The 144,179-nt window shown below is 37.8% G+C and overlaps 1 protein-coding gene across 3 annotated transcripts; it reads left to right on the top strand.

Annotated features, from left to right (window-relative positions):
• Nucleotides 1-28,057: 28,057 nt before the first annotated feature.
• Nucleotides 28,058-122,475, top strand: Nectin3 (nectin cell adhesion molecule 3). Of its 3 annotated transcripts, XM_051191563.1 has the most exons (9): nt 28,058-28,368; nt 54,912-55,253; nt 59,562-59,858; nt 61,365-61,482; nt 63,411-63,562; nt 79,765-79,903; nt 82,190-82,274; nt 120,130-120,192; nt 120,978-122,475. In XM_051191563.1, the coding sequence occupies exons 1-9, from the start codon at nt 28,203-28,205 to the stop codon at nt 121,152-121,154; spliced, it is 1,539 nt and encodes a 512-aa protein (XP_051047520.1). In that variant the 5' UTR covers nt 28,058-28,202; the 3' UTR covers nt 121,155-122,475. The 3 variants fall into 3 exon arrangements, with proteins under 3 accessions (XP_051047520.1, XP_051047521.1, XP_051047519.1); XM_051191564.1 differs by lacking the exons at nt 120,130-120,192; nt 120,978-122,475 and adding an exon at nt 92,911-93,067; XM_051191562.1 differs by lacking the exons at nt 79,765-79,903; nt 82,190-82,274; nt 120,130-120,192; nt 120,978-122,475 and adding an exon at nt 68,934-69,842 and having other exon boundaries at nt 28,059-28,368.
• Nucleotides 122,476-144,179: the final 21,704 nt, after the last annotated feature.

Raw genomic sequence — 144,179 nt, 5'->3', positions numbered from 1 at the left:
GCACAGGAGGAATTTCCATGTATTTGTTACTGTAGTAAAGTTCCAAGTATTGTGGGTGACACTACCAACACTATGTGGTTTTCTCTATCCCTCATTCATTCATGAAGACTATTTTTTTAAGGATTACAAATAGAATAAGACATTTTATTTGATTAGAGTTCTTTCTCTTCAATATGTATTCTTAGCTTTAATTTTGTACGGATAATATATGAATTATTTTGAGAAAAATCTTAGGTGCTGTTAAATTAAACCTAATAGACTTTCCCCTATATGAGTTATATTATTAATACAATTTAAATCTTGTCTTTCTTAAGATATACAGTTGACCAAGATATTTTCTTAGGATTAAATATAGATGTCTCTAAATTGGGGTATTACTATTGAACATCAGCCTGCAGAAATGGTAGGACATGAGGCTGTCACAATGTTTTTGGAAAGGATCCAGAAATAAGATATTTTTATACTACTAGCCCATCCATCATTTTCTCAGAAATGGCATAAATCCATATGTTTAGACCACATTTATAGTGAGGTCACTTATTGTGACCCCTTAGTATTGGCCATATTCTAAGGATATAAAATATGAACAAATCATGGTGGTTGTTTTCATGGAATTGATGTCCTACTTAGTGTAAAAACCATACATAAATGTACCAAATATGTATTTAGTATAACAGAGGGAAAGGTGTGCTGAAATGAAAAGTAATGGTATTGAAGAGGCTAGAAAGGTCTGATAGAGCAGGGAGGTAAAGGCATGTGTCTACATAAAGAGGTTAGGTTAAGGGGGGTTACAAAATAAAATGAGGGAAGCAGCTTTATGAACATAGGGTTGTTTGTAGGGGGTGCGTGAATGATGGGGAGTTAAAGAATACAAAGTTCCAGAGAGCTGGGACTAGAAGAGATGGGCCCAGTAATGTAGGTGGTACCTTTGAACTTGATTCTGGGAGACACAGAGAACATGGAAGTGTTCAGCATACAACCGTAAGAATGGCTTCTAAATAACCATCCTGGATGCTGTATTAACATCACGTACATCAACCAGGAAATTGGAATAGCAGCCAGGCAAAAGGTGAATAAGGTCACACAGTTAGAAGAGGCAGAAATTAGTCACATTTGGGATTTATTTAATGGTTAATTCAAGTGGACTTCTGAATTATGAATTAGATGACAAGTGTGAAAGAAATGGGAGGACTCACAAATGTCTCAGGGTGTAAGAGTTGAGCACTGGAAGGATAAAGTTGAGCAAAGACCATACTTCCTAAGGCAGAAGCAAGAGAAAGTAATCTAATATTTCAACTAGAGGACTTTGTTGGGTCGGTTTCCTGAGATATTAGTAGAGGAAAACAGTTGACCAAAGAGTAATGAAGTAGTGAGCGCCATTGTTGTTATAGCCGCTTGCCAGAGCGATGTGTGAAAGGACATCTGAGGGAGGCAGGCAGCTATGGGGGCACCTACACATGTCTAGTGAACAATAGACCTCACTGTTCTACAACTCCAGATGCAAATAAGACTGAGGTAAAAAATAAATGGAGACAAAGAAAGCACCATATAACAACAGCTGTTAACATTTGAAAGAGAGGAAGAAAAGGAATGTGGGCAAAGCTGGACAAGATGTTGAATATTTGCTCTCATAACACACAAATATATGTCACACGAAAGCAGAAAGCAAGGGAATGAAGGGAACAATCTAAAGGTGTGAAGAAGGGACATAGTTGGGGACAGAATATGAGTAAAGTAGTGTGTGTGTGTGTGTGTGTGTGTGATAATAAAACCAGTTAAGTGGCACATTAACTTAAAAATTAATTTAACAGGGGATGAGTGGGGCATGGCTCCATAGTTAAAAGCACTTTCTCTGCAAGCATGGGGACCTGCCTTTGAATCTGTAGCACCCACATAAAAAGTTGGTCATAGTGTACCTGTAGATACCAGTAGTGGGAAGGGTGGCAGGTGCAGAAAAACAGACTCTCTGAGCTCACTAGCCAGCAAACAAGAAGCATCTGGTTCAATGAGAGTCCTTGTCTTAAGGAAGAATGCACAGAATAGAAGAAGACACCCAAAGTCCATTTCTGGCCTATACATGAACTTGCATAGGTACATACCCTCTCACACATGTGCATCACAACACACAAATCCCTACAGGAATTCTTTAGAAATAACTATAGGAAAGTTGGCAGCAGCCCATGGATTTCTGTGGTAGAGAACCATTAAGACAAACGTTAGAATTAATTTAATGTTTATCTCATTTAAATGAAGTATAGCTTACAGAGGACTGAGCATCTATCTCATGGGTTCAGGGATTTTATAAGTGTAGAGAATTGCTTCTGCTATTGTCATTTTCATTAGGGGATTTTTTTCTAAGATGGCATAAAATAACATTTAAAATGTCTAAAACTTTCCACATATGATTCTATCAAGAAATTATACAGACACCATCAATATATATTTCAGTACTACTAGGTAACATTGATCTCTGCTTGATTTTAATGTTTTATCTATTTCTTATGTGAGCCTTTTGTTATTTTCTAGAATTGGATTATGGCCTCCTAACAGCTTCGTTTGATGCATGTATGGCCCAATATATGTTCCATCTATGTACAGGCAGTACACATAGTGCCTTCTGCAAATGGCATTTTAAAGCACTGCAAATAAGGTAAAGAGGAGATAAAAGGTTTTTCACATCATATCTCAGAATATAAACAACTCTTCTCTGAATATGTAGCCTCAACTGATAGTAAGAACTGATCTTTATTTACATAAGAGAAAAGACACATTTCAGTGTCTGTGATGCAAATAGCTATCTTTCTCAATTGCTCATGCCATTTTCACCTACAGCACCAACAGCTACCTCAGAGATGAGAAACAAAGACCATTTTCTTCCAGGAACAAAGTGAGACTTATTTTGTTTCAGGGTGTGATTTTTTTCCCTTTCATAATTCTGAAAGCATTGTTGGTGTGTAACAGTTATTTCCAAAAGCCTATACACTAAAGACACAGAGAGAGAGAGAGAGAGAGAGAGAGAGAGAGAGAGAGAGAGAGAGAGAGAGAGAGAGAGAGAAGAGAGAGAGATGCAGGGAGGAGAGAGGGAAAGGCAGATACACAGAGAGACAGAGAGAGACAGACACACAGAAAGAGTCAGAGAAACAGAAAGAATTGAACTGTACTTTCAATACAGTAAAACAGCACTGAAGATAATTCTAACTGAATGTTCAGGAACAGTTCTAAGATTGTAACTGGGAGAACCACAGAGAGAAGACTGAGCCTCATGTCAGTTCCCTTTGTTGAGAAGATGTGAACTGTGTGTGATAGGTAAGGGTGTGAATGACTTACTGCAATGCCTTCCCCTGTAGAAGAACCGTAGAAAATTAGGAATCACAGTGCATTGCAAAAAACTGCTTACATGTTCATTTTGAATATGAGGGTAAGTTTGTTGTTATGAGAAGGAATAGAAAGAACTGTTTTCACAAAACCTATAATTAACCCAAGAAACTTTCCACGGAATGCATAGCTTAGTAAGGATTTGAGATGGATTTTAAGAGAAGATGAAAGTAGCTATTGCATTTTCATGAAGAACTCTCAAGGGCTGCAACTGACATGCAATAAGGATATATCACTTTCCTCCTTTCTAAGCGCCAGTAGCACTTCCAAGATGCGTGAGAATGTCAGTGCTGTCTATGTAGCAAATTCCTGCAGTGAAACTTGGAATGTAATCTGCATTATGGTAGATCACTTGTTAGGCTCATGTGCTGGTGTATTCCTGGCTTCCAAAATCCATAACAGAAGCATGATGGATGTACCCCAATATAAGATTAAGTCTATTTGGGGGAATCATATGTGTGGCCACAGCTGGTAAGATATATGGTAATCTGAGTCCCTGTGCAGGGAAGTGAGCAAAAAGGAAAAACTCCCTGGAAGTGTTTAAAGAACTCTCTCCACGATAAGAGATCAGCTTCCTATGTTTCTGTTGGAAATGCATAATTACTACTACTACTACTAGGAGTGGGTGCAAAGAATTTACATCTCTAAACCTGCTACAGGTACCACCCATACTCCCTGAATTTTTTCATTGTAGTCATCCACTCCAGTCATTAGCTACCAGCATCTTCTTTGCTAAAAGGCTTATTTGGTTGGTAAAACCAGGGCTGGCTTTGGTGTAGGACACTGTTACCAGAATGAGATATCCCCTACTTGGGGTTTAATTGCCTGCTGTTGCTGTGTTGAAATCCTTTGTGTCTTTTAATTTCAATTATGTAGGTTCTAATGGTGCAAATAACATGCCAGAGAAATGATGCCCCCAGTTAACAATATTCCCCCTTTAGGATATTTGCTTGCATGCCTCTTCCCTACCCTAGATTCAATGACTTTCTAGTCACTTTAGCTCTCTATCACTAGAGGAGAGCTGAGCACAAGCTGGGGAAAGTATGGGTGTCTAGCACATATGACCAGCTGTGGGATGGGATAAAATAGGATCAACCAACCACAAACTGTATGTAGGACCAATTATGCTTGCCTATGAGTTAACGCTGTGCCACAGGGAAGTAACAAATAACACAAACCATAACTTGGAGGGAGGAAAAGGAAAATGTATAAGCTGTTTTCCATGGATAATTTCACATTCACATTGACTCTGCTCTGGACCTCCTAAACTTGATGTGGATAGCACTCTGTCTGTCCATAGACATAACAGACCAACAGGACCAAAGAAATGATCCTGGCCACCTTGCTGAACAGTGAATTGATGGCTTGTTGTTGGAAACAGTGAGAATTCTAAGTTCTCCAGAATTCTGTGGCACAATTAAGTTCCTGTTATGTTTTGATCCTCAGTAGTAGGCTGTTTGGTAATAGCCTCCAATCAATCTTTCTTTCCTTTGTTCATTGTTTTCTGACTGATATTCTCTGAGCTAGCCAACAAGCATGCTCCCTGGGTTTGAACCCTTACCATTTCTGAAGAAGTAGATTCATCAACCAACATTCAAAGGCATCTTCTATGTCTTTGACTGAATAGATAAATGAACACTTAGAGTCTTCTTCTATAAGTTCTTATGTAATTTAAAGGCTAAGAGTTTGTATTCCTATTTATACTTTAATGGCTAAGATGTATAACCATCCTATTTTTGCTTGAAGTTTCTTTTCTCCTTTAATCTGATGAAGAAGATTTGAAAGTCTAAGTGGTTCTTTTCCTACACCATAGTTCTCATACTTTTATGTCCTATTTCTGAAAGAATGAGAACAGTTGAACTGTGACCTATTAACACAAAATTAATGCTGTGAACACTGCTACAATACAGAACCTTCTATGTGTTTCTGAATTCTGGCATGGAATTTTTAAATGTGATCCTCACATACAAAAATCATATGCATTATGCATTTTTATCCTTGGTTCAAATATGTTCAAATAAATCCAAGGTATGACAACATGTTTTCTAGATTTAAACAAGCAACAGGAAATTCTAGAAAGGTAATGAAAATTACAGTTGAGTAGGAGAATTTAAGTCCAAAATATCTTTTATGGGTAAAATTTTCCATTTAAATATGGATGAAAGGGAAAACTAAGAGGGTCCCATCCTCACTGGGACATGGATCAGTCCTTCCACTTTCTTTAGAGGAAACAAAAATACCAGCTCAAAATAAATTAATTGTACTCACTGTTCCCTCTCTCCTTTAAAAAATTCATAGCCGTTGGACACTATTATTCTCAATCCTTATATTAAAGGCCCTTTCCTTGAAATTGTCTTATACCTTGTCAATGCAGGATAAATAAAGCCAAGCTGGGCTGCTAAGGAGAATCTAGACAATGTTCTAACACATCACATGACATTACCCCTCTAGTGATAATATCGACTACTGGCACTTAAGCGCTGATTTATTTGCTCCAACTCTCTCCTTGTCTCACTGACCTCAGTTCTAATAACCCTCTCTACTTATCCCACTGTCCTACCTCAATTACTTGTCTTCATGAAAAGTTCACCTCTTTGCTTACTCTTTGAACAAAAATGAATTGCTAACCTACATGCTCAACAAAATTCAAGTTCAGACATGCTTTGTGGTACAGCAGCATCAGAAAAGCAGGAGTTGTTAGAAATACAAATCTCTGGTCCTTCCACACAGTAGCTGACTCAGAGTCCACGAGGGAAGCCACAGCCATTCTGGGCTAGCTTGCTGTGCATGTGGATTCACCTAGAGCTTGGGGAATGTACATCTGTGTCTAGGTCTGGGATGAAACCCAGGAATTGGCATGTCTATCAAGTTTCCAGGTCGTGATGCTCCAACCAGTCCAGAGAGCACTGAGAACCAGCTGTTCAGACAATGAAGCCACTATTGCTGTTACTCAACAAAAGCCCAAATATAACTCTACCTAATTGCTTTTCAGCTTTAACTTTTGCTTGTCTGTTTTCACTAGGCAAGTGTTCCTTACTCAAATTTAGTAGCCCTTTGAAAGAGCTGCCACTGTACTGTCGATATTAATCCTTCATTGTTTTCATCTGTGCTTTGCATGCTTTTTCTGAAAACCACATAGAATGCTGAACTAGGAACTCACTTAAAATTAGATTCCATAAAACTACCAAATTACCTGTGTAATTCTGAACAAGTTACTTAACATTTTTGAAACTCGTTGTCTTATATGCACAATGAGTTTGAAAGGTGCTGGCAAAAATTCCTGGCATATAGTAGGTGCTCAAATAACAGTCATATGACAGTATTCTCTTTCTTCTGTGCCATCTAATATATGGAAATGACATGGAATATGATCAAATCAATTAACATATTTTTTATCATGTGTATATCTTTCCTACGTTCATTTTTGTTACATTTAAATTTTCACTTTATTATCTACAGTTTTCTCACTCATTTTGATGACCTCTAGAAAATGAAAAACACTAATTTCCCTTTGACATTAAAAAGAAAGTTTTAAATGGCAGATTACAAAGAATCTCATAGTAGCAGTGTTAAAATATAGTTCTCTGTGTTTCTTGCCATTTGATGTCAAACAAAAATGTTCATTAAATTTTCTTATTAGGAAAAAATAGCTACATGGGTTAAATGTTTTTACAGTTATCTGAAATGCCTTCATAGGTACTGCCTAATAACATTTAAAATGTGTCCATCAGGAAGGTAGAAATCAACGTACACGAACTAAAACTGCATAGGCTAGTTTAAGAAGTAAGGGATCACGCTATATGCAAGTAAGCCAGGCAGGTGTCAGCATAGCCAGCCTGCTCATTTACACCATCCTAAGTGATGTGCAAATCCAACATAGAAAAGAGGTTTTTGAAAAAAAAATAGTTATCATTATAAGAAAGAAATGCATTTATATTCCTATTGAAGCCAAATAGTACTAAAGTGCATATGAATATTAACATGTTTTTGCTCCATACTCCTCAACCTTAGATTCAGTTATAAATTAGAAGACATTTTTAATGTATAATGTCTTAGTTATGGCTTCTATTGCTACAACGAAACAACCAAGATCAAAAGGCAAGTTGGGGAGGAAAGGGTTTATTTGGCTTACACTTCATCACTGAAGGAAGTCAGGACAGGAACTCAAACAGGGCCAGATCCAGGAGGCAGGGCCTGATGCAAAGACCATAGAGGGAAGCTGATTACTGGCTTGCTTCCAATGGTTTGCTCATCCCACCTTCTTATAGCACCCTGGGCCAGCAGCCCAAGGATGGCACTTAGGCATAAAGGACCTGATGCCATTGCTCACTAAATGAGAAAATGCCTTACAGCTATCATGGAGGCATTTCCTCAGCTGAGGCTCTTCCTCTGATAACTGACTTTGTGTCAAGTTGACACACAAAACCAGCCAATACATATAGGTAATATAATTTAAAGTAGTAGTATTAATTTTCTAGTGTTATTTTGTCCTAATTTACAAAACAACCATTCTCTCATTCCTGGAAATGTATTAAAAATAATGTTTAGTTAAATAACCTACAGTGATTAAAGTATCTTGAGTCAATATACTCATTAAAGAATGACGTGGTTTGGACAGTCAATCAGTTTGCTCTAGTTATGGGTCCCCTCTTGTACATATAATATTGTTCTTAGAATTCCTAATTACTTTGTTTTTACAGTTCCTGTGTTTTAAATCAGTGTTACTTATTGTCTTAGGGTTTCTATTGCTGTAATGAAACACCATGACCAAAAAGCCAGTTGGGGAGGAAAGAGTTTATTGGGCTTACACTTCCAGATCATAATCCATCACTGGAGGAAGTCAAAACAGGAACTCAAGCAGGGTTGTTACCTGAAGGCAGGACCTGATACAGACTGGGTCATGACAGGAGCTACTACTTACTGGCTTGCTTACCATAGCTTGATCAGGCAGCTTTTATAGAACCCGGGACCACCAGGCCAGGGATGGCCCCACCTACCATGGGCTGGGCCCACTGATCACTAATTGAAAATGCCTTACAGTAGGATCTCATGGAAGCCATTTTCCCAATGGGCTCCTTCCTCTAGCTTGTCTCAAGTTGAAACACAAAACCAGCCAGTACACTTATTTGGCTGGTCACTCATATCAGACATTTATGAAATGAGTATCTCATCTCTCTCCTCCACACAAGAATAGCAGCTGTTGTTCTGCATGGCTGTCCTGGGTCACTCTTGTCTACTCTGATCATAACCATTGCCTCTCTGGTCACTGACTTTACCCCTCAGTGTGTTTTGACTTTTCAGTAACAGAAAAGTTTCTCTTCTCTTTTTTTATTATTTTTTAAATTTTAAAACAATCTTTTCTCATTTAACATACCATTCCCAATTCCCACTGCCTGCCCTCTCCCTGTTCTCTGTACCCCGCCCCCATCCACTCCTCAGAGTAAGGCTTCCCATAGGAAGTCAATGAAGTCTGGCACATCACTTTGAGGCAGGACCAAGTCCCTCCTTCCTGTATCTAGGTTGAGCAAAGTATCCTGCACAGAGAATGGGCTCCAAAAACCTATTTCAAGCACTAGGAATAAATCCTGGTCCCACTGCCAGGGGCCCCACAGAGTGCCAAGCTACACAACTGTCACCCATATTCCGAGGACCTAGTTTGGTAGTTTTTCTTCTCTTTGCACTCACATTTGATTCTTTGTATAGGTTTAGAATTCATTGTTAAGTAATTTCCCACCAGAATTTTGAAGGAATGTATTTAGTTTTCTTCCAAAAGCAATCAATAGCAGTGAATAAACTTGAAATAATGGGTTAGATATCTCATTTTTGTTTGTTTGTTTTTCAGTATCCCTATATAAAACGTAAAGAACTGGAAAATCACATGGAAACAAAGCTAGTTTTAGATTAAGTTAGATCTGTAATGGGCAGAGTCCTTCTAAAGTATAAATGAGTTCTTTGTTCATAAGTTACAAAGAATTTCAACATGCTAACAGTAGAGTAGTGAGCAAAGCTAAAGAGCCTTCCAGGGGTAAAGCCACTTACACCAGTCATGTCATCACCAACCCAGAAATTCCAGTCTCTTGAGAAATAAATACTGATATCTGACGCTATACTGATTATGTGGTGGTCACTTGGGTTGTTAGAGCCAGAGTAATTCAATCAGCATGGGCAGAATGACCTTTCCAGCTAATGTAATTGCATTTTCACACACTAAACAAGATGTACTCCTCGATGGTCTTTGCTCTTTCCCGACACTCTAAGAATTAGTCTCCTCACTTGCTCTCATTCCTTAGTCTTCTCTATTTGTTTGAAAAAAAAGGGGGGGGTTGCTGCATAACAAGGACATGGCTGAGGCCAATTCAGACATAAACTTGTTACCCTACACATTTGGATATTGGAGAGGTAAAAACTTCAAGAAGCAGACTCAGCATCATTCTGAAGGTCTCAACTGGGAAGCTTTTACCCTCTCAATCCACCTTGGAGAGCCACTGCTGCAACTCAAACTCTTCATTTTAAGATGAAGAAATTAAAGCCCAAAAGAGACTAGTTGATTTGCTTAAAGTCTTTTATGTTTAGTCCTAGACTTAAATCCTCTCCTGTTATTCTGTGTAACCTCCCTGCCACATCTTGTTTTCTTTGGTCAGCTATTTTAGTTCTATATACCTTTGTTTAAAAAAAAAAAACACTCAGTGTGTGTGTGTGTGTGTGTGTGTGTGTGTGTGTGTGTGTGTGTGTATGTGTGTGTGTGTGTTTGTGTGTGTTGTTCAGAATCCCCTTAAGATTCTCAAATTCTATTGCCATGAAATCTGTGTGTGCATGTGGGAGTGGATGTGAAGAGAAGTAAGCAGTGGTAATATTTGTCTTTAGCTATTCTTCCTTCCCTATAACTATAAAGCAAACAAGGAAACAGAATTTGTCTGATCTCAGTTGCTCATTGAAATTAATTTTTAGCTGGCCTGAAAACTTTCACAATCAGCCTGAATGTCACTGGGTCTTATGACTTGCAGGTAGACCTGCCTCAAACCTTCATTTTCCACCCACTACTCTCTACGCATCCAACTTACAAAAAAACACATGATCATGAATATTCAGTCATTAAGTTCTGCTTGTTTGTGGCATACTGAAGTTTTACGTGGTTCACACTGATATTCACTTGACTGTAGCTTTTAGGCAATTTGAGTAATTTTCTTTGTACAGTTGAAATCACTTCTTTGTAGTTGTCTTATCTAGTTCAGTTGGAATAATAGAACCTCATCTTCCCTTTGGCCTTGATAGGTCTGAAAGAACTTTTAGAAGTCTGCTAAACTATTTCTTTTGTACCTGCCCCAACTTCTGCAACTTATATTCCTTATCATCTAAGAGAAACTCATTTTCACTATATTTCCAATCTGGACAAAGACAAACTGCCAGTAGCAAAATTGCCACCCTGTGGCCCATAGACAATTTCTGGAATCTGGTTCTAACTTCTCTGTGTACTTCTAAAACAAGAGGAAAGGTGGAATAGTATGTTACTGTGGGTTGTCTGGCCCTGTGAAAATGTCTCTGCATGCATGTATTACCTTGTTATTCTTTGAGTGAAAAAATCTATAGAAGGGATTGTTATTAACGAGATATTCCTCAAATGCCACAGTAATACGTGAACTGTAGAGTATAATAGGAAATCCAATGTCTATAGAAGAGTAAAAGTGGAGGTACAATCTCTGACTACTTAAAAAACAATTATTTTTTAAATAGTACTCTACCAGTGACAAGCATGTTTGAAATTGTTTATGTCACAAACATAGAAGAGTGACTCCAAGTTATGGTTTATGTCAATAAATATCCAACTTTTGACAAATATGAATTCCTTTTCTTAATTCACCATGGTCAATAAACAAGCAAAAGTGCAGGAGCAGGGAAGATAGACAGACAGACAGTCAGACGAATAGACAGGGAGGGAGAGAAAGAAGAAAATACTTCAAATACACACATATTTCAAGATAATAGCCCTGGCTATAGGGCTAGGCAGTAGAAAGCTACAAAAGTATCAGTCATTTTCCACTTACTAGCATCTGTGTTCTTCGGAGAGCACTTTGTGTGAGGTAGAATGTGCCCTTGTCCTCACCAAGGCACACAGAGGAAGCTGAGCAGGAGATAGCCTGGCCTGATCCGTGGGGGAGGAGAACGGAGAGCAGACTCGGCCTGGCTGGCTGCACCAGCCCTCCTGATTTGCCTTCTTTCCCTTTTTCCCTCTGGGGACTGTGCATAGATCTGCCTAAAGTTACCTCCAATCTTCCCACAAACACTAGACAGGTAAACTGGATTTTCATGAACAGTATTACACCACTTCCTCTAGACTGGATTTTCAAGTTTGGGTTCTATAACTTGAAAAATAAAAGGAACCCTTATGGCAGTAATTCTTCAAAGTTAATCTTTATCTCCTCTGTTTTGTCCTTTGTGGAAGAGGAAAATATGTGAGTAAATGGAGAATATATTCACTGACAAAATGTCTCTGTTCTTACTGTTTATTCATCTAACAAATATTCACTATATGCAACTACATACTATGTACATGTAATGTGTTAGAATAAATTAGGTTTCATAATGAAACCAATGCTCTTGTGAGTTAGACAGTAAGTCAAATATATTTTGCTATGGTAAGAAATAATCAGGACTGCATAAGTTAGAAACCAGGGTCAGGAAGGTCTTTTCTGAGGCAATCATATGTGTAAGTATCTGAAAAATAATTGAATATTAGTTAAGATATTTTGGTTCCACCAAGTTTTATGATCTAAATATAGCTCTGCGTAAGTTTAGGGATGAAAAATAAATGTAGTAGGTAAGTGAACATTTGACAATAGAGATTTTAATTTTTCTAGGATTAAAACCAATGTCATCCAGCAAACTGGTATCCTCTAAGATTGTGAGAGAATTCTCCAAAGGGCTTACTTATTAGAGAGGACATCAGTGGGAAGATATACTTTCTCTTAGATGTGGGAAAGACATTGAAGATTACAATATGATTGGGGGGGGTGGCTATTCTGATAAACACTTTCAAAATTTCTTCTGATCATACCATTGTTATTTATAAGCAATGCTTGGGAGACACAAAACACAGTATATGATTTGTAGACATTGTCTTTCTTAGATTTTAGAACGCTGTTGGAAATCCATGAAATAGGCACAGATTCTCACCTTCAGAGTCAGAAGAAAAAGGTTAATGTTTAACTAGGTTTCCTTGTACTTTGTAACTAACTCCTGTTTGAGTAAACTTGACTGAGGTGAGCCCTGTCCTGGAGATATGTCCACCATGAGTATGATTCATGAAGAAGAATGCAAAGGAAAACAGGGGAGGCCTGTGAAGGTAATGACTTGCAAGTGACAGGGTTTGAGGTACAGTACCCCGAATTATGACGGCTTGGCATTTAAGAAAAGAACAGTAGCAAGAAGATCCCTCTTTCCCTTGCCCTTTTCCTCAAAGGAGGCCATAAAAAAAATCACCTGGTCTTTCTTCTTCTAGGGTAGGTCATGAGTTATTATGCAGGGAGGGGTAAAGAGCAGGGGCTACCTACCTAGACAAATGAGAACATTCTTAGCTGGGAGCTCTCGGGGACAGGGAAGGATGTGATCTGAACAATCTCTCCATGCTCCTCTGTTAGCTACTATTTCATCATACCTCTCTGTCCCAGTTCTTCCATTGACTCTCCACATTCGATGAAGCTGAGTGTCAACTTATTTCTCTAGGTCTTTATTTCCCATGAAGGCCCCTGTGGCATAAAATTCATATAAATATGTTTATGTGATTTTCCTCTTAAACTGTCTTTTGTTGTAGTAGCCTCAACCATGAACATAGCAATGAGTGGGGAAAAGCTAGAATTTCTTTGTGTGTACAGTAGGAAAATACTAAATCCTTCTAGATGTAAAAATTCTCTGATGTTACTGAATTCAGAAATAAAGAAAGCTACTTTCATGTTTTGAGTTTGTGTTTTAAGTTGTACAGTGTCCATGTGGACATAAAACAACACACACTGTATACATGTTTACTATTATTTATTTCTTAAATAGTTATATACTTTAAATACAGAATACTTGTGTTTCATGATTCTTTGTTGTGAGCCCTTATTAACGCAATGAGGACTTTTCCATTGTTACCAGTGTAGAAAGCCAAGTAATTTTTCATGCTATAGGAGTATGCAACTTAAATTCCCCCATTCAAATGCATATAAAACTATTGTCCCATCACTATTTGAAGAGAACTAAAACTTAGTTACAAAAGGCCTGTCAATCATATCTTTAGTCTCAGCCCAGCACAAGGAAAATACCTTTCCAATGATAACTCTTAAGACAAAGCTCTTTAATGTCACTATTTAAAGATCTCTATGGGGAGCAATTCTTGGGTCCTGACAATGAACTACTTCCAAAGTCATAAGCATGAACCAGGGCCTTTTGAAAGTACTTCTTAAGTAGATTTGCAACAGACTTTCAGGAAATGAATATAACTTTCATTTTCAATAGAGGTCTATGCTACCATCATAAAAATAAGCTGCCGTGTCTCCTCACATACAATTTCCCGAGTTCCAAGGACTAGAAGGGCTACAGCTACCACAGGAATATTAAATGACATAGAAATCACACTTATTTTCAATTCTAAAAATTAGGATTTTTATGAAGTACTTCAGGTGAGCAGAGTGTAAGTGCTATCCTTGAGGTCAAAAGCTTAAAAATAATAGTGCATTAATATATATATATATATATATGTATATATATATATATAAAGTTTTTTAACAATTAATATATCATGAATAGCCGATACACATCACCTTTCCATTGTTAACATTTTAATAATTGCAAATAGCATGATTAAGGGTCATTATCTATTTTTATATTTGACTTAAAATATAGAATTCTGAATAAAAATGTTTAGTATGCTATATTTTTCAAAGTTCCTTCAGAGATCTTTTAAAACATATATATGTGTCAAATTTAACATGAGTTACTCTTTAAAAAGTTTTAGTGGGTGACAAACCTGACCATTTGTTTGTGGTTTTAGAGATCGAAGTTGAGCTTTCTATATGTATATAACCCAACTTAAGAGTAGCCAAAATTTGTCTTTCCTATGTGGAAACAAATTCTAATTGGTTTGTTCTTTCCTCACTGGCAATGATGACCAACAGGGAAATGTCACTTTCCCTTGCCACAATGCTATTTCCGGCTAGATGAATTGCCCTTTCTTTGGTATCTTCTTTGGTAACTCAAAGTGTTCATTTTGTCCTCAGTTTTCCTCATAGCAATAAAAATACATGGTTAAACAGGCGACTTTTATTGTCATTGATCATTTTTTTTCATCCCAACCAGCTGAGTAGACAGTGAAACAGGACTGAGCAGCTAGGGCTACTTAGTATCTACATACCTTCTAAAGTCAATCAAGTCTTCCTTATCCACAGTTTCTGCAACCTTCTTCTCAGATTTCATCTTTTGTCTATTTACAATCCCTTGACAAGGCATCCCCCCTTAAGACAAAGAAAAACAGAACAAAGGGAACTCTCACCCCCCCCAAAAAAAAACCTTTTCATGGAAAATTGTCTTTAACCTGAACTCAGGCAATTAATGCCCCCCCTCCCCTGTATGGTCTATAAAAACCGAGGAAAGTTTCTCTTGTTTAAAACCTACATGCCTGCTTATTCTATGCATTCTGCTTCTGTATATTTCTTAAAACCCATGCTTCTTTTGTCTCAAGTGTTAACTATTTTAAATAGTGATATATTTAAATGATTCAAAGCCCAAAAATGATGGAAGATGATATGATGAAAAGTCTGTCTCTGTCAAGGCCCAGTCACCAAGGCTCTCCCGGGACCAAGTTCTGCCAATGACATTTTAGACACATTACATAAACAAGTGCAATCATTCTTTCTAGAGTCTGCAAAAAATAGCAAACTTTACAAGTGGCAACATAGCTGCTTTTCTCATTTAAAAAATTTATCTTAGGCATAATACCAACAAATAAGGTAATATTTTATCTTTTTTCAAATGCATGGCACAAATTATGACTTTCTCATAACTTTATGAACTTACTGGTAGACATGTAGCTTGTCTCTAAACTTACTATTGTAAACTGCAATTGCTGTCTTTACGCATTAGTTCACATATGTAAATGCTCACTCTACAGGTTAAATAGGTTCCTATTAGAGGGTTTTAAGCATAAAGGATTTATTTGAAGCTGTAATCTTAATAGATGGTTTCAAATCATCCTCTCACCAAAATATGGGAGCTTGACAAGATACATCCAAAAGAAATCTCTGGCTAAATTGCTCAGAACTTTGTCATTCCAGTTACAAGACTGAGTATTTTCAAGTATTTATGAGGTATTTGGGATAGTTTTTCTGTGATCTCTTGTTCTTATGCCTTTCCTATTTTCTTACATTCTCCTTTTCTTTCTATATATGGCTCACCTATACCCAAGTCCTACCAGTGTGCTTTCTAAAGATTAATTTTTGAAACTATTCATATGTAAGGATAGCTTCTGTACTATGCATTGCAACTTGTGGGCTATGCAGAAAATTCCTTGGCATAGGATTTATTAAGTGTCATGTTTTGTGGCTTCCGATTTTTGTAATGCATTTAGAAAGTCCTCACTCCCCCACTCTGCTGTGTGCCACATTAAGATGATAAAAGAAAATTATGTTTTCTTGTATTTCTTTTATAACTTGTTTTAAAGTTTGCTTAGAAAGAATGTTTATATTTATACATATAGAATATACATATATCATTTCTATATATTTCATCATTTTGATTACTATTGCTAGGGGAATCTTTTTTTTATTAGATCACTTAACTTACTGTTTTAATTTGTGGAATCTACTAATTTGTGTATATTAGTCTTGCAGCCAGTCACTGAATTCTCTGATGGGTTCTTAATTCATTGTCCTGGAATTTTCCCATGTACAATTGTATTATCTCCATGTCCTAACAACTTAACCTCTCCTAAGCTTGTGTTTAACACTGAAAATTCTTTATTGCCTTTACACCTTTTGTATTTTACTTTCTCAGGGGGGAAATAAATTAGACAATCATTCGTGCCTCTTACTTAGGTAGTCTTACATTCTAGATTGTCTTTTAATTTCTACTGCCATCTTTTTCTTCCTATTTTCTAGTACATTGTAACTTCAAAAACCCTTTGAGACAGCACACATCCTCCATTTACTGCTCTGAAATAGCACACAGCCTCCATCTAGTTGTTTCTCAAAGCTATCACCTTATCTTCTTCCTCTATTCTTCTTTTCTGTTTTGGCTCACTATTACTTTTCTATTAGCCCGTAGCCCCACCACTGGCCCATGAACTGCACTGGAAAAAAGATTGAGTTCCAGAGGACATAGTGGCAACAATGCAAGGGGTGATGTATTCCGCAAGCTTTGTTCTTAGTGCCAGATGTGGCAGCTCATGTTCAGTGTCTGCATGAACAATGTTCTCTTGATTCCCTTCACTGCTTATCTGGGCTTAAGTTTGATTTGTCACTCCTCCCAGAGGTGACTCTTTCCATTTGAGATCTGTTTTTATTAGCCATTCTTGGTATTGGTCTTTAGATTACCAATGTTCTCAAGTCATTCTAATTGGTCATTCTTTCTAAAAACATTCATGTCTTTAAATTTTATAAAACTACATTTAAATTTTGGCAGAACATGGTCTCTTTTACTACTACAGCTTTCCTTCCATACATAATTCAAATATTTCCAGTTGTGACGGTAAAACTTTATCTTTCTGGGTCATGTTCAAAAGTAATCTCAAATACTTACATGGTAGAAACTTTGTGGCTACCTTGGACTTCTTGCTTTCCACCATCTAAATTCAACCTATCCTTTTCAGATTTGTTTTGATAACTTTGGATCTAATATCGTAGTGATCACATGATCTACCATCGCCTCTTCAGTTCTTGTACTTAGCTGATTGTACTTCAGTTCACTACTTAGCTGATTGAATTCAGGTGATTCAATTCACTTAACTGATCCCTGAATCTAGTTAATTCAATTCTCAGAGGGAACACCTACCCTCTGTGCTCATGCTCTCTCTGGTAATCAGGTATAAAAGGTTATAAATGGAAAACTGATGATGTTATTTCTCAAGTGAGAATTCTTTAAAGGGTTGTTTCCCATTACTGATGACTGAAACCCAAAATGCTAAGCATGCCCTTTAAAATTTTCTTTTACCTGGATCCTTTCTACCTTGCTAGGCTTTCAGGATGCTATTTTAAAGATTGTTTTGATTATTTTCATCTCTGCAGTATCATTCTTGTGTATAAAATACTGTGGTTAAATCACACCCCCCATACGCACAGCCCCTTTCATCTCCCTGAGCAAATGGAAGTGGAAGGCTGCTGTAGGAGAGGAAGACATCCTCTTCATTGATGTTGTCACTGGCCAGTTACTCATACTCTGGTGAACAGCCTGTTACAGTCATGCTTCGAGAGAGGCCCTAGTTAAAACCAGTGAGTCACAAAGCAAAAGTGAATATGTCAAATAACACTAAAATGGATAGGATGGAGACTTTGAAAATGGAAGATTGCTAAGGGAGCAGGAAATGTGACCAAAGCATACATGTGTATGCAGTTGTATACTTGTATACATGAATACAATCACCAAAGGAAAAATAGTAAAAATAATAAATTGTGTCATTATTTTATGCTGTATAGTCATTGTAGAACAAGATAAAAAATATCCAATGACTATTTGGCCAAGTAAGATACCATCTGGACCAGGAAGCTGCTTTTCTCCCTGAACTGGTGCTCATAGCTTTCTTGTACTTTTCCCAGAGATGCTATCTGCTCCACCTCTGCTGGAAATATTCACATGCCTTTCTAGAGAGGCTGCTAAAAATCTCTGTTGACCAAACTACTTCTTATGTGGCTCCAAAGGCTCCCTAAGAATCATGAAGGATAACTTTTTACTTTCTAATTCCTCTGCCAGTGATGTCCAGTGTCAGACTTTAACAGAAAATGTGTTGACAGAAGAATCTGTGAATTTCAGTCTACAGATGTCCAACTCCTATGACTGAGATGAGAGCACAGTCAAGAATAGAGATGACAGGCATATGTTCCTGCTTTTAACTTTCCAAGCTAATCAAACTTCTGTATGTACATCAACCATTTCATGACATGAACATATACACCAAGTTGTTGTTGTTGAAGAGTTAATACTAACATATTGTAAGCATCCTAATGTAAATAATAGTTCATCAGTAAAGCCATTTTAGGCCCATATTAATCTGGACCCCTCAGTATATACCCTCTGCCATCCTGTCTTTCTTTATAACATTGATAAAACTGGGACTAAGTAATGAATTACATATTATTCATTTAGTATCCTTCCATGCTAACATGAAAAGTTATTGAAGGGAAGGGTCTATATGTCTTATTCATGACTGCTAAATGAAGCATGGGCATTCTACATTAAATATTGTTGAATACATGAAATGTCTCTTTTATCATAGAATTTGAAAGAGTAGTTCTCACATTCATTGTCAGTGGTCCTTCTACTAGTTCAGGACAGTTACTTATTAGGCAAAAGGGTCAGTTCCTCAAGGATTTCTCTCATATTATAAATTCAGCAATAGAAAGGACCTATTAGCTTTTCTGAATCAGGTTTTCTGAATGTTGAAGGTAAAGTAAAATATCTATATATTTTTTAGGAACCTAATATGTTTTACAGTAATTTAAGTCAATGTGATGGAAAAAAAAAATGTGGAGGAAAATTCAAGGAGTTAGACCACATTTCTGTGAAGGAATCACAGTAATAAGAAACAAAATTCAAGAATACAAACAAATGCTGAGATTTCCACACATTTATTTATTGATCATAGCAATGACAAAAGCTACTTGTCATTTACATATATTTACATATACGGGCAATATTTACATATGCTTAATGTTCATGTACCAAAATGATGTTTTTCCCACACCAAATGGTAGAAGTTAACTTAAAGTTACTAGTTCACAAAACAAACAGAACTGAGGCCTTGAGGAATTGTCTGGTAGCTCTCAAATTTGTCCTAATCATGAGGCCAGCTGCTTTGGTTTGCCATTCAGATAAGAGAAAGACCCCAGGGCAGCTGAACTACCAGCAATCTGTTACCTTTGAGTCTGGGTTCCAGGTTGTGACATATTGTGAAAATTCTAGTATTCATCTGATCTATTTTTAAGAGATGAATTTGCAGCAATGCTTTTCATTTCTGCTCAGTTGCAGAGACAATAATTATTGTGTGTGACGGATGAGGATGTGAGAACCGATGTTCTCAACAAGGAAGGTTTCAGTTCCTTCAGAGAAGAAAGGGTTGCAAGTTAAATAGAAGGCCATAGCTAGATCATCCAAAAGTATCTCAATATTTTTTTCTAAAGAATTTGAGAAAAAACATGAACCAGGGAGAGAACATGCAGGATTGAGGAAACGGAAAAAAAAAAAAAATCGGGTTGATCTGGAAAGGTCTCAGTTATACTCACAAGAGATTGCATAGCTTTGAGAAATGGAAGCAGAAGTTGGTGAACACAAATTTCAGGAATTAAACCTGGCATACCGTTGAGATTTTTATCAAACAACTTGACCTAGGGCAGGAATGTTGACTGCCATTAGTAAGGGGCAGCAAAATACATAAGTGTTGCTGAGTGCATTTTTTGAAAGTTTGCCATGATGTCAGTTCTGGACGGGAAGGCAGACAAGCAAGAATAGGGTTAAGAACATGGAGATGCATCAGAAGTCAAAGCCCAGGTGATCAGGAGCAATTCAACACTGATACTTGATAGGAAAGGGGAAACTAAGCTGGGATAAGATCTTAAACCAGAATTTTTCACTAAACCCAAAGGTTCACACAGTGAAAAGGTATTGAAGCACTAAAGTTAAGTAGTGTGAGAAAAAAGCAGAATAGCAAGAGTGTACACAGCTTTCTAATAGCAGTGTGGTTGTTGAGCGCCGGCTACAGAAGAGTGCTGTAGAAACAGACTCAGCCCTGTTCTAGGAGGCATGAGTTAAAGCACGTGGAATATAAACCAGAGCTCTCTTTGAGGATAAGAAGCATAAGATCTTAAATTTCTGAGACACTAATTCATGCTTCATTTCATTTTGAAGGGAAGGAATAGCAAAGGCAAAGGCATGAGGATGCTTGTTCCCAGCGGCATGATGACCCTAAAGGGGTCAAAGACAAAAATGGCACAGAGTAGGCTGATAGATAGTTGTGGTTAGAAATAAGCTGAGGTCCCTGCATCTTTGAACACTGTTCAAAAGAATAGAAAGAGGTGGAAGGTGTGGTAACATTAGTACTGATACAATGACATACAGCATTGAATTATACTTTTGCAGGTTAGATCAACAGGGGCCATACAGGGCTAAAATCAAGATGGGTGGGGCTATATTTCTCTTGGGTAATCCTAGGAATAATGCCTGTTTAACATTTTTGGTGCATCTTAGTGCATAGTCTCTTTCCTCCATCTTCAAAGTCTGGACACAGCCTCTCTCTGATCATTCTGAGGCATCATCTTTTGTCTCTTCTGACTTCCTTGACTTTTAAGGGCCCTTGTGATTATCCAGTACCCACCTGGATAATGCAGGGGGACCTCACCATTTATAAAGACAGCCAACAGTTGCCTGAATTCCAAACACAGACCTTTCACCTTTGCCATTTAACCTCATATGTTTCTAGAATTCAAGTATTGTTACTTGAACATCTCCAATTACCTGAACTAAACAGGTGAGGTTTGCAAATCATAAAGATGCACATGATTATTACCAGTAATAGGTAAAGTTTATCAAAAGTTTGTAAGATTTGAATGACACTGCTGGGAACAGACCTGATCATAAATGCTCCTATCTTGTGATCAACAAGAAATTCTCAAGTTTTTGTTTAAAATACCTCTCTGGCTAATAGTAACTCATCATCAATCAGAACTAATGTCTCTGGGTTTTGTTTTAGACCAGTTCTTAAGTTGTTTCTTAAACTGAACAGGCTTAATACTTCGAGGAATGAATAACCATTTTCCTTGCTTTCACATGAGGAAACTGAAGAGAATTAGTAACTTACCAAAGACCACAAAGTGTGAGGTTGTGAACTAAATCCCTTGTAGTTACATGCTTTTAACATCAACTACAATTATGTACCCTTATGTGCATCTTTTTTGGGTTGGTGTACATGGAGTCACTGATGAATATCATTATGAATTAGATATCAAAGGGCAATTTAGAAACCATGCTTTTGCTTGTACAGAAACTAGTGAAACCCCAAGGGAGAGCAAAGTGGATTTTCATTATTACATAGCCAGTATGGATGGATGATATGACAATGGGTTTGTTAGTTCAGTCTGATTGAAACACAATAGCAAAAGCACCTGCAGGTCAACTTTCTCTTTTTCCTTTGAGAAAACACCTATTGATCATTGGCAGTTGGAAAGAAATTGAACAATATGTGAGGTAGCTAATTAAGACTTAACTGACAAATAATGCATGAAACCATCCAACCATCCATTGTGTGGCTACAGATTTTCTGATACCATTGATTCAGTGATCTTTAGCCATCCTCCACCTTTACACTGACTTGCTTTCAGTGCATCCCCTTTTATTCTCACCCTCCATCATTTCTTTCTTTGTTTTGAGACAGGGTCTCCTCTCTGTCTCAGTCAGTCTCTCTCTCCCCACCCCCTCAGTAAACAATGCTGACCTCAAATTCACAGAGATTCACCTGCCTCCCAAGTGTTGGGATTAAAGGCCTGTGCTTCCACACCTGTCTTAAACTACTCTTTGTTTCATGAGTGAAGTTCATTCACTTGCTGCTTCTCAAAATTCTCTTGCTAAATTCCCTCTTGCAATTTCTCCGAGATGTCCTTATACTCCATTCATCTTTGCATTTTTCTGTCACTTCCTTAGCAAAGATAATCTTGTCATTCTCTTAGTCAAAGTTCTTAAATTATTCCCATTATCTCAGATAAAATTATTATTTTTTTTTCAAAATTTTGAAAATCTTAGCTCTTGCCATCACTCTTTGTCAGGATGCCAAGACTATGAGTCAAGCCTGGGCTACAGGGTAAGACTCAGTTTCAAAATATCCCAACCCTACCCAACCCAACCACCCAAAACCAACAGAAATCTCTGCCAACCTCAGTTCATTTTAATCTGTGGTCTTATATCCCTTTTATGCTACCCTCTAGTAGCACAGTAATGCTTGTGCTTTCCAGAACATATAATGACAATGCCACGTGTCGGTAACTTCCCACTGTCACTCCATTTTTTTGCTACTTTTATCTTTGTGGCAAACTCCCAAGCACACTTTAAGACTGTCCAAACATTCTTTTTACTGTGAAGCTTTCCCAGTCTTTTTAAGGTAAGATTTTTGCCTTCCTTGTCTGTTCCCTTTATAGTAAACATCTTTAAGTGAAAACTATAGTATTGGGGTAAGTTCAATTAAGCCTGTTAATTATATTTTTATTATTTAACACATCAATCTTGGGGCATAGTTCTCCTTTCTGCTTGAAGATACCTCCTTTCAAGCTATATTCTTTGGAATGCTAACTTTACTAAGAAGAGTAGCAAAGCATAACTATGGTCTACCAATAGGCAAATATATGAAATGAATGTTTGCGCTTATTGTTGGTTGGAGAAGTCCAACTGTTTTCCACATAATCTATTATTTACATAATGAGTCATAAATGCAGTCAAGATGTATAAATGAAAGAAATCGCTGAACCACATAAAATGAGAAGTATGTATTTGTTTTTTGCCATATCTGGATAAAAAACAAAAGAATTAGCCTATGTGTACATCATAGTATCAACATAATTCCACTATTCTCAAGATCACCTCTGATAAATGTAGGGTACAGCCATAGAAATGGAAACAGATTTGCTCTTCTGACTTGTGGCTTTTGTTTACCTCCATTAGCTTATTGATGGATTAATGTTGGCTCTGCCATGTTCAAACAGTTTTATGTAGAGCAAAACAACTGTTATAAGTTGAGACCTGAAGAAATCAAATAGAAAAACTGAGTGCCACTTGAGGTCTAACAGGGGAGGCAGAAACTATTTAACTGAAAGAAATTAATAGAGGAAAATGTTGCATGGGGGTTTAAAGGAGTCTCTATGTTAAAAAAAAAAAAAAAAAAAAAAAAAAAAAAAGGAAGTGAGATCTCCTCAAGTCGGGGATTTATCTGCTAGGAAGTTGTTATCACCTTTGGAAGCTTAGGAACAAAGATGGAAGTTTGTTCCCAGAACTCAGAAGAGTCCAGAGAAGAAATGCTGAGCTCAGGACTGGTCCTTCGAGGAACGGGAACAACTTGGCTGGGGCTGCTATCTTTGGAAGTTTGTGAGGAGTCTGATATTGTAGTGTAAAAAATAAAGTCTGGAAGCAAGTTTTAAAGACAAGAATGATTCTATATAACTACCAAGGTGATGCTGTTACGGGCCAGAAACGAATGCAAAGAACAAGCCCTGGAATCCAGTGACTTAGTGGTAGAGCCTCTAAGAAAGCCCACTGGGAAATGAGACATGTAGACTGCAGAATCCCAGCCTTAGCATTATAGCCCTAGAGTACAGAATTTTGTGAATATACAGTGGAGAAACATTGGTTGAAAATACAGCACCAGAGCTGAATAAATAAAGTGCTTGCTGAGTTTACAAGCTTACAAGAGGACTTGAGTCTAGATCTCCACCACTTACAACAAAAAGCCGAGAACCAAACCTTTCTCTCAGTGCTAGAGGAGCAGACACAGAAGATCGCTAGAGCTCCCTAGTTAAGCTACTTAGATTTTAAATGAGTTCTAGTTTAGTGAGAGGTCCTGTCTCAATAAAAAATAAGTATTAAAGAAGACATCCAGTATTGACCCCTGCATCCACATGCATGTACACACATGTATATACTCACCGCCAATACAATACACACACACACACACACACACACAGACACACACACACACACACACACACACAAGTAAAAGCATCATTAATGGCAATTAAATTAAGTCTTAAGCAATGGTCAGAACAATCATTTTCTAGCTTAAATATGCAACATGATCAATACATGATAAAGTCTTGAAAAAAATTAATGTACTTCTATTGACTTTTTAACTATTATACAGGAACTTGAGTATGTTATGCCTTGTTGGTATAGTGATCATTGAACCCTCCAATGTGGGATCTGTATGGTACCCTTTTAACTGCTTCTGTATTAGTAGTGGAAAAAATAGAAAGGAACCTGTGTGTCCTTAAAGAACTTTCATTTTTAAGTGAAAAGATAATAAACATGTCTGGAGAAAATAAACTGAATTAAGTAGAAAGAATGATGTGAAGGTAGTCCTCGAACAGGTGGTCCTCGAAGAGCACAAAGGTAAAGTGAAACACCCAAGGGAAATAAGAGGGGGAAAACAAAATAATGATCTATTTAGTTAGAACTGCATTTGACAAAACATGAGATTGAAACTTCTCAGAGTGGTAGACTCTTTTGTGGGTAAGTTGCTTGTTTGTAAGCACTTGCATAAATCCTTTTCAGAAGGCTAACATCACCTATAGTGTCATAGATGGTACCAACGTTTAAATATTCTATAAAACATTGTTCATTTCCTCCACTAAGGAAAGGTTAGGATTCTTTATGGAGGTTAAACTTGCTGATGGTAGGGACATTTACTTAATGCATACACTGTCCAACCTGTTCTACAAAGGACTTACTTTGTCATGGAATTTTACTAGTCTCAAACTTTTGAGCCAATTTAAAATCCCAGCACTTTACATAATTACTTCATTGTTAACACAACAATCTTTGTTTTTTAGTTAAGAGTTAATGAACTCTGATTATTGGCAAACAGTCTTTAAAACTAAAAGTGGGATGAACCCCACTAATACTTAATGTCAAACAGTGAAACTATTGTTGGCATTAGAATTATGTTACCTTTATGTCAGATGTTTTCCCTAACATGTAAATACACATTTCAATATGCAATGGTGTCAAAAAACTTAGTTATAATTATTTTTCAACCATATCCTTAATGTGAGTTTATCTGTTAAAAAAAAAACTAAACTAAAATTTTTATAAAGCCAGTAATGATCTCATGTTAAATATTTTAAACAACTCAGTCATTCTAGTCTTGTTGGGGGTGGGAGTTTTTACAATGAAATGTAAAATCTTTTTACATTTAGGAAAACTAAAGCTTGTTACGACTGGAAATTTAGAAAGCACAAAGTCATATTGCCTAAGTATAGTTTTTAATGAAAAGGGTATCTGAGAACTCAGTTGTGCCCACTGGAAGACAAGAAGGCAGTCTGGTAAGAAAAAAAACAAAACAAAAAACTCTTACGTCTGGCAGGGTTTGCTGAGCACTTAACCTCTGTGCCTGGGTTCCTCCAGCTGTCAAGTCAGGATAATAGTAATTGCCACTTTCTGTGTGATAGGAACATGAGCTTTGACATCTCCAGCTGAAGATGACACAGTGACACAAATTATTATTAGAACATAATGCATGTATTCACATAAAACACCAGCACAATCCTCTTTTACTCATTATATCATGTCTATAAGTACTGTTGTTCTATGTTCCTGTTTCATTTTAGCTGAGAGATATGATCACAGCAAGCCACCATTCAATGTCTAAATATATGAAGAAAATAGTTTAGAAGTTTCATATCACCCTTTTGAGATATCCCCAACCTGTTAATTTCTTATGGTCTTTGCAGCAAATCTCACAATAGCCCCTGAATTAAGCCTCTGGCACCTTTTACAGTGTTAGCGAAATTACTTTTCCTGGAATCTGGAACCATCAGGGAAAGACTGGGGGAATGAAATTGGCTAACGATATTAAAATTTTGGTTGTTTAACATTTATCTGAATCGCAACAACCTGTTAAAGTGCTATCTAAACAGATAATTAGCTAGTAGTTGCAGCAGTGGGCTCTGTCTAAATTTAGCAGTGAATTTAGATTTAGGGAATGTGAAAATAGGGAAAGAAATGTTCTCAAGGGAAACCGTGGTGTCAGCACAGCCGAGGAATGTCACAATAGCTACATTTTGTCAATTATGAGCATCATCAGGGGATCTCCCTAGCAATGCAGGGCAAGGTTTATTCATAAGTGAACCCTGAGGATAAGTGATAGGGGCAGGCAGATGAAGGAGAAAGAAGGGGAAGGGGTGGTGGTAATGAATAGAAGTTGTCCTAGTGCTAGGAGACAGGTGAGGAGGAAGAGAGAAATAGAGACTGAGAGGCTGACTGGGTAGAGGCTGAGAGAACTTGCAGGTGAGTAAAACATCGTAAATCAGTGTGTTAAGATCCCGTGATTCAAAATCTGAGCACAGCATGCTTTTGTTTAGCTGCCACAGGCTCATTTCTGGGTGGCTTATCTTATTCTTATTAGAGAGACCCTGTAGCTCTCTGGTGGAGACTGCAGGGCCTAGGTAAAATTAATGGTGTCAGGTCTTAGGACGGTGTCCTCCGCTTTCACTGCCCCCGCAGACAGCCCAAACCATCCATCCATCCCCTTCCGCCTACAGAGAGCTACAGTGGCTGGGGCTTCAAGGTCAAGTCACTCTGGCTCTGTGTGGTGAATAGATGAGGAGGGCAGGGAGACAAACACTGGGTGTTGAGGGAGGGTTATGGTGAATCACAGACGTTCCTCTTAAGGACAAATGTTTAATACTTCCTGAGATCACTTTTCTGCAAATAGCTCAAAGAGAAACAAACAACAAAATAAAATTACACGTGCGAGCATGCAAACAATCAACGAAAAAACACGACCACACTCGAAGCCTTCGGATGGGAGACATCCAAGGCCTCCTGTTGCCGGTCGCTTAGCGCAGAAAGTGGCCAACCCGGCGACCCGAGAGAAGCAAGAACTAGAGAGCAAACCTTCCGGGGCCCCTTAGTGTCCTCCGCCAGCTCCGCTGACCCTTCCACCAAACCGCCCTCCCAGAGAAGGAACAGGCTAAATGCCTGGGCTAACGCAGGCCCGGGACGGGGAAGCCGGGATGCCCCGGGGAGGAGGAGGAGTGGAGAGTGTCTCCTTTCAGTCACCGTGTCGGGGTGAAGAGGGAGAGGGCTGGTCCAGCGGGAGGCATCCAGCTTCCCAAACAGGCATCTCCCGCTCAGCCCCTGGAGAGCGGGCATCCGAAACCTGCCTTCCCCGCACCACCCCCTGCCGTCCCTGGTCCCGCTGGGGGAACCGAACCACTCGGGAGGAAAGAGAGCCAGGACTGGGAGTCCCCCAGCCCTGCGCCTGAGTGAGCCACGGTGTGCCCCGGCGGCCCCGGCCCCCGCGAGGGGCGGAGTGGGCGAGACCATCTTAAGCTCTGCGAAGGGGGGAGACGAGGCGGGGCCGAGGGGCGGGGCCGCCTTCCCTAGTCCTGGTAGCTCTGCCTCGGGAGAAGCCTGGTTTTCCAAGTGGATGAAGTTTTTTTTTTTTTTTTTTTTCCTGTAAGGGGAGGGGCGTGTGGGGAGGGTGGGCGGCAGGGCACTCGGCGGGCGGCTGGGCGTCCCGGCTGCCGGGCGGTGGGGAGGGCGGGCTGGTCCCGGCGGTGAGGGTCGGCGTCTCCCCCTCCCGCAGGGCGGGGTGGTGCGTTCCGAGTTCCCAGGAGTTCGCGGCGGGCGGGGACCGCGGGGAGGGGAGTGGCGGCGGCGGCGGGCGGCGGGCGGCTCCCGCTTCAGCCTCGGCAGTGGCGTCGGCGACGGCGACGGAGTCGAGGCAGCCGCGAGCGCTCGGCCGAGTGGCGGCGGGCGGCGACGGCGCAGGAGCCGGGGGTTGAAGACACGCGCGCTGGCCCTTCCGCGCCGCGGCCGCCGCCGCCGCCGCCACCCAAAGCCAGAGGCGCCGGGGCGCGGGCGAGCGGGTGGGCCGGGGCAGGGCGGGCATGGCGCGGACCCCGGGCCCGGCCCCGTTGTGTCCCGGAGGCGGCAAAGCACAACTTTCCACGGCTTCTCCTCCCGCGGCCGGGCTGCTGCTGCTGCTGCCGGCCCCGACGCCGCCGCCGCTGCTGCTCCTGCTCATTCCCCTGCTGCTCTTCTCCCGGCTCTGTGGTAGGTGAAGCGGGTGGGCGCGGGGCAGAGGGAGACGCGGCGGGGCCGGCGCGGGCCCCTCGTCCGGGAGGCGAGGCGAGGCGGTTGTGCCGGGCGGTTGGCTGCGCGAGCGGCCGCCGCGGACTTTGCCTGGAAACTTTTCGCCGCGCCCCGGGCGAGGCCGGGGAAGGGCAGGGAGAGCGAACAAGCGCCGGCCGCTGGCTTCCCGCCCCCGAGGCCGCGCGGGTCGTCGCGCTTGGACCCCCGGGGCCGGCGGCGGAGCTAGATGCGCAGAGCCTCGCGCGCCCCGGGAACCGTTACTTCCGAGCTGGTGCGCCGAGGAAGCAGAGAGCGCGGACTTGTGGGCTGAGGTTAGGATGCCGGGATGCACGTTGCCGCCGCCTCCTTTCTCCCCGATGAAACTTGAGCCGCGAGTCCGGAAACCCTTCGGACACTAGCTCTGAGCATTGAAACCTTCGGGTCCATGCCTCCTGGCGTCCGGGAGAAGGCACCATCTTAAAACCCACCCTGCGGCAGCATTCCCCCCACCCCCCAGCCACATTTGTTCCCTGGCAACCTTTGGATCTTTGGGTTGAGCCCAGATGCTGTCCACTCGCTGCCTTCCAGTTGTTGGACGTCCTTCACCCTGCCCCTGCTTAGTTTAGAAAACCTTGTTCTCCGGGACCCAAGGTTTACCTTTTAAATACACATTGCATCTGCTGTCCTCTGGCTATTGAAACAGAGGTTTCTCCCGTGTGTCATTTTTTCACTCCATGTTTAGGAGCTAATCCCTTTGTAAGTTCTGTTCCTCTGATCTGAGACTAGTTTAGAGACCTGCTTTTTAAGGTTGATGAAAAAAATGATAAATTCACTTTTCATGCAAGAGAAGCAGACGTGATAATCAGTGAATGGCACTGATTTGGTAAAATAAAGCTACCAGTCTTAGGAGATTAAATGTCTGGATGATACCAGAGTGCTGCAAGATGTTCACTTGAGGATTGCTGATGGGAAAGGTGGAGGAATAAAACTTAGGTTGCTCAGACACTGGAGAGACACGTACACATTTCTTTAGATACGTACAAGCATGTCTGTATTGTAATGCAGAAGAAAGAAAATCGTGTTATTGGTAGGTGAGTCAGGGTAGTTGGTTCTTAGGGAGACGAAATTATGTTGAGATTGAGTGCCACTTACAGACTGAGAAAGATTTCAGTACATTTCCAGTGCTGTAAGGCAAGTCTCTTGATCTCCATGGAGTGCAGTGTGATAGCTAGTATGCTGTCCTAATCCACAGTGTGTATGCCCCTACTCTCCAGATGTTTGGTTCTAAGACACAATTCTTAGCCCTTTTAAGTTAATATGAGATTCTAGAGTGATGTGTATGTTCTTGTGAGCCGTTAAGGAGGATTATAGACTGTGTTTATGATTTCGGGTTCAAGATACTGCAAGTGGGGGGATGATAGTACTGAAGAAGTATTTGTAGGGCTAGAGGGCTTTTTGTCTAGACAAAACCCAATGGGAGACTGAAGCTATGTAAAAGATGATACCGAAAATAGTTTACATTGGGGATTTCATAGTGGCAGTGAGTTGATTGGTTTTGGGAAGAAACAGTTTTTACATAGGAGAAGGAAGTAAGTTTTAAGGAAAACTTGAATAGTGTTCTAGGGGAGAAGGGTGATCAGTTATTTTAGAGCCCCATAAACTAAGAAGTGTGCTGTGATTTAGAGGAGGTGTAAATTGGAGTTTTTAGAGTCAGTTCTGCTTGTTGTTGTAGACATAAAACAATGTTAGTATGTGGTGCTCATTTAAAGGGCTGCCTTTTGGGGTTTGTGTTAAAATACCCTAATCTCTGAGTCCTTATAACACTTTAAAAAGTCTTTGAATAGAGCACAGTTGTCTTGACTTAGGGATGTTAATGAATATAGAAACAGAACTTTCTTCATATAAGTGCCCCCCCAACCTGTTGATCTATGAATGACAGTAATATTAACATTGCAGTACTAACATACTTAACTGTTGATTGAGTTGCAAGATTTTTAGTCTGTAAAAAGATGACCGATGACCCTACCTGATTGTTAATCAGGGTGCTGTGCTTGTCTTATCATCTGCAGTTTTGTTTTTCTTTTTCTGAATTTGTTTTAATAAATTGTTTACATTTAGCATTGGTTAATTAGTCTGGTTAACATCATCATGTTAATTTGACTGTTAAAAATATCCCTTTGGTAGACCTTATTTTAAAATATACACACACACACACACACACACACACACACACACACTCACACTCAGAGTTGCTGTGTGTTTAGGGGACTGTTTACTATCTTATTTTAATTTGAAGAATTAAACTTTTCTCCTGCAGTGGGGAGCCAGGGTCTCACTTTGTAGTTGAGATTGGACTCAAATTCCTAATAACCTTTTTTACCTTCCTAAATTCTGGAATTATAAGTACGCAAACCCATTTCTGATTTGAAAGCTAAATATTTTACGTGAGAGCTTCAGAGGTGGAGAAATTGCCAGTTTTTTAAAGTTCAAGATATTTCTAGTTAAAAGGTCCAAGGGACCAAGTTTCATGTGACATATGACTCAACAAACCTAATGTTTTTAATTCTGAAATTCCATGCATCTTTGTGATGATAATTACCAATGATCACTTTTTCTTCCTACATTTTTGCTTCAATGTTGAGAATGTTGTGTAAGCAGGAATGTGGCATTGAAGAATCAGAAGATGGAAATTTTGACCCATCTAGGGCCCCATTTGTCTTTAGGATTCGGCCACAAGGCCTCTGCTTTTTTATCAAGACTTTATCTTATGATAAATGTTAGAAGATAGTAAAAAATAAGCTATCATATAGCACAGATCTTTAAACACTCTTTGAATATTTTAGGTACTTTATAAACACTTGGGAACACATGCTTGGCAATGTCTTACCCTCAACATGCTTGCAGTGTTCTCATAGACAGAAAGAAAGGAGATGGTAACAGGACAATTTGGTGTTACTATAGAAATGTGTATGGTATCCTGAGAGTTTCTTGAGACAAGAGAACATAACTCCTTAGGTAAACAGACATAAATGAAGAAAGAATTCACTTTGTTATTTTGTGTATGTGTGAATGGGTATGATTTATGGTGTACGTATATTTTCTAGGGATGGAATGCAGAGAATTGCATCTTCTAAGCAAGTACATTTACCACTGAACTTTAAAAATCCTTTAAAAATAACTTAAAATCAATTGAGTCAGAACTTCTTGAGATTAGACAGTTTAAGGATAGAAGATGTCTGTTTCTCCTTTTTTTCCCCTCACTCTCCCACTGCAATTTATGGTTTCATCACTAAAAAGTCAGTCTGATTCTGAATGAAGACTGCCACTTTACTAAAAGTGAATCACTGGCAGAGTACTTATGCCATCTTACTAGTAGGGTTCTTAGGATAGTAAATGAAAGAATAAGCTAAAACACTCAGAGTACATGGGTGTGGTAGCTCCTGCATGCTAACTTTTATTACATTTTACATCCTAGCATAGGTGACTCTTAATCCTAAATAGTTGAGTTTTCTAATTGACACTTTGCGTTTTCATGACTGTATAACATAATCAGTAGTCTGGAAATATTATTAGATATACTTTCTGTAAAGAGGTAGCTATTTCATATTAAAATATAGCCAAATTAAGTGTATATTAGTGTGGAAACTAGCTGAATCTTACTTCAGCAATGTTAAATATATTTTAAAATTTGGGAGTTTTCCATAGGTCACTTAGAAAAATTAGTGATTATATTGAACAGGTGGGACTGGAGAACAGAAGGGAGACACAAGGTAGGGTCTGTATGAGTCTATATTTTAAACATAAATTATTGGAATGTCGACCAAATTTAGAAGCAAATAAAATAAAAGCTTGCCTCTATAGCATCCGAAAGAGGCATAGCTATAGAGCTGTATGCATGGACTTGTATAATGTATATTTATTGGCATGCCTTATTTATATTGACCTTGTTTGTTAGGAGAATCTGTTATTTGAAATGCTTGGGATCAGGTATATTTCAGATATAAGATAAGAAAATTGGGGTTTATTTTATGTATATGATTTGCCTGCTTGTCTTTATGAATACCATGTGTGTCTGGTGCTCATGGAGACCAGAAGAGGTGGTCAGACCCCCTGGTACTGGAGATAAAGATTGTTGTGAACTTTTCTGTAGGTGCTAGGGACTGACTGATCTTGCATTCCCTGGCCTCTGAGAGTTGAGTATTGGGTTATGCATACAGGTGATGTGGCTGGTTGCCATCTGATAGCACTGAGATTCTACACTTAGTGTAAGGTAATATTATATAATGTGTTCAGTAATTTTGTGCTTAGTATTTTATACTTGAAGCATCATGTCCAAAGAACCTTTTTTTTTTTTTTTTTTTTTTTTGAGCTTTGAATTGTAGCTTTTAGGTTAAATGGATAGGGTCAACCTATTCACATTACACATTTGTAGCTTACAAATTCTGGTATTCACCTTGCATCTGAATTGTTTGAGAAGTACAACTTTTCAGCTATTACTGGTCATTAAAAACTAATTGAAGACAAGCTAGCTGTTATAGTCTTATTTTAAAAAAAACAGTATTTGACATGCTGTAATTTATCTATTAAAAGTAGTAAGTGTATTTCTATAGATTGTTGGGTTAACTGTTAATGTCTTTCATAAAAATTGATAATAAGGGCTATATAATTTTCAAAAAAAGACATTTAATTAATAATTGTTGTTAACATTTATATTGGGATAAAATCAAATACCATTATTAAGACAATACTGTAATTTAAAACCTTTATACTAAGCATTCCGAAAACACCTAACTATCCAAACTCTTAATTTGTCATACTTTTGGTTTTTTAAAATACATTTTTGCTTAAAATCTCCTTTTTGATTCTTAAACACATAAACTTTCTTGAAATTTATTAAATTTGAGATTTTAATTTTTTAAAAAATTTACTTCATTTCTTTGTTTTTGGTTACAGTCTCACAGTGTAGCTGTGGCTAGCTTGGAACTCACTGTGTAAACCAGGTTGGCCTCAAACTCAAGAGAGCTCCAATGTACCTCTGCCTCACAGGTGCTGGGATTAAAGGCATGTGTCACCACACCCATTTATGTATTTTTTTCATGTGTATGTATGTGTATTATGTATGTGAATGCATGAGTATATACAGATGAGTGTGTATGTGGAGACCAGAGGTAGAGATTGGCATTCTTCATCTGTTCTCTGCGTTACTCATTGAGGAAGTTGGAAGATAGGGCTGGTCTGGCTAGCCTCAGATGCCCTTGCCTTTTCCTCTCATGGTGGAATTACAGCCTCCCTTCATTTCTGTGGGTGCTGGGGATCTGAACTCAAATGTAAGCACTTTAACAACTGAGCCTTGTCACAGGCCTCATACAGTTTTTCGTTTTTAGTAGATTCTGACAGTCATTGATTTAGGTTTGTTGGGAACTATTAAGGATGGACTTGATGTTTTTTTTTTTTTTTTTCTAAATGGCTTTCTTATAGGCCATCAACTTAAAGTTTTAGTGAGCTGTGCCTCATATTGGTCTTGATTCATCTATATTGTACTTTATGTGGTTACCTTAGAAAGGATAATAACTTATGCTTATATTGGCAATCTTATGTGTTTAACATGGTGGCAAGGAGGGTTTTTTTTTTCTTGTAGTGTATTGATGGATTACCGTCATTCTACTAACTAGGTAAGTGTATTGTAAATCCTAAAATAGAGTAACATAAAAAAGAAAGAAAGATACCATCTTGTAATTGGATTGAATAGCTAAGAAATGGAAATATAGGTTTCAGTACTTTGTGATTCTTTAGGCTAAAAATAATTTATGCACGTGATTCTATAGATGTTATTTGGTTTCCTTTAATAATGCTTAAAGTGTTTTAAACACGTTGGCTATTTGGGTTCTTCCCAGAAGAAATAAAATAGCTAAATTAAGGAGAGAAGATTAGTCTGAGTAACTGCTCAGATGGTCAGGCTCAGCGAGAGTGGAGTGCAGAGAGTAGAGGGTGGGAAGCTTTATAAATCCCACTGCACTAGGTTCCACTGTGGACATGAGGTCATCAGTTTTCAGGAGGGTTGGAGAGCTGGGGGGGGGGGTCTGAGGTATTTTGAGAGACATCTTCAGATTCTTCTCCCACATGATTTCTACTTGTTACAGTCCCTTTATTTACAACTTATCAGATGTGAACACTTTCTGGAAGAAATACACTGTACCTTGTTTACTATTTTGTACTCTTGTGCGCTTGTCAGGGACACTCAAGTTACTTAAACGTTAACAAAATCAAGTTTAGTCTTAAGTGAGCATGTGTACAGTAGAGTACACTAGGATCCATGTAGTATTGTTTTCCTAATATTACATTAAAAGGTTTAAAAAATAAACATGACATGAGATAACCAAATACCATTTCAGCATATAATTGATAGCAAAATTATAGATGTTTTGTTACAGTTTTTGAAGTCTTGTTGTCATTTTACACTTACAGATCATTTCAATTTGGGTAAGCCATACTTAATGCACTTAGTAGTTCCATGTATTGTGACTGGCCACTGCTTTGAAGTACTAAACTATAAATTGTCTCTGAGGTAGGTTATGCACTTTGGGTTTAGAATCACATTGTTCTACCAACTTAGAGCTTACAGTGCTTGCTGTAAGAATGGCTTTCCTCATTAAGGCATCCCTCACCACTGTTTACATACAGTAAGAATATAAATCCAGTTTCCAATTGTTTTATGTTTAGACTAGTGTTGAGTTTTCTATGGAACATTCATCTTTGGAAGAAAATACCATGATTGATGTATTTTGGAATGGGAAAAGATATGTACTATATAATTAATACCCCTCACAAAAAGTCAGTGTATATTAGATTATTAGTGGTCTAAGAAATTATTTTCAAAGTATTTTTTGTATTTTAATTCTTTTTTGTGTAATGCTATTCTTATGTTGTAGAAACTATGCTATATATAACATATAGGCGATAAGAAATGGTTGGGAACTGTTGATAGGCCTAGCTTTGTTAACTTAGATACTTTCCCATTGTGGTTTGTTTTGTTTTGTGTGTTGATCTCTCATTAGTATTTCCATTTTGAATTTGAAGAGGCTCAAAATTTACCTTTTGGAGAAGTGTAAATTTTCATTAGTGGTATTATTGTAAAACCAGCTGTGTATTATTTAGCTACAGTTATGAGTTTTTACAGCGTCTAGTGGGGGCATATCTCTCTGATGTGACATGAACTAGGTAAACTTATGATTGATGGCATAGTATCTTATAATTGAAATATGTGAGAGCTACTGTTGAGAAGGTAATGATTATACCAAGTGAAGAATATAAATAGGTTCATAGAGCTACCCTTCAACTCAGTAAATGAGGAAATTACAATAGAGTAAGCTGTATTCTTCAGAGAAAAAGTATTAATGCGGTATTGGTAAACTGACAAGATCAACTTTATACATAAATTGTTTCTGTGATTTGGGCATGATAGAAAGGATTGTCTTTGAAAAACTGTTTGGGCCTTTGCTTTTGAAGACAGAATAAAATTCTCAGGTATAGTTACACTGAGTTAGGTTAAAATTCATTTCATAATGGTCTTGTCATTGTGGATCCAGTTTGATTTAAATTGGATATAATTGTATGTAGCTCTAAATTCAGCTCATTTAGAAATCTGTTAGATCCTATATTTTAAAAAAAAGTTTTTTAAAACTACCTTTTACTTAATGTTTTTGAAGATATTATGGCACAGGGGTTAGGGCATAATATACACAGAACATTTGAACCTTGGTTTAAGTACACTACATCAGCAGCATTTTTCACTAACTTGTAAGTCTGCTTACGTTAATAGCTGGCATAGATACTCTGAATCTTTGCAATTCTTGTACATCTTGAAAGAGATGAACAAATAAAGAGCACAAGATTCTAGAAACATGGGAATTATGCATGTGTATTTGATAACAATTTTCATATAAGCTTCCTCATTCTCATCAGCAATACTCAAAGGGGATGAAATTTGATACAGAAGTAGCAGTAGAGTTGCAGTTCATTTACAAGTTTTCTTCTGTTTGTTATATAGTATTATAATGTCAAAGGTTTCCCTTTTTGTTTAAGTTTAAGCTGCTACAAACCCTACAGTTGACTGTTTTTGAAATTTAAAAGGTATATCAAGTCTAGGATCGACAATAGTAATGAATCCATATTCCTCAGAAAAATAAGGCTGTATGGTTAAAATGTATTTTCTTTTTTTCTGCATTTAAGAAGATAATTCGGAAGTAAAAATGTTATTTTTATAATTTTAGTGAGAAAACTGGAAGTAATTAGTGTTGTGGTACCTATTTTGAGACCATGCATTGTTTGTCAAATTTGTGTGTGTATACACACATACATGGATCTGGATGTATATGAAAGTGTTTGAACATATAAATAACCTGCTAATTTTTAAATAACATTCCAAAAATCTCTGTCCTCCGAAGCTTTGATCTTGATGATGTATTTTAAGGTGCAGTTTTCTTGGAGGACACTTCTGTTGCTCTGCTGCCCTCTACAGTCTTCTGCAGCACTGGCTCTGTTTGCATTCATAGCTGTCTTGCTGGGACATGGTTAGAAAGTGTCCCCTCATTGATTTGTGAGCTTTAAGTTTCAAGAGTGGATTGAGTAACATTTATTGTTTAAATATGATAAAGCTTAGGTAATTTTAACATTTGATATCATTATGCAGGCATTACAGGGCTTACAAAAGAGTGGAAAGTAGATGCTGGTCACTGATTAACTTAACCACTATACCATAGAAATCATGTATGTGCTGTGATTGATTCATGATAGCGACTCTTAGTCTTATAAACGCAGTAGTTAGACTAACAAAAAATCCATACACATATATGCATAAATATGTGACATTTGTAAAAAAAAAAAAAAAAACCTATCAGGTAGAGCTTAAAATATGATCAGTTAGGCCTAAAAGAGACATAGAGTTCAGGTGGGTAAAACTGTGATTTCAGATAGGGAAAAGACTTTTCCTCCCATTTGTTGAACATAGAGCATCCTTTTGTGATACTGCCCTTAAGACATGAACAGTTTCTTTACTTTTTACAGTACCAGGGGTCAAACATGAAGCCTTGAACATGCTAGGCAAACACACTCCCACTGAGCTGTATACCTTTCATCTAAGAAGGGAGGGAGGGAGGAAGGGTAGGGGAGAGTTAGTTATTTTACACTTGTTACAAAATCTGTAAAATTGACTATATTTCATTCACAAATTTCTGTGAAAATCAAGTTGCACTGTAGATCTATACAAAACCAGTGTCAAGTACTTTGGAGTAGGACCTGGTGGTGCAGGTCTGCTGTCTTAGCTACCCAGGAGACTGAGGCAGGAGGGTTTCATTCACAAGTTCAAGACAACCCACCCAACAGCACAGTCTTTAGGGAAAAAGCAAAAAGAGATTTGAGCTCCTTGAAAACCATTGCACACAGAAATTTCTGTTCATCGTACAGAAACTGCTGTAAATGTGATTCATACGGGGCACAGTCCATCCCAAGCTAACAGCAGGACTTGGCAGTGTCACCCATATCCTGCTGTTTTTAGAAACAAGACAGATGAAAGACAGAGAGAGAGAGAGAGAGAGAGAGAGAGAGAGAGAGAGAGAGAGAGAGAGAGAGAGAGAGGAGAGAGAGTAGGGGATCCGTGTGCAGCTAGAAAACCATTGAGTCCAAGTAATGTATGACAGGGTTGATTTTTCTCAAGTGAAGACCCAGTAAAGCTGTGAAGCCTGGGTTGTGGTGGAAACCACATCTCCCCAAGATGTTGGAACTGCCAGAGAAGTGAGACACCTGGCAAGGAGAGCTTCATACAGGGAGTAAAACTGTCCCAAGAGAAAGGAGCTTGTTGTAGACAGCAAGCTGGAGGTGGAACCATCTAGGCTCTTTGATACTGAAGCCCCAAATGCTGGACATGGAGTCAGGGATTTGGTGTTTGCCCTGTTAGGTCTTCAGTCTTGTTTTGGTTCAGTTTTTCCTTACTGTGCTTCTATCCCTCCTCTTTGGAACAATAATGTGTATCCTGTGCCATTGTGTGTTGAAAGTATGTAATTTATTTTTAATTTAAGGGAGTCACGGGTAAGAGATTGCCTTAAGGCTCAAGAGACGTTGGACATTGGAGTTTTGAGCAGTATTTACACTTAAAGATTATGGGAACCTTTGAAGTTGGACTAAATGTATTTGGCATTCTGATATGGCCATGGGCCTATGGGGGCAGGAGCTGAATGTGGTGGTTTTGATGAAAAGCGCACCCACCCCAACTCAAGTATTTGAACAATTGGTCCCAAGTTATTGGTGCTGTTTGGGGAGGCTATGGAACCTTTAGGAGATGGATCCTTAAGGAAGTAAGACACTGGGGTGGCCTTGGAGGATTCTTTGACTTCCTGTTTCTTTACTCTGCTTCCTGTGTATGGTGGAAATGTCATTAGCTAGTTTCCTGCTTCTGCTGGTATGTCATGCCTCCCTGGCACTGTGTACTCTGGAACTGTAAGCCTGTTCGTCCTTAAGTAGTTTTGGTTATACAGCAATGGAAAAATAAGGCTTTGTAGGAAGGTAGCTTTACAACTCTGAGTGTGCATTAGTAGGCTGTCTTAGTGCTACATCAGTGCTGTACAAGGCAGACATGGTCCTTGGGAAGACAGGACTCCAAGATAAATGACAATGTGTTAGGACTTGAATGAATCTGAGAAGCAGTGCTTTGATATCATTATGACTCAGGAAGGAGATAAGAACTTGAATTTCCCCTCTAAATGACTAGGAAGAAGGGGTAGTGATAACATTGATTAATCAATTCATTAATTATGGTGTCTGTGGAGTACTGTCTTGGAAATCACATGTAGGAGGTAGGATGTGACACTGGGAATGTTAAGATTAAGATACATTTGGTGATTTATCCGAGAGATAATAGGGTACAGTGGAAGAAGCAAGGGATTGAGAAGAAAAGCAGAAAGGAAACTTAGAAAAGGAAAAACTTTGAAGCATCAGAGATTGTTTTATTTGGTGATTTGTGTGTGCATGTGTATGGCCACAGAGTGCAGAAAAGTACACCAGATCCCTGCATATCCCAGAGCAGGAGTTAGGTGGTTGCAGGCTGCTCAGTATGAGTGCTAGCAACCAAACTCAGAGCCCTTCTAAGAGCAGTGAGAGCTCCTAACCTCGGAGGAGCCTTCTCTCTTAAGCCCCAGGACAAGCGGTTGGGGGGAAATGCCAAATCCCGTTTGGGAAGATATAGGCTAAGACCCATTCTTGAGAAAGATAAAATTGAAAGAAAAGAATGAATCACTTCGTTAGAAACTGAAATATATGTGTTTTTCATTTATATGTTGACCTCTAATCCCCATTGTGATAGTGTTAGATGGTGATTTCCTCAGACGATGATTGAGTTTGTATTAGTTGGAAGGGTAGAACAGCAGAAACATATTGACAAGACAGGAAGATCTGTTAGCAGGACTGGACTAGGCTGTCACACTTCCCTCAGACTTTTACTACCCCACCACCACCAGTATTTAATGTAGTAAGTGTTTAAGGTTCAAGTCACCCAGCCTAGTATTGTCATAGCAGCCTAAGATAAGACGTTAAGGTTCAGAGTTCTCAGTTAACAAGTACCAGGAAACTTACTCTGGCTAAAGTAAATGATTGGAGGATATTGAGTGGTGCAGATAACGGAAATGAACGTAAGGAGGCTCCTTGGGCATCTAGATGGATAGGCCAGATACCATCATGGTATCTGCCCACGACCTTGCTTGTTGCCTCTTAAAAACACTGAATATTTTATCTTTGTCTCTGACACTGACTTTGGTGATTAGTTTGGATATTAGTTAGATTTGGTGGAACAGGCCTGTAAAACCACTGGGGTCATACATTTCAAGGCCTTCTAGGGCAACTTAGACTGGAAAGGTTCAAAAAAAAAATCTAGAGTTAGGGCTTAATAATAGAATACTTGGGTTGTAGGATCAGTTGCTAGGGTCATTAAACCCATCCCCACACCTTAATGGTTTTGCTAAGGAAAGTACATTGCCTACAGCTGTCCATGTGTAGACAATGATAGACCTTTTCTTGTCTACTCAGTTGTTATGACTTCTACAGTTGGGAGGAAGATAAGGGAGGTGCACATTGCATATAGCAAAATTCTGGAAAAGAAAAACAGGAGAGTCTAGTCTTTAAGAAGCCTTAATAAAAGCATCTTCTAAGTTGAGAAAAATAAATCACAGGGAAACAGGAAAGTTAAAGGGAGGATTTGACCTTTAATGCTTTTAGTGATTTATTTTGAGGATAAATCAGTGTGAGTGATAGCTGGAGGAAAGTAGAGTAAAACAATGAAGATTAAATTATGAATCAGCTTTGAAGCTACAAGTTGACAGAAGCGGAACTTGTACAAAGGAAATGACGGTGTGATAGTAGTAGTTTTATATTGGTGGGTACAAATATTTAATTGAGCACTGAGTCTCCCCAAGTTTATTTTAGATACCGTGAAAACCTAAAACATTAGCTCTCCAATAAAGATTAAAATAGGCTCATTGGAACTTACTGTATTTTTGAAGGAAGTAGGGTATAGTGTCCAAATACTGCACAATTCTTGATTATCATGTAATGGAATGTCTGACAGTTTAGGACAAAAGGAATAATATAACAATATTGTGACAGGAAGAGAGAAATTATATAAGGAAAGTAGTATGATGATTTATCATAAACAGTATTTCTAGGTTAGAATTAGAATGGGAAAGGTTTAAAATAAGAGATTATTAGAAGAAAAATAGTTTTTATGAAAGATGCAGAGAAATGAGTGGATTTGGGTTTTTGTATTGGATAAATAAAGGAGTAGTGTATTTGCTGAATGGGAGGTAGAAGTGAGAATCAGAAATGATGTGGAAGGAAGCATTAGCTTCCTATGGTTGCCAGAGTGATCACTGAAAACTAAGTTACTTACACCACAGATATGCTTTCTCTTAGGTTCTAGAATCTACAAGTCAGAAGCCATGCTCTAAGATGAAATAGGATCCTTCCTTGCAAACTAGTTCCTTTGTCCCTTGTTAGTATTCTTCTTTGCAGCTGTGTCACTGGAGTAACTGCCTCTGCCATCATAAAACTCTCTGAACACATGTTAGAGGGTTTTTGAACAACAGTCTATTGCACCAAAGGCTACTTACATGTGTAGATAATTCTGTTTCCAAATAAAGTCACATTTACATGTACTTGGGCTTAGGTCTTCAGTATATCATTTTCTATGGCATGATTGAACCCATAACAAAAGTGTGATGGTTTTTGTTTTTACAGTATGGACTGAGATTTGGTGTTGAACCAAGTCAAAGTGCCAGATACAGTATTTTCAAGTCACTAAGTGTGAGCAGGTGTGAACAGAATTTCAGGTAGATGAATGAGGTGTTGAAACTTACATGTAAGTATGCCATTGGATGAACTGTAATAGAGTCAGTATGTCCATGAAACCATAATTCTGGCCAAGAAATGAAGCATTGGCAGTATTCCAAAGGTTCCTCTAACTCTTTTTTAATTGTAAATCTCCAGGGAATAACCACAGTTCTGTTAACACTAAATTTCATCTAAACTTGCATAATACTTTTTACTGATACTAGTGGCTTGAACTACATTATTATATATAGAACAGTTTTTTTTTAAACCATTGTATATTGTTCTTTGTTTGGAAAATTTATTAGGGTTCTGATGTTCCTTTGAATTGTTTTCACTTTTAAGGCTTTTATGAATAGTACTGCTCTGAGCAGCATTCACAATCTCTTGTCTTTGCAGTAAAATTTCTGGGCACACTTAGCATCTTTTGCTCTGAACAGGCTTATCACAGTTTATACTCTTACCAGTAGAATGTAAGAATTTCCTTTATAATAGCAGATTTTTCTTTTAGCTATCCTAATTGTTGAGTAATATTAAGACACTAGTTTAATTTGCTAAGGTCTCAGGATTATGGAACATGTGAATACTTACTTTGTAAGGTGTGTTCATTTCTTCTTGTTTTACTAAGTTGGGTTGTTTTTAGATTTGTAGGAGTCTTGTGTGTGCTAGATTTGAACTCTGTTTGAAAATACGTTCTGTGCTTTTCACTTACTAATGACATCTTCATAAATGGAAGTTTAATGTTTGTTCAGGTCACCAAAACCAGTGTTTTTCTCTGATACAGTATCATAAAAGATTTGCTTTTAGTGAAGTGGAATTTACTTCTGTGATTATATGTACTAGGTTCCATATTTTATTTTCTGTTGGCTATCTGTTGCCTTGGTATGTGTATGATCAGTCAAGCCTCTCTAAGTTTTTCACTTTAATTAGACAAATATTTTATTATCAATATACATGCATACATAATATATTTATGGACTTCAACTTAATAGACTTTTACATTTATGAGTATTTTACCTATAAGCATACTTAAAACACACTTGTGAATTTATGAAAAGCAAGGTGAACATATTTAAAGTTTCACTACTATCTCTTTCCATTGTATCACTTTGTTACTTTTTGTCTGTATACACTATATGTTTTTATCTCAGTGCTCTAAAAAGTTCCTTGATGCTGCCTTATTTTTTTAAAAAAATTTAATTTTTGATATTATAACATAATGAAATCATTTCCTTATCCCCATTTCTCTCTCCCAGACCCCCATGTACCTTTTTTTGCTGTCTTTCAAATTTATTGTTTCCTTTTAACTTTTTTGCTGTGTGTGTGTGTGTTCCTAAATACATCATAAATAAATATCCTAAGTAAATACAGCCTGTGTATAAGTTTTATAAGTGCTCTATCTGCATGTACACCTTTGTGCTTGAAGAGGGCATCAGATCCCACTATAGATGATTGTGAGCCACAGTGTGCATGCTGGGAATTGAACTCAGGTCCTCTAGAGAATAACTAGTGCTCTTAACTGCTGAGCCATCTCTCCAGCCTGATGCTTCTTTTCTTAAAAGGTATGTTACAAAGTTTCTCAGGAATTTGGGACTCAACCTGCTTTCATACTAAAGGCTGTGATTTGTTACAGCAAAACAATACAAGCATTATTAGCAATGGGTCATAAGGCAGTCCGGGGAAAACCAGGCACAAACTTCCAGAGTACTTTCCCATATTCCCACAGGGGTACTTAATTCTTCCAGGAAAGCTGTGATGGTAACTATGAAATGTCACTAACCGCTGTAACTTGTTTGTACTGGAGTGGATTCCTTCCTTAATAGATGTCCAAATTCTGATGTGCTTCCTTGCTTAATAGATGCCCAAATTCTAGGTTCAGTAGGAAGGTGGGTTGGTGCACTGTAGAATCCAGCTATGTTAACCTCAAATAAATTTACAAATTCTTCTTGGTGATTCGATAATACTTGCTCTTGTTTTTTTGTTTTTGTTTTTTGTTTGTTTGTTTTGTTTTGTTTTTGCTGAAGCATTGCTAGTTAGGTGAGTGGTGACATAAACTTATGTATTCAGAGTGTCCCTAGTGATAATTTAAAGACTCCAAGTGTCTAGATCATCACTGGTGATAATTTACAGAATTTGTGTTTTTGAAAACAGTTTAGTTGGGCTCAAAGTTATATTCTCGTATTTCCACCCTCTTATACAAATTTTTACTATGTTTATTTATATAGTTTGTGTGTGTGTGTGTGTGTGTGTGTCACGTGTGAGGGTCAGAAGACAACTTTATGGAGTTGGTTCTCTACTATGTGGCCTCTGGAAGTTCACTCAGGCCATTAGACTTGGTGGCAAGTGCTGGTAGCCACCCAGGCTCGCCTTGCTGATCTGTACCAGTAGTTTTATATCTGAAAAGTATACCACTGAGCTGGGGGCTCTGAGTACTTCTTTGGAGTTTCTGCCCTAAACACTGAATGAGGTTTTAAAGATTATTCATTTATATTACCTTGTTTACAAAACTTTGCATTTAATCATTATAGAAGGCTAATATTTATAAAACTTGAGAGCAAATTAGTGTTCTGGAAGCAATAATTCTATATAGTGTTTGGTGCTTCTGAGATGAAAATTGCCTCATGTACTACTGTTTTCCTTTTACCTTCCTTATATTTAAGATCATAAATACAGAACCAAAAGTAGGGGGTCAGCAGTGAATTATAAAATGTGGTTGAAAAATTATTTGGTTGAAAATTACATACTGTTTATAATTATGATCACTAAAATATTGTGGGTTATACATTTCATTATGAGAAGAACTTCAAATATTTAACTCTTATTATTTGAAAATGTAACAGTACTGTGACAGAATTTCTTGACAAGCAATTCAAGGGGCTTTGGCTCAAAGCCCCATTATGATAGTCATGGCAGCAGGGCCTCAAGGAAGCCCGTCACATTGCAGTCAGGAATCAGAGGAGACGATGTTCTTCTCAGCTAACATTCTCCTTGCACAGTTAGAACCCACAGCCCCTTCAGTGGACACTTAGGGGGTTCTTCCCTCTTCAGTTGACCTAGATGATCCCTCAGAGACATGCCTATAGACTTGTTTCCATGGTTCTACAACCTGTCAAATTGGCAGTATTAACCATCTTAGGAGTCACGAGGTTCTTGGTCATTACTGTGAAAAAGGCTTACACATTTACCTGTTGTGGAAGTAATGCTTACTTGAGAGCCACAACCCTTCTCTGCTTTTGTGTTTTGGAAGTCACTGAAGTTTGGAAAGAGTGGATAAGTAATCCAGTTTCTCTTTCTGCAAAACATTGCAAGTGTTCTCATATTTACTGTGCATAACACGGTGAGGATGAGAACTTGCCTTCTCAAATCTAGGAACTGCTTCCTTACTCTGCTTTTGCTATGAACTGGCCATAATGAAAAGAACATTTTATAAGTTAGAGCATATGCCCTGGAAAATTTCCTTTTTTGGTATTAACAGTTTATTTTTTAGAAACTGAATTTTATTTAGGTATTTCATGAACTATTACAAATATTGTGAGGAATCAAATATTTATGCATTTGGAAAATACAGAAGTGTTCTCAGAGGTAAATGAAGAGTGATTGTAGTTCAAAGGCATGAGGTGAAATAATTTCAGTGATTAAGTACATTGGACAAATTGTCTTTCAATTTTCCTGTTAGCATTAGTGAAGTGGGATCCTTATGTGTTGTCATGACTAAAGATTGAAGGGCTTATTGCATGGGAATGGTAAAGTTAAATAGGCTTTTTGCCTTTATGTTGCTTATTAATTTAAATTTAGCATAGGAAGAAATTAATTTCATTACTTCATACATAAATGTCGACACACTTTATTCATATACAACTCTTGTGCTCAGCCATCCTTCCCCTTGTGATTGGTCATCTTCCTTCCTCTATTAGTTCCTTTCTTTCATGTCCCAGTGTCCCAGTGCTATCTCTTACGGCTTCTTTAATTTTTTTTCCTTGCTAGTCAGTTTCCAGTCTCCTTTCTGCTTTACTGGTGTGCGTGCGTGCGTGCGTGCGTGCGTGTGTGTGTGTGTGAGATTGTAACTGTGTGGGTTTATTTGTGGTCTTTCTGTTTTATCCCATTGATTTAAGTGTCTATGTTTATGCCACTGTAATGCTGTTTTTGTTTTTGTGTGTTTGTTAGACAATCTTATGTCAGATACCCTGATGCCCCCAGAGTTGTTCTTATTACTTAGGATTTCTTTGCCTATTTGTTTTTCAATGGGAATTTTAGGATTTTTGTAGCTGTCTGTAAAGACAATCATTGGATTTTTAATAGAATAGTTTTTGGTAACATAGCCATTTTACAATATTAATTCTGCTAATTCATGAGCATGGGTGTCTTTCTATCTTCAACAATCTCAATTTATTCAGTATTATGAAAATTTCATTGTAGTGGTCCTTCCTTCCTTCCTTGGTTAGGATTGTTCTTGGTATTCTAAGTTTTTGGAAGCTGTGTTTAATAAGATCACTTGCATTTGTAAATGATTTGGCATTTTTCTCTTAGAGACAGATTTTTTTTGGGGGGAGATATTTTTACTGCACTATGTTGTAAAGTGTTTCTTCTATGGCCATGTCTATTGGGGTTCTAAATATCTTGTGCGGGTATCAATTCTTTAGATTTGGGGAAATTTCTACTGTAATCCTATATAACAGATTCTTTGTCTCTATTTTTTTTATATATATCAATACTTCTACTCCTTTATTCTTAGATTTGGGCTCTTGTTAGATTTAGTCTTGTTTTAGTTTGTTTTAAATGTCCGACTAATGTCTTGACTTTTTGTTATACTTAATCATGTATGTTGATGCTGTCACTGCTTAGTTTTTGTTTATCTTTCTCAGCATGTCATTGTCCTTGCTAAATTTTTCCTCCATGGTTTTAAGTTTCTTCTTCACATTGATGATCTTTTCTTCTTTGTTAATTTTAATGACTAGGCTTCCTTCATCTACTTAGGTTATTGCTAATTAAATTTGTTCTTTAATATTTTCACGTACACACACAAAATGTAGATACACACACACACACACACACACACAGTGCAGTCTGATTACTCTTATTCCCCATTCTTTCTTTTGCCTCTCTTATCAAACCCATGCTAGTTTCGTTTTAGGATTCATGTTTTGTTTACCACTAAGTTTAAATAGGGCCATTATGTGTGATCATGGGTTTGGTACTATCCAAATAGCTACACATCTGAAAACAATGACTCCTCCCAGAATCTATCAGTAACTAACATTTCAGCAATGAGGGTGGATGGGGTCCTATTCATGTTTGACTGTTCATTGATCAATTCATGTTCAAGACCAGAGAAGCCTTTGTTGTGTTGAATTCATGATTATAATGACTATTACTGTCCCAAAGATGGCATTTTCCAGTCCTTCTCACTATCTTTTGGTTCTTAATTTGTTCCACCCTCTTTTCATCAACTTATCTAAACATTCAAGGGAGTGATACAAATTTTCTGTTTAGGACTGAGCACTTAGCTGCCACTTACTCTCAACACCTTGAGCAGTCATGAGTTTCTATAATCACTGCCATTCACTGAAAAGAGAGGCAGTCTGATTAAGGCTGATACTAGCATTTGACTGTGGGTATAAACATGAGTATTTAGACGGCAGCTTGATTATTCCTGGTTGGCTAAACAATAGCAGTGAGTTCCCACCAAGGATGTTTGACTTCCTAGTCATTAATTTTTGTCCAGGTTTATAGTGTCATGCATGGATTTCCTTTTATGGAGCAGATGTCAAATACAGTCAGAGTTGTAGGCTATTTCTAGTAATGCCACCACTGCACAAGTAGGCTATCTGAGTAGTTGGTATTTGTATTTGTAGGATCCATAGCCAGATATGAGCATTGTGGCCTCTTCTCCACCAGCAGCCTATATGTATATAACATCTTGAACATTATGAAAGCTGCCAGAAAGGAGGAAGTATTCTGTGCCATTCCTGGTTAATTTCTTATATCCAAGGTGTTTCGTGTCATCAGCAATAGCATCTTATCGAATTCTGGTGGGAAACCAAGAGAAATGCCAACCTGCATTGTTTGGGTGCACAAACGCCCTCCCTGTCCCACAGTTGATATATGGAGATATGCTACAGTTGGCACTGGAAATTTTTAGTATTAACCCACAGCTCTTAGGAGTAGCATTATCAAGCTGTACAGTTTTATTTTTTAGATACTTTTGTTAAAATTGTATTTTTTTTAAAACTGGGTTACACTGAATATGTAGAACCTGTTTTCTAATAAAAGAAAGAAATAAGGCATAGAGGTAGATGGGTGGAGAGAGGAAAACTGATCAGAATATACTAAGTGAAGAAAAAATATTTTCAATAAAAATGGAATCATTTACATGATCACCTCTAAATTGAAATGTTTATATAAGAATCTAATCTTTCATGTACAAAGCCACATGCAGAAAAGTATTAGAGTTCTATAATAAAAGAAAAGAACAAAATAAATGAGACTTCTACATTCATGTATAGGAAGACATAATATTGTCAAAATGTTCTTCACAAATTGACATATATTCAGTGTAATCCCACTGAACAACATTTGAAGTTTTATTACAGGTACTGGCAAGTAGGTTCAAGGTTATATAGTCTTGTTTTGTTTTGTGTTATAGACGTCTATTTTCTAGTTAAGGAAGTTCTGGTTTGTTCTTAGTTGGGATTGTTCATTCTTATTTCATTGTTGAGTGATATTTCACTATGTAATATATCACAATTTGTTTATTTGTTGTTGAACAATGGGGCTATTTCCATTTGGAGCTGTTTGGATTAAGCTGCTTTGTACATTTATGTAGAAGTCATAGTGTATCGACAGAAATTATCTGATGCTTCTAATGTGTATATATAATTTTTATAGTCAGACAGTATTATGTGAGGGATTCCATTTCTCTCCATCATTTGAGTAGTCATTCTTTTTCATTTTTATTTCTTTTTTTTTTTTTTTTTTTTGAGAAAGGGTTTATCTGTGGCTTGGAGGTTGTCCTGGAACTAGCTATTGTAGACCAGGCTGGCCTTTGCATCCCAAGTCCTGGGATTGAAGGCATGTGTCACCACTGCCTAGCCTTTTAATTTTTCTAACAATAGTGAGCATAGAGTGGTCATCTTATTATGATCTCAGCTTGCATTTTTCTGATATACTTTTGCATATATCTTTGATGCTATTTCTTTTCAGCTGCACCTGTATAAGTGTTGCCTTTTAAACTGTGGAACAATTGTGAGTTTGTATGTTTTTTGGTCCTTATCAGATATCCCCTTTAGATATATATTTTGTAAAGAGCTTAGTTGGTGGCTTGTCCAAGGAGAGTCATGAGGAACAAATTTATTGGTGATGTTTGCTAAATATTCTTGTGGTGGCATAGCGAAGAGTTTATTGCCTAACCAAGATATCCTTTGCATTGCCTTGTGAATTTTACAAACATCTGTCCATTTCTTCTAAAATTCAAATAGCATTTTGATTGCATTGAGTGTACAGATAAATTAGAGGCATATCAGTTTTTGACTCATGCATAATCTATCTCTCTATTTAGATCTTCATATTTCTCTTAGTATGACTTTTCAGTTTCAGTTGGTGCAGTGCTTTTCACAGGGTTAGATTTATCCCTGTTTTCTTCTTTTGGTGCTTCCACTGATAAACATTTAAAATGTTTAGTTTTTGGCTTCTTATTGTTACTTTTGTAGAAATTTAGTCAGTTACATATATTGTTCTTTAGTCTTTTTCTCTCTCTGAATATTTCTATCCACAGATAAAGAACCCATGGGTGCAAAAGGCCCATTATACTTATACTGTGGACTACTCTCTGAAATGGTGGTTTTATTCAGGAAGGTCCTTTAGCTTCTTTTGGTATGAAAGCAAAAGTGGCTGCCTCTATTTTAAAGGTATCCCAGTCAGAGTTTTATGTTCATCACAGTTGCTGAAACAGTAGTTACTTCCCAGTCCTCCTTCCCATGTATTAGTACTTGTTTTTGGTTCTTACTTAGGTTGATGACAGAATGCTTGACTCTTCCTTCTCCCCTACTCATTCTTCTGTCATCTTTGTGGAATTCTACTCTTTTCTCAAACCTTTCTGTGCCTTACTGAACCACCAATAGTGGTCTTCGTGTCTCCTCCTTTCTGCTGATTAACTGATAAATGATTTTAAGCAATCTCATGTCTTCACAGGCCTAGGAATTTTTATGAAATCTGTCAATTTGTCCAGAACAGCATTCTGTTAGATCTAGCTGCTTTCCCACCATGTCCCTGTGGTTATGAAAAAGGCATCTCAAATACAAGTAGTCTAAAACTGTGCTTTGGAAGTATCTTCTCCATGCTCTTCAAAGAACTACCCTTGCTAGATCTGTTTGATAGATGGATCTCCTCTCATTCTACATTTACTGAACAGGAATCATAGCCGTTTGTTTATCTGCTTCTTTTACATGCTTGTTCATCCTATCTGTAGTGCTTCTCAGAATATACTTTAAGCCCACCTTCTATATTAATGTGATGAATAACTTCTGTGATTGATGTTTGCTTTGTTTCAAGGAATGACCAACATAAAATGTGAGTAACTGTTCATATTCCTTCTAGAAATTTCCATGGTTTCCCACCTTAGTCAGGACAAAAGCCAGCTGATCTGGTCCATGCTCCCTTGGTGGCTTTATTGCCTCATGTACTCATTTACTCATTTAACCTGAATTTTCTTTGTCTCTTTCCCGTTTTAAAGTCTATATACTACAGTGTTATCTTAAGAATGCCTTGTTTATCACCCTTATCTCTCACCTGCCCTAAAGTGAACCTTCTTGCTATTCCTCATTTTCCCGCAAAGTTCTATTTAAAATAGAACTTTGTGTGTGTGTGTGTGTGTGTGTGTGTGTGTGTGTGTGTAATTTTACTTCATTAACATTATTTCTGAATCAGAAGGTTGACTCAGTAAAGGTTGGGATTAGTCTGCTCTATGAGTGTTCCCAGTACCTAGAAATGTGTCACACACACAATACAGTTTTCAGACATACTGATGAAGGAAAAAATGATTGATTCTCTTAATTTTTGTATGTGACACAAATTTCTAACAACAGAATATAACTTCAGAGTTCATCTTTTCTAGTAATGGCATGAGAAAAAAGCTTCTTTGTTGTTGAAAGAATATTTGAGTTTGCAGTATATAAGTAGTGATTTAATTTACTTTACTATTCTAATATTTATGTTTAAATAGTCAGGGGATCCATTTTATCTTAGTTTCTTTGAAATTGATGTTACATTTATCATTTTTAAATAATTTGGATTATTCACTCAATGTGTTTCTTGAAGGCTACTAGAGTTGATATATACTAATTTCAGTAAGTCTCTTAAAATTATTCTAAATCCTTGACATTCTTAGTCTTTATTCTTTATTGATCTTTAGAGTTATTTAATTTGGACACAGACTAAAATATTTCATTTATAGAATATTTTCATAAATATTGGCATTTGAAAGAAATTGAGACCTGAAATGTGTAAGTTGGTTGTAGATGAAAAGTTAGAGAGAGAGGTAATATACAAGATATACAAGATAGTATTGAAGAAGATAGGATCACATTTATGAAAAGTTCTGTACTTTTGGAGGCCAAAGCAACAAGGGAACTGCTACCTCTTCATACTTCTTCCTGGCCCTGTATTATAATATTCAGTATATGTGCCTAGTTGTTTGATTTTGAAGAACTAATCCATATTAGTAATGGTATGGGGTATTTCCTGTTCTCTTCAGCTGCTAGTTTCCAGACGCCTTGTATATGGGGATGCTAAATATTCACTGATTCAAATATATAAGAATATACAAAACTTACATTTTTGTGGCTGTAGTGCTTTTGAGGATCAACTGGCACTCCCCTGTGTCTGAAATAATAGCCCATTCAATGTAATTAATCAGCTAATGGTACAAAGCTTAACTGATAAATGATGAAGGGATATGGAGCAGAAATAGTGTATTATGCGTAGTTTTCCTGCCAAAAGCACCTATGAGAAAGCTAGAGTTCATCATAGGAAACTCTTGGCTGTTCTTTAGACTTAGACTCTAAACTTATAGGTAATGTAACTTTTAAGTAATTGACATATTTCATGATAAGCATTTGTGTGTTTCAAGGAGTCCTCTGTTATTTTGTTAAATCTAGCTTCCTATGACAGAGCGAGGTCTGAGAGTAGGCTGACTAATAAGAGTGGGAGCCCTAGGAAATGAGGCATTCTGATAAGGAGTTTGTCTTAAGAATTGGAACAGAAAATATGCTCCTTCAGGTTCCAAATGGGAAAATCTGATCCAGAAGAGGTTTTTAACCTGAGGGTTTAACCCTGAAATGGAAACATGTAAAAGTCTTGTTTGGAAGGAAGCAAAAACCCTGTTCACAAAACAAAATGCGATGATTTTAAACTCAGAGTCTGAAGGGAATTCAAAGTGTCAGTGTTTGGTGGGTAGTGCAGTGCCTGCTCAGAGGTGTAAGGCCTAAACACACACCAAAAGTAATCTTTATGTGTGTATCCCTTTCCATTTTGTTAAAATTGATGATTTTTTTTCTCCTGCATTTCTAGTGTCCTGTGACTTTCTTATGGTCAGTGAGCTGACACAAGCAGAGGGTATACTTGGGGATTACTTTTTCTAACCAAGTGTATCAGTATGCCAGACTTTTTCTTGGTCTCTCTTTTATCTTTGTTGTCAAACAGAGTTTTTATTTTATTTAAATATTAAATACTGAGCATGCTGCTGCAGTCTCTATGAGTTCATATGTGCATCGGTCATATGCAATTGCAGGGCCTTATTTTCTTGGTGTCCTTTATCACCTCTGGTTCTTAAGATCGTTTTGTCTTCTCAGGGTTCCCTGAAACTTGAGGGCTCAGAATTGAAGGTAAATCCACTGAGGACTGGGTGTTTAAGGTGTCTTGTTCTCCACTTGTGGCTTTCTGTATTTGTTCCCATTTCCTGCAGAAGGAAGCTTCCCTGATGATTTCCAAGCAAGACCCTGATCTATGAGTAGAATGTCACTAAGAGTCATTTTATTGCTGTGTCCCTTAGGAGAACAATTGTACTTGATTTTTTCCCCCCTAGGTCCCTGGCCTATCTAGTACCAAGTTCTTGGCTACCCAAGCATTGTTGGGGAAGGGTCACATCTCATGGAGTGGGCCTTAAATCCAATCAGATGTTCGTTGGTTAGTTCTACTATTACACTTGTGCATCTTGCAAGGAAGAACATATTGCAGATCGAAGGATTGGCGTTTATCTTTTTCGCTTTCGTAGCAGGTGAAGGCCCTAAAGTAAGCAGCAGCTCTGCATCTCTGTTCAATGAGTTGTGTGGCTGTTTTCTTCAGCAATAGAGCCTTACCATCAGTTTGTGGATAGCACCAGTAGCTTTGGCAGTAGCTTGAATTTTTTGGTCAGCAGGTCGACTAGATAAAATCCATTCCCAGCACTGGAGGCTTCATTTGTTAATGAGAGATTGTTCAGTTGGGGCTGTTTCTCCATTATTTAGCAATTCCATTTAGATTACCTTTAATTATGTATATATTTTAGTAAACTACTGTATTAGACTTCTATAGGACTCCTCAAATGGCCCTTAGTTTTGGCTGTCCCTCCATGTATTCCTTCTCTCACCCAACTCTTCCCTGCCTTTTTCATCTGATTGTCCTGATCCTGTACCCCCAATAAAAGTCAGTATTCTAGACCTTTTCATGAGTTTGCATACTTTCTGGCTTAGTACCTGACCACCCTTCCTGATGCTGAAATGACTGCCTGTCCCTTCCTCATGCTAAAATACCTTAGATTTCTGCATATCATACATATTGAGCTAGTTATTGATAAATTGGGAGCTTCTTGATAATGAGCAACAGTTTAAAGAACACCAAAACATTTTCTTTCATGGCTGTTAAAGATGTTATAAATGATCATTTCCTTCTTATAATATCAGTTATATATGAATTGTATGAATATCAGTTTATTACTCTAAGGCATCTCTTCGAAGGTACGTTTTTCTTTTCTTTTTTTTTTTTCTTTTTCTTTCTTTCTTTTTTTTTTTTTTTTGAAATATTTTCCCCCTGAAGAAAGAAATAATATTGCTTAAAAGTGTTGTTGCCTAGGACTTTGAAGAAAGTTGGGTGTGTTAGCACAAATACTGTGGACTGTGAAAGGAGAGGCATTAGGTGGAAGGCCAGCTTTTTCTACATAGCTGACCCTCAAAACAAAACAGAAAACAAGAAAAATTGTGTTTGAATAGAATTTAATGCATTTTTAAACTATTTTGATTCCTTCTGCATATGCATGTTCATTTAAGACGTTACACATGGTGTTGCTTTAAAGATAGTTTTGCAATTTATATTTTGAGAACTTATTTTGGCTTTGTATTTTTTTTGTCAGGTCACATGTGCAGAACTTTCCATGGGAAGTTTCTTTACGTTTTAAAGCATTTACTGAGCAGTATCATCATTACAGTGATTGATCAGGATTGGTCTTCAGAATGATCGTGATTATCTGTTTCTTTTAGGAGAAGTTTGGTGTCATTTCAGTTTAAACCAACTTGTGGAATTTTTCTTCACTCAGTTGAAAAAAAACTAAATTTCATATTCATATTTAGCATTTCTTTAGTCTTTTCTAGAAGTTGTTCTATCTTGAAACATTATATATTCCACAAGAAACTACTTTGATCTTAGATCTTACACAAATAAAGTTATATTTTGTTACATTAAAGAATACCTTAAAATTTAGTAACTTTGAAATAACATCCAGTTATCTTGGGTTTTTTGAGGTAGGCACATCTAGACATGGTTCTGCTGTACCCTGCTTTAGAATCTCACAATGCTGCAGTCAAGGTGGCAGTTAGGTCTGAAATCGCACATGAAGTCTTGATGTGGGGAGGATCTATGTTGAATGATCTGATAGTCATTTTAGTTCTCACTCCAGCTGAACCACCCGAATACCAGCTCTTTGTATTCTCTTACTGTTTGTGTGTGTGTGTGTGTGTGTGTGTGTGTGTGTGTGTGTGTGTGAGAGAGAGAGAGAGAGAGAGAGAGAGATGGGTGGGTGTGTGGATGGGTGGAATATGTGTATGTGCAGAGAAAGGGAGAGTGACAATGTATGTTAGCATTTTTGTCCATTATCAAAACTACAGTACATGTGTTTTCTGTTTCCTTTATAGGTGCCTTAGCTGGATCAATTATCGTGGAGCCACATGTCACAGCAGTGTGGGGAAAGAATGTTTCTTTGAAGTGTTTAATTGAAGTGAATGAAACTATAACACAGATTTCATGGGAGAAGATACATGGCAAAAGTACACAGACTGTTGCAGTTCATCATCCTCAATATGGATTCTCTGTTCAAGGAGACTATCAGGGAAGAGTCTTGTTTAAAAACTACTCACTTAATGATGCAACAATTACTCTGCATAATATAGGCTTCTCAGATTCTGGAAAATACATATGCAAAGCTGTTACATTCCCACTTGGAAATGCCCAGTCCTCTACAACTGTGACTGTGTTAGGTAGGTGCGCTTGAGTTGGGTTTGATTATTATGATAAATATTAAAATGTTTTCAAGAGTATAAAATGAGGCTTTCTGTAAATTTGATTTAAATTAAAAACATTCTGATATGTTTTCTCAAATTCTGTGTATTTCTAGGCTCTCTTAATATAAGCGAAGTCTGTGTGTACCTATCTGTAATGCTGCATAATTTTAACTTTTTGTCATAATAGGTGGCACATTAGTTATAATAATGGATGCCGTTTTCAGCTGGGCATGGTGACTCACACCTGTAATTCCAGCTCTTGAGAAGCTGAAGCAGATTATTGCCATAAACTCCAGGTTAGCTGGGACTACAGCATTAAATTCTGTTCTTAAAACAAAATCTGAGATCTTATAACACTTTATTACGTCCTTCAATTTTAAAACTTTAGTTACATTTTGTTTAAATTGTTCCTGTTTTTTTGTTTTTCTCCAATGAATTGCATTGGCTTTTTTGGAGCATTTGCCACCTTGTATTTCAGCTTTTCACAATGATTGTTATTTCTGCCTTTGATGACTTGTGTACCTATTTGAATTATATACAGTTTTCCATAAAGAATTATATTTCACTGTTTTCTACCTGAATTATTAGAGTTTATGGTGAAACTTGGAATAAACCTGTTAGCATTGTGGTAATAACTCCCAGAAGTGGAGTGTAAAACAACTGGAAATGCAGAGTACTGTAGTAGTCATAGATCTGGGGCGGAAGAGCAACAACAATCTGTAGCTGTCGTGGAGGAGAGGCACTGCTCCTTTCCTCCTTTAGAAAGCCTCATTGCTTAGCTAGAGGAGCCCACACCTTTCCCTAAGACCAGTAAAATTTCCTTAGAAAGATAAAGGGCAAATTGGTGAACATAAGAAATATTTTGTAAAAGGAATGGTTGTTAGTCCTTAACTAATGGGTAGTTCAGGTTTGGCACATAGGAAATTTAGGTAAACCTATTGGATTGAACAGAGGGCTAAGTCTTAGAGACACTTAGCACAAAGTTGCTTAGCACAAAGTTCTTAGTTGTTGAATGTGAGAACTAAATTTGTTGAGGATTCTGTCCTATTCATCATAAAGTGCTTTGCAAATTCATGGACTCCACCCCACCAAATGCTAGTCACACTCGTTGTGATGAAAATCTCTCACCACACAAATGCTCTTTGAGAAAGTATAGGATAGAAGGAATTGATATGGTTGGAAATGGGCCACTGAAAAAGTAATTTGTCAGTTGAGCAAAGTATTTGTATGAAGTATAAGACATTTTAAATCTGGAGCATATGGAAATAACTTGAATGAATGGAAACATTGATATTTTTATTGTAAATGTGAGCTTGTGCTCTTGCCTCATCTGTTCCCAAGCCCTTGCTTCTTAAAGTTAATTCATAGGCCAGCAGCCTTGGTCTCACTTGGAAGTGTATTAGACACAGCATTTGAGGCCAAGCAGGAAGATTGCTTAGCAGAGGGCATCTATCTGTACAGAGAAGCCAACTGAAGGTATAAAACTTCTTGTAGATGACCAAGGAAAAGTAACAAACAATATTATTATATTTTGACTATCAATATACATGTTTATCAAGGAAAAGAAAGCTTTAATGAGTATATTTTTCAGGCTAGCTCTTCTACTGGGGTGTTTGGAAACCCAAAGTAGACAATGAAGAGTGTGAGTACATTAGCACTGGGAGCAGATGAAAGTATTGAAAATAACCTTGCTCTGAAAGCTGATTCATCCTGGAGATACTGAATAATTAGGAAGAAACAGTATAATGCTCAGATATGATTTGGAGTTTATAGAAGAGAGAGATGGCTTCTCAGCCTTGGGCTAAGATCAAATGAAGCAAGAGGCAAAGTCTTAAGTGTAGTTCTGGCCAGTATGGAGTGTCTTATCTCATCATGTGCTTTGTATCTCAAATATTTGCGCTCTCAGAATAGTAGTAAACTCAAAAGTAAGTCATGTTTGAAAAGCCATAGATCCAGTATGTATTACTCAAGTCAGCTACACTTGAGAAAATCCTGGCCTATTTAGTTTATGGTAGCTTTGCATAAAGAAAGCAATATTTCTGAAAGGCATACCTTTAGTCTGAAAGTATTTTCTACATGAATAGTTTAGATAATAGTCTGCAATATACTCGAGGCCCATCAATCTTACAAGAGAGAAAGGTCAGTCCTCAACTCCCCGTACAAATAACAGAACAGAAACAGACTCATGTCTGGGGTATGGCTCAGTTGGTTCAAGTGCCTTGCATACATGAGGGCTGGTTTTGGCCCCCAGGTGCAAATAAATAGACCATATCATGGGGGTACATTCTTGTAATTCCTGCATTCTGGAGGTGGAGGCAGGCAAAACAGAAGCTCAGTCACAGCAAGCCAGAGAATGAGTTTGAGCCCCACCTGGGATACATAAGACTGCCTTTAAAAGCACACAAATTGATCTACACATACATAGGATTCTGGGATTACCAGAGACTTCTAAACAATATTACTTGTATTTTTTGGAGAAATGCATCAATCTTTAAATTTATGAAAAAAAAAAAAACTAGAAACAAGCTAAAATCACATAATAGTTGGCCTCGAATTGGAGAATGTCTTTGTACATAGTCAACCATCAAAGTAAATAAAAACAGATAACTCAGTACCTTTGAATTAACTTTTTAAAAAAGGACTGGGGATGATAAAACTCAATGAGTCTAGCATCTACAGGACCTTGGTTCATTTCCCGAGTATCTCAAAACAAAGAGAATAGTAGATTGGGAAGCCTTCCAAACTGATAGAAGAAATTGTTTCCCAAGATTTTGTACAGCCTTCACATATAAGATCAAAAAGTAACCTCAATATATATTTGTGAAAAAAAGAAGTTGAAAATGACCCTCATTCATAACCTGGGAAATTTAAATCTTGATGATGTGTCATATCATATATGAGATTGGAATACTGAATAGTTTAATAACATTTGTTGGTGAATATATGGATCTTAAAGTTTGCAAGTTAACTGGCACCTGAAGTAAGTTTAGTTGAAGTTGAAAATAATCATGATAGAAGCAGTTCTAGTATTTGAGGCAAAGCAGAGAAACTTGCATATAAATATATCAAGATATGTATATGAATGATGGTTATATAACTAGGAAAGATAGGGAAGGATCCTAGTATCTACCAGTAATAAATTTTGGTGTAAGTAAATGACTTATTGTATAAATAAATTCTACAATAATAAAAGTTCCATGTGGATCTAAATCATGGAAAAATAGTTGAACTGAGTTTAGAAACAACAAAGCTAAATAAATGAATCTATTGAATACAAAGTTGAATCAAAAAAAACCTGTACAAATAAAGCACAGCAGTTCTGTTATACACTGCAGGTACTGGTAAAGTAAGCCTCTCTGGTTTGGATTTGCCTTATTGATTCTAACGAGAAGATATTTAAAAATTCATTTACCAAGTTAGAGTAATGGTTCCACTTTAAAGTAGACAGGTTAAGATGAGAGATAAGGACCTTGTAGGTTGCTCATGTTCTTAGTTTAGATGGTGGTGGTTATGTGAATATTTGCTATGTTTATTCATTACAAATGTTTCTTTTCTTTCCCCTTTGTTTCTCAGTGAAGATGTACATGAGGAAATCTTTTAATAACCTTTAAAGTAAAATATAGAGTAATAATAGGTATGATAAGAGATAGAGCAACACCAGTAACTTAAAGTTTATTTGCTTTATACTTTTTGCTTAAAATGGAGTAAGATACATGTATATATAATGTATATTTAAAGTATAAAACTTTTTAGAAGTAACGGCTTTAATATCATAAAGGAAATTATGATTGGGGGGTCACAGAAATCTTTTTTCTTTTTTTTATTTATTTAAATTTTTCACTTTGCCTGGAATATTTTCTTTTTTTATTTTATTATTTTATTTTATGTAACAAAGTCCAATTAAATGAAAACAAACATTTATACACAATATTTGGGAATTTGGGCGTCGTTCTTTCCAAACTACTTCCTGCTGGTAAGGGGCGCTGTCATGGGGGATTCGAAGAAGATTCAGAAATCCTGGCTGTAGTCTGTAGGGCTGCCATGGAAATCTTTTAATTGGGTTTTATTTCATTCATCTCCAAAGGTAAAGCTTTATCAGGGACAGCTCTCATCTTTGTGATGATAATTTAAAACTTATTTTGGGAATGCAGTTGATGTTGGCATTACTTATAAAAATACTTGTATGGTTTTGTTTGGACTTGTCCCTAAGATTATGAAGTATTTCTAGATGTACAAATTGCAAGTACTTAATTGAAGTACAACTTTTTCTTCTTTTTTAAACAGTTGAACCTACGGTGAGCCTCATAAAGGGGCCAGATTCTTTAATTGATGGAGGAAATGAAACAGTCGCAGCCATTTGTATAGCAGCCACTGGAAAACCAGTTGCACACATTGACTGGGAAGGTGATCTTGGTGAAATGGAATCTACTACAACTTCCTTTCCCAATGAAACAGCAACGATTGTCAGCCAGTACAAGCTGTTTCCCACGAGATTTGCTAGAGGAAGGCGAATTACTTGTGTTGTAAAACATCCAGCCTTAGAAAAGGACGTCCGATACTCTTTCATCCTAGATATACAGTGTAAGTACTGGCAGGGTCTGCTTACTACACATCTAGTGTAAGGGCATACCAGCATCTACTTTCAGCTTAAGCTACACACCAAGTCTTCTCTTGTTGTCCGAGTTCTTGAATACTGAGTATGCAAACATTTCTGTAGCAGAGTTGCTCAACTTAAACTTGCTAAGTGGTGTCCTTTAGAGACTTTAAAGTAGGCTACCCTTAAGCAAGCTGTGGTAACAAGTAACTCAGATGTGTATTACTTAAAAGATAAACAACTGCATTGTGTGTAACTGGGCTGCTGACCCTGTCCTGGGTCTTAACTTTTCTTAGTGAGAGTTATTTACATGGGAGGTGATGGCACACACCTTTAACCCTAGCACTCAGAAGACAGAGGCAGGTGGATCTCTGAGTTCCTGGATAGCCTGGTCTACACAGCAAGTTTCAGGACAGCCAGGGCTACACAGAGAAACCCTGTCTGGAAAAACAAAACAATCTTTTACTTTCCAGATACATTTTAACTAGTTTGAAAATCTGTCTTTCTTCAGTATTGTTCTAAGTTGATCTTACAGATAGTATCATACAATTTTTATGTAGTTAAGATATTTTAAAGCTATCATTTGTGATAGTGAAAATTACATACAAGAATCAAAGCTGCCTACTTTGTACTTAAAAGTTTTGAGTTCTCTCACCTGGGTTTATATTTTTATGTGTGTGTACATTGCACTTTTCAGCTGTTTCTGCTTTTGATGCATTGTGATTTGTTTAGGATTTTACATTTTTGAATAAAAATGGCAATTGCTTTTTCTCAGCAAGAGTGACTATCATTATTCAGATTGTTATTGTCTGCTGTCTTCTCTGTTGGGGTTTTGAATTTATTTTATTATTGATAACTTTTTGGTGAAATGCTGTACTTAGGAGTTTAAATTACACTGTTACACTTAAATAAAATTGATTATGCTGTATATATACTAAAGACCCTTTTGGCTTCAGTAAATAGTTTTATTACCAATGAAGCCCTAGATACTATTTCACTTGTATATAGTTTCAAAAAATGTATGCCACAGCTCTACATGTACACAGAATATTACTTAATTGTAATGTATGAATCTTGTTTCTTTTAGATTAAACTTCCTTTTTAAGACAGTTATATAAGGTACTTAGACCTCTAAGACAGTACCTAAATGCCATGTCTCCTTATTTAATTAAGTACTATAATGTATTTGTTTTGTTTATGTCTGTATCTTTCATAGTAGTCTTATGAAGTCTTATATTAACATCTCTGCTAAATAAAGCCATGGGTGTTTTTGTTTATCTGGTATCTGAATTCCATTCACCATCCACTCACCCATCCATTGTCATAGTCAGTTACTATTAACTGAATATTGTCTTCCTGGGTGATTATGTTGAAAGTAAGGAAAAATAATTTCCATTCTTCTAAAGCTTATCCATTGCATTTATATATTTTCATTGTATAGTGTATTTACTCCTAACAAATGATGTTTGTGACTGTGTTCATTGATTTTATAGATGCTCCTGAAGTTTCAGTTACAGGATATGATGGAAATTGGTTTGTAGGAAGAAAAGGTGTTAACCTCAAGTGTAATGCTGATGCAAATCCTCCACCCTTCAAGTCCGTGTGGAGCAGGTAATTCAGAGTTAAATCCACAGTAGCTGATTGTTTAAGGGAGAGCAGTATTCTTAAATGCATTAAGATTGATTTTAATCAGTACGGTGCATAATTAAATTAATAGCTGAAGAATAAACCAAGGAAAGCTTTCTCAGTATTTTTCTACCCTCTTGCTGTCTCTCACCATCCTGTCCTCGCATTTCTGTTCTTTACTGCCAACAGTGTTAGGGATTTTAGCTTTTTCTTTTTTTCCTCTAATTGCTATCATAAGTCTGATGAAGGCTAGCCAGCAGAGAGGAAGCTTCCACTGCAGCTTCAGTTTGGTTTTACTGTATTCTGTAATTAGGGTATGTGGTATCTTCAGCAGTAGTCTTACCTAATTCAGATACACAACCGAAGGAAATGGCAAGAGGTCATATTGTCTGGGGCCTCTAGTTCCTAGCCAGCTAGCAGCTTATAAAGAGGCATCTCATATCTAGCACTGGGATTGTTTAGTGATTAATGGCTTTTCGGAGCAGCACTATCCAAGCCTTGCAGGAAGGCTCTATTCTAACTCTTGTTTTTGGCCTACATTTAAGTTAGTGAGGCTCCATATGGCCTTTTCATATATACTTTATTGAGATTACCCCTTCCTGTCATTAAGATAAACCCTCCCTGTCTCATCCCTACTTTCCCTACCCTTAACTTTCTTCAACTTTCCATCTTTAGTGTTCTTCTCTCTATTTGCTTCAATCTGATCTAAGCAATTCTTCAGTTTCTGTTTTATGTGACTTAAAGCCTTATCAGACTGACAGTTAAAGCAATCTAGGACTTAGCTCCAGCGCCTGTTTTTAAATTCGATTATTTTGATTTTTGTTTTATTTTCTTGCATGTGTATTGTGTGTATATGTGTGTGTGTGTGTGTGTGTACATAATACATACATATATATATACACTCTACAGATACATAGCTGGCAAAGATTTTCATAGAATGGGCTTTTCTTTGCAGTACACAAGCTATTTAATTTCATGAAGTTCAATTTGTCAGTTGTTGGCTTTGCTTTCTAAGAGAATCAAATCCTGGTTAAGAAACTTTTGCCTATGACTGCATCTTGTAGCACATCACCTTCCTTCCCCTGCAACAATTTCAAGGTTGATTGTTTTCTGTCTCTTATCCATTTAGAGTTGGTTTCTGTGCCAGGACTGATCTACAGATGTAGTTTCCCTTGGCAGTGAATGGTGTTGAGACCAAGTAATAGTTGAATGGTCAGCCTTGAATAGGACATTTATACAATCTCAGCAAATTCTCAGGGAATATTTTGAAGAGTGGGTGGGAAATGAAAATCAAGAAGATGGGGAGAAGAGCTGGCAGCCTATTCTTACCCTACACAAGATTTGACCTGTCACCAGTCAGTCGTTCATCAAGAAGGGACTCATGAAACCCAATCCCTGCTTACTGAACTATTGGCTATCCTGTATTCTGGAGAAAGGGACAAAATGTGTTGTCTTAAGTTAGGTACCCACAGATGAGCCCACTAGGCTCCAGTGGATTGCTCCAAATCCATGGTCACACCAATAGCCTTGGTTAAACTCAGTGTTCCACAAAAAGACGTGAATAGGAAAAGTGACTCGTGAGGGGTGGGGCAGAAGGTTTGGAGCTTCAGAGATGGTAGAGGATGACAGTTATATGTAACTGGTGAAATTATGGAAGAAATGTAATAAAAGCTATGAAAACCTCCTTGTTATGTGGACCTATCTATACATACATATATTTTCTAAAGAAGTGGGTGTACTTAATGGACATGGACTATTCGTCTTTGTTGAAATGAAATTTATATGCATTCACAATTAATTATATCCAAAAGATAAGAGTTTTATTGGCATCTTAAAAGTATAACAGTTTAAATAATTGTCAGATTTGCTATTTTAAGCTATTTAAAATAATGTTATGCTTTTTAAACATCTAGGTTGGATGGACAATGGCCTGAAGGTTTATTGGCCTCCGACAATACTCTTCATTTTGTCCATCCACTGACTTACAATTATTCTGGTGTTTATGTCTGTAAAGTAACAAATTCCCTTGGTCAAAGAAGTGATCAAAAGATCATCTACATTTCAGGTAAGTTATTGCCTCCTTCAAACAGCAGTTAATGTAGTACTAGCTTAATAATTACAGTGTAATACTGTGCAGTAATTTATGCTCATAACAGTTCAGATTTGTTAATAGTAATAGCATCTAAAGTATGTATATAAAGTGCATGTCTATAAAATAATGTCAAAATGTATATGCAACAAGTTCTATATATTTCTTCTGATAGCATGCCTTTCAAATTCTTCAGTGTTTAAATAATGACCAGTGGGTTTTTTTGTTTGTTTTTGTTTTCTTTTTCTTTATTGGCTGCTTTGCATGTAATTGTCTGATAAATGAAGTGGGATATTAACTTTGTTAATTTGGCTTCAGAAATAACATTGCTTGCCCCTGGAGATGAGATGGCCATTTTAGGTTAATGAGAGATGAAGTAAGAATGAAACTGTGTATTAATGAAGTGAAATTTGGTATTTTTTTGTCAGTATTTAAGCTCCGAAAATATTTATTTTTCTATATACTGTTTGTTTCACTATGTAAGTTGTTAATTTGGTTCAATACAAATTTGAGCATTCACAAAATACAAAAACGGAATCCACATTTTTTTTTAATTAATAGCTTTAAGTTACCCATGAGGTACTAATGTAGGAAAAATACATTAAATATTTGAGTAATTCTTAATGATCAAAAGGTTATAGCAGTCTTCACATCTAGGACATGGGAAATGAGGATGGTCAAAAGGAGGACTTTGAGATGAAGGTTTGTATTATGGAATGGATAGTAATGGCGTTCAATCTCTTCAAATCTATGACTAAGTTATGGATTTTAGAAAGCACATGCTTTCTAAAAGGAACATAAAGCTGTGTACATCCACATTCAGCTCTTTAGTAACAACACTGTGATGGACAGTTGATCAAAGTATATGAGTTTCTTTTTTCCCTTAAAGGACAAGCTCTAGTCAGTGTATATTTAATTTATATTATAAACTTAAGTTTTAGTTTCCTAGGAGTATTTACCTTTTGTTCCCTTTACATGGCTTCCTGTGGGGTATTTGATCTTAGCTCCAAGTGTTGTTATTGAATCTTCTTTACATACCAGTTTATGTTGCTCTTTTAAGTGTATATACTGAGTCCATTGATGATAGCCAAACTTAGACTTTCTGAGTCCCAGAAAGGAACCAGGTTATGTGTTTGTTTAAAAATCTCTACCTTTGTTTTAGTTGTCCACTTAGAATCATTAATTATTTGCAGAAATTGAGCAGGCATTTTCAACTCACCTTGTTCAAACCAAGTTCTGTCCTGACTGTTCTCGTGCCCCTTGGTCCAAACCTGTTTCTCAGTCCCTCCTTTCATTTGCTTGTGAGTTGTCATATTCACTCGTCCTTTTTAGCAACCTTCTTTCCATTCTTTGTTCTTTACTCTACTCAGTCCATCAACAAACCTGTGTCTGTATGGGTATGGAGCATGACCTGCTCTACACCTCTCTTTTGCTATTGCTACTTTGATCCAGAACAACCAGAAATTTTAACCTACAAAGCTGTTTAGCTCCCTCTGTGGCCCTGTCACCCTTCAGTGTGTGTGTAATCAGATGAGCAGCCAGTCATACTTTTAAAGAGTGGATTACATTATGTCACTCCTTCCAAAAACCTGCCTTGAACTTTCCTTACCCATGATAAAACCTAGGTGTGCACAGTGTGCATTCTTCCACATCCTGTCATCGTCTGTGCTCCTTGCTCACTGGTTCATTCACACTGTCTTCCTTCTGCCTCGGAGCTTGCATTTTCTATCTCTGTAGCCTGGAGTAACTCTCCACAAAATCCATCTTCTTTCTATGGTTCTCCTTACCCTTTTACTACCCCCTGACCTCTGACTCATCCTTCTCTTTGGTACTTGTCAATACAGCATACTTTTTTTCCATAGGCTTATCGTTTTTTATCCTCATTAGAAGTTAATTCTTAAAGGGTAGGGATTATTTTTATCTATTTTAATCATGGCTATATTGCTGCCATGTCCAATAATCTATGCTATACAGTAGGTTTTCAGTGCATTTTTGTTTCATGAGTGGAAAAAAAATAGATTTAGGAAAAAATAATCTTATTTTCTTTGTTTAGAGAACTGGTGACTAATCCTTTTTTTAAAATTAAAACCTATTAAGTGTATAAAATGGGGAGAAAACTAAGTAAATGTTAATTACCTTGGAGTACCACTGAAGAAGATAACATTGTATGAGATGGTGTGTATCAAGTAATCAAGTGTTAGACTTTACCTTTCTATACATAGTGTATGGTACTGTTTTCTGTGCCAGCGGTATTACCCTCTCTATTGTTCCTTTACTATGTTAGGCACCCTACATGTGCTGGTGCATTTACAGAGGCTCCCTGTCATCAGCCTGCTGAGTTTTTATCAGAGTAAGAGGCTGTAATCACCTCAGAAAGATTTTATCTCACTATTAAATGAACATTTCAAATAAAGAATCTATGTCGAGAGTCAAAGTTTTGCTTAGAAAAAATAGTTGGCAACTCTGAAATTGTGAAACTAATTTTAATATCTTTGTTTTCTCACATTAATGGCCATCAGGCTTTGCATAGAAGGTCATGGGCTCATAGTTGTAGTATTCAGCTTAGGTTACCACACTGTACTCTAGCACAGTGTCACTCTTGCGGCTCTCAAGTGGTTCTTAGTCCAAGACTAGCTAAGTGGTAGAAATTATATTTTTCTGCTTTGCTGTTTGCCTATACTTTCACATAACTGATTTGTTATGTCTCTGAAAGTAGACCAGCAAATTACGACATTTCACATTATTACCCAGCATTCTTACTCCTCTGTAAAACTGAATTTCATATTATTGATTTTAGAATCCAAGCATACATTTGAGAATCTACAAATGACAATTTCTGATTTTAAGATTTTTAAAAATTTAAACAACCTATATATAATATTAAGAAATGGAAGTCAATTAACACAATTATCAGTAGACTAAATTGTACCTTTTGACTACAAGGACAATTCAGAATATATTATATATTGTCCTATTTGGCAGAACAATTTAATTAGTTGGTGAAACAGACTTAAAAGGCCCTTCTTTTAGCAGTGATCTCAGAATCACTTGCAGTTCTTTTTATTTATCATATTCTCAAATGTCAAACATTTAGCAAAGAATATGAAAATGTCTGATTGAAACAATAGGAATGATGATGTAATATTAAATCACTATCGATAAGTAACTGTTGGTGAGTATTAGAATTTTTTACTCTATGCATGAACTGAGATTCATTTTAGATTAAAATAAAAACATAGGTCTGTTGTATATTGCCATATATCCATTACTTAAAGTGTACAATGAAGTGTTAACTCCCTGTAGTTCACACATGGCTATGCTATCTTTAACACTGGCTAAGTAGAACAGTGAACTGAAAATTTTCTAGAGTCATTAATAAGGCTACTAAAGTTTTTAAGCATTCTGTTAGATTTTTCTGACATTTTTTTATTTTGTTAAATATGAGGAAAAAAAAACCCCAGATATCCATTTGTGTACATTTAAAGAACTTGGCAAGTAAAAAATAGTGTCAAATTTTTATCAATATATTGTAATATCATTGAGTTTTATATTTTCTACTTTGTTGGAGCTCAGATGTATACATTGCTCTAAGAAAACTAGGGCATGAGGAGCTGTCATAAGCCTTGCAAGTCTCCATGTAACAGACAAGTATAGATGTAGAAGTTTTAAATAATTCATATAGGCAGTTTGTATTTTTATTTCAATGTGCTGGAACATTTTCTTTTGCAATCATTACATTTGTACCATTGAGTAACTTAGCCGCCTGTCCCTCTCCTGAATGCGTAGCTTGTCTCAGGCAGGAGTGTAGATGTTTGTCTTATTTCTGTAGTAACTCAACTCCTCGAACCTGGATCATAGGAAGACTTACTCCTTTGCACTAACAGAATCCTTCAGTTTCACAATTGCTTTCTTCAGTGTGAACTTATTTAGCAAGAGAAGACTTATACAGTCTTCCTAGACTCACATACAAATAGCACTTGATAGCACCTGGCAACAGCTTCAAACCATAGGAAAAAGATTTCTGTGGTAATTGGTGGTTTGTGGGTTTTTTTTTTTTTTTGTTTGTATTTTTTTTTTAATATTGTACTTGCTAAATTTTTACCACATTCTATACATATGGCATTCCGTGATGAAACCTGTTTCAGTAAGTATAATTCTTTAGCTTGTGATGTTAGAATAACTTACCCCATGTAGATTTAGTATTTTCTAACAATCATTTTAAAAAAGCTCTGTCAGACCCACTCACATAAAAATTAATTTTAGGCGATTACCATTTGGGTTATTTGTTTTTATCTATGAAAAAAACTCAAACTTTTTAAACTCATCTTTTCTTTAAACTCTAGAATCTTATATAATATGGCCTACAGATACTACTTAATGGACAATTAACCAATCTTTAATTTTTACTATTTATGTTTAGTTGCTTTTTAATATTAATGGCTACTCTGTAATAAAATGTCAATAAATGGTCCATTTGCATCTAATATTTAAATATTATTAGAATGTTCTCTCTAAAATATTAGCTATTCTCTTTGACAGTCTATCTTAAAACAGTGGCATGGAATTATGCAAATATAATTTAAATTCTTTCATTTTATAAATATTCATATATGCTACCCATTGATTGTTACAGGTGATTTTTACATTGATTTTTATTTTGTGTCTGCTAGTCTCACTTGATAATAGCTCATTTGATTGACAGTTTTAAATATTCATTTTGATTTTTAAAATTATAATGGTTTTTACTATTACATATCTTCCATATAAAAGCTGTAGCAATTTTTGTTTAAGAAAAATATTTTTGAGAGAATTATTAAACCAACAACTTATATAGTATGCTCACATAACAAGATTCTATAGTTTTTCATTCTTTTAAAATATAAGTTCTGATATAAAGATGCATATTAAGAAAACATTTCATTTTTTATTGTTATTTTATTTCCTTTTGCTGCTGGCAAAGATACTTTTGAATACTTGATTTAATTGAATTTTTGTCTGATGACTCTTAAGCCGACCATGTATAGATCAGTTGAGTAACAATCTACATTGAAACCATTACCATTCCTTAGAGCACAGTATTACTGGGATGTAGATTGAATGCCTTTGGACTCACACTATCGGTTTCATTCTTCTCATATCATTGGCAACTGACTAAGTGTCAGTTCTTTTGTTTTGTTTTTAATATTAGTAAGTAACACTACTTTCTAATCTTAAATTAAGAATGAAAAACTATTGTTACGGTGAATATGTATTCATTAACTGCGCTGCCTTTTCAACTGCTGCTGAATCAGCCTCATTGACATTCTCTGCCTTTCTGTGTCTTGTCTATCTTTACTGTTTCCATTAGATCCTCCTACTACCACCACCCTTCAGCCTACAGTTCAGTGGCATTCCTCAACTGCTGACATCGAGGAGCTAGCAACAGAACCTAAAAAATTGCCCTTTCCATTGTCAACTTTGGCAACAATTAAGGATGACGCAATTGGCACCATCATTGCTAGTGTAGTGGGTGGGGCTCTCTTCATAGTGCTTGTGAGTGTTTTGGCTGGAATATTCTGCTATAGGAGACGACGGACGTTTCGTGGAGACTACTTTGCTAAAAACTATATTCCACCATCAGACATGCAAAAAGAATCACAAATCGATGTTCTTCAACAAGATGAGCTTGATTCTTACCCAGACAGTGTAAAAAAAGAAAACAAAAATCCAGTGAACAATCTAATACGTAAAGACTACTTAGAAGAGCCAGAAAAAACTCAGTGGAATAATGTAGAAAATCTCACTAGGTTTGAAAGACCAATGGATTATTACGAAGATCTAAAAATGGGAATGAAGTTCGTCAGTGATGAACGCTACGATGAAAATGAAGATGATTTAGTTTCCCATGTAGATGGTTCCGTAATTTCCAGGAGGGAGTGGTATGTTTAATAACCACTAATGTGACTTCACTATGTACAATGTTTCATTCATACTAGTTGATCATTTTCAGATTGTTCATACTTTTTCTTGAGGAAGAATAAGCTTTTTCAACTTGATTTCAAGCTTTTTATATTCTGATCTGACAAATGAAAATGTAAAATCTGGGTTCAATGTATCTGAGCTGCTTTACAATTTTTTTCACTGCTGTACTACTGTCTCAAGATTTAAATTCTAATGCAGAGTACTTTATTGGTCTGAGGCACACAGGTAAGAAGAAATGTCAACGTTAAATGTATGACGTTTTTGGTACAAAAATTAAAAACAGAAAAAAATGAAACTACCTTGGTATTGTGTATTAAATGTTTACCTAAGACTATAATCTCAAGTATAATTTTTCTGTAACATAATACCTCTCAAAACTTATCACCACTAAGTGTACTCCATCAAAATTGACAGTAAATCTAATTCAGAAATGCTTATATATTTTTAGTATGCTAAAATTATTCATCCTGATGGAGTATCTTTCATTTTCAAACATTATTTTCTAAGTTTCTATATAGACAGAATCTTTACCTCTGCATTTTAATGAGCCTTGCCATAATTTCTGTAGAGTGGCTTTTCAAAGATATTTTGTTGCACTAAAACCGTGGCCATATACTCAGTGAATATGATGTGTGGAAGAGCATAATTAGCTGGTCAATATTTTTTGTCCAAAATACATGCAAGAATAATAAAGTGTATGCTTCCTAACACAATAATAATTATTATTTTCATCTCTGGAAGAAAATTCTTGTTGTTTTTTGAACATTATTTTAACGGTTTATTTGCTAAGTATGTGACTAGTGATGAAAGTTGGTACACAGATAAGTACAGAGGAGGGTATTTGAGTATATACTTGTGCCTGATTCAAACATGAGCTGTTTCAGCTAGGAATCAATACAAAAAATTTTCTAGATCATCTTGTTTTGGTTATTTAATGTTGGTGATGTTCAAACGGGTAATATAAAAGCAATTAAAATAAACTTTGAAGCTTGAGGTTTAATTAGAGACATTGAATTACAAAAGAGTTGTTTGATAACACTTGCTGATGAATATTGGCAATCCATCCCTTTTTTCTTCATGTCCTCCCAAATGTATGTATATGCTTCAAGCTTCTTGGTTCTCTTTTTTTTGTTTGTTTTGTTTTGTCTTTTTGTTTTTTTCAAATTAAAACTGGAAACATATCATGGACTTTTTGGGGTTTATTTTGTTCATTTGTTTGACATAGCTCATTAACTATACTCTTTCCAGTATCATGTAACTTCTGAGATATGTTATATAAATCTTCCATTGTTAATCTTTATATGGTAAATTACTTTGCCATAGAATTCTAGAAATTGTGATAATGGCAACTGTTTTAAGGCCCAAAGAATGTTTTTCTACTGATTGATTAGGAAAGAGAACAGTGTAGAACAAGTGTCTTGTCAGGACAGTGAAGATGTTATTAAATGTTATTAAATAGTAGATAAATTATTTTTAATAAAGAGCAAATTAGATACCCTTCACCAACCACCTACTCTCAATCATCTTTCATTCACATATATATATGTATGAATTTTATACATATAATAGAATTTTATTCTATATGTTTCATATAGAAGACAGGAACTGTGGCATATTCCTAAAATGCTACCAATAGTGGAGTCTTTATTCTGAATGATTAGATGTTAGTTTTCTTTAGCACTGTTGTGAGAATTAGAGGCTCTCCCCTGACATGTATTATAAGGCAATAATATCAGATTTAAAAATGCAGTTAGTTCACCAGTATATCATTGAAAATATGTTTTAATATATTTAATCACCTAATATACAAATAGTGAGACACATTAGTTCAAGTCATTGGAAGTATACATCCTTAGTAATAATACTGTGGCAAAACTAACTTTATTTTCATTTAAGTATGAGTAGTGATATGAGCCACAAGAAAAATAGGCCTAAAATTTCTTTCCATGAAAGATAGGAATTTATTGTTCTCTTGGTTGAAAATTGTATTTTGAGAAGTGAGGTTTTGATATGCTGTGTGAGTACAAACAGATTGATCACATTTAGGATTCTATGTAAATCTCTACTTGAATATATAATCTAAAAGAAACTTGTACTTAAGAACTGTTTCTAAAGTACAGATACTTACTGATGCTGAACTCCCTTTCATATTGTTTCTATTATGTGACTAATTTTAGGCATTTTGGTTTTGTGAGCAAAAGGCAATCTGGAAATCTACGGGGTATTTAATATAGTCTGTATCCATAATCTGGATCATTTGGCATCCTGGGGGCTTTGCAGGTTCTAGGAATCTTACACTGGTGCTTAAGGCTTTTTGGAAGCATTGCACTGCTGTTAATAAAGCTTTATGTATGTACATTGTACATAGGGAAGTTGTCTGTGAACATGAGTATTCACATGAATACAGTAATGTGCACAGTTGATTGTCAGGTATATAAAAATCATACATCCTTGGAAAGTTTGAAAGGTTATTTTACCCTATAGAGACCATGTTTACTTTTGTTACTTTGATATGCTTTGAACTGTTTCTACATTTTTATATTTACTTCATGGTTTTTTTTTTTCTATTTGTTAAATACTTTGATAATACAAATTGTTTTCCTTGTAAATTTTACTAAAATATAAAAACTTCAATAAGCTAGAAGTTAACTATAAACTGGTATTTGACTGTATTTGAACATTTAGTATTTAACGATGTGCCTGATAAGAGATGTGTGTGGCTGTGCCCATTCCCTGTCTCTCTCTCTCACACATACACACACACACACACACACACACACACACACACACCTACCTATATGTAAAGAAAGTAAGGATTTCTAGTAATAATTACATGCGTGAAAAAGTTCTAGGAAGGAGCTATAGCTACATGTTTTACATTAAGGGATTGTAAGAATTAGAATAAGTACAAAATTTGATAAATAATGTAGCCATTTCATATGCAAAAATATTTGTGATTTTGATAGACTGTTAAAGTATTTAAATATAATAGGTTATTTGAATATGGCAGTAGTCAACATAAAATAAGAGAAAGGAATGAATGGTGCACATAGTGAATTTTTAATATTACAGGGTCTAGAGTATAAGTAATTTTTCCCCTACTTGTTAACTGGAAATGACCTGTCAAAAAAGGGTGGGACATATTTCTCAGCTTTTTGTTTGTTTGTTTTTGTTTTTTGTTTGTTTTTGTTTTGTTTTGTTTTTCCTGACATTCTGGGATTGGGTTCCATTTTTCAGTTTTAATTTTTAACCAATAACTCCCTCCCTACCTACCTAGCTTTCTCCCTCCTTTCCTTTCTCCCTCCCTCCCTCCTTCCTTGCTCTCCCTTTTCAATCAAGTTACTGTTTAGGTGTCTGCTCTCATTGCCATGCAGTAATCATGAAATAAACTTGTTTGTTTTTTTTTTAAACTTTTTCAGTGGTATATTTCTAAATTGAGATGAAGAGATGAGATTCTGTATTACTTTCTTCATCTTCATAATTGCTACTGTGCCTGTGTTTTATGTTCATGTACGTATAACCCATTTTCATTTCAATTAACAGTTAAAATGCCATTAATAATCATAGGAATTAGGATCTACTTCATTTCTCTTCCCAAACAACTAATATCAGGTTAAAGATAGACTTAAGTAAACTGACAGTGCCTATAAGTGGACATGTTAGCCACATCGACATGTTAGCCATTACACAGTTTGTATTTAACATGTATTCAGTAGCTGTTTTGAATTTTCATCATCATTGATATTCAGAAATATTTAAAAAAAATTGCATCTGCACCATACGTGTGTAACTTGTTTGTCTCACCATTTCTTAAACACTTTTTACAATGGTTACACAGAATTTACAAGTTATTAGGCATTTAAAATGATCTGAAGATAAATTGTAGGAGGTTATGCAGATTATGTTCTTCTAATAGTTTGCTAGGGATTTGAACATTGCTGTATTTTGGCATCTTTGGGATCCTGGAATCCTATGTATAGATACCAGTTTGTTTTTATTTTTGAGATCAGCTCATTTTAAAAAAAAATATTTAGATTGTCTATTAGTGGTGTTTACTTACTGCTTATGAATTGATTTGAGTAGAAATCACACTTTATAATCAAGTTCCTGTTGACTATTTGTTACTTTTAATAATTGTATATATTTTTCTAAACAGTTTTTGAACAAGCAGCCATTTCTTAAAGTGGCATACACTTTGGATTGTTTTGTTCACCTCGTAATATACAATAAAAATTGATTCACGAAAGTATTCCAACTTCTAAAGTTTTAAACATGTCTCTGTTAAATGTCTGTTTTTTTTTCTGTTATAATATGTCCAGATTTTTAAAACATGAAGATGAGTAGTGAAACTAAAACTACTTTTACAAAAGGTTTACTATCTGTATTTTATGAAGGGGTCATTTTTGAAGCTTGGCAGTAGTTCTGCTGTTTCACCTGGAAGAGTAAAGCTTATTTCTTTGAGGGAAGAAAGGAACATTTCACTGTTCTAGCTACACACTCTGACAGCTGCAGTGACAAAGTGAGCAGTAGAATGGTAGCATTACAGCAGAAATAATCCTTAATGCTTGAGAACAATCCAAAGGCTTATTTTTACATGTATATTATATATTATATATACATGTATATTATATATACACATCAATACAGAAATTACACCATTCCAGTTACCAGAAATGTCTCAGGGAAAACCTGCTGTGGGGATTTTTTTTTTTTAATTTTAAATCCACCTACTTCAATTATTACCAGTTCACTGTTAGTAACGTAATTAAACCCACCAAGTTGACAGTAAATCATGCATTCCAAAAGATATTGTTCTAAAACTGGCCATAATATCTTTTTAAAAACTTTTCATAATATCTTATACCAAAAATGAATATTTCTCTAATTTCAAGCAGTAAGTATTCACATTTCTGTCACATTGTAGCAGTTTTAATCGGATCTAAGTTTGATGTTTGATCTGTCACTGTAATTTGTTTTGTTTTTGTTTTTCAAGACAGGATTTCTCTGTGGCTTTAGAGACTGTCCTGGAATTAGCTGTTGTAGACCAGGCTGGCTTCAAACTCACAGAGAATCCCCTGCTTCTGCCTCCCGAGTATTGGGATTAAAAGCATGCACCACCACTGCCTGGCCATGTGCCACCACTGCCTGGCCCTGTCACTGTAATTTTAGAAATACATTCATGTGTGTTCTGCCCACATGCCAGAAGTTTCTTCCATCTTTCCTTTTGTGTGTTTTCTAAAAATGGCTTCATTTTGCCTACAGTTTACCTGTTTGGATTGTCCATTGCCCCCCGAATGCATCCTCTGCATGTTTATAAGTTGTTGGTAAGGTCTGGAGCCTTGCTTCATTTAAGTTTCATTGCATGAGCCAGGATACTTCAATAAGAGATGATGCATTCTCCCACCAGAAGAGTCATATTCATAATACTTGCTTTTTTTGCTCTGATACTAGCAACCATTCGGTTATCAATGCAGAGACACAGTAACCGTGGCCTACCTATGTCCAGATGTATTAGCTGTGCATTTACCTTGTGGTGTTCCTGATAAATGTATAATTCTGTTCATGTTTCCTCTTCATTGAAAATTTCGTCTTTCCCTTTCCACATTGGGAGACCAGTCCATATAAGTGTATCTCAAGTGATATGTTTATGATACTTCTACAGAACTAACAAATGCCAACCATGATTTTTTCTATCATCTTGTATGTTTACAATTTTATTCTTATTTTTGCTTGTCTTGTAGATCAGTGGAAACTGTTGATTGTAACATGAGCTAAAAAAATTAGTATATATTCCAAGTATATTTGTGCTACTAGAGCAACTCAGTTGTATGTATTTTAAAATAGTTGGAAATGGACATTTTAACTCTGATCAAATACTTTTAAATGTTGGTGTCATTGTCACTATTTGGGAGATATAATGTGCTTCATTTTCAAAATTAACCTCTTTTCTCATAAATTGATATTTAAAAATGATTAAATGCGCTTCATTTTAAAAATCTTGGTTTTTAGACTTCTTGATTCATAAATTTAAAATGACCATATTCTGTGGTACATATCTTTTGATACTTGGCTTAATGTGTTCCCTCAAAGACAACTTGATTCACATGGAAGGAGGGCATTGTTGAGAACTTGATTTTTGTTACAACTACTAGTTTAGAGCTGTATAAGATGTTTATTTTTCCGTGTCTTGCCAGTTGCAGTGAATTCACATACTTTGTGCTTTCAGTCCTCTATAGGTTAGTTGTTAGTGTAATTGATACTGAGAAAATACAAATCTATTTTAACTGGTCTCTTGGTACTTCGTTGATTTATCACCGCTCACTAGATTGTCATGGTTTTACTTTCATACTGTAACTAATGGTGGAAGTTTATGTAATGAGCAAGATGTTGGCACTGCTTTTATTTGAATTCTGTGATACCTTCATTATGCCACTTCTTTTTCAGGATAGCATATACTATACATAATGCTTAGCAGATAAATTTGGTTAGGTGTTCACCTGACACTTGGGGATACAGTTTTTTAGTGTTAAAAATGAATACTGGGTCAGTTGGCTGAACTCCCATGTGTCATGCATTGATTATATTGAGAAGGAACACACAAGCAAATGGCTTGAAGAAATACCTCAGTTCACATTTGTGTGGAAATGGTCCTTCCTTCCCATGTGCAGCCCCAATTGGTGGGTAAATGACTGACACTTGGTTCCTATCAGGGGGGCAGTGCCAATTCATGTTTTTATGCTCATTGCCATTTGTTTTCGTTTTCACCAATGTTGCTTGTTTTTGCTTTTCCTTGGAGAAAGAGGTAATTTGGTAATAGTTGCAAGTAACAACTCATTCTAGACAAGCTCTACCACTGAGCTAATAAATGTGTTTTAAATATAAGTTCTATTTCTGTACTTGTTTAGATTGCATATTTTATGTATTTGTAACCTCATCTTGGGACTGTTTCTCTTCCTTGTGGGGATCAGTATTATGTTTGATTTACCCTTGTATTCCTAGAGGTAGGACTGTGCTTAGCTCATAGATACCTGACAATATATTGAATGAACACCTGAAAATGACCTGAGCTAAATATGGTTCTTAGAGAAAAATATGGTGAGATAAACTTTGCATAGATATACGCTTAGCTGTTGTGTGGAAATTGTAAAGGACCTGTTGAAAATGAAGCCTGGAAGGCTAGCAGTGTAGCTCAGAACTAGATCTCGTGCATGTCATATGCAGGGTGTAGGTCCTCAGCACTGAATGCTTTAAAACAGTTCTGTATAGTATAGAGTTAATGTGAGATTGATAATTAAAATCAAAACTAATTGTTTTTTAATATTCACTATGTGCATGTTTTCCAGAAAGTTCAGTGTGTATTGGTTGGTTGACTGATAACTTATTTTTGAACATTTGTCTTAGAAGATGTATACTTGGTATTTATAATTATAGGTGATGCTTTTTTTTACTTACATTTGAAACAAACTCGTTTTACATGTCAATCCCAATTCCCTCATCCTCCCCTCCTCCTTTGCATCACCCACCCCTATCCTATCCCTGTTCTGCTCCCCAGGGAGGGTGAGGCCTTCCATTAGATCTTGAAAATCTGAGATGATGTATTTTGGATGTATGGGAGATTGTCATTTTCTTTTTTTTTCTGTGGGAGGGTGAGTTTCCAGTGGACATGAGGTGATACAACTGCTGCAATAGCAGCAATCTGTTGTTCTTAGAGATTCATGCTGCCATGTCATTATAAAATGGTAACACTTATTTTCTGTCACTTTACACATTATAGAACATCTCCCTAGGGGATCACATGCTTCTTTCAGCCAGTGGCTTAGGTTAAAAGTGCCAAATTTCACTTCCTCACTGAACCTTTGAACTTGTGCAGAGTAAAGAGTTTATGTGTGTTTATCTGACACATTTCATGCTGACACTCAACTCAAAGTCTTGGACTGTCCTTAAATTTGCTGTGTCCTTAGTAGAAGAATCAGGAAAAGGAATGTGAAGCATAACACATTTAGCATCAACTTACCTATGTGAAATGAACTATTTTTGTGATGATCTGTGGGTTGAACATCTTTGCACTCATACTCAAGAGTAATCTGAGCTTTTGAAAAAAAAAAAAAAAAAACAGTTCAGAAGAATCACTGTTTCTGTCCTGTGTGCATCATAAAATAAAACTCACAAATTTAAATTCTATGTACTTGGGCAAAGTGATAGTAGGGACATGTTAGTGTGTAATAAACAGCAAATTTGGCAACTAGGACTTGTATTATTTCTGGCAATTCTTTCAGGTGGTTGGCCTTGGTTAGTCAAATCCTTTAAATGGACTTTAGTTGGCCAGTCCCTCATGAACATTGTAGTTTGGTGCAGTAGTTGAAAATATAATTTATATTCTGAAGAAAGTTGTTATGTAGAATGATTCCAAATCTCTCTGAGATTTACAAGTATAAAATCCTCTTGACTGCACTGTCAAATGTGAGAGCGATTAGACTGATGAACAGAGGTTGATAATCTCAGTTATGTTAAAATGGAAAGTTGTAGTTTGAGCATAATTGCATGCTGTGCCCACTCTGTCTAGATTGTATTCGTTGATTGACAGTTTATTCAAATGGAATATTTGCACTGAAGGGTAAGAGTTTGAGTCTAAAATGAAGTTAATGAAATGACCCACTAAAAAACTGTCTTTTTAATTTGCTAAAGAAAACATTAGACAGTAAAACCCACACGCACAAGACTGGTCTCGGACTCATACATGTACACCTGCCTCTGCCTCCATAGTGCTGTAAACAAATGTACATGCCACCATGCCCAGCTACAAATCAAATTTTAATAAAAATAAAAGTACTTTGATAGGTAAAACATTTTAAACATTCTATTGCTTCAGTTTTGTTTCAGTTTGTCATGTTTGGTCTGAAAAAATAATTGTAAGGACTTAAGACGTTTTCATTAAAGTGTTTTAATGAAAACAGCTCTTGATTTCCCATAGGGAGCTAAAGGGCAAGGCTGTGTTAGCAGTTGCCTCCCACCCCAACCCCCAAATCAGAGCAAGAGCACTATCTGGAGACTTGTACCTCAACCCTGGTTTTCCTTGTGTTCTCTACTGCTCATTAACTGGATGACTGTGATCAGGCTCCTTTAGAGTCATCATTTTTAAAGTCACATTTCTTATTGTCTACCTTATTGGTTAGAAGAGTAAAAATCAAGTTTATGGGTTGCGGTGTAGTTCATTTGCTGAGTATGTACTTACCATGCACAAAACTGGCTTGGCTTCCCAGCAGCACATATGCTGGGCATCGTGACAGGTGTCTGTAACCCCCACTTACAAGGTTCTGCAATTAGGATCATGAGTTTATAGTTACCCTTGGCTATACAACAAGTACCAGAATAGCCTGAGATACACGGAACCCTGTCTCAAAATAAGTGGAAAATGCGTGTGAAGAACCTGTAACTCATGACTCACTCCACAAAATTGTTCTGCTGGATATCATGTGGCTAGAATTAAAAGAGTAAAACACAATGATATTGCTTAATACATTTGAAATGCAGTGGTTCTGCCTTTTGAGTTAATGAATGGTATGCCTTTTAAAATTTTGTGAGATTCTAACTGCTATATTAACTCTTAACAAAATCCTTTAGTCTGAGAAATGAATTAGTATTCAGAACTTGTACAGATACTATATAAATACATATTGATATGTAGTCTGTAACCATTTAGGAAAGAACTGATGTGTGACGATGTTTTGAAATATTCTATTTTAAAATGTATTTTAAAGTAGCTTTTTATAGCTGTGGAATGCTTTTCTTGTTTTTTTGTTGTTGTTTAGTCCTTTAATATGATTACATTATTTTTAATAGTGTTTCTCTTTCATTTTGATAGAATAACATGGTAAGTATATTACTGATCAACTGATTGTTTTTAATATTTTGAGTGAGAACTTAAGATTATCTTCATCTTTTTATTCATCTTTAGACATTATTTGACTGTAGAAGATATAGTTTTTTCAGTAATGCCTGACTGGACATATTCTTTCCATAATTGGAGTAAGGCAAAGTTGGAGACTTAATGAAAATAGAAGGGTATTAACAGAATGCTTCTAAAATGGATGAGTTCTTTAAATGAACTGTTGGGTAAATACTTTGGATAGCCAGTTGAACAGTGTGCAAGTTAAAGCATGCAGCTTTAAGAACTCTTTAAATTTGTTTAAAAATTCTAATTTTGTATTACTTGCCAGACATTCCACTTAAACAGACCTCATCCATAGCAGTGGCTGGAGCTGTGATTGGAGCTGTCCTGGCCCTCTTCATCATTGCTGTCTTCGTGACTGTGTTGCTAACACCACGGAAGAAGAGACCATCCTATCTTGACAAAGTGTAGGTGACAGTTTTGCTGTGTTCAGCTGTGAACATCCATTATCCATTAGCCTATTTGTCCATCGTTATGTTACTTATATTCAGTGTTCAACAGATGGAAATAAGGATAGTGTCGGACCAGTGTTAGTTGACTGTGATTTCATCAGAATACCTTAAACTGTATCCTAATAAATGAGACACTTCATAGGGCTGCTGGAAGCAAATGTGTTAGACAGCTCCTCATTTGCAGGCATTAAGACATCTTTCCAAATGCATCATTTTGATAGCTTGTGTTGTCCAACCTGAACATATTTCAGTATTAGAAACATCTTAGGCTTGATTATGTCTGTCTTATATAGAGCTATAACTAAACTACCAAGAATTACTTTTAAAGACTCTCATTTTAAGAGTCTTTTTCCTTAAGAAAAAAAAATGCTTTATTTCATTTAATTATAAAGTAAGCATGTTTCATTTAAACAATAAATATTTTGCCTAATCATCAAGATTGAATTGCAAGATAAATATTGTATCGTGTTATAGAATGGAATGACTAATATCAATTCATTTTTGTCTTGTAATTATCTCTAAATATATGACACTTCCCATATTTCACATGCTTGTGCTAGAAACAGAATAAGATGATTTTATTTACTGAGTAGTGGAGCTTCCTGTGCAGTCTGTTGTTGCATGAAGGCACGAGGCTGGTACTCCAGTGATGCATCCCTTTGTTTCTTTAAAATGCTTTGGGGTACGACTCCACTTCTTGAGTCTGACACAATCCTGCCCTGTTTTCTGGATTGTAGACCCTGTCACAATGGAGTGACAGCTGTCACATGAGCAGGTCACTGCTATCATAAGCTTGGGTTTTTTTTAAATGGTGCTATAAATTTGCTGCAATTTTCATTAGAGAAAAGTTATGAATTAAAGATGGTGAAATGCTGCTTTAACTTGATAATTGTGAGATTGGAGTTGTTTTATGTATTTATTGAATTATCTTCAGTAGAAAATACTACTTTATGCCCATATTGAAAAATGAGTAAGCAGATCATAGCACATTCACTATTTTAGCATCTGAAGAATTTATTTATCTTTTAATATAGACAACTTATGTCATTTGGTAATCAAAAATACTGGAAATACGTCTTTAGTTTTCAAATAATTGAAATATACATACATACATACATACATACATACATACATACATACATGAGAGAGAGTGTGTTTTCTATAAAACACGAAACCATAGACCCATAAATGTGTTTGTAAATATCTAAATATGTATGAATATTAGGGAACGTTACAGATGACATCATCAAAATTTTATTCTCTAAGGAAAACCTGGGTCCTTTGTCTGTTTCAGATGGCATTATTTATAATGAATTGTAGCTGAAAAATATCTTACGGGATAAATGTTCTAAAAATAACCACTTTTGAAAGATGTATCTATTATTTTTGTTTTGTGTCTATGTTTTGTTTGCATGTATGTCCCTGTACCATGTGCATCTCTGATGTCCATGGAGGCCAGACAAGGTATCAGATTCCCCTGGAACTAGAGTTTCAGATGATTGTGAACTTCATGTGGGTGCTGGAAACTTAACGTGGGTCCTCTGGGAGAACAAGCACTCTTAACTGCTGAGCAATCTCTGCAGCCCCAAGGCAGCCCTTTTGAAAATCTGTGTTGGAAACAGTTCCAAAATCTAATGTGAACTTTTGTCAGTCTTCTGAGTTATTTATGTGACCATTTGGAGAAACATAATACACACATTGGAGGATGGAGAGATGTCTTAGCGAGGTAAGAGTGCTATCCTCTTTTGTAGAGGCTCTGAGTTTGCTTCCAAGCAAACTTCTGGAGGCTCACAACTAACTGTAACTCTGGCTGCATGGATCTGATCCCTCTTCTGGCCTATGGGCATCCACATACATGTGTCAGACATGCAGACATATGCACATAGAGATAAATAAAAATCTTTAAAAATCCTTCCTTTAAAATATTTGTCAGCATAACCAAAGGTGGAAATATGCCAAAACGTAAGGTGGATTATGCACAAGATACTTGTTTAATAATAATTTCCAGTGTTTCAACTTGAATTGCTTCTTTATTGTGAGAAGATAGTTTGGTGTTTAGAAGTAGTGTTGTCTTTTTATTTCCTGACGGGTTAACAGAATATAACTTAATTAAACATGTAAGTAGAATAATTACGTATTATTATAGTATGAAGAAAATATCCTTCAGAGTTGTGAGAACCTTGTTTTCTTTGTTTTTATTCTTGGAACCCCTGACACTTCTGTTTAATGTTTGGAACACAGAATTGACCTTCCTCCTACACATAAGCCACCTCCCGTATATGAAGAACGAGTTCCTTCTTTGCCTCAGAAAAGCCTTCTGTGTCAGGTATGTGTTCATGAAGATGCTTAGCATCACCTGAACTGTCTTCTAAAACTCCGCTCAGCTGTTGTGGTGCAATCTACAGCCTGTGCACCCAAGAGGCTGGAGCAGGAGGACCAGAAGTTTAAAATCATCCTTGGCTACACAGTGAGTTTGAGGCCAGGTTGGCCTACAGTAGACCCCATTTCAAAAATTGAAGTGAATAAAAAAGTTTTTGAATATTGAATTTGTATTAATTTTTCAAAATATTGTCATCTATTTTGAAATGGCATATAATTCTTAACATGTTCAAGTATTCCTCTGAAATGTATGTATGATCAGACTTTGTTTAGGAGTTAGTAAGAGAAGTGATAGCTAATGTGAGCAAAGAAAGTCAGTACTGTACTGGCCACTCACTAGGATCTTCCGTTAGAGACTGGTTGTGAGTTCAGTTGTCCTGACCTGCAGATATTGTAAAAAACAAAAAAAAACAAAAAGACATAGGCATTTTGCTGTGAATAAAAAGTGGAGGCCTTGAGTATATTTGGTAGACTGTTGTGCTCTTCTTTGAGCACATTTCACTCTTGCTTTTCTGTATGAAAGAGGTATAAATTTCAGCATCTCTTTATTGAGAAATAGGTGGTATATATTCCAATTTCAAATACAATGAATATTGGTACAAGTTCTACATAGTCATCTTTTATCTACCCCTGGGTTAATATTTTTTCTTGATATTTGAGAAAGATCTGATCAAACACTTGAATTCTTTTATTCTCAACTAGAGTGTTTTTGTTCTCTGTTTACTGTTTGTTTTGCTGCTGTTTTCTCTTTTGTTCATATAGTGTACTTATTAGGTTCATACTCTGTATCTGGGATTTGCCTCAAGTAGTTTATTTTCCTTAGAAGATACGCCCTGTATCTTCACCCTGCATTCAGTCGGAATACCTATAGAGCACTTAATTTGGCGGGGAAACTGAAGATGTCCTCAGCTTCCATTCCTTCACTCACCATATAGTCAGTGTGCTGTCAGCATGGGTGGCATGGCAGGAGCAGCCTGCCATGCACTGCCCCTAGCAGTGACTGCAGCTCTGTGACACGGGATATGTCATCTTTTCAGAGCTCTGTTTCACACAGAGTACAGCCTTTGGCAAAGAAATAAAAGTAGGAAATAATGTGAAATGCCTGTGGAGACCTTGACCAGAAATGATAAATGCTAGAGTGGGTTCTTACCTTAATCCGTGGGTGTTCAGACTTTGTTCTGAGAATTTTGTTTAGGATATTTTTATTAGTTTCTTTAGAACATGCTTAATTGAATATAATTGAAGAGTTATCAGGAAAATCAGTTTGTATGTAATGTATTCTTTGTATTTTCAAGATGACTATTTATAGAGGCTGTTGTATTTTCAAGATGACTGTTTATACAACCAAAAGTTATTTGGTTCAAATCATACGTGTTGGATTGTAGCTAAGAAAATATAACTACATATACACTATAAGACACTGCAAGAAAACAAAAGGAAGGTATTATATCTTGCATGACATAAGCTGCCAGTAAAGCAGAGTGCTTCCAGGATGGCTCAACTCGGGAGGTATGAGAGAAATTACTCAGATGATAATTAGAGTAATTTGATTTTAGTTAAGTTTATTAACAGGGATAATACTGAGCAGAAATGAAGAATGACATTGAAAAGTAGACAAAACCTTTTGTCAAAGGAAATTTGATGAGAAAATAACTTGTAAACAGATAAGTAGTGTTGGCCCTTAAGAAGTAAATAGCCATTTAGCATTTTGATTTTTTTCCTCATTCAAATCAAGCATTGAGAAGCATTAGTCACCAATGTTTTCTTCTAAATATAAAGCCAAAGCTATAAAATATAGGAGAATCAGAACTTGAGTTGGACATGAAATCGGTCATATTCTTCAAACTTTTAAAAATTATTTAGAAATAGTTAAAACTTTAGTAAGGTAATTTATTATGACTCCTCCATTATACTATCACACACTAATTGTATTGATAATTTGTTTTGAGTTTATCTTATATCAGAATGCAAAGCATTCTTGGTTACTAAGGAATCTATAAGTTTATTATAGCCATGCTCTGATTCAAAAGATAACTTAACAACTTAAAATTGATTAATTCCTACTTGAAATCATTGCTTAGCTCTAACAACCAGGCCTGGTTACACAGGTCTCATGTTCCCAGAAGGCTAATCTGGCTTTAAGGAAGAACCTGATGTCAACATTAAATACTACTCCTCTCCTCAAAGGAGGATAAGAGACAGTTTATTCTCAAGTCGGATATGAATGCCCACAGCTCAGGAACAGGGTGGCCTCAAATCACATGCTCCAGAGTAGACACAAGGTTTAGAACAAAAGAAAGTCTTAAATTGAGGTACATTTTCTTCAAATATATTGGTGGAAACATAAAGTAGGTACGCTATAGCAGAATGCAGACATCCCTAATGTAGGTGCCACTTGCTTAGTGGAGTTATTCATACATTTTAGTTGGTGGCTAGCTAATGGTCTGTCACATGATTGTATTGTAAGAACTTTGACCAGATGAACACAAGAAGTGGCAGCTAATGTCTGTGAAGGAACTAAAGATAGCTAATGGTAAGTTGGCTTTAGATCTGCAGCATTCTAACAGTCAAACTGTAATCAGCATTGTTGAGTCTTTATAATGAGATGACTTTCTGAAAGTTTTAGTTTGGGCTGACCTTTTCATGGTTTTCCTTGAACACTATGGAAAGAAGTTATTCCTTCCCATGTAAGCTAGCTCAGTGTTGAGCAGTTACCTGCATTACTCCCTGAGAACTTTCCCTCTAGATACATATTGTTCAGGAGAATGAAGTCTGGTATTATGGAGAGGCATTTTTCTTGAGTGAGACTTTTTTCCTACAGGGAAGATGTCTAAAGTGGCAGTAACATATTTTTAGGAAACCAGAAGTGATGTTTTGTCTGAAGGCAAAGAGCCCTCATGTCTACCAGTGTGCCCTCTTCATAGATGAACATCTGACAGAAGTGATCTCTATTTAGAAACCGTACAAGCTTTCAGCACTAAACTGTGTCTTACAATTTATGATGGTTTATTTTCCTTGTATGTTTCATATACAAGTATACTCATCATATAAAATATAAAATACAACCTTAAAGAAATTTAAAAAATCAACTATGCAGATTTTCATTCTAGCATCCTCAAAGATCCCAGTAGACTGCACTGCTGTTAAAGAGTTAAACATCTTACCACATTTCTGACCATATTCATATTTTAATTTGTGAATCATTATTTTAAAACATAGGTGGAGCTATAGCATACATCTATTTTGAAATTTTTCTTTCTCTTTTTTTACTATGTCTTCCATGATAATCTATTTTTCGGAGTGACCAATGCAGTTACCTTTATCAAGATCCTCTTGATAATTGAAACACAGTTTCAGTTGCCTTGGATTGAAATCTTTGGGTTGTAAACAGTTGGCATGCCCCTGCATTCAAGTCTAAGTTATGTTTTTGTATCTCTGTCCCATTATGGTTGGCATTTAGAGTACTCCATTACATTGACACATAAAACTCATCCAAAGAGATCCTTATTTTTGTTGTATAATTGTAGTGAAAATATTTTATGCATTTTTGTACTTGTATGTTTATAATATTTATGCCAAAAGGTAGAATCACTGTTTTTTTGTTTGTTTGTTTTTACAGAGGAGTCATATTACCAGCTACAGTATCAATGTATATTCTTACAGATAGTATATAAAACCTGTTTCCCTCTCCATCCTGTAATAGGAGGTGTTCTGTGGATGAACTAAACATTCTGTGGACTCTTGGGTGAAGTGGGTCCTAGTTACTGGTTACTGAACCACCTACTTCATCTTCCCCAGTTTTTTGAGCTTTGGTTGTTTCTGATTTAGACATTCTGATGTAAATATAGTCCTTTTTCTTACATAATTTTCTATTTTTTACTTGCATGGTGTTGTGTGGGCTACTAAAAATTTTATGCAATCAGATCTATCTCTTGTATTTATTGAGAGGTTGTTTTTTGGTCTGAAAAGGTTTCCTTTCACTCTCTCCTGGCCAGAATATTTTTTTTAATCTTATAAATCTTTAATGGTTTATGTTTTATTTTAAAACAGATTTTTGTGTTGTGTATGATTTTAAGTTGGGGCAAGATCACCAGTTGTCCAAATATTTCTGAGATCTTGTCTAATTACATTATATTTTAGTCTTCTCTTTCTAAACAATATGTTGGTGATGTGATCTGGGACAAATTCCTTTATCAGTTGTTCCTTGCCAAGATTTTCCTGTTTGTTTGTTTGTTTGTTTGACTTTATGAGTAACTTCCCAGACTTTATAAAGCTATATATTGAATTTAGGGATTACTATAATGTGAACTGGCAACAGTGGTAATACCAATTCAAGAAATGTCATAGGCTTTCACTTTGGTGTTTCTTTATGTACTGGAATAAAATTTCTTCCCCAGAGCACATACTTTGTTTTCTCTTTAGGTTTATTGTAAACAGATTAAGCGTTTTGATTGCCAGTGGTGCTCCTTGCCCCTGCCTCTACCTCTATGGCTTCTTCTTGTTTATGGAGTTCTTATTTGGTCAAAATAATAAAAACCCAGAGTCAGATATAGTGGGAAAATGCTGAGAGGTCAGAGAGAAGAAGGAACAATCCAAAGCCACCTTCACATCATTAAGTACCCAGCAGAGAAAAGAGAGCAAGTTTCTCTTGCTTCCCTCTTATATCCTCTTTCCACCCAGCCATCTCACTTCCTGTCTGTCTGTACAGACCTCCTAACCTCTATGGTTGGCTAATGGCAAGCTCCATCATATGTGTATTCAAGCAAGATATTGCCACATCATCTAGGGGGTTGACTAACAAGTACAAACATTCATGCTAAAACCACCTAGGGTTTTTGATATTGTTCTATTGAGGCAGGTTGTCTTAGTCAACCTCAGAACTTTCTCATTTGACTGGCTTCACTAGTCTCCTTGCTCCAGAATCCAGTGTTTGTCTTTCAAGATTCAATTTTTAGGGGAACCTTCTCAACTAGCATTTGTGTGGTTACTGAATTTTGCAAGTTTATTTTGTACCTTGCCACTTTCCTCAAATTGTTTCTAGAGGTATCCTAGTGGACTCTTGGATATCATTTCTATATATATAATGTCACATTCATCTGCAACTATGGATGATTCCACTTCTCCTTTTGTGGTGATATTTTGTTTATGACCTGACCAAAAAAAAAAAAAAACAAACAAAAAACAAAAAACTTGCTTGAAGATCAGAGTGCAAAGATAGCAGCACTAGTCAGCCATAGAGGCAGGCAATGGTGGCACACACCTTTAATCCCAGCAGCCACAGAAGCTGCGCGGTGGTGGTGCACTACTGTAATCCCAGCACTAGAGAGGAATATAAGGCTGATGGAGACTGAAGTATAGGGTATTCAGTCTGCAGTCATGCTGAGGACAGGATCACCCCTTTTGGTCTGAGCCTTGATAGAGGTAAGAATTCCTAGGCTTATGACATGCCTGTGTGAGGTTTGGGCCATTTCTCTGGAGTGCTAGGGATCAGCCCTCCCATAGGAGGCCGAGGCCAGTGCCAACTCTCCTGCTGTAGTGGGTAGGACCAGCCATCCCAGGGCAAGCAAGAGAAAGGGCTGACTCAGTGTAGCCTTTAGATTTCAACAGGCATGTTTCCTCTGACCCCCCTTGTAGTAACCCAAGCCATGGACATTAACTGTTGGGTCATGGACCAATAATTCTTATGGTCAGTCTAGTAAGTGTTTAGATATTTTAAGAGGGATGTACTTATATTTTTGACTTGGTTTTAATTTTCATTTTTCTCAGTTACTGTGTAGAATCTTTCTTGGTTTTTCGAGACAGGGTTTCTCTGTATTGCTTTAGATTGGAGCCTGTCCTGGAACTAGGCTGGACTCAAACTCACAGAGATGCACTTGCCTCTGCCTCCCAAGTGTAGGGATTAAAGGTGTGCACCACCAATACCCGGCTCTGTGTAGAATCTTTTCATGTGTTGAAATGTCTGTTTGTTTGTTTGTTTGCTTGTTTGTTTATTTATTTGGAAGTGCATGTTCAAATATGTGCTCAGATTTATTGGATTACTTTCCTTTTTTGTAAAGCCTCCCAAGTGTACCACCAATACCCGGCTCTGTGTAGAATCTTTTCATGTGTTGAAGTGTCTGTCTGTCTGTCTGTCTGTCTGTCTGTCTGTTTGTTTGTTTGTTTGTTTGGAAGTGCATGTTCAAACATGTGCTCAGATTTATTGGCTTACTTTCCTTTTTGTTAATCTCCCCACCGACATCTACACACACTTAATCTCCTTTCCCATTCCCTTTGCCTTCTTTCTCCTCCTCTGTTTTGGATTGCATTCTTATTGTTGAGTTTGAGCAGTCTTCATCAGTTTTGCATATAAGTCCTTTGTCAACAATTTGTAAATACTTTCATTCTCTTAATAGTAACTTTTGAAGAGCACAAATTCCCTTGAGTTGAAGGTATGGCAAACCTATTTTGTCATTTACTGTTCTACTTCATTAAAGCTATGTAGTTATTACATTTTATTGTATGCATTCTCACCAGTTAGGAAATTCCATGAATTTTTTAAGTCATCAAAAGTCCTTAGTGTCTGCTATTCTTAGGAATCACTAAGTATTATACTTAATTCTTGCCTGAGCTCTATAAACATTAGAGGGATAGGCTTCTCCATAGTATTTGGTGGCTCATGGCACAGAGCTACACCCTATCTGTTACATGTTGTATTCATTTCTTTGTCAGGTACAAAATTATCACAAGTGGTAGAGTAGTAAAAATTGAGAAGAGGAAATAAGTCTGTGACATATGACTGAGCACCGTTTTAGAGTCATGAATTATATAGGATCCAAGAAGTTAATCACAATCAAGATTCATAGTCATTTTAACATGCTGTCATTGAGAACTAACACTAAGAAAGTTTATTTCTTATGCAAAATCCAAAGTCAATCTAGGGAGCCTGGAGTGGTGGTTTCCAGGCAAAGATTGCACGTGCATTATTTTTTCAATATTTTATTAACGTGGAAACATTCCCAAATACTGTTAGTGTTAGCTCATTAAATATATAGCTTTTAGCAGTTTGCGTTTGGTTTTGGTACTGGGGTTTGAACCCTGTATATACTGAGTACATACTGTAGCTCTGGAACAGGAGTTGGAGTCTGACTATAGATCTCACTTCTGTCTCTTCCTGGCTTGTAACTGAATTGCTTCTGAGTAGGGGTTTATTTGTTACTATTTTAAGAAAGAAAAATAAATGTTGGGGGCTATGTCATGTTTCCTTCAGAAATGTATCTAACACATGATAGAGATTTGGAATGGAGACAGGGAATGCTTGGAAATCTATTTACACTGTCACTTTGTACTTCTCCTTGTGTAATTAATTTCTATGTAATGAGGAAATTTTATAGCATACAATTTTTGTACATGAAGTGATAGTAACTATTGGAATAGGTGCTTTTTAATATTACTAGTAATATTTTAGAGGTGGGGAATTTTTTTGAGACACAGTTTCATGCATCCTTGGCTGGTTTGGAATTTGCTGTACGGCTGAGGAAGACTCTGCTCTTCTGATATTTTGATCCTCCTGCCTTCGTCTTCAAAGTGTTGGGGTTATAGGTGTGCACGGAAGCACCCAGTCTTATGTGTCTAAGGTAGATTCTGAGTATCTATTGTATCCACCTGAGGCCTGTCCATACAAGGCAAGCATTTTATGAGCTGAGCCACATCCCCAGCCTCCTAAAAATCTTAAACACCACATAAGCTATGTAAAGACATGAAGAATTAACCCAGATACAATTACAAGACTTTGGAAACAAAAAGAAATAGAAACTTTTAATGGCTTAACTCTACTTGGGAACTCTTATAGAAAAGTATTTTCTGAACCAATAATTTACTAAGATTGGTTTTAACTTTTAAGGAATTAGATTTAGACTATTTTTGCTTGAAATAAATCAGAACATTAAATTTGTGTGGTTTATTTTAGATTCATATTAAGTTCACACTCCTGTTAGGGAACTTTTAAGTCATAATTAGAGCTGACTTGATTGACTCATGAGTAAGTACTAGTTAGAAACTGATTGAAGTTAAATTCTGGAAGCTAAGCAAGGTAAGAGTTCTTCCTGGATTTCAAAGAACCTTTCCTTATCAAAAAAGCACTCATGATCCTTTTTAAGTGGAGAGATTTTATTTCAAGTTCAAAAATGTCTGAACACAGAAGTGGGCTGTTTTTGTTTTATTTGATACTTACTTATTTGTGTGTATGCACATGCATGCAAGTTCATGGATGTGCTCCAATCTGTATGTGGAGGTCAGAGGGCAGCATGGGAGAGTCAGATCTCCCTCTACCACATGGATCTTAGAGATCAAACGGAGGTCCTCAGGCTTGGCAACAAGCACCTTTAACCATTGGACCTTCTCACTGGCCGCAAACTGGGCTATTTTAGATGTTTAAAATAGTGATTAAATGTGGAAGATTTTTGGTTTTGTTTTTTTTTAAGAGATATACTTCATATAAATGAAATTTCATACATTATCAGTTTTATTCTGAATGTGGTGATTTAAACTTGGCTTATTATAGAAAAGCTGTTGTATTGAGGATCTTTTGAACTGACACCTACAGTTCTGATGTCTGCACACATACTGTGACATTATCATGTGTCAGCAATTGAATTTTAGGCCATAACTTTCAACAAAACCATAGTTCGAAATAAGAATGAAAAGTGTCAATCAGCACCTGAGAGGGATTGATTCAAGGACTCTACAAATACTGGTGTGCTTAGAATCCTGTCATGAAATTAAAGACACAGGGTTTTGAAGATCTTGCAAGAACTTTAAATCATGTGTGCCCCACCTGTGACCAGAGAATCAACTATCCAGGCTCAAAGGGTTCATAGGTAGAAACTGAAAGGACAGTCAGGGAGTCTGTGTGGCCCTGACCTTGGTCCTCTGCATAAATATCATGTTGTGTCCTTTGGTGTTCTTGGGGGACTCTTAACAGTGGGAGAATCTTTTCACTCTGAATCTTTTCACTGCGTAGGGGACCTTTTTCCTCCTCCTGAGTTGCCTCATTGAACCTTGGTATGGGGGTATGTCCCTAGACTTCTTGTCTATATTTGCTTTAGCCCTAGGAGCCCTGGTCTTTTATGAGAGGAAATGGGAGAGGAGTGGGTCTGGGGAGGGGAAAGTTAGGAAGGGATAGGGGCTGGGAAGAGGAGGGATGGGAAACTGCAGTCAGGGTGTAATATAGGAGAGAAGAACAAATACAGAAACTAATTTTAAAAAAATGAAGCCATCTCTGGCTTGCTTAGTGCAATGTAAGTGCTTATAAATAGATGTTATTCTGTAGTGTTTGAAACAAGAAAAAAATCGAGGTGTACATTGAGGCATTAATAAAAAGTTTGTACTTTTGAAATACCTTTAACATTTTTAGCCATAGTTGATTGACTCTGTGAATGTGGAGACTACAGATAAAGGAAACTATTCTATACTATATAACTATATGAAATTAATTTCAATATACATGTTGCTTGAGAAATTTTTAAAACACCAAAATATAAAAAAAAATTTAAAGATAACCAAATAGCTAGAAAAACTAGGAAACATTTGTTTAGAGTATACTGTGTATAAACTGTTAATAGTTATTCATCTATAAATACTAAATTATTCTATTTTCTTCTAAGGGTTTGGTAGTCTTTCACCTAGACCCCTTGGTAACCGGTCAGATGAGTTTCAGATGAGTTTCTATAGCTACTAAGCTAGCATGCTACAAATTTCCTGCTCCAAAGCATGGTAGTAGACATAGTTATCACACTAGGTTCCAGCAGTGTTTCTCATCATTGACTACATTTCATGTGACATAGGTCCAAATTAATTTCATTTTATTTTTCTTGGTAAAACAAGATGTTCATCTATTCAGTCTCACATACAGTAATTTACCTACTAGCATTTGCTGAACTACAAATGTGTTCCAAGCAAGCGATTAGCCATCGGTGAGTCAGGCTTTTGAATCTTATTTTACAAATAAAGTAGGGCACAGGCTACTCTTTCTGTGGCCAGGAAGATTAAAGGATTAACCTTTTTTTAAAAAATTGCATTTTTATTATTTATTATGCCATGGCCAACAAGGAGGATTTAGTTCTCACCACCATCTGGGGATCATACTCAGGTTATGAAGCTTAATGGCAAGTGCCCTCACCCACAGAGCCGTCTTGATGGCCCTAAAAAGTTAGTCTTGTAATTAAGACTAACATCATTTTTATCATAAATGAGTTAATAAAACCAACTACTTGGAGGTGATGTTGATTTATGAATACTTTTCAAAACCATTGGATGAGTTAAATGTCACAACCAGCCATTGTTTCTTTTGTGATAGGAACAAATATGTATGTAACATATTTACACCAGAATCGTCTCCTGTGATGATTTCCTTGGCACCAAAGCAGTAACTTAGAGTTTTGGCCCCATATCTAACTTTCTGAGAAGCCCAGCTTGGGTCTTTTAACATTTCTAATAATGATATACTTGCTTATCTGTCTTTTCCTGGAGAGCCAAACACTATAGGACAGTTGCTTTGCATTCCCTTGACTTGTAGAGTGTAATTGTTGTATTGTTTTGTGACACAGGGCTCAACTGAAGGTGAAGATGTTGGAAGAGATACCATGAGCACTCACTTTACAGAAGACTTTTCTAATACTTAGGTCTATTTGAAAAAGGGGCAAGTGGATCCCATAAGAAGTGATGGTGTTATGTTTGTAACCCTAGCTGTAGGTAAAGAAGCCACTTCTATATTTAGAATAAAGTATGTTTTAATTCACTTACTTTTACTTATGTATATGGATGTTTTGTCTTATGATAAGTGTATCACATGTATGCAGAGGTGAGGAGGAGGTGGTAGATCCTCTGGAACTGGAGTTACAGACATTGTTAGCCTTCATGTGGTTGTTAGGAACCAAAGTCAAGTTCTATGAAGGTTGAGTATTAAAGGCTCCTTCTTAACTTACCTCTGAACTTTTTTTCCTGTGAGGAAATGATACAGGTTTTCTCATATATCTGAATAACCAAATTAAGTTATACAGACAAAAAGTTAATTTTTTGTCTCACTGTTGAGGAGATTTGGATGCTTGATTGTTGGTGGTTCCCCATAGCACTCTCCTGACATGGAGAGGATAGTAGAAGAGAACTTCTTTTCTCATTGACAGGAATCAGTGGAGAAAGGGAGAGCCCCATAATTCTATATCACACCTCCTATTGGCTAACTTCCTTCCACTAGGCTACCACCTCCCCATAGCACCGTCCTAGGGACCAATCCTCTAACCCACAAGTTTTCACCCTCAACTAGCACCGTTAGCTCATGAGTTGGCAACTGTACCCTTAGCAGTGTCAGCACTACTGTACCCACGTTTTTATTCTGCTTAGCTTCAAGAGCTGCTGCTGATTCGAGATAATCCTAGGTCTTCCTATAGAGAGCAGTGTAACACAAACAAATGCTACTTCTGACAGGTGATTGTTTTTTGTTTTGTTTTTCACCCTTTTAAAGAACAAAATAACTTTTTTCCTAAAATGCAGTTTATACATTGATTTATGCTTGGTTATTCTTCTGAGATAAGCCACCACGACCAGGGGAAGTTAGAGTATGGCAGCAGGCAGACATGGTGCTGCAGCAGCTGAGGGCTTAGGTCTTATCCACAAGCACTAGGGAGAGAGAGAGAACTAACTGAAACTGTGGGCTTTTGAACTCTCTAAGCCCACCCTCAGTGACCTCCTCCAACAAGGCCACACCTCGTCATCCTTCCCAAACACTGGAGACCACGTATTTAAACATGCGCCTATGAGGCCTGTTTCATTCAAACTACTATAATTTACACATTTAATTCTGTTCATATAGATAACAAAAGCTGAAAATGTACATCAACTATCTTGACCATTGCTTCAACAACAGTGAGTATTTATAAAGCATAAAATCAGCTAGATACAGAATATTTCTTACAGTAAGTGTAGAAGGATATGGATAGTTAAAGGTATTCAAAATAAAATACTTATCGTGATAGTTCCTGTTTTAAATTTAGAGGCTTTTTATATAAGGTAATGATCCAACTTAAGATGTTTAATGGGCAGTGGTTTTGTAGGCTGTCACTCTTATTAAAAGAAATACCATGTAAATGCATTTGCTTGAAACTTTTGAAAAATGATGCAAACTATTATCTTTATTTGTATACAGAAACTGAGACATCATAATTTGTATTCAAGAGAAGGTAGCTGCAAGGTTGAATATGGTTGCTGTGGTTCCCTTTTACTGAGATATGACTGGTTATCAGGCATGTGTTTGCATATACCAAGCTAACTAATTGTACTAGAAAACAAAAATGTGAAATATAAAAAAGCAGTAATTTGGGCTTACAGTAAAAAATTAGTATTTTAAAGGCCACCCTTAAGAAAATAAAAAGTAAACCAAAGGTTAGGAAGAATATTATATCAGACAAAAATATCAGAATTATACATATGCCAAAAGAACTCAGTAAGAGAAAGACAGGATGAACCTGCTTTTAAGAAATGGAAAGAAGATTTACGTAGCTCTTATCAGAGACATAAATGTGTTAATAGCACGTAGTAAATACTGATATATTCAGCATCATTAATCAAAATGGAAAGCCAATTGATGTTGGTAGGTGCTATTTTACTACCTGTGAGAATGGCTAAAACGAATATGATTGACTGAACTAGGGGTTACTGTCACAATGGTAATGCCTGATTTGCCTTGTATAAGTTTATTCTTCTATTCATTTAGTTCATATAAAACGATTTTTAGTTGATCTCCATTATTATTAGCTCAGTGTGTACATTATTCTTATTTTCTATTCTAGCTTGGAGAATTGCATATAATTGGAAGACCATATTGTTCTTGGGACATGTAGGGGCTAATCTTTATTGTCAGCTTAGCTAGATTTAGACTAATATAGAAGGCTTACCTCTTAATGTGTCTGTGAAACATTTCCAGAAAGATTTAATGGAGGAGAAAGGCTTCCGCTCAATGTGGATCACACCACCCCATGGGCTGCCCTTGCGGACAGAATGACAACACTGAGCCCTGCATTCATGTCTCTTTCCTGTAGACTAGGCATCACCTCATCCTCTTGTTTCCCACCATGTTGGACTTGATGCCCCTCCAACCATAAGCCCAAATAAACACTCCCTTCTTTGGTTGTCATTGTCAGACAAAGAAAAAAGTAACTAATACAGAGTTTTCTTGCCATTTTTCCTATTATAATTCTTACTTCAAAGACCTATCATGGTCAAGGCTTGGGTCTACAAAGTGACTCTATTCTCTTCTACTGAGGAAACCTCTCCTCATGGCATCATGGAGGTTTCCTGTAATTAGCTAACTTTTGACCACTCACCATCCACTCTGTCTGTGTGTGTGTGTGTGTGTGTGTGTGTGTGTGTGTGTGTGTGTGTGTGTGTGTGTGTGTGAAGAATGTGCTAGGATTGTTAGAAGATTTGCCAAAGGAGAGACTTAGAGCATATGGCAAATCTGAACTGGGCATTAGAGTCATACCATTTGAGATCTCATAATTCAGTCTATTTGAGATCTCATAAGCCAGTCTTTTCTTCTGGTAAAAATTCCTCTAAAGCTAATCAGTGTACTTTAATTAAAACACTTAGAAGAATATCTTGCCACCCAAGACATTCCATTCTATTATTCATCTCAAAAATTGTGAACTAGAGAGATGTTTCAATGATTAAGAGCACTGGCTGCTCTTCCAATACCAAATGGGGCTTCACAACTTGACTTCTAATGGATCTGACACCTTCATCTGGCTAGTCTGGGCACAAGGCACTCATGGTACATAGGCATACATGAAGGCAAAACACCAGTACATATAAAATAAAGTTGCTAGAAAATTAGAAATATATATTTTTTAATGTCTTTTTTAGGCAAGATCTATGTAGTCTAAGGATGACCTTGAAATTTTGATCCTCCTGCCTCCACCTTTGAAGTGCTGGGCTTATAGGCATGTACCACCACATTTAGATTTTGGCTTGGGGGACCAAACTCAAGGATTCCAACATGCTAGACAAGCACTCTACCAACTAAGCTACATTCTCAGCCCCTTCCAATTTCATGAGTAGCTGTTGTCATTGTTAATTGTTAATATTCTCTTTGACATTTGAAGCTATTATTATTATTAAGAGTGTATGTAGACTTTTGAATCCATATGCTGTTAGTACATACCTTAAATGTTAATAATAGCCCTTTAGAAAGTGTTCTATACATTTCAGAATATTTAAAGTTCTCTTACTGACTTTACCATTTTTTAAACCAACCTGAATGTTCCTTTATATCCATTCTTTATGTAATATAACATATCTTTCTTCTATGGTCTGTTTATCAAAATATGGTTTAGTATGTATCATATTGTATTTTGTTAAGAACAAAATAAAAAACATTAGGATAATAAATGCTAAAATAATTTAGTTGTATTCCTCTTTCCTAATCCTTGTACTTCTAGCTAAATGATGTACTTCCACGTGTGTGTGTATATATGCACACGCATGCATGCTCACATGTTGCATGCATGTGTGCTACAGCCAGTTACAATCGTATTTCATCCCCTTTCAGTTCAAGCACTTCCTATGCCATTATACTTTATGAACCTAATTATCTTTTCTCCTTCAAATATAATCTTTATTTTAGAGGAGTATTTCAACATGTTGTCAACTTTTCATTTACAATCAAGACTCTGAATTTTATATTTATTAGTGCCTTTTGCTAGGATGGGAAACAGTGAGACCAGCTCAAAGCAAAATCAGAATATGATGTGACCTAGCTGGGTAGTTATCAAAAGTGGAATCTGGCCTCTCCTCTTCATGTTTAAAGACAATCTTCTGCAACCCCCAACCCTCTATCAGTTGACAGGAAAGGAAGCTAAGGAACTTTCTTAAAACCAGCTGGGATGCTTCTTACGTGCGTGAGGTAATTAATGTGGCTACTTTGCGCAAGCATCACCTTTTGTGCACAGTGGGAAACTCTTATGGAATCACAAGCTGATGATAATTAAAAGTATTTTTCTAGAACAGTATTTGGGAAATTGCCTGGCTTTAGTTACAGCTATATATGTTAAATAAAATAACTTTAAAGTCTTTTCTAAAATGAACTGATGCACATAAAATGTATATAATGGAATTAAAATATTTATTTGCTTTTTTATGTAGACTTTTAAATAATTTTTATTTAAAATTTTTTAAGGGATCCTATTTCATTTACTACAATAACCAGTTCTTAGCTATCCATAGTGAGAAGACACTAAAATACAGATAATTGAATTCTACCGTTAATTCAGAAACCAATAACCTGAACTCATCCTCTGAAGGAGCTCTTCCTGAGCTACTGCACAAGGCTCCTGCAGCATTGGGATAAGCTTGGTTATTCCAAAGGAACCAACAGTCTCTGATTTTATGAGCTTATAGAAGACAAACATTTATTGCTGTGCCCAGGGTCTGCTGCAGTTCTTGGCAGTGACCCAGGCAGCTTTCTCTGTTGATTAGCTCAGTTCCACAACAGAACATACTTCTGCAGCCACTGGAGCCAATCCAAGAGCTGTGGGGGAGTTTTGCCCCATGATTCAGTACAGCGTTAGGTGCATTCTTCCTTAACCTGCTTGAGCAGTTCATACCCATCACATAACTTCAAGAGCAAGAGAGAATGTAATTGAAATTCCCAGAAAGAGAAGGGACCTCTGTAACAGCAAAGAATACATATCTGTCACATTTCTTTTCTGATCCTTGTCTGTTTTTTCATAACATGATCTATGAAGAACAAAACAAACAAACAAAAAAAAAAAAAAAAAAAAAAAAACAGCCCACCAGCAGGTTGAGCTATCTCCTGACTGACCTTAGAACAAGTTATCCACCCATTTTCTTTGTAGAGGATTTAGAAAGATCTCATCTGACTAGAATTGGCCACTGTAGCTGTTTTCCCAAACTGGAAGTGAGGGAATCAGCTTTCTCGTGTTATACCTGTGTTACTGGAGGTTGCTGTCTGAGTTGGTTATTTTCTGGTGTTTCATATCTTATTCAAGCACATTGTAAATTGGCAAGTAAAGTTTATTTAAAAGTCAAGTGATAATTCAGATCAGACATACTGCAAATGAGATATACACTCAAAGACATCATCTGTTGTTTTCTCTGGCTTCCTTTTAAAGGATTCTGAAGCAGGAAGAGTTGGTTGCAAAGGGATACATGTGGATGAATCTGTTTTGATTGGCTAGCTTGATTATGTGAGGCTTTGTTTACTAAACATGCCCCTTCCCATGAAGCATCATATTTTAAACATTTGCATGTCCCATTATGCATAATCATAAAATGGTTAGCAGGGGTTTTCCTTAAAAGTTCACTCAGGATTGTTTGCATTATTGTGAATGCATCCAAAATGAGTTCAGACCAGATCAGTTCCTTGCCTCCAGTATCCTGGTGTGTTCTTGGATAGTTCTTGGAAGTTTGAATAGGAACTGGCTACCAAGAAGGGAATTACAAAGGCTGCCAGGAAGTAGTGACTTAATCCATTATTTGAAGTGGGATGTATCTGTATGGCTTGGTGCAAGTTCCCAGAGTTGCTAGCTCTGTTATTTAGAGAGATGTGTGCATAACCTAAACCAAGAAAAGTTCCAGGTTACTGAGCTATTCTTAGGATTGCCTACCTTGCTGATCTGAGATCCTCTAGGATCCTATCTAGATTAACATCTGCCTGAAGAGATATCACATTCTTTATTTGGCATGGAAATGATAGGAGACAGAAAAAAGGGAAAGTGTTTGGTGATAAAAAGTACAAAGCATTAGTTATCCCTCTACTACCCTTCGCTCCATCACTCCCACATGACTACACTCGTGCACATACTAGCATCATTAATGGGCTCAGTATATTTTTAGAATACTTGAAGTTATAGAATAGTAGTGTTAGTGATAAGGGAGCAATTGCAGGAGAGGGAATGGGGGAATGGACCTGATCAAAGTACATTATATATTTATGTGAAATTCTCAAACAAAAAAAAAATAAAGTTAAAAGCTTTTCTCATATTGCTTTATTGTAAGTATACTGAGTATGACTTAGGTAGCAGGTGCTGTTGTCAGTGCTTTACATAAGATGCTTCAGGTCAGAATTACTATCTTCCTATTGGGAAGGAAATTGAGACTCTGAGGACTGTTAAACTACTCTGCAATAGTTGTTAAAGCATGCCATGCACAGGCTTATGTAGAAGAACCAGAAGAGAACGTGAAGGTCCCGCTACAGCAGTATGTACAGGGAGCATAAATATGAATACAGTGGGGTGAATGAGAAACATAGGAACAGACTGGGGTCAGTGGGTGGAAAATTACTGCAAGAAAACAGGGACAAGGAAGATTCTTGCTGGTCAGGCCTGCCCAATGGATCAAACACCACCTGGAAATGAGGGCAAAGACCTGACTGGATGTCTAAGTTAACACATTAGAACAGTGATTCTCTACCCGTAATACAGTTCCTCATGTGGTGGTGATTCCCAACCATACAATTATTCTGTTTTGACTTCATAACTGTAATTTTGATACTGTTATGACTCTTAATGTAAACATTTTGTTTTGGAGACACATGTTTGCCAAAGGGGTCATGACCCATAGTTGGAGGAGCACTGCATTAGAGGGTGGGAAATTTAGCCTGATTGCCTTTGCAAGGGATGTGGAGAACTGGATTAAATAGGACTTGCACAAAGGAACCTAAGATGAAATTTAGAAAGCATGCTCAAGTTTAAAATGTCAAACTAAATCTGTTGAGTCAGTTTTCCCAAGGTCATCTCTAATAGATAGTTCCTGAGCTTGAGGTTTTCTTTTCCTTACTATCTACTAACATATGTTAATCCTAATTATAGCATCCACTTATGTCAAAATTTTAAATGAAAGGTGCTGTTCTAAGTGTTTGAAATGTATTAACTCATAATCCTTATAACCACCTTGTGTAGCACGGACCATTGTCTTAAGATGAGTAAGCTCCTAGAGTCATTGTCAGCCACCTGGAGGAGTGGGAATAGAACCCTAGCCAGAGCCCACGCTATAACCAACCATTGGCTTGTGAGTCAAGGAATATGGATTTAGATTTGTGGCTTAGTCTCCCACAGGTGAACCCTGAGCAAAATGCTTTTACTTCTCAGCATCTTTATTTCCTCATAGAACAGAGGGCATCTGTTTCTAGACAGTTCCTGAGGACCAAGATGGAAAGGTCAGGGTGTGTGGACACCTTCTGATTCGTCAGCTGAAGACAGTTTGATCCTCTGCTGCTATACATCCTGTACCTTGCGAGTTTGTGCCCAGAAGACATCCAACTGCTGCAACTTAATGCCTGTCCTTTCCCAATGTATCAGGTGCCTAGCTTCTTTATGGGACACAACCCATGTAACTGTGTACACGTGTTGGCATTGAAAGCTCTGTATACAGGGATATCATATGACCCTATTGTTCACATGTATTGGCCCTAAGAAAAAATAATTCTTAAAAACAACTGATATGTATGGAAGTGAACATATGCATTTAATATATGTGTATATGTATGTCTAACACATCTAACAATAACACTAAAATGTAAAGGCACATATTTTCTTAGAACAGTTCACGTGGTCATCCACCTTGCCTTGTTGAAGGTCTGTTTTGCAGATTTGTAGTGAAGTACTTAAGGTAACTTCTTTTTTATTATATTTCACAGGTATTTTTTCTGCATTTAGTCATTTAATGTTTTATGCCTTCTTTTGAACTGAGTACAGGTCAACTAAAATATTTACAAGTAAAAAAAATTGATGGAACTGGAGAGAAGGTTGAACAATTAAGAATTTTTATCACCCATATCCAGTCTTCCAAATGCCTGTTACTCCAGTTCCGGAGTATCTAATGACTTCTCCTGACCTCAAGGCACACACATGGTACACATAAATATAAACATGGACACAAGCACACATGATACACATACATGTGTACATATATACACATATACCTAATATCCTTGCACTTGAAATATGAAAAAAAAATGTGACAAAGATATTGAGGACTTTTGTTATAGCAGTAATTTTTCTGGATATATGGCCACATTTTATGAGCTTTGCCTTGCATTCTGCAATCGATGCTTTAAATCCTAAACTCTTTCCCCTTGTGTATGTAGCAGCTGCTTCTTGCCATGATCTTTGGTCTTCCTTTCTTCATTCCCATGTTCTTAATACCTCCTGCTTAGCACATGGAACTGCTCACATGCACACATGTCAAACATCATGTGGGCCCCCTTGTTACTGTGATGCAGAATTCTAAATGTTGATAAGTTAAAATATATTGAGATATCATAACCATGTTTAAATTTTGGATTAGGAAGACTAGAAATGGGAGGAAATCCTTTCCTCCCATATTTACACAAGAAAAGCCTAAAGCTAGTCTGGATTTTAATTGACACAAAAGATAATTGGATTACTTGGCTTCATTTTTAATGATCCTGTAATATTCATTAGACACTTCTCCATCCACAAATTATCAGGTGGATGTTGTTTCTCCTGTCCCATTGATCTGTCCTGCTGTGTACAGATTGGCAGCTTCGTGTTTACTGTGAATTCCAGAGTGAAATTCTATACCACTCTTTATTCCTTGTATTATGTTCTCAAACTCCCTAAAGCAGGGTTTCAGCAAACCACTCCAAACTATTTCGAGCAAAAGGTGATGCATTTTGTAGCTTTCAAAGCCTTTTACATTGAGTGTAATCTTTTCTTCACCTACTCCAAGCAGCTTGCATACAGATGCCATATTCTTTAGGGGAAACAAAATGGGAAAGACTGGCCAGAACAAACCATGATGCCCTTAGTACACAGGTAGAGCTCCTTCTCTTTGGTGCATTACCTGCTCTGGGTCTCTTGAGAAAGATAGACCATTACTCTTCTTTGATCCAAGATGCTTTGTCTCCTTTAACAAGGGAACTTGATTTCTGGACCTGGGTTTTTTCTCTCCTCTTTACATGAACAGGCTCCTCAGGTGATAACACTTAGCCCTTTTCTATTCTGAGACGTTTCAGTCTGTAGGCAGCTTTTACCGTTTCTAGGTCTTTCTTTCACTTGTAATCATACACGATCTTTTTCATCAGGGTTTTTCTATGGGGCCCAAGAAGCTTTGATCCTTTCTTCAGAGCCTGCCAGCCTTAGACCTTGTACCCCTCCTCTAACAGTCATTTCAGTGTCTGTAACACAACCCAGGGATTTCACACCTTTGTCCCCTCCTCAAAATCAGTCATTTCCACAACAGCCGGGCCCCACAGTACATCCCCTTTTCCAGCTGACCTGACATTCTTCCTCCTCCTTTTGCACCATTGTGTTCCTTGATGGAACGTGACCCTGCTTGCTCTGAGGTTCAACTATATCTTTGTTATGTACACTGATATCATTTGACACACTGATAAACACTTTCAACCTGCAAACCTTTATTTAATAAAATAAAAGGTGTACAATTGTCAGTACTGCCCCCACCCCCCTCCACATGCTTTCGACTCCTGCTTCCATGGGTTAGTTTAGGTCCATGATGGTTTTTGTTTTCTTTTTTTTATTTAATTTATTATTTTACATGTCGATCCCAGTTCCCTCTCCCTCCCATGCACCTTGACCACCCTCCCCTCCCATCCCCCCACCACAATTCCACATGTAGGGCAATGCCATCCAGGTGGGGTCATGAAGATCTGACAGGTCATTTGAAGTAGGGACTAGGACTTCTCTCCTGTCTCTAGGTTAAGGCAGTATCCCTCCATGGGGGATGTGTCCCCAAGGTCGTTTTGTGCACTAGGAATACATCCTGGTTCCACTGTCTGAGGTCCCTTAGACTGCTCAGTCCTTCTGGCTGAGACCCATATTCAGGGGGGCCTGAGTCAGTCCCATGCTGGATTCCCAGCTATCAGTCTGGGGACCCGTTAGCCTGTTCATGTAAAGAGGAGAGAAAAAACCCAGGTCCAGAAATCAAGTTCCCTTGTTAAAGGAGACAAAGCATCTTGGACCAAAGAGTAATGGTCTATCTTTCTCAAGAGACCCAGAGCAGGTAATGCACCAAAGAGAAGGAGCTCTACCTGTGTACTAAGGGCATCATGGTTTGTTCTGGCCAGTCTTTCCCATTTTGTTTCAGGTCAGCTGTCTCTATGTGTTTCTGCATCCTATCTTGTCCTCTCCGTCTGCATCTGGATTCTACTTCGACTCAGTGTTTAGGTATGGGTGTGTGCTTCTGTTTCTAACAGGTATTAGATGAGGGCTCCATGGATAAGTTAGTTGTTGATCTCACTCTCTGGGAAGGGCATTTATGGTAGCCTTTCCACGGAAGCTCAAATTGTTAGTTGGCGGCAGTCTTGTAGGTCTCTAGACCTTTCTTTGTGTTCAGTTTTATCTTCAAACCAATATTGGCTCCCTCTTTTATGTTCTCTCTCTCTCTCTTTCCTGTCTTCTATTCCTAACCAGGCTCAATCTTCCTGGTCGCACATGTTTTCCTTTCCTCTCCCTCGTTTTCTCCTACTTCTCTCTCCATTCGCTGCCACCCCCCCACTTCCCCTGAGCTCTGGGGGACTTGTCCCTTCCCGGTTCTGTGAGGGTCTTTATATGAATCTCTTAGAATACACCTTGTATCCTAGTTCCTTTGGTGGTGTGAATTATAGGCTGATGATCCTTTGATCTAGGTCTAAAATCCATATATGAGTGAGTACATACTGTGTTCCTCTTTTTGTGACTGGGTTACCTCATTCAGGATGGTTTCTTCAAGTGCCATCCACTTGCTTGCGAATTTCAAGATAGCATTATTTTTTTTTCTGCAGAGTAGTATTCCATTGTGTAAATGTGCTACATCTTCTTTATCCATTCTTCAGTTGAGGGGCATCTAGGTTGCAGAACATGGGCATATTGCTTCTGTCCAGAGTGTCTTTCTTTGTTAACTATTTAAGTGAAGATACACATGAATCAGATTAATAATAAATGCCTGGTGGTCACATGCCCATGAGTTATTTATGATGCAGCTGTGTAGGCAACTCTGGTTTTTCACAGATAACAAAACCAACATTTTATATCCTATCTCAAGCCATATTTTCCAAACACCCAACATTTGTCTTTCATGCTGTCTGCATTGGGGCTGAGAGTCAGGCTATTTCTGCTTCAGGGTGCCTAGTATTATCAAAGAAGATCTCCCGGGTGTGGCCAGTACTAACCAGAGTTATCTGCTGGCTAGGGCTATTCTAGTTTATGCAGGGAGTGGGGTGAGTATTCCACTAAGCATTTTGAGTTGCTCTTCAGAAGTACATTTAATTCTCTGTTAAATAATGGAAATGCTTATGTCCTAACAGAATGACTGAGGCCTTTCCTCTCAAGTAATAGATTGTCATCTTGCAATGCCATTTACTAGTCTCAGACTAAGTGGATGATCTTTTTTGCAGTGTAGTCTATTTAGGAGCCAATAGTAAAATACTCTAACTCTGTTTGTTCATATGAATTATGTATGCATAAAAAGGCTTTTAGCTGTCATTTATTCTTAGCATACAGGGTTTCTTGCCTCAGCAATAATATCATCTAATAAAGTAGTGCTACTATGTAACAAGTATGAATATTGTAGTGTGAACGAATGGTAAGAAAAGTGCTTACACAGATACACACGCCTATTGTTACTAGACAGTGTGTGTCCCCTAGAAGAATTGTTCTCCTTGGTGTCACCTGATTCACTTTTCTCCTGAACCAACAGTATATGATTCTCATTCCAGTCACATCTGCTGTCTGCATGTACTTAACTCCTGAGGTATCTTCCAGCATAGTGTTCTTTCAATAGGAGGAATCATGAGAAAAATGACATCTGATCTTAATTCACTACCTATTCACTCAGGTCCATGGGTATGTCACTTAGTAGATTGAATGTGAGGTTAGTAAGACTCATATTAGTGAATATCTAAAGAAGAATTGATGTCAGTTCTTATTCTAGGTTATAGAATTTCACCATTCTGCGTAAAGTCATCTCTGACATAGCTTCAGGCATATGCTTCATCAAGAATATGATTAGCAACATGGTATGTAATTGCTCCTAAGTGGATGTTAGAGCAAAGGATTACGAGCCTACAGTCCACAACCCCAGAGAAGCTAGGAAACAAAGAGGACCCTAAGAGAGACATACATGGACAATTCCCCCAGAAGGGGAAAGAGACAAGATCTCCTGAGTAAATTGGGAGCACTGAGGAAGGGAGAAGGGAGTTAGGAAAAAGGGAGGAGGAGAATGAGGGATCAAGGAAGCAGAAACAGAGATTCATAACTAAGCACTGAGCCAAACTCCTGGAATCCAGTAGTTGAGAGGGAGGAGTGATGAGCACAGGGATCAAGACCATGCTAGAGAAACCCACAGAAACAGCTAACTTGAGCAAGTGGGAACTCATGGACCCCAGTCTGACAGCTGAGGAACCATCATACGACTGAACCAGGCCTCCTGAACATGGATGTCAGTTGAGGAGGCCTGGGCAGTCTATGAGAGCTCTGGCAGTGAAACCAGTATTTATCCCTAGTGCAAGAATGGGCTTTGAGAGCCCATTCCCTGTGGAGGGATACTTTCTCAGCCTAGACACATGGAGGAGAGGGGACTAGATCCTGCCCCAGATAATGTGACAGACTCTTCAATGATCCTCCATTGGAGTCCTCACCCTCCCTGAGGAGTAGATGGGATGGAGGGTTGGTGGGGAGCATGGGAGGATGAAAGAGAACTGGGATTGGTATATAAAATAAGATTGTTTTAATTTAAATAAAAATCAGTTTTAAAATATTATGGTTGGCACATGAGGATAAAGAACAAAGCAACTTCGAGCATAGATCTTATAGCATTCTGATGTAAATGGGTGGTATGCTATGAGAACAGGTTTCTAGGTTTGCATAACCTCTTCTTGATTTATTCCCTACAAATGGTTAGGATTCGTGAATGGAGAGGCATCTTAGAATTGTGTATGAGTGACTAGTTCACTTGTAAGTAATTTTCTATCTCTTTCTCATCTGTTCACCTTAATCACATACTTGCTTTGCATATATATTACAACTTAAATAAACTTTTGCTATCTTGTATATTTTAATGTAAGGACTGAGACTTTAACCCAAGATAAGAAGTTTCATTAAAATATGTCTTATCAAATTTCACTTTAAAAATTAAAATCCAGTGTGTCTGTCTACTCAGTAGAAGTCATTCACTTACTAAACTTTGGGCAGTGGGAGCACAGCCTTCCTTCTGGATGAGACATGTGCTCTAGCAATGCTCCTAGAATCCTGTGACAGCTTCAGAAAGTCCCATGCCACCATGGGTGATAATGTACCTACTCTTATCGAAAATAAGCCTCATATATTTGAAGATATTACCATGAGGTCATTTCTTCATTTCATTAAAATCTGTAATATTCTGGGTTGAGGAATTGGATATTGAACTTTAAGATAGTAACTATATCTCTTCAAAGTATAAGCAAATAATCCAAGAGAGAAAATGCCGCGGATCCAGTTGTTGTAAAACATTAGCCTGTAACCTATATATTAGCAGATTATTACTCTGTGTTTACGCCTGGGATGGTTCTCATGATTGTTCATGAAAAGCCCTATCTGTTTCTCCCTTCCAAAACCCGTAGCCCACTTAGGCGTGCCATCAGCTTCTATCTAATTAGATACAGATGAACCAGAAGTAGGAAACTGGCAAGGAGGACTGAGCATTTTGTATCTTGGCTTGAATTGTCTGCCATTTGCCTTTTCATGGTCTTGTCTTTTTCAGTCAAATTAGGAGAACTAGGACTAGGTATTCTTGAGACAGGCAGTATCATGTGATGGTTGAAGACTCAGATTTTGATATTAGACCAAAATGAATTTAAACCTTAACTCTACAAATGTGGGCAATGTTTGGTCATTCTAAGCCTCAATTTCTTCATCTGTAACTTGGAAACAATGATGATATTGGCTACGATGTAAGAGTATGTACATCTAGATTTTGCTTGCCAGGGCCTGTCTGATAATATTTGTTGGCATACCTATGTTTTCAGGAAAATAACACTAAATTTTTATGGAGCTTTCGTTTGAAATCTGTAGTCATAAATTGCATTGGCATTGGAGAGGGCCAGAGTAAAGGAAGTATCCTTTTAATTCCTTATAAATTACATGGCATGCATACAATTACCACACCCACACACCCAAGGCTGGTGATGTTTTTTTTTTTGTTTTTTTTTTTTTGTTTTTTTAAACCAAGGGTTTCTTCTGGTTTTTACTTTAATAATACTTTAATAATTACTCTCTGGAATACCAAGTATTGAGAACTTGTTTTTATGGAGTTTCTTCCATTTTATCTCCCCTGATCTTTGCAGAAAGTAACTTAGAACTTAAGATTTCTACTACTAGCTGTCTTCTAGTATCTCAGTCATCTGTGGATCCCTTACTAGGATGTGACACAGAACATGTCCTGTGTATCAGAAGCAGGTCCACAAGGATTTATTGAGCCCCTGCTCCATATCAGAGCCACATGAGGCTTCAGAGAACTTCTGCCAGGCTCTTACAAAACTAAGGAGAGTTCTGATGAGAACTCTCAAAAAGTACATAGGGGTAAACCTTAACTAGAAGATGTTTGGAAAGAAGGGCTATATGCAAAAAAATATCAACTATTTGAGAGTCCAGTTCACATAGACTTTACATAGTTAATGTATATAATGTGGGATGTTTGCAGTGGTCATGATTGACTGCAGATATCAAAGAACCAATAAGTAATTTTAATAAAGTAAGTCTAAACTTAGCAACACAATACCTCTCCAAGCATTGACCAAATATTCCATAAACTTTTCAGAAGCCATACAACTTCAGATACCTCTGTGTTTATAAAGATGACATGGAAAGTTGAAAATAAGAACTAAGGTTGGATATTGAGTTGTCCCTGAGCTTGGAGGTTAATTAAATGATTAATCCCATCAAAAATATCAGGCCAGGCAGTAGTGGTGCACACCTTTAATCTCAGCACTGGATCTTTGTGAGTTCTAGGACAGCCTGGCTACACAGAGCAACCCTGTCTCAAAAAACTAAAAATAAATAAAAGGAATATCACTCTGGTCTTGATTCCAATTTGTCTTAGCAAAAGTACAATTTATCATCTGTTGTAGGCCTCTTATGATCATCCGTGAACAATGGTGACTGATGCCGTCCAGTCCCTAAGATGCTGAGGGTCTGTCTGTCTGTTGGAATATAAAGAGACACTCTGAGTTCCCATTTGGATAATTGTCATGAGAACATAACAATTACTTATCTTGTTGAAGAAGTACCTGATTAATGTGGACTCTGCTTAATCAGAACCCCATGCAGTATGATCAGCTTCTCTGTTCAAGCCATTCTCCTGCCTCAGTTTCCCAAGGAGCTGAGATTACAGATGCACTCCACTACACCCAGCTGGGTTTTGTTTTCTTTCAGAGAGGAACTTAGGCAGGAGAATATCATGTGTCTTCAAGAGTCTGTACATTATGAATTATGTATAGTAGCTAGTGTTTCTGTATTTCTCTATTAGCATAGAGAAACCATCTGCAAAGATTAGCAACTCAGTCATTAAAATACAAATGCACATTCAGATACATTAACAGAAAAGTTTCTGTATCAGAGACAAGGTTATAACTGAGAATTCACTTTGTTGTGGCAGAAGCCAGACTATGTGAATAACTTCCCAGTCTACTTCATCTCTTCGCTTGAGTTCCTCCTAAATGGGTTAGCTATGATAAAAAGAGAAATACAGCTTTTCAAAAGTCAACTTCATTGAAGTACAACTTCTATAACAATGCTGCATTTTCAGGGTAAACTTTGATAAACATTGCCTACATTCTCTAAGCCCTTCCCCAGCCAAGACCATTTTAGTGACCTGAAACATTTCTCACATAATGTTCATCATCGCCACCACCTTTCACACATGCACCTTCTATCTCTGCAAATGCTGGTATGATTTCTCTTGAAGGACATTAGGAATACCTTTTGTCAAGACCCACACGTGAGAAGGAGTCAGTGTGCCCTTTTATACTCAATACTCTTGATCAACATGATGTTTTTTTAATATATATCTTATTTCTGGATAGTGTGTATATATACACAAACTTTTAAACTCAATTTTGAGGACTGCTTTGGTTTAAAGTCTGGGAGTTTAATATTTGGGAATAAACTGTGAATAAAGTCCATTAGTTGATTTTCTTATGATGTCTTTGGAACCCACTAGATGCCAATCTCACAAGAGGATTCAATTTGTCTTCTTTCTCCCATTTGCTGAAGGAGTTCAGACTGTTATTAGCCTGTCTTTGAATGTTTGAAAGAACTTAGTATTGAATCATCTAGCTAGAGGTTTCTTATGCAAATGGTTTCTTTTGTACCTTGAAGATATTTGTCTATTTCATATAGGTTGTTATAATATTAGCATGAAATTGTTTATAACTGGTTTTCAGTCTTCCTAATGCTGTGACCTTTTAATACAGTTCCTCATGTTGTAGTGACACAAACACACACACTGTAAAATTATTTCATTCTTACTTCATAACTAATTTTTCTACTGTTATGAACTATAATATAAATGTATGATATACAGGATAACTGACATGCAACCCCTTTTGGGTTCACCACTCACAGATTGAGAATTGCTGGTTTATAATAATTTTAGTATGTTAATACACGTGGAATGAGTGCAGTAATGCCAGTTGTTTTCATTTTTATTTCCAAATTTCTTTGTTTGCTGGGTTTTTTTGGGGGTGTGAGTTTCTAATTTTTTCAAAGATGCAGTTTATGGTTTTACAAATTCTCCAATTGTTCATTCTTACTAATTTTCTTTCTTCTTCCCTTAGGTTTAATTTGATCTTGTTGTTCCTTAAAGAAACACTGAAGATGATTAAGATGTTTCTCTTTTCCTAATACAAACTTTCTAGAATAAGCATTTAAAGTAGAAATGTTTTAGTATTAACACTTAAAGCAATTCTTTGGGTGAAATCCCACAGTTTGATAATTTTATTAAATTCAGAGAATGAGGCTGAGAAATGGCTCAGTTGGTAATTTTACAAGTGCAAAGACCTAGGTTTGATTCCCGGATCCCTTAAAAAAAAAAAAAAAAAAAAAAAAGTTTTATATGTTGGTATGTACTTGTAATCCCAGTCCTTGGGACAGGGAGACAGTTGGATCCCTGAGGCTCCCTGGTCAGCCACCCTGGCCTAATCGATGAACTTCAGGCCAGTTAAAACTTTGTCAAAAAGAATGTGGACAGTGTCTCGGAGAATGAGAGTCAAGGTTGCCTTCTGGCCTCCAAATATGCACCTCAACAAATAAACATGTAAACACACACACACACACACACACACACACACACACACACACAGTGGGGGGGGGGTGCAGTGTTTTATAGTATTCCTTATTGTTTTTTTTTTCTTCTTCTTCACTCAATGAATTATTTAGAACTATGTTCTTGTTCTGTTTTGGTTTTCTTGGGTGGCAGGGTTTAAGGCAGGGTTTCTCTGTGTAACACTCAGTTCCATTCTGGCTAAGAACCTATGCCTGGGGAGGTCATAGACCTAGAGGAGAACCCACCTCTGCTGGAAGTGAGGCCTCATAAGTCTTCCTTCCCCATTTCCATGTGAAGTGTGGAGGGGTCCAGTCTTGGGGCTGGTAACCAAAGTCAGAGTCAAGTTCATGCATTTTAAGCCATGAAGACACTGCTTGCAGCAATCTTCCCCAACCCTGGCTCGTAGATTCTTTCTGTACCCCTCTCCATAATGTTCTCTGAGCCTTGGGAATGGGGGAAAGGGTGACACAAATGTCCTCTTTGGTGCTGAGCACTGCACAGTCACTAGTTCTCTGTACTTTGACTAGCTGTGAGTGTCTGTATTAACGACTGTCCACCATTAAAAGCAGCTTCTCTGATGAAGGCTGGGAGCTGTACCAGTCCATGAATAGAAAGTATTTAGAAGGCAGTTTGATACTATGTCTGTTTAGCAAGACAGTAGAAGGCTGTCCCTTTGCCTATGACCTCCCAAACCACGGTTTCTTAGCCAGGTTTGCAATACCAGGCATACGCTCCCTCCTGTGCATTGAGCTTCCCAGCGCCATGAAAGCAAACCAGTAGAAAGTAATCTTCCAGCTTAGTTCCAGCTTGATTTTTCCGTGTCCTGTGATGAAAGTATGTAGTGTCTTCAGTAATGGCATCTCACCATCAAATTCAAATGTACAGCCAACAGCAGTGCCAATAGCCCACATTGGTTTAGGTGGCTCTGATTCTCTCTGACCAATGACTTGTAACACAGACACTCAGCTTCTCATAAATAAACTATGGCTTTTGAAAGGAGCAGTGTCTCCCTGAAACACTAGTCTTTCCAGCTTCTGTGAAAGTTCTCCTTTATTTCTAGTGAGTTTCCTTGTCCTGAAAGCACTTGGCCTGATATTAGTAAAGCCACTCCAAGTTTTAAATGTTTCTAATGCTTTTCTAATGGCTTGTATTTTCGCAGTATGGTTTTTCCTCCCTTTGATTATGTGAGAGGGAGAAGAAAGCGGGTTGAAGTAAGGTCTTTCTTTGTATCCCAGGCCGACCTTGAATTTGCAGCAATCCTACCTCAGCCTCTCAAGTGCTAGGATTGCAGGTAGGAGCCCACACACAGTGCTGCCTTTTGCTTTTAATCTATTTGTATCTCAAATTTTATATCAGTCGTGTGCAGTTGGATGAGTATCCTCTATAAATTCTTCCCTTTTATTGCTATGTGTACTCTATTCTTACTCCTACAGTTAGGTTTAACTACGCCATTATTCTTTTCAATTTGTTCTGTTGATTCTTTATCCCTCATCCTTTCCCTGCCTGCCCCCAAACTAGATGAGTCATTTGGTATTAGCTTCCCTGTTGAATTATTAGTTCTACTTGAATTTTTGCTATTTTTGTGATTTCAGTAAGCTTGTTTTTAACTTACTGTCCCAGTTGGGGTTTCTGTTGCTTTGATGAACACAGTGACTAAAAGCAACTTGGGGAGAAAAGGGTGTATCTGCTTCCAGTTCTCAGGTCATGCTCCATCACTGAGAGAAGGTGGGGCAGGAACTCAAGGCAGGAACATGGACACAGAAACTAAAGCAGACGCCATGATTACTGCTCACTTTTTTGGTCCACGTGGCTTGCTCAACCTGCACTCTTAAAGCATCCAGGGCCACCATGGACTCTGCCTGCAGTAGACCGGGCCCTCTGACATCAATCATTAAGAGACTATGCCACAGACTTGCCTACATGCCAATCTTATGGAGACATTTTCTCAATTATGGTTCTGTCATTTTAGATAACACAAGTTTGTGTGAAGTTAACACAAAAAGTAAAGAAAAGAAAAAAGTACTTCTTCCATATTCTGCTTATCATTTAACCCTGCCTCTTATTCCCTTATTCTTACAATAATAGAATAATTAGAATAATTTAGTTTGTTTTTCATGTGTTATAAACTTAATAATCCATATTTACTTTATTTTTCTTAAACATAGTGTGTGCTCTTTAGTTGTGATTGGAGTCAGTTTTCTTCATCCTGGAGACTCACTCTATGATACAGATGTTTGGGCACAAAATGTCTGGAAAAGCCTTTATTTCACTGACTTTGTTTAACATTTCTCTGGAGCTTGTAATTGATACTCAGCTTATTTTTTTTTCATCACATGAATTAAAATGATATTTATGTTGTCTCAGGTCCCCTATGTTTTTCATTATTGCTGATTTTTAAAAATGACAAATAGTTCTTGCCTTTTTTGCATATCTTGCATCCCATTATTTTTTCTTCTAGCTATAGCTTTGATTATATCTTTAATATTGAGTTTTAGCAGTTTTATTTTGAAATGCTTTTGAGTGGTATTACATATTTTAATTCTTTTTAGAATGCATTGACCTTTCAGAAATAGAAATTTGTATTTTCCACCAAAGCTCAAGAATTTTGCTAGTTTCGTCATTCCACTCATTTGCATTGGTAGTTAGTGCATGCTGTATACCCTCACTTTTCTTGAACCACGTCTAATCTACTTTGAGGACATCTGGAGAGGTTTACCATTTTAGGTGGTAACTTCTTTAGCCTGTGAAGCTCTCTTTGATTCTTTCTCATCATTATTAATAATCACATTTTCTTTGTAGCCTTAAGCGTATTTGTAATAGCCATATTTTTGAGATTAGTTTCAGTGTATAGTTTGGCAAACGTGGAACTAATATTCTTCTTGCTTTGACATCTCAGGTGCTGGACTCTTAGGTGTGTGCCACCATGTCTGGCTTATGATGGACATATTGAAGTACTTGTCAGAAAATTGTACTGCACCTGTCATTTCCAGGTTAATTCCTGCTGTTTAACTTTTTCTACCTTTTTTTTTTTTTTTTTTTTTTTGTGGTCATTAGATATTAACTAGGCACTGGGCATTGTAAATATCACATCAGTTTACTTAATTTTAGTGTTAATCCTTAGTAAGAATTGAATTATTTTCTGGCACTCTTCACTTAAAAATCAACTTCTTCTTCTAAAAGCTTATGTTCAGTTTCAGTGTAGTGGGTATTTGCCCTACCCATGGAAACTTAGTACAGCTGTCATGTTAACAGGTAGCATTTGAGAAGTGATTAGGGATAGATAAGTCCACAAAAAATGATCCCCATAACTAAATCCTTTACAGGTTGCTTCATAAGAAAAGGGAAACCAGACATGCCCGTGTGAACTCTGTCTCTTCTCATGTGACTCTGCCAGTGAGAAGTCCATCATTAGACGCATGCCCTCAATTACACTCACAGGACAAATCTCCATTCCTGAGTTAGTACCCAAAATGAAGTAATTCAGTATCATGTTGAGATGGGGACTTTTCTACTTTGGCTGGTTGGAAATTTAGCATCTCTCAACTTTAATAGGGCTCTGACAGTGGTTATAGTTCCCTACTAATATCTTCTCTAGTATTCATTCGTTGTCTGTTCCATGTATGCTAAATGGATTGGCAAAATGAACTCCCCCTGTGCTGACATCTGAGCCTTTTCTAACTGGGTCGTATTTTCAGTTCCCTTCTCCAGATTCTAGACTTCAGCTGTAAGTGGAACTCTGTCCTGTGAGGTCAGCAAAACCCTGTAATCAAAATCAGTTATCCTCTCCGAAGCCACCAGAAAATCAGGGCTATCAAAGGGTCACCATGGGGGGGGGGAGAAAGGAAGGGAGGGAGGATAATAGTCTAGTGTTTGAAACTCTTGTTCCATTGATTTAATACCATGAACCATCATAACTGGAGACTCACTTAGTAGTCTATAGAAAAAATATTAGGACTAGCTGTATCAATAGAATTGAAGTTCTATTGTATTGACACAGGATGCTAGAAGACATACGGCAACATGTGGAGACCAAGCCAGAAGAGTTCTGGAACAAGCATCTTGCTCTAGAAAAAAAAATGGCTAGGTTTTCTGTACTCCCAGAGTTGTGCATTTTTTGCAAGTCCATTGAAATGTAAGTTTATACTATACATTAAGCTGGAATGGATCAGAAAAGAGAAAGGAGACTTGGTTTCTGTGAACCAAGTCATCAACAGTGAACTTGGATGGTAACAAAAATTTCCAAGACTGAAAAGGAGAGAGTAATGTAAAGTATGTCTTTCTGGAAGTCATGGAGTGCAGTAGATAGCGATTTGTAGTATATTTTTGTGAGACAAGATTTCATGCAGAATCAATATAATAAGTCATGTGTTTACTACTCACAATTTCTTCATATAATCTATACTCTTTCATAAAAGATTATGAGTGTGCATTAAAATATCTAGTTATGTCTGGTGTGTTATTACCGACTGTAAAAAATTTAGCAAATGGTGGGACTAGAACAGCAGCTGTGGAAGACAGAAGAGCTACACAATAAGGTTGAAGCTGCCTATCTTTACTTGTAGCCTTGGGAACTGGATGGTCTTTCAGGAGGAAGGGTCAAGTCCATGGTACCCTGTTCAGCTGAGGTTTTTGAGATGCTATGTCTTTGAAATTTTTAAGGACACTGAACTTGCCTTTCTCCTTTAAGGTGGGAGAAACTTAGATTGTATTCTAAGTGAAGAGTTGGTAATAGGATGATTTGGAGGTGAAGTATCCCTAACAAAGGCTCCTTTGTTCAAACCTCAGTCACCAGATGGTAGACCCACTAATTAAGGGATCATTAGATTGTTAGGCCAATTGATTAATTAGTTAGTTCACTGGTAGGATCATAACTTGATGGCATTATTGATATGTTATAAAAACAGAATTGAGATGTAGAGGATGGGTTTTATTGTAGAAAATGTGTCCGTGGGCTGAAGTTCTGAGAGAGCATATTTTGACACACACACACACACACCCTTCCTCCCTCTTTTTTCCCCATCTTGGCTGTCATGGTGTGATTATCCTGCCATGACACACACTCATAGAAGCATAATGATCTGCCTTGTGCAAGTCCAAACTAACAGATCCAGCCAACCATGGGCTGGACTATAAGCCAAAATAAATCTCTCTTTCAAGCTGTTACTGTCAGGTAGTTGTCATGGCAGAGAAAAGCTGCAGGAAATGGATGCCAAGAGAAGTAAGCATGCTTCAGAACCTAGATCTGAAACTGGGGGCAGAAGTTCTCACAGGTGTGGGGATTTCTTCTGAAATGGAGAGAAAGACCCCTAAGTAAGATATGGATATAAGATGTCCTAGTTTTAGCATCAAGGTAACAAATGATGGCACAGGCATAGAATAGAAAGAATTGATCTAGGTGTCCAATCCTCAGTCAGAAGACTAGTATGATCTTAGCCAGTGGGATGGTAGCAGAGGCAGTTCTGGATTTTCTCAGAAAATCCCAAAAAAGGTAGGTGACAGTGGCTAGCGCCTAGAGAATGTGATAGGAAAAAGTTTGAAAACATGGGAGTGTGTTTTTAAAAAGACAATTTGTGGGCTGGAGAGGTAGCTCAGTAAGAGTGCTGGCTGTCCTTCCTTAGGACATGGGTTTGATGCCCAACACCCACAGAGTGGCTCACATCTGTTGGAATGGCAGAACACAGAGGGTTTGGGGTGACTATGAAATAATGCAGTATGTGATGAAGAATGTACATCCATGCCATTAGATTCTTATTAGCAACCAAATAAAAATGCACTGCCAAGAATTAATTCAAGTATATATTTGAGACTTCTGAAAATAAGAGTATGTACGAAATTCACCATTTTTAACAAATGAGCCATATGAAAACTGAAAGTTACCCTGGAGGTAGAACATGCATACAGCGGGGACAGGAGGGTTAACTCAATTTTTATATTAAGGTAAAACTGACCCATGAAACTCAGTTCATTAATTTAAAAGTTAAATTGGTATGTTCAGTATTGATGAACATTTCAAATGTAGGATAGAGTCCTTTCTTAGTCAGGTTCGTATTGTTCAGGGATTCCTATCTCCTACTGTAGGATTCTGTACTCATCATAAAGCAAATGGTTCTTTGACATATTTGTATTGCAGCAAAATAGAGTTTAGCTTTTCTTGTTCTTAGCCCTGGCAAGTATAATGCAGATTATCGTTGCTTACAATGTCCTATCTTTGGCATCCTGGAAGTTGTTCATGTTTCATTGATGACATAGGAGAGGTTTACCAGCATGCTGGGGTGATACTGCACTTTCTGGACCCGTTAAAGTTACTGCCTGGAATTCTGTAGAATAAATTAGAGCAACACATCTCTCCTTAAACCCTTGTAGCCATACTGTTTTCCTCGAATGTGCCTCTCCTTCAGGGTGGACAGTGGTTCTTCATTCCAGATGGTCCCCAACAGGAGGATCAAGGGAAGAGTGTATTGGTGGATATTTTTCTCCAAGGTCATCAGAGAGTGATAAACATTTCTTACTCTTTTCTTTCCTCGTTTTTCCATGATTGGACTTTATGTCAGAGGAGCAACCTCCAAACATTGCTGCTTGCCCTTGCTTTGTTAGAGTCTGTACCTTCCTGGAAGATGGGGCAGTTCTGTCCATCACTTAAGTTCCTGTTTCCTTCTCTGACAGTATTAGAGAAATTGAATCAGACAGTTAAACAGGTTAGACAGTTTAAGAAGACTGTTCAGGCAGACTATTGCAGGATTTTGTCAGATGTTTGTTGATATTGGTAAAAAGGCGCAGTAGGTTGTGATGGCTTTTACTAACTTTTTTTTTTCTAAATACCAACACAAATAGGTTTTGGTTTTATTATAGCACAGCAGATACAGGAAGAAGAACAAAGTTATAAGTAAGATGTCTTTTATAAAGACACCCAGATACCTATACAGAAAAGATTAATTGGCCGAAGTGATTTAGAAACTGTATGCCTGCCTTCTCTGTAGATCTGTTATCTTACCTCTATCTTACCAAATTACCCTTTGTTATGTGTAACACAGAACAATTTTTTAAAATTATTTGTATGAAATGGAAAGAAAATAAGTATAGGGATCCTCTAAGAAAGAAACTAAATAAAATACTAATTTTACTTTAAGATAATAGTTTTCAAGTCTTGTTTTCTGTGTATTATGATTAAGAAAAGAACTCATGATGGTTAGCAAAAAATGAAACATGGAGGTGGTGATGCTAGGTACCTAGACATGGATGAGTAAGAGGCTTGCCTTTGTAGAAACATGACCTCTGGGCTCCTGCCAACTTATGTGGATCTGGAAGGGCACACACTCCTGACCCTGTCCTCCTTTCGGGGTAGGAGGCCATGGCATTACTGGATGGGATAGTAGTGAGACTTAGGCACTAGGAGAGGAGATTGATATTCAAGAGCCAACTAAAGCCAAGCACCAAGGTTCCTCATTCATAAGCATCCTCATTTACCTTAAGCCATTTACAAGATATGCATTCGTTATAAAATTAAGAAATCAAATATGGAAACTGCAGGTATTGAATTCCAAGTGATGTGAGGCCTAAGATGTGCAGAGAACAGTGGAGAAAGTCGTGAAAGGATTTACTATTACAGAGAAAGGCTCCATGAGAGAGAAGAGGAACTGTAGTCAGGCCATACAGAGAGAGCATTTCAACTACCAGACACCAAATCTGCTGATGCACTGATCTTGGACTTCTCAACCCCCAGAACTAAGTATCTGTTAGTCATGAGCTCCCTAGTTTATGGCTTGTTTTTATGGCATCTCAAACAGATCAGATAGTCTTCATTCATCCCTGTCTTATGTAATAACAAGTCAATAGTTAATTATCTGATTGGAATCTAAACTCTCATTGGTTCTTGGTCTCCTGTGTCAAGGTTATCCATATTATAAATTATCTGTGATAATCCGCATCCCCCTAATGCTACCTGCAACATGATGCTAGGGTGCTTTTCATATGACATTAACAATACAACACTTACTGGTTAAAAACTCCAGGCAGGTCAGCTTAACAGACCTGTAGGTTGTTCACATGGAGCACTTGGAATTCAATACCTGCAGTTTCCATATTACCAGTGCTTAATGGGCAAACCTTCCAGACCAGAGGGACAGCAGGAGCAAAGACCTGTTGGTAGACAGGGAACATTTAATCTTCCTCCTATTGTATTTGCATAACATCTGCAGGTGTGGATCAAAGCAGGGGACATATATAAGCTTCAAAAATGTAGACTCTGACAAATTTATGCTTGAGTAGCAGTCTACTCACCATCTGTGAGATGAGACACCTTAACCACTCAGCCTCAAATTTAGCCACATGTAAAATAGTATTGATTGAAAAACACAGTTTGTACTTCAAAGGGAATAAGAGATGGTTTAGTCTGGAGTCAAATAACTGATCGTGGCCTGATCATGAGGGAATATAGATCCCAGTTCTTCCAAACACTGTGTTCTAATGTGGAAGCTGTAACATGAGATTTTATTGGTTCCAGGAGAAAGTTGTAAGTCAAAGTATTTGCCAGATGCATGGGTTGGTGCCATATGTATGCAGTTTCAGATGCTGCTTGATAACAGTCCTTGGCCTTTGGGTTATGGGAAGTTACTGGTCTGCTAAGAATACATTTTAAACGTTTTCATAGTTACCAGGATGTTAAGTCAGATAGGGGTGAGAACAGAATGGCTTCCAAAGTGACTGAAAGTAGAGGAAAATTATTTGGCTTTGGTCTGTAACATTTTAACTCTTGTGATCATGAAGTTAGTCACTGGCTTTCTAGTATCTTTAACGTAAGTGTGGAGATCTCCTTCATCCCAGTAACTTCAGTTCCCAGTGGAGACTGGCTTTATAGAATTACTTCTAAGGATTAGATAAGAGTATGCTTACAAGACTCCTGCTGGCACTCTCATAGGAGACCGATGAGAAAGTGGTCCTGTTATTAGATGCTCTGGTGGCTGCCTCCACCTGAGCATGTGTCAGGCCTTTACAAATGCTGTGACACTTGAATGTAGCAGGCAAAGGGGCTAAGAAAGATCCTTTGCAGCTGAGGTTATGTTCGAAATGATGACTCTCTTTACAACCCAAGAGGTAGGAATCAGGGATTCTTACCAATAAAGTCTTTATCAATGCTAGTTCAGCCCACTAATACTGCATTCAAAATACCAGACTGTTCCAATGGGGAAAGGGAGACCTGTGATGCTAAAACTCTCAAATCATATAGTTGCAGTTTGCCCCAGCTCCTGTGCATCAGATGTTCTGGGTATTTTTCTCTCAAGAAACCAGGAGCCAGAGGAGAAGATGGGAGGGGAGAGAGCTGTTCTTTGTTTGATTTTGTTTTTTGGGTTTTTTTTTTCCCCCTTTCTCCTGGAGGCTGTTTTGCTTCATTGGTAGACATTTAGCAAGACGTGTTTGGCTTCTTGAACATAGGAGTCTCCCTGGTATTGGTTGATATGTTGGTGCTTTACAGAATGTTATCTTTTAATGTCTTCCAGACTGAACACTTGCCTTTGCAGACTCAGTTCAAAGAGAAAGGAGCTGGTGGTCTTCAGTCCTCTGTAAGTAAGGCTCATGTTGTACCCACCCAGGTACATTTGGAAGTCTTATTTGATGTCCATAAAAGTTCATTTTCTTCATTGTTCCCTGTTTACATGCATGTGCATGACTTGATAAAGTCCTTGAACTTGCTTACTCTTGCAAGTAATCTAAAGAACACTTCTAAGTAATCTCAGAAGCATTTCAGTCATCTACAGATTACTGAAAGGCCCAGGCAGAAGGAGCCATATCAGAAATACCAGAGAGCATCAGAGGGAGTGCATTCCAGATTAAGTGTCAGCTGTGGCTCTGGGTCAAGTCAGAAGGAAGGTCGAGAGGAGAGGCTGTTTGAGGCAGCATTTTTAAGTCTCCCTTTGATCTAGCATATGGTCAAATGCTATGTACATTTCCCAATCCCCCAATGCTGAATCTTGATGTTTATTTTTGTTTGGTTTGATTTAATTCTCTTGACTATCTCATATATTCCTTCCATGCTGGGGACCTTTTTGAGTTCACAACCATGTTCTTTAGCTGACCTGGATGGGTACCAGTTCCTAGTTTCAAAACCTACAATTGCTCATATCCCTGTTAGAGCTTGTAGTTAGAAGTCACCACACCTCTTATTTGGGTATGGTGGGCACCAAATGACTGGAACAGGATGAGGTGTCGAACCTTGCCTTGCCATTTCTTGTGGGGTAGTGAATCAAGAACATAGACTGGAATGAATTCAGCTTTTGCTTGTTTTTTGCCAATGCGCTAGAAGAATGTACAGTTTCTTTGCTAATGTAAACAATGTTTGGATTTTTAGACTGAACCAAATAGCAGAAGATTTGACTATGAAGATGAGAACACAGTACAAGAGGATGGGACTCAGCAGATGTACCCCCTTTACAAGCAGCTGTGTTACCAAGACCGAAGCCCCCACAAACATCACCCAAGCAACCCCGAGAGACTGTACATCAACCCACGAGAACATTATGTGTGATTTTCCTCTGTTGTAATGGGTGTTCTAACAAATGTTTGTTCTTAGACTTGAGAGAGAAACTGAGGCATCTAAGCAATTTCAGTCTGAGTGTGTTGGAACTGTTGATGAATGACTCTTAACTTCATTAAGGGTTTCTTAAACACCAGCTGTGTTTATGAACTTGCCTGTAGCTTTGCATTTCTAACTCTAGTGTTTAACTACTAATACTTGGCCTATAATGGCATATTCATTGAAATCACGGCATCTGCCTGTGATGACTTCAGGGAAAGGCCCGAGCTGCTGGCAACCACTCTGCTTGGGTCTCAGGCAGTGCTTGTCTGTAATTTAAACAAGTGGAAAAATGAGCTCCAAATCCAGTACACTAATTATTAAACTGGGATTTAGATTTCCCTAGAATCTCAGTACAATTACAATACCTGTATACAGAGGCCAAGGAAAGAGGCAGACTCTCTTCTCTGCAGACAACAGTAACCAAGGCAATGAGAACCTTCACACCTCCAGGTGCTTGTGAACCAGCGATAGTGCTGTGTGTCCTTCCTGGCTAATAGACTCCAAGGGCTCCACAAGGCCTTCTGTCCCCTCATGACTAGCTGTGTCTACAAAGTCTTCTACTTTGTATTTGTTGCTGTAGCCTATTTCCCAGCTAGTAAGTCCTAGAATCCTTGCTGAAATGGGATGCAGTCCCGTTAGGTTTTCCCTTCTTCTACTGAACATGACAAGCTCAGCTTTTTACTTATTAAGTTGATTTCAAACCAGTCTCACTCCACACAGGTTTTAGGTAGCTATTCTTCTGCATTCTTCAATTTTCTTCCATATCTTGTCTACCTCAAAAAACAAGCAAGCCTGCTGCAAATCACCATGAAATAACTCCCACTCCTAAAAGCCAGGTGGAAAAAATCTGAAAACTATTTTTTTTGTAAATCTACTTCAGAATGACATGTTTGCTAAATCTGCATGTCCTGTATTCCTCCTCCTCATGTCACCTGGTCAACAAGCCTAAAGAGATACTACAAAGTGAATAATAGAGCAGCCTCTCTGCCAAGATAAATGGTTACACGATAATGCTATTATGCCTGCTGGTATCTGCCTGGAGTCCTCTCATCTCCCTCTGCCAGCTGTCTATCGCTAAGTCTGACAAGGGTCACAGAAGGAAACTTAAAGGCAAAAGGATCATGGGCACATCTTAATGATAATGTCGCTTTTCTGTGTGTCCTAGATGATCAGAGCATGCCATAGGCATTAAAAATAAAACACTGTGTACTTGTTACATATTAAAGGAGCTGTATGCACATCAAAATAAATAGAATACATATCCAGTCTATACCACAAGAGGAAATGAGAACACCAGATTTATAGTGAAATACCAAAGACACTATTCATGCCTCACTGGCCTTGGTTCTCCTTTACTTCTTTTGTTGTTGGCCAGGCTTTGTGGGATAAGCCATAGTGGTAGTTGTGCTATATAATATGCCCACACAACCCACCCCACTAGCAATTCTAGGAGTAAGAATTCTCAAATTCCATCTTAACGTCTTAGTTTTGGATTAGCGTCTTTAGAGGTTATGGCTCCAGAGCACCTAGAGTTCCACTGTTCTCTGCCCCACCACTGTGCTACTCCAGGTTTAGCCCTGCCTTTATAGCAAAGCTGATGGCCAGCCTCATTATTCAGGATGCCATTGCTAATCAATGTAACTAGAGTTGCAGGATTCCTTGTGATTGGTTTCCAGTAGTCGGAATGTGTGGTACCAAGAAGAGTTTTCTTTAACAGTGAAGAATTTCATTAGCCCTCGATGTTAGGTGCAGACTGCAGAGCACCCCTCCTTTAGAAGGCTTTAAATATCCGAAATCCGAGGAGAGCAGTTAGAGTCCCGCTGGGAAACAGGTCACAGAGTCCACTTCACAAAGCACCCGGTGGGCCCAGGGGAGGAAGGGATGCCATCGTTTGTGCCAGAGAAAAAGGTCTGGGAACCTTTTGTCCTCTCTTTAGCGCCATCCCACGAGGAAGCACTGTCTGCCTTTCAAAATTCTTGGGATTGTTATGAAAAAGTTATTTTAGGGCGTGGGTATTCTCATGCAGCCAGCTAGTTCACTGTCATCTGTGCCTTTCTGTCAGCTATGAAATTTCTAAGACAAACTGCTATATTTGATAGTTGTTAGCTCCAGACATGAGTCCCCTAAGCTTCATAATAGCTTATTCCAGTGTCTCCTGTCTGCTCTCTATTAAAAAAGAAAAGAAAGTTAGCCAAATACATAACAGCTTTGAAGGGGTTTGATTAACCAGTCTCCTCAACAAAAAAAAAAAAAAAAAAAAAAAAAAAAAATGCCATCCAAAATTAGAATGCTGATCTCAGAATTTGGAGCCTAGACTACTTGATGGTGCCATTTAAATTTGGAAGTTAGACTCTAAAGGTCAATAAGCAACGTCGAGGGACATCTTCACAGCTGTTCATGCTCTCTCCATTACTATTCCATGTAGCATTTTTCTGTGTACTGCTTCCACTCTGCATTCCAAGGAGGCAGGGATGACGCTCACCCTCACCACCTCCATTGCCTGTTTTACCTGCCAGCATTGTAGCTGTGGGAAAAGACCACCAGATTCTTTCCATCTCACTACATTGAAGCATTGTACTGGCTAGGATCAGCCTGACTTAATGAAATCAGAATGTAAACAGCAGTGATTTCTTTTGTCTTCTATGACAGTTCCCTTTATGGATGGATTTTGTATGCTCTAAATTTGAAGATGTCTCTATGCTCTTCAGAGTATATGAAACTCTTACCTGAGCCAGGTATCTGTGTAGCAGGTGCACATGTATACATACTACATACATACACATACATACACACACACACACACACACACACACACACACTGGACTAAAGAAGAAATGCCCAGTATGTGACCAGGTTCTCATCATTATTTTCTATGTCCTGTTTCCTCAAAGAAACAGAACCAAGTCCTTCACCCCCAAGTTGTCTTTTGTAGCAATCTGAATTTCAAAAAGTTCACCTGTTATTGCCATCTTTTCTTGCATTCACTTGCCTCCTGGTGCCATTCTTACTATACAACACAGCCTGCCTTGGAATTAGAGGATCACTTACTGTTTTAAGAATCTTCAGGATGGGTCTATACCCAGCTTTACCCGTGCATATAAAAATAAATTGTGTAGAGTATCACCTATCCCCACCTGTAAAGCAGAGACCTTCCCTGTCAACCTCTCATAAATATGGTAAGAATTAAACTAGGATGAGACACTGAGAAGTACCTATCACTCCACTGTTGTGTTTTGAACTTCAATATCCGGTGCCTTTGCCAATATGTAGAGTACTGGAATGTCCCAGGGAGAAGGATTCAGCGGTGTGGAAATTTCAGGCCTTTAGTTTGCTATGATAAATATTCCATAAATTGTTTTATATCTGGGCCATTGAAGTGGATCCTTGGGTAAAGGCACTTGTGATGCAAGCCTGGAGACCTGAGCTTAATTCCTAGAGCTCCCATAGAAGTAGACGGATAGATAAGGCCTACAACATAGTCCTCTTACCACCACTTGCACCCACATACCCCATGCAATGCAATAATAATAATAAATATACTTAAAAGGTTCATCTGCCAAACTTTAGGTAGGATTGAAAAAATATATTATTAGAATTTCACGATTGCTTCTGTTTTTCAACATATTGTTAATGAGTAGCTTTTCCAAGTGTATGGTATTGCATTCTAGAACCAGTGCTTTTCATGAATCATCTTACTAGATGGACCCATGCCTCTGTTATGTCCTCTTTCAGGAGCTCCCATGGCAACAGAAAGGCGTGGACTCTCACACCATACAGTTGTAGGCTTTGCAGATCGTCGGTCAGCTCTTACTTTTTTTAAACCCACTTTGATTGTTGGAGAATATCGTTGCCTTAGTTTTCTTTTAAAGCAGAAGCGTAAGAGCCTACAGGGAATAAAACCATGAGAAACATTAAAAGAGAAACCAAGCACATGTGCTCACTTTACTCATATGTCCACTAGCATAACCTATAATAGTTAGGTTAAGCAACAAAGTCCAAACAACCAAGTCAGATGGAACATCCTATACCAGTTAGTTTGGTTTTACTGGGTACAAACTTCTAACATACTCTCCTGAACTTAATTTGACATGTTTCTTGTTTGTCTCTGTTCAATAAAGATTCAGCTCCCAGGGTGGGCACATTTATACTGAGGACAACTGGAAAGAAACCAGAAAAGGCTAAAAAGGTGAAAGATCAAGATGCCAGGGTCACCACCTGTGCCTCTAGGCTTTGTGTTTTTTCTTGTTCTGGTTCTCAAATGGCAAGGCCCTTCCTTCATTCTTGGGTCATTTGAAGACTAAAAGGACCTAGCCAATGTTTGCACACCCAGTCAACTATAGAATGCAACTACAGTAGTCTTACAGCTGATGTTTGCATGGATTTCTTCCACTTAAGAATATTCTAATCTGGCCTTTGCCAGATATTAGGCTATTTTGGTAGCCTTTGGTAGATGTATAAAGGACTATATGCCTCCTGCCCAAGTTTACCAGGTAATGGAATGGAATCCATCTTTAGCCCGCATACTACATCATGTGTGTTAGTAAACCAGGAGACTCTTTAACAATTCCCCAATCTCCTAAAAAGCTGAGGATACCCCTACTCTGCCCTTTGAGGCAGCCCAGCTGCATCTCGTGTCTATCTGAAAGAGATATCAGAAATAAACCCAGCAATATTCTTCCTAATTTGGTCAGCCAGACCATGTTCTGTTTGACATCTACACACAGAGCAAGTCAGCAATCAGTCTGTTGGGCTTGTTCATGGAAGGGCTGTCCTTTCAAAATGTGAACCAATCCACTTATTAACCCCACCAAGTTGGCCATTTGCTAGAGTAACAAAGTCTCTAGGGATGGACTGCAAATAAAACATGTGGTAACAACGTTGGAAGTAACCAGAGCTGCTGCCAGCCTCTGGAAGATGTGTGTTCCTGTTTAGGGTACATCAGATAATAACCAGCCACCCCTAGAGCCATAATAAAACTGATTGGTGTGTTTCAAAATAACTTTAAAAATTAAATTCAGTGTAACAGAATTTGGTAAGGTGTGTCAGGGTTTCATGCCCTCACACTACAGTGGAATAGGACTACTGTCTGAAATCAAGAACCTGCTGGAGAGTTGTGCTGACATTTGTCCATAGTAACAACTGTATTTTAGGATGGACTGTCAGTGCTGTGAAGATTTATGGAAAAAAGCAAACTATCTGTAAATTGACCACCAACTGACAGGCTTCTGCCCTCTTGTGCTACAATTCCACAGAGGATTTGTCACAGTTGCCACAAGCAAATGCTACAAAAGAGGCAGGTCACTTGGATAAGAAGAGAGCTGCTTTTGTTCTTAAAGTTATTACCAAGGTCTAATTACTATCCCAAACAATCAGCAATGAACAAAGGGCGCTTTCTCAGGTTCTTCAGTCTTCTGCCACTCTTAAAGTGGAAGGCCACACAATTGCCCCCTTATGGATTTTGCCAGAATATTTCTAGGATCAGATCTCATAGGCACTACACAATTGTGGATTTTGTGACCTACACTGGATTGAGTTTATCTCCATGACATGGAATTTGGCTGTGAAAGGTGATTAGAGGAGAGCCTGAGGGAAATCCTCCCTGGGAATCCAGAACATCGGATTTGCTACAGTGACTTAAAACAGCCCTGTCCTACCACAAATGTGTCTGACAGCCATGAAGAGATGGGTTATTTGTGTTCCTCAGAGGTTAATTTCTCTTAATGACACACAGAACATCTATGAAGTCCAGAGTGACATAGTTTTCCAAGTGAACAAACACCATTGTTTTGGTTTCCAATGCCCTTTGCAGGAACAGGGAGGATATTTAAATCCACCCTAGTGTATTGATCAAACTAGACTCCTCTCTGAAATCTTATGAGTAGCCTAGTATTCATTATGTTTTAACTAGATTCAGCAGGTGTTTGTTCTGTGTGAACTAGTTTACTCCAGCCCACACCACTGCTCAGTTACACCCCTGTACTCGCAAGAGACAAAACTGCAAAGATTCCCTTGAACTGAGTGTTTCAGTGCTCAGATAAGCGTCCATCATCTTTGGTTTCATTATATTGTTGAAATTCCAAATCCTGTGTAAAATATAAGTAGCTGACATTGCTACTAGATGCTCAGATTATTCCATTTATGCATCTGTAAAAGTTGTGTTGCTCCTCGGTCCCGTTTCTACCCCATAGCCAGTGCTATACAACATAACATCTCCAGCCCGTTTGTTCTCCATGTGGCCCTCCCCTCTCAACACCTCTACTTCTCAGCTTCTTCCTTCATGTTGGTGCTCTCTACCTCACGGGTTATGCCCGTGGTAGGGGGGAATAAGATGTCAAGGGCTATCTTTAAGAGAGATCCTTCTTTCAAAGTGATTTTACAAAAGCCTCCAGGCTTAGAAATGAGAAACTCTCTAGCTATTATATTTTTCTATTCTTGTTTTGCTATTTTTAACTCTGCAAAGTGATCTCCTTCTGAAAAGAGGCTTTATCCTGGTTTTAACTTTCTCCCTGGTAACCCCCTCAATGAAATTTCCACCTTGTCTATGTTCTGATCGTCTTCTTTTGACCCAAAACTAAGTGTCTCGGTGGAAAGTCCAACTCTTATACTGCTATTTTAAAAAGCATAATGTCTGTTGCAGAGAAATTTCTAGCTTTTTCCGTGGGAAGCCATCCAGGTCTCACAGCAAGCCTAGCTTCTTCATATGTAAACTGAGGCTAATCCTCTGGTACCTGGGTATTGAATCCTGGCTGATAAGTAGTAGAAGCATTTTACACATGGCTTGTGCTTCATTAATAAGATAATAGGTAATCTAGACAGCTTCAAGTAGGAGTTAGTCTAGCTGGATTTAGAATCCCTTTACCCCCCACTGTTTGCAAAAGAAACATACCTTGCTCTCTTTTTATGGTAGAAATCTGTTGATGTTGTTGTTTAATTATTTTCATTCTGTTGTGAATAGAAAGGGTTTATTCTATGTCCTCCTGCTTGTGAGAAAAGATCCAAGTTATAAATTTAAGCCTTAGAACTGAAGCAGGATACAGTGTAGTTATGTGAAGAACATTCCAGCTCAGATGTTGTGAAATACAAAAAGAAACAAATACCAGCTTAGACTTTGATATATTTTAAATAGTAGACGTTAATGTGATGGTTTTTAGGCAGTCCATAAGTTTCCAGAAATTGTCTTTTATATTTGCAGTTTTGGACTATATTATGACCTTTTAGATATTACAAATAAAGTCTTTTATTATTTGAGTTTTTTTCATTTCTGTTATCAATAAATCAATTACTAAAATGCAAATGAAATAACTAATTATATGACCATGGAATGTACAAACTGCAAACAACCTGAAACTTCTCAATGCTTGAGACCTTCCTAGAAGATTTTTAAAATAGTGACAAGAGTGATATGTGCTTCAAGCAGTATGAAAGGTAGAAGTTACTATTGTAGCTACTTATCAAAAGCACGTGATATTTTATAGACTTTTTAAAATTATGTGTATGTGTGTATTGGGATAATGTGCATGTGAGTGCATGTACCCTGGGGGCTGTGAGGCATCAGATGCCACAGGACTTGAAGTTCTAGACAGTTGTGAACAGCTCTGATGTGAGTGCTAGGATCCAAACTCAGGTTCTCTGCAAGAGCAGTATGAGCTTTTAACCAATGCTCTATCCTTCCAGGCCCCCTTAATGCTTTTTAAAAGAGGCTACATTTATTTGAATCAACAAATAGTTCATTATCCTTGACTCTTTTAATCACCAAAGTTACCTTCTTTTTTAGTAAATTATATCAGTACCATTGTAAGTTGTCATTAAATAGTGTTAGTTATCAAAAGCAAATGAACAAAGTGGGCAGCTATGGTGGATTCCAGAGTTTTCCCTACTATTCTCTGAAATCGCAAAGTCTAAGAACCACATTTTAAAAGGAACATTTTATTGAGATCCATAACTGATCCTTATAAAAGTATTAAATTTCATAGGTTATAGTATATTTACAAAGTTGTGAACCCATTATCACCACAATAAATTTTCAATTGTGTTCATGGTCTCCAAAGTAAACATATACACATGAGCATTTTCTTCTAAGAAACCGTGGCTTGGTCCATGGAAATTCTCCTGCCTCTGTTGTTGCTTGTTATGTAATAGGTAGTCCTCAGTGACTTTTATCGTTCATGTGCCTCCTTTCATGCTTCCTAAGTTAATCCTATTGTTTTGTGAACTTCTCTTAATGCCAAAGCTGGCTCACCATAACAGATTGTACCCATTAGCATGGGACATTTGAGACATTTGCCTTTGGGAAATAATTATAAATTTTGAATGATACTGCTGTGAACATGTATGTACCATTTCCATGTAGAATGGTTTGGTTTCTCTTGCACACATACCGAGGGATGAACATTACATACAGGTCATATGGCCACTGTGGTTTAGTTGTGGGCTTTTCCCAAGCCATTCCCACCAACATTATTACTTTCAGTCTTGGTGATTACAGCAACTCTAGTATGTTTGTTGCTGAGCCTTTCCTGCTCTCTCATGATGTTTACTTATTTACTACAGTTCTCTAAGGAAGACATTCCATTCCTAGTGCATAAGCAATATATATAAAGGCTGCAGACTATATGTTAGCTGCAATTAGACTTCTCACTAAGAAGGTAGACCTAGGAGACAAATGTATTCAAACAAGCATTTTCAACACTGTGTATGCTGAAGAACACAGAGGAAAGCATGAGCCATTAACAGATATGACAAATTAAAGAAAGCATGTAAGATAGAGTTAATAAGTCACCTCACTACATACTGGGCATGTGGTATATGCCTATAACCCCATCACTTGAACCATAGAGGCTGAAGTATGAGAATTTCAAAGATATCTTCAGCTACATATCAAGTTCAAGGCCAGCACTGGCTACACAAGATATTGAGGAAAAAAAATGCTAGGCACTAGGCTTACTTGGAAAAAAAAAGAAAAAGCAAAACCTACTGGACTGTGTCAATTGCTGATTCCCTCAAGTATGTACTGTAACTGTGGCTCATTTTAAGCTCCCAAGGTGATCCTTTTGAACCTGATGTTTAGAAAGAATGCACCATCCTCACTGAGAGCTGAAGTCAGCTCCCTCCTACAAATCCCTAATGTCAGAACCCCCTTCATGATCCACAGTAGCCAGTAAATACAACGATTAACTACACAGCTAGTCTAAATTTTCTACAAATGCCTAAAGAAAAGGGGAGTGATTGCCCCCTTTCATTGTATCATTGGACCACCACAACCTTTTACTATGACCAAGTAGCTACAGATTTTTTTTAGAATGATATGAACATTTATAGTCCTCATAATATAAGAACAAACAAAAGTCTCCTTAAGAATAAACTTAAAGCAAGGAGAAACATATCCTGATATCCCAATCCAGAAAAGTTTCCTGAATGTATATTTAGCTGGAGGTTACATGGGAGGAACAAGGCCATGGAAACCCAGATGCAGACATGTTCCACACATATGGATCACTGGTGCAAATTGAAAACTGAGAGTGAATGATAACAAAAATTCAGAGGACTTGTCTCAGTGGTTAGATATGCATGCAATGCATGATCAGATGTTTGTGCCTCTCTGCTTCTTTGCTCCAGAGGTTCCAAGAAAAGCTTTAATTTTAGCCTCAAGTTTACATTTCTGTTCCCACTAAAATACATGGGGTTGTGGGGGCAGGAGGATTCCCTCTATACCTTCTGGAATTGTTGCAAAAATCTCTGGAGAAATTAGATGGTGAATCACCCAGAAAATAAGAGGTTCATCACTCGTACTTTAAATAGCCCTCTGCAATTCTAGTCTAATGTTTCCCACTTGGCATTGTTTTGTGTAGTGTGTCTAAGTACATCCATGCCTTCTTGTCCACAGTCTCCTGGGCTCCTCTCTTCTCAAAATCCTTTCCCTCCAGTCAGTGGTAAGGCCCAGGGTTCAGTGAAGGTTTCACTCCCCTGTCCATGCACATGTTTACTTCAAGCAAAACAAAGAAAGCAACAACAGCTTTGCTGAGCAGAAATGCTCTGTGCTACCTCGATACCTTGCATTGGTTGGCACTGATAGTCTTCTTAATTGCAGAGAGACATCTGGATATTGACAGCTCCCCATTGCCAGATCACCACTTGGAGATTTAACACACAGGCATGTAGAGAGATTGGGATTTGAGCGTGCTGTGACTAATTGTGAGCTGACTGAAGCAGCTCCATGACTTCTGGCGAAAGGAAAAGCAGAGTCTTTTCTAACATGCAAAAGATGTCCTGACACATATGTCCCCTGCTGTGATCCAACAGACTTCCAGGATTTCTCTGGAATGGTTCTTTATTCCAGAATCAGCCAGGTTATCCCGGCAGGAACATTTTAGACCCAGCACCACTACAGTGGGTTCGATACCCAGGATCTGTGTGCCCTTTGCCCTAATCCAAACATTAGGGCTTCAGAAGGTAGGGTAAAATGTCCTCCATGCTCCAGCCCATCTGAAGGACAGTTGGATGAAAGAAACAATGCCACTATCTCCTTCTCTGCTTGAATACAAAGAACCCCACTCTCCACCTGCTTCTAAAATGGCAGTGTGAGGTCATCAGGAAAACAAGGCAGGGCTGCTTTGCTATGTAGAGAGGATTCCAGAACAGGAGAACAAGATATCACTCATCAAAGTTAGGGAACAGCTGGGTTACAGCTCACCAGGGTGTGTGTGTGTGTGTGTGTGTGTGTACATGTCCGTGTGTGTGTGTGTGTGTGTGTGTGTGTGTGTGTGTGTGTGTGCACACGTGCACACACGCATGTGTGTGCATGTGCAGGCACGTGCATGTGACAGAAAAGGTGGGGTCACTTAAGCCAACTCCAGGAGAACTCTGAATATGCAGGTTGGGTTTGTAGACAGCAAACAATATAAAAAGATTTGGAGATGTAGAGTAACCATTAGGCATCTGTAGCTATACCACTTAAGGCAGGAAATAGGACCAAGCAGGGGAAGAAGCAGACTAACCCACTGAACGTATCAGTGCTGCAGCTCAACATGCACAGCTTATCACAGTCGGCCACATAGCCAAGTATGTCTTTACCTCAGCCCTCGGTGGATATAGGTCACTCTGGAAGGCAATGCAGCTATCTACAACTAAGGAAGCTCTCCAAAGGCCGGCAACTGGCTTTGCAAGCCTTCCCAAGAAGGAGGAGCCCCATGGTGCACCAGGTCTGCCTTAGTACACTCAACACAGTCATTCATTTTTGGGGATCTACTCAAGGTCACCTCCTCCACAGTTTTGGTGAGATCATACTTCCACAGATGGCCTTGGGGATAAGACTGGTATGCAATGGCTCCATTTTCACTCTATTAACATTCACCCTATTCTCATTGGTTGAGTAGATTTAGTAGTTGGCCAAGGTTTACAATGCTGTTTCTCACCCCTCAGCATCCTGAGTCCCTCACCACGATCATGTCTTTTGAAAGTGAAAAGTACTCACTTTATATCAGTACCAAGGGACATCAGGTAGATACTGGGACACACATACTCTTCTTTCAACTCTGGGTGTCAGCATCCTGAGCCCTTTTACAAATTAAGATAACTTAGCTCTGTCAAGTTGGTGGCACTGCTTTTTTGTAGTTGGTCTCTCAGCAGATACATTTTAGACTTCACTGGAGCTTTCACTCTCTCTGTTGAAAGTGTGTGTCCCCTTGGGAGATGACCCATGGAGCTCAGATCTCAGAAACATAAAGAAAGGTATCAGATTCCTCACTGAATCAAAGTGGTAAGTGGGTGCACTCCAGGTTCCATACCTTGGTTTTGCTCCCATGGTGTCTATTATAAATATGGCCTCATGTAAAGATCTTTAACACAACCGCATATCCTTTTCTGGAGAAAAGCACCTGTCTCTATAGAGAAGAGCTTTTGTGTCTAAGCTGGCACATCAATCTTCCCATCAATTGACAGTCACAGTGATCTGTGTCAGGGAATTTCTAAATGTCACTTCATGTGAAATGCCCAGTGAATCTCACACTTTTGGACCTACTTTCATTTTCCTCACTATAAAAGAACCCCCATGTGAGACTCAATGTTGTGACACCTTGGGACCACACCAGAGAGCCACATGCTCTCTAAGTACTCACGTTGTGGTGTTTGCTGAAGGCTTACAAAAAACAAAGGTAAGTCAATACAAAGGTTCTTTGTGGGTCTCCAAAAAGCTAGATGACCCCTTATGCCATGCTGACGACTCAGACTTGTTCTCTGATGCTGGCAGGTTGGCTATTGGATGGCAACAGTATTGGAGGTAGTTTTGAAGGTGTGAGTGTATACTGCTGGCCCCATTCACAACACCTGTGTCCTCCTCCATGGCCACCCCTTCCATGTGCTTATCCAAGGCTAAAATGACTCAGGACTACCAGGTGTAGTCTCAGCCTGCTAAGTAATCCCATCCAAGTGATTGTACTATGCTCCTTCAATTAGGTGGCTTCTTGCTAGTGGATGTTACATAATAAAATATCCTCAGTTTGGGGGCTCAATCACATACACCTATCCCAGACTCCCTTGTCCCAAATGTTCCATTTTCCCCTTTTATACCCTGACTGGTTGCCCATTCCACTGTCAATGAGTCCTGCCCATCTATTGCACTGGTATAATTGCACCACTGTTTGTGTATTCAAACACGTACACCTCCTGAAGCCGGGCTCTTTGGGATGACTGTTACCACCCCACTCTTTCAAAGCAACAGCCCTCTATTTGGGCTCACGTGTACTTTCTTTCCTAATCTACTTTATGCTGTTGTAACACACTGGAGACTGGGTAAATTAAAAAGAGCAGTTATTTCTTAGACTTTCTGGAGACTAAAGTCAAAGGCTGAGGGCTAGCACCTAACCAGTGTTTTTTTTTTTTTTTTTTTTTTTTTTTTGTACCATCTTATAGAAAAACAACAACAACAACAACAAAACCAAAGGCTTAAGAGAGCAGGAAGGCAACAAACTTGATTTTTATGGTAACATCAGTCCACCCTCCTACCTTGTCAAGTCCCACCTCTTCATACTATTGCATTGATCATTAAATTTCATGTGAGATTTGGAGGGACAAGCATGAAGCTCATACAGCATCCCTAAACTAAGTTCCTCTTGTCATCAGTTGTAAAGGAACCCCATATGACCATAGTACTGATCTGAGAAAAAGGCACAAGTTTAACAGCGGCAGAGGTATGGGCTATGTGCACTATGGACTATGTGCCTTCAAGACCTTCTCCTACTTGATCACAGTGCCCCACCTCATCTGAAAACAGCCTGTTGCCGGGCAGTGAGTTGATGAGTTCTCAGATGTCTCAGCATGTAATGGGAATTCCCAGTTATTATGCCACATGTCCCATGATGAAATGTGCCTTCTCTGCCACAACCAAGTAGCATAATAGGAGTAGCTTTTTTCCAAAGGCATAGTTGCCTGATGGAATAGTCCTACACTCATCCTGACCTCCAGTGCTGATGCTATGATTTCCACACTGAAGCCTTCAGTAAGGATCACAAAGCATTTTCCTACCAAGGGGATAGCGTGGATGTGCTACAGACCATTTTCCTGCCAAGAGTCTCACTCAATGATAAACGCCTGCATGTGCACCCAAATATGCAACACAGCAGAATCTCTATGTGTGGAAACTCCTGTCTGGAAAACATGAAGAGAAGATCCAGGCCTTTTAATAAAATTCTTCATGACAAAGGGTACACATAAAAAAAAAGTTATCTAACTACTTTTTCAACAACTAGAGTTTAAAGAATTCACTGACATATTTAAAATAAACTTTGAATTTCTTTTTTCTTTCCTTTTTTGTTGTTGTTTTGAGACAGGGTCTCTCTGTAAGTCTAGCTGGTCACTATGTAGACCAGCCTGACCTTGAACTCACAGAGACATACCTGTTACTCCCTCTTGAGTGATGGAATTAAAGATGTGCACCCTCTGCATCAGGCTAAACCTGGAATTTTACTTCTTATAATTATTATAGAATTCATCTCTGGACTCCATATTACTGGACAAGCTCTATAGCCTGCCATCCATTTCTTGTGTGGACATCTCCATAAGTATAATGCTGGAGCTGTATTGGATAATTGAGACCCTCTGTGGTGTGTTCAGACTCCAAATACCTTTGGATTAAATTTTGACACGTGTGTGTGTATGTGTGTGTGTGTGTGTGCCTCACACACACATTGCAAAGACTGGAAATATGTATTGAAACTTATTCCACATGAATTTGGACTGTCTGATATTTTCTAAACAGAAAATGATATAATACATTTCCAAATCAATAGTCACGTGTACCAGCACAGACTTGCAACCTAATTACCCAGATTTAAAAGAGGTACCATCTTCAACATGGTCACTAGAGTTGAGACCACTATGTGGTTGAGTATGAATCCTCTTAGCACTGGAAAATGTATGAAAATCAATGAAGTCTTCCTTATGCCATGTCATCAAGTACTCCATTTGGCCAAACCAAACCTGGTACTACTGTTTCTTTCCTGGCATCAGCCAGTATGTATTAGCAGAACTCACGGCTTCTCTGGAGTAGAGTTCTGTTGTTCTCTATTAAGGCCAGGTTGTCCATACTAATTATCCTTTAATTCTACCTATAAACCTAGAAGCCAGCGTGAAATATGGGAGTTATGAGTTATGTCTTAAATGAGACAGATTTCAAGTTTGAAACAAGAAGGAACTATGAGCTCTAATTAGGGAGAGATGGGTCCCTCATGGAAGCTCAGGGGCATTGCAGAGTGGACAGCATATCTAGTTGGTTACAAGAGCTGTAGTTCTGCAATGTTAATATCCCAGGAAGCCCCTAGATGCAAGTCAAGACATTCTAAGATTCATGAGATTTGGGGTTTTCAGATGTGTCCTGTCAGGGTTCCATTATATTATTATTATTATTATTATTATTATTATTATTATTATTTATTTTATTATTTTACCCCTACCAGGATTGAAGAACAGGTCTTCTGTAGTGAGATATTCACTTTGTTTCTTTCTGTGGCACTGACCACGTCCATTGGGGGGTGGAGCCATGGGCAGAAATGACCTGTGGAAGGAGGTCCGAGGAAGAGCTGGGGAATGCTCACTTGCTGGCAGGACTCAGACAGGAGAGCATCGGGTGTAACTTGCTGGTGTTCATCTGTCTAGGTTGTAAGTTATTTCTCCCTGAATAAACATCTATTTGGCTTATTTGTTTATCCTGATCCTTATTTACCCCTACCAGGATTGAAGAACAGGTCTTCCTTAGCTGGTACTTAGTCACCTCCAAAAATCTGTGATAGACTTTGCACTGAGCTTGCGGTTCCACCCTTTTATCTCCTCCTGAAGTAGGATGTGAAAGCCTCTTTGACTGACCAGGGAAATCCTCTGCTTTTCATACCTGGCTGCCACTGTGGTTCGGATATTAGTAGTGGTTCTCAGCAATATTCACATAATCCCACTGTCACCATTACTGTCTCCCTCTCACTTCTCATAGACCTCTCCTGCTAGTGCCTACTCTTCCATGGATGCAACATTTCATGTCAATCATCACTTTTTTGCCAGTAGGTGACTGGTCCCATCAATTTTTTGCTAGTGGGGGACTGAGATAGGTTTTACTCTAGTACAAGTTGGTCTGCAATTCCCTTTGTAGCCCAAGCTGCCCCTGCAGTTCTAACAGTTCTCTTACACAGCCTCCCAAGTGCTGGGATCATAGGCATGATCTACCAAGTCCAGGTCTCCATGCTCCATCTTTTGTGAGTTGGGTCCTCACTGCTCATTAGGTTCCAAGGATTTAACTCCACAGTTCCATTAGATTAGCTACTTTCTAGGGCCATTCCTAAACAAATTACAAGATAGGTTTTATAGAAAACATTTGGAATAGGATTTGGCATGATGTCCAACAAGGGTAAATATCTGTGAGAAAAGGGAGTAAAAATGAAATTACATAATGTATGGTCCTTTCATGTTATCCCATGTTGGGCTGACACAGCTGGGCTTTCTTACCTCTGCTTCTCCCAGTCACTGGATACACACCACCTCCTTGGGAGAGGAGGCCTTCTGTGGTGGGTCAGCTAAGGAGGCTGGGAACTGGCGAAGTTGGTTCTGTCTTGAAGATGGGATGGAAGTGTATTTTCTCATCTTCCACAACCAGACAGGAACTGGAGGAATCTTGAGTTGCATGCATTCTTGTGATTATTAATTGGTTTACAAGCTAAAAACATTCTTTAAAGGGCAATATAATATTTATGTTTTGTCTGTGTGATTTTTTCCCCACTCAATGGGTAGAGATCTCATATATATTTCTTTATCCCAAAGGAAATTTACTCTGTTCCTTTCTGAAGTTTTCCCTGGAATTTAAATCTGTTGTTCTGAGAATAATTTGAATAGGAGAGAATTCTGTCCAAGCTAAAGAAGATGCTCCAGAATGGAAGTTTCTAAAAGAAATACAGATAGACATACTGAGAGAGAGAGAGAGACCAAGAAACTAAATATAAGAAGGTGCAAAGTGTCTTGTATTTCCAGCCCTGAAGCTGCTCAGTGATGATGACATGGCTTGGCAGACTTTGGCAAAATATGATTCCCCCTTGCACCTTTGCCACAACTCTAAAATTAAAAGGGTAAGCAGAAGACGACAGCTGCAAGACATGCTGTGTGTGTTTGGCTCACCTGGAAGAAGAAGCCAGGCAAGGATCCAGAAGAAGCTGATGGGAAGAAAGCAGTGATTTACTAGTATCACATCTGAGGGTATGAGCCAGATATTCTACATGTCTTTTGTGTGAAAAATGAATCTATCATGGACTTCCCTCCTTCCACACCCAGGTACTCTTAGGCTACTGCTTCCTTCTGTGTCTCTAGGCCTTCTGGCCCCTTATCTCCAGATGGATGCAAACAGTAGGGTAAGCATTTTTTGCAAAGCTGCCTTCCTCTACCTTGTTGTCTATCTGAGATCATGAGCAGGCACACCCTCTTCCACACCCATCCTGTTTGCTTTTTCTGTCATTAATCTGATCTCATTTCTCATCCCAAGGATGTTATTCATAGCATCACTTTAGGAAAAATAACCCACCTTATTACTGGTATATTTTTTTTATCCACAGGGTTTTCCTTCTCACATTCATTTGCTTTTCCTTCACATCACTTACATATTATTCTGAATGAGCTCTTTGGGATTTGTACTTGTAAAGCAATGGTTTGCAATATTTCTCATAGAAAGCTCAAAATGCCACTTTAAAAACGAGCTCTTGAGGGACTGTAGCATACTGATGTTAGCATTCTGACTAAATTAAAACAATTCTCTTGCAGTGATTATCAAACATAATTAAAAATAGAAGTAGAAAAATACACATTTCTCAACCTCATTGGAAATAAATAGGAAAAGGATGTTGAGGTTTACTCATGTAGAGGACTATTTAATGAGTCTGATTTATGTTTTCTTAGCTCCAAGATGATCCACCCTCATAAAACCATGACCTCATCAGCTGGTGTTCAAGACATGTTAAGTGACTGCAGGGCTTTTCTGGGAGGCCTTGTCTTTTCTTCAATTCATCCTGCTAATCATCCAAAGGCCCCAGTATGTTTAGAAGTCTCCCTGTGGTTTTACCCTTCTCTCTATGCTTACAATGTCTTTCCACATGCCATCATTAGTTCTTCAGGTTTCTGTGACATTCATTCACTCATGCAGTCATTGTACCAGCACAGTGAACTTTCTTCAGAGCTTCCTTACAGACTCCCAAGAATGTGCAAATGAACAGAATAGAAGTTCCTACCTCATGGGAACAGTCAGAGAGAAAAAGAGAATGAACGATTTGAAATATTTGTCTTCATATATTAGAATAGTAACAATGAGTAAACACCAAAGAAAGAAAGCAGAAGGTGTTGATGGGTAGAAGACTCCAGTCTTCAGAATGGTGACTAGAAAAAGCCAGTTATACTATAGGCTCATAGTTTGAATGTTTGATCCCAATTTGTGGCACTATTTCAAAGTCCATGGAGCATTTAGAGCAGTGGTTCTCAAATCTTCTTAATGCTGCAATCCTTTAACTTAATTGCTCACATTGTGGTGACCCCCAACCATAAAATTATTTTCTTTGCTACTTCATAACTGTAATTTTGTTACTCTTATTAATTATAAACATCTGATATACAGGATATCTAATATGCTACCCTAAGGGGTCATGACACACAGTTTTGGAACCACTGTTTTAATTAAGTTTCTCATGGTGTAGCGACCCCCAATCATAAAATTATTGCCGTTGCTACTTTATAACTATAATTTTGCTGCCAATATGAATTGCAATGTAAATATCTGATATGCGGATAGTCTTAAGTGACCCATGAGAAAGGGGTCTCACCCCACAGATTGAGGGCCACTAATTGAGAATGTGGGAACAGGCTGGGGTCGGTTGAAGTAGACCAGTGGGTGAGCTTTTGAAGGTTATACCAGCTTCTGCTTTCACTGTGCTGTGCTGCTTCCCGGTCTGTGGTCAGAGCCCTTCTGGGCTGCCTTGTATAGATGTTTCCTATGCCCAGGATGGACTGCACTGACCGAAATGCTAAGTCAGTGCAAAGCCTCCTCACTTAATTTGCTTTTGCCAGGTAATTTATTACAGGGAGAAGAAAAGCAGTCACAGAGAAATCGGCACAGAGAAAAGTAGGATCATTGCTAGGATAATCCTGACTATGTATGTAGCTCTCAGACTTTTAGAATTGTTGGTTTGGAGTGGGGTGTGGAAAAGGTCAGTGTTCCAGGCTAGGGAAGCCTCAGAATACTGTATGCAAAACTGATCATTCTGCTAAGAATCCAAAAGACCGAACTCCAGTAGAAATATAACAAGTAAATGGCTCTCCCAGAAATTGATAGTAGACCATTCATACCACGTTTGTCCTCTATCCTGAGATTTTAGAGATGTCTAATTCAGAATCAGTGTGTTAGTTTGGTAGAGCAAATATCAGAGCTGTGTAATGTTTAGGGGGTGACATGTTTGTAGCGGGCTGATTTTAACATGTTTAAAATGAGAATTCAGAGAAAAAAATGTTGATCAAAAAGTCATGAACAATGTGTTTGAAGTGTCTATTTAGTGTGTGTTTGTGTGTGTGTCTGTGTGTGTGTCTGTGATGTCTGTGTCATGTGGGTTCATGTATACTACAGCACGCATGTTCTACTCTCTGCTACTTGGTCTGAGGGAAAATGTCACTGTATTGTGCTTTGCTGCCCTGGGAGTTCTTCCATGTTGCTTTCTCCACTACAGTGAACCATGCCCTCTGAAACCTTGAGGCAAAATAAACTCTGCCCTTCATATTGATTCCATTGGGTATCTTTCCACAGCCGTGAGGAAAGAATAGTAAGGCTCAAGAAAATAATATCTTTAAGAAGACCTGAAAAGAGGAAGGGTCATATGATAAAGGGAGAAGTATCTAATCACAGAAAGCAGGTGTACAGGTCAGTAGTCCAATGTCAGGACTATACCAATTTATATTTGAGGAGCAGTCAGGAGTGAGGAATACCACGGTTGAAGATGATGTCTAAGAAGGAATTAAATGCCTCTGGAGAGGCATTGCTTTGGTGACACTGTATAGACTCATGCTGCTGCTGCTCCTCCTCCTTCTCTTCAAATTCCATGTTAGTACTGCTCTCTTCTGCTTGCCCCTCAAAGCATGTACCTCATATGCTGACATGTTAGCTTACAGTATTTTTGCTTTATTTTCTAATTCATGTTTTGCTGCCTTACCAAATCCATAAACTCCACAGAGACTGAATAAAGGTATACTTTTGTAACTTGTATCCTTCCAGTAGAGATGAGACAGACAATGTCTATCTATAAAGCAGTTGCTGGACCAACAGACTCTAACATAGGTGCTTAGCTTCAGGGAACAAAGGAGATCAGAGTGTAATGACATGTATGCATGAAGATGTCATGATAAAACTTTCTATTTTTCATACTCCCTTAAAAATTAATAAATAAGTTAGTCTTTGCATGATGATCTGGCTAGCTGTCTTGACCAGATAAAAGACACGCTGGCAAAAAATGATGGTGCTAACTACCACCTGCATCTCCTTATCCATGATCCTAACTACCCTTCCTAGAACATATTATGGAAGGGGTCACAATCATGTGTATCTGCCTCCCAGAACTGTGACAGTGACACTCCACACACCTCACATATAAAAATCTATCTTCCCTAGCATACAAAATTCACTCTTTTAGGCACTGATTTCCATATCTCATCCATTTTACCAACCCTCCCCTCCCCCATCCTCCCCCCCCCCCCCGCACTCCCCTCTCCCCTGCATTTTCTGGATTATCTGTAATCATCACTTTTAAGGACAGATCTCATCCAGACTTGCTGAGCTGCATATTTACAGAGACTCCAAGTTTTTCTTACCAGCTGTGGACATTTTTTGCATGTTCTATATTACCAACTAATTGAAACGACTGCTTCATTCTGTCTCTCTTATTAAAGACATATTAAGGAAATAACTTCAGTACCTCGGCCACTTTAAAGTCATCTTGATTTACTAGCAGCCTTAAAAAAACAAAACCATAAACACACAAACAAACAAATGTAAAATGTCTTCCCATGAACCTTTCCTGTGCATCCTATTCCCACTTGATGGTATCAAAACACATTTAAATGTGGCCGCTCACTTCATTTCCTCCTTTAATGAATGTAGTTTGTGTTCATTCCTTACTGGACTTCTAGGAGTACTTTTTTTTTTCCCTTTATCTATATGTCTTCTGCAATTTGTCACTTGAAGTTTTGGGCTCTTAGTGATCTTGAATAGGAAGAAGAAAATGTAATGCTGTGGATTTCATTCAGGCTTGATGTCCTCAAATCAACCTTCTTGTTGGCTCTCATGATTTTCTTGGCTCCTTACTGCTCAGTACCATGAATTAGCTGTCACGTGCTTACCTGCAAGCAGGTTCAGTGACCAGTCACAAGTCTTTCCAGAAGAATATATGTCATTAGTGGGGGGGGGGTGTCACAGGTCTTAAGAATATTATTTTCCAGCCAGGCATTGGTGGCGCACACCTTTAATCCCAGCACTGGAGGCAAAGGCAGGCGGATGTCTATGAGTTTGAAGCCATCCTGGTCTACAGAGCTAGTTCCAAGACAGGCTTCAAAGCAATACAGAGAAACCCTGTCTCAAAAAAAAAAAAAAAAAAAGTGCAAGTGAATTCCAGTACCTGGCTCTATATTTAGATGCCTTGGATTTAAGGCCTCATTTAATAACTTGTGCTGGCGCTTGATATATTCCAAGTTTTACTTCCCTTGTGTCATTTCCTGGTCCATAACTAAGAGTTCAGGACCACCTGATCTAACTTCATGTTTTGGCAGCAGAGTACTTAGCTCTTCGTGCCCAATTAAGGCCAAAGACAACTGGTAAAGATCACTCCAGGAACTCTTCACTACCAAATGGAGTCTTGGATAAGTGGTGCCACGCTGTCTCCTGGATGACTTACTCTGCCTTCCTACTTGAATATCTGTCCACACTTCCTTCTCCACAGGATGCCTCACCTGTGGTATGTCTGACTTGTTTCTTTCCTAGCAAGTATTTCATTCAGACACCTGTTCTAGTACAGCTTTTAGTTTTCTTCCTATTTCAGTCTCTTTTCCAGCTTTCTTCTCATTGAGAACATCCTCCATAAGCCAAGACTATAGTGTCTGTCTTGATCTCATCCATATCTCCTATGATTCCATTTCATCTGTCAGTGTCTTCTCTGCCCCAAGCCCCTCTGCCCGAGACATGGTTCTGACCTGTGCCAGTTTCCTGCCACAGTGTTCTGTCTTGATAACACCCTTTCCTTATCCCCTTTGCAGCAGGGCTATAGTATGCTGACTCCGTAAAAACCTCTCTCAAGACTTCTTATATTTCTCCCAAAGCTTGCATCATTTTTCATTACCAGAACATGGCACTTTTCATGAGAGTTAAGAAAGGCCTTCTGTGTTGATGTTCATGGTTTATATTGCCACTGGAGACCATGCTGAGGTCTATGGAATGTGCTGACCCTGGAGAACATGTGATGTCTGTAGCTGAGCTTTTTCTCCTTCCCTCCAGCCAGCTCCCAAATAATGGCACAGACACTTCTTATTAATTATAAAACCTCAGACTTTAGCTTATCTTTGTACCACTAGCTATCATATCTTAATTTAACCTGTTTCTGGTCTATGTTTTGCCTTGGGGCTTTTTACCTTTCTTTCATTCTGTAAGTCCTGTTTTCCTGCTTCCTCTGTGTCTGGCCCCGGGCATCTCCTCGGCATCTCACTCTCTCCCTCTGTATCCCTCTGTCTCTGTGGAGCCTTGATTCCTCCACCTACTTACTTTCTCTGCCTGGAAGTCCCACCTTTATCTCCTGCCTAGCTATTGGTTGTTCAACATTTTATTAGACCACTCTGGTGTCTTAGGCAGGCAGAATGAAATAGCAACACATCTTTACATAATTAAACAAATACAACACATCTTTACATAGTTAAGGTAATATTCCACAACAGATGTCTGTGGTCAGTGCTCCAGCTCACTGTAAAGGACACCGAAGTTTCTTCTGAGTGGTTTTGATGACTATAGTATCATAGTTGAGAAAGAGAGACATAGGAAGCTTCTGTGACAACCTGCAGTCCCACTCACATCCTAAAAGAAGTAACAGCCTAGACAAAAAGCCATTGACGAGAACTCTTAACAATTGTGATAAGGATGCTGAAGTATAGCTCTCCACAACTGATGGCTTCTGGTTGAGGGGTAGGGAAGGGCAGTGCATGTAGGGAAAGACTCAGGTTTCTTAAAGGGGTTGGCACTGGGAATGTGACCAAGCTCCAATGGGCATATGAGGAAAACAAATTAGACTTAGTTTTTTCCCTTCTCTTTTTATGGAAGGAGGATCAGAGCAGGGAGGACTGGGTACTGAGTGTGATTGGGGTCATTGTGTGAATTCCCAAATATCAATAAAAATATTATGTTGGAAAAATGAATGAATGAATGAATAATAAATAAATAAA

The sequence above is a fragment of the Phodopus roborovskii genome, unplaced genomic scaffold (assembly GCF_943737965.1).
Source record: "Phodopus roborovskii unplaced genomic scaffold, PHOROB, whole genome shotgun sequence".
NCBI classification, from domain to species: domain Eukaryota; kingdom Metazoa; phylum Chordata; class Mammalia; order Rodentia; family Cricetidae; genus Phodopus; species Phodopus roborovskii.
Note: the sequence above shows the minus strand (reverse complement) of the source record. Positions and strands in the feature narration are given on the sequence as shown.

Bases quoted from the DNA above. Each gene is read 5' to 3' on its own strand.
- Nectin3 (XM_051191562.1), top strand. From the start codon at position 28,203: ATGGCGCGGACCCCGGGCCCGGCCCCGTTGTGTCCCGGAGGCGGCAAA. The intron at 59,859-61,364 runs GTAAGTACTGGC...TTGATTTTATAG, and splicing joins TTTCATCCTAGATATACAGT to ATGCTCCTGAAGTTTCAGTT. The intron at 61,483-63,410 runs GTAATTCAGAGT...TTAAACATCTAG, and splicing joins TTCAAGTCCGTGTGGAGCAG to GTTGGATGGACAATGGCCTG.